The 116857-nt window shown below is 42.2% G+C and overlaps 1 protein-coding gene across 2 annotated transcripts; it reads left to right on the plus strand.

Annotated features, from left to right (window-relative positions):
* Nucleotides 1-2032: 2032 nt before the first annotated feature.
* Nucleotides 2033-116314, plus strand: LOC124552703 (glycerol-3-phosphate dehydrogenase [NAD(+)], cytoplasmic). Of its 2 annotated transcripts, none has more exons than XM_047127044.1 (9): nucleotides 2033-2290; nucleotides 10290-10467; nucleotides 25401-25541; nucleotides 38352-38493; nucleotides 44526-44638; nucleotides 49595-49825; nucleotides 52349-52455; nucleotides 54994-55086; nucleotides 65599-65630. In XM_047127044.1, exons 1-9 carry the CDS (start codon nucleotides 2034-2036, stop codon nucleotides 65627-65629), a joined length of 1293 nt encoding a protein of 430 aa, XP_046983000.1. In that variant the 5' UTR covers nucleotide 2033; the 3' UTR covers nucleotide 65630. The 2 variants fall into 2 exon arrangements, with proteins under 2 accessions (XP_046983000.1, XP_046982999.1); XM_047127043.1 differs by lacking the exon at nucleotides 65599-65630 and adding an exon at nucleotides 114860-116314 and having other exon boundaries at nucleotides 2035-2290.
* Nucleotides 116315-116857: the final 543 nt, after the last annotated feature.

Consider the following 116857-nt stretch of genomic DNA (forward strand, 5'->3'; position numbering starts at 1 on the left):
TTTTCATGCAGTGAGAGCCCAAGTATTAACAGGCAGACTGTGTGAAATAAACTGCAGATCCTATTACGGAATGTCCCTACAGAGCATACTGGAATACATAAAGACCTGCTGAAATATGTGAATGTGCTGTTTAATTAAAATAATATTGGCCGTTTACAGTCAATACGGCTGCATGACAATCGTTACTTGATGTATAAACTATGGTCATGATATTTGGGAGCAGTTTGCAAATTATGTGGCACCGATTTAACAATCTTCCACTATGAACATATTTCATAAAAATTCCAAGTAATGCAAGGATTGCAAAGCAGGAAGAGTGAATTTAATTCCATGTGGATGTGGTCCACACTCTGATATGGACACACTGATCAAGTTTTCATACAGTTATGACAATCAAATACTACAATGGTTCTTTCAGAAAGACAAGGCCAACCATTCCACTGTTCCTCTCAGAGCTGACATTGCATTGACCTCAAGTAATCTGCTAGGGCTAAAACGCACGAGAGTTTTTGAAACAAGTTGGCCCTGTCTTCCATGTTTAAGAGACAGTGGTAATGTAGGGCCAAACGAAAAAAAGAAGAAAGATGGAAACAAGAATAAAGCAAGTCTCACTCTGATCCAGAAGCATTGTCAACAGCTTCTCATAAAATTACCATTGTTTTCTCAGAAAGCAACATAAAACTGAAATAAAAGCTATGTTAAACAGAAACTAAATTTTTTGAGCTTCTGAAGCATTTTAAACGCTGACTCCAATATACAGAAAAGATATATACAAATCTCTTATATCAATGTTTTTCTAAAAGCTTTCTGTTACTTTCAGCTGGATAACAAGATATCAGCGTGTTTACTTACTAGCAAAAAGTTACAAATAGTTCCAGACCTACACCGTCACTAATCATTTACATGCTGTAACGACGGCGGCAAATTACAGTAGTCACAAAACGTATGGACCGGCGATTGTCATACAGAGTGAAGAGTCTGCCTTAAACATTTGTAAGTTAAATGCGAATAGTTTTAGGTTGCAGAACTTGATTCTAAACGTTAGGGTTTAAACTAGGTTCCTACGAAGCACTAAATTTTGGCTTTTATAATTTGGCCTACTGCACATATTACTCGGGTGCAAAATATCACTTACACTGTTACGTAGTTACACAATTTGATATAGACGCGGTATTTATTACTAATGAACCCTTCGGTATTAAAAAAGTACGACCCAATACGGTCGCATCCAAATTGAAAAATATTAAATTTAAATAAATTTGCAAGTGACTTGATGCCTTTATAACTATCTAAAACGTGATCTTCAGCTTTTTACACTTCTTGTGTAATGCACTTCCTTTGGAATTCGCAATATTCGATATAAATATGTAGTTTACCCACGGCAACATGTTGGAAATACTATATCATGTTCAGAAAAATATATAAGGCAGGTGATCTGTTACCGAGCACTAAATGGAAAATGTATAACAGACTACGCTGATGATCCGCAACTTATATCCTCCCTGGTAATATGTCCGCTGCGGAAAGTGGGAGATGGCATTTTCATGCGAAAGTAGAGCTGTATGTACTATGTGGATGTCGAGCGAACGAGCGTTTGGCGGAGTTCAGGGACACACATCATTACGTCAAATGTTTATTTTGTAAGAGGCTTTTAATTGCTGCGAACGGCCGATCAATACTGTTTTAGGCTACGAATATTTCAAACAGGAGTTAAGTTCCAGATACCTCGTTTCTCCGCGTCCTCGTCATTTTGCTATTAGATTTCGGGACTTGTGTTATACTACATGTACAGTGTTGCTTTTGGCATCAGTCATTTGTGCCTGCCGCCTGGGTTCGAGAACTGCGAACTTCATCTAATTCTGTTCAGTGGAGGTCTTCTGATTGATTCAGGACAAGTGCAGAAGTACAGTGGTACGGCATCAAATGCTTTACTAAGATAAGTTATATCATTTAATATGCAACCTTAATTATGTTTTAATATCTTATATAGTATACGCAAATTTGTCAATATCGCAATACTTTACAAAATGCAAATGGCCAAGTTATTACGACTATCGACTGGTATAAAATCGATTTCATTGCAATTTGATGTTAATCGACCTTGCCGTTGGTTTTCGACTATCCTTGGCAACAGTTCTATAAAGACCAAATTCCAAGGTTTAAGAAAGCACGATACGCTGCCGTATCGGCGGAGGCAGTCTGTTATAGGTACGCAGAGCGGTCAGCACATACGTTCACATTTAGAAATGCCGAAGCAAAAGAAAGTTTGTATCATTGGCTCCGGTAACTGGTGAGTCGCGTTTCTGCATGATCTGTGTTTTCTTTGTGCTTCACAACACACCGTGTCACCATCTAAAAATTCAGCATGTTACGAACGATGCAGCTGTGTTTGCGCGACGATCGTTCACGTACTATAATGTAGTAGAACAGGAGAAAGGCTTGCTGTTTTTCTGTTGCGTGTCACCGTCTTAGAATGAGATAGTATGTTCATTTTTGTTTTGTTTTTAGTTGCGATATACGCATGTCTAACCAACTGTGTAGATAATAGTGGAAACTTTCATTACGCACTACACGTATGTGTTAGAACAGTGCATGTTGAATACACCTTATGAATTCCCACTAGTAATCAAAACCTCTAGTTGCACTATCGTTTTTAAACAAGTCTTGAATTTATTCAATTTGAAATTAGATCCCAGTCCTGACGGGGAGTTAGGAAAACTGGAAAATGCGTCCGTAAAAAGTACTGACCTTCATCCTCGTGAGAATATCAGAACAACGACACTTCACTCAAACAACAAACACGACGTCACTGGCATAATAAAAGAGGAGACGTCTGTGTAATAGTTTAACATGACGCGTCTGTTAGTCGCCCTTGAGACTCGGATGTTTGCGGAAAATTCTTACCTCGTCATCCGCGATAAGAGGTACTCTCAGCGTATTAATGGTCGCGCACATTATGAATACATAAAACGTGCAAAACACTCGGAAGTACCCGACGCAGTACACGGTATTGTGCTGCAGCTGTGCTAATTATTACTGAGAGTTGGAAAGCTTGTGTACTGGATTTCTGGGATTGCTTATGCGTGTTACAAATGTGAAAGCAGATGCTGAAGAGCGTATAAAAGCTAAAACATAAGCGCTCCCTTCCCCTCTCTCAACCCCTCCCCAATACACGCACGCAGAAAGACATAAAATATCGTTGGCATTATTGGATATTGCCCTCTCTTGGAAGCCACATAAACGAATTGTAAATGGTATAAAATTGGAAAAAAAATGTTTAAATTTTTATTCGTATTCTTGTCTAACATTGTCACAGTAGGAAGTAATTATTGCTTTGCAATGCAATAAATTTCATCTTAAAAAGTTATTAAATAATTTGTTAGTAGTTAACATGATGAGGTAACAGCCAGTAACACAAAATTAAACCATCTATTCAAAGTGACAATTCTGAACCGTTCCACCAACTGATAGACTACAAATACCTGTGTGCTGACTTTAAAAAAAATATTTGCTCTGTTGTTCATAAAGATAAGAAGAAAATATAGAGGAGGTAAACTGTACGTTCACATAAAGGATTGAAACTCCACACGAAAAGGACTGTAGAAGGGGCAGCTGCAGATAAAGAAGTGGAAGTAGCCATGTCAGTTGAAGTTGTGTAGAGAAAGACAAAGCCTGTTTGGAACTATAGACCCGTGCAGAATGTGGACAACAAACAATTCAGAAAAGATGGTGATAAAAGCTTTTCAAATGTGTCGCTACAGAAAATGCTGTAGACTAAATGGGTAGATCGAGTAACTAGTGAGGAAGTACTCAATCGAAATGGAATGAAAAGAAATTTATGGCACAGCCTGACTAAAAGGACCCAGCTGACAGGACACTTCCTGAAGTATCAAGGAACTGTGTGTGTGGTAATGGAAAGAAAGAAGTAGAGGGATGTTAAAGTTGAGGGAGATCAAGGCTTCTCTGCAGTAAATAGTTGCAGACAGGTGTAGCTTACATAGTACAGAGACAAAGAGCTCAGCATAAGGTCACAACATATGGGGTGCCCAAAATGAGTGGTGACTTATATGTTGAGGCACAGGCTGTGGCAGTGGAAGACCGGGTGCAGCCAGTGTCCTCGTGTAATCGGCCGTACTTAGTGCCTCGGTACTAGCTGCTGCCGCTCTACCTTCGCGAGGGTTAGCTGGGGCGAAGGCTGGCTTGAGTGCGGCAGGGATATTGTAACGGAAGAGCCCTTGATAACACTGAATGTTTTGTCGTGGCATGACAGTACTGGGTCTGGATCACTGTATGGCGCATTTTGAGTGGCCTCGTGTCAGGTGAATACCTGTCTGACTAAAAGTTGCAGAAAATGAATGGCCACTGGGTAGAATGTGCATTTGAATCACAGGACAGAGCTTAAGAGTCAGCTGCTATAGGGTTGACACCTTCTTTGAAAGCCGTCCGGAGGCCTAGTAGGACAGTAAGAAGGCTGTCACTCTGATGCTCTGTGGCACAGCATGTGAGTGAGGTCTCTGTCAGCGGAGCTGTTCTGCGAGGTCATTGACAGTGGGATGGCAGGCACAGGTTTGAATACAATTTGTGCCGAGCAATGGTGAGAGTGCTTTAAGGAGATATGACTCCAATTGTTTGTCAGTGGTGACGTGGAGAGGAACACCGTAGCACAGGATCCACTCGTGAAGGGAGGACACAGCCTTAGTAGCTGCCGTTGTGTCCTTTGCGGGATAGATTTTGGGCCAACAAAAGAAACAGTCAGTCACTGTCGGTAGCTATTTGTAATCTTCGGATGGTGGTAAAAGTCCACTGGCATCAATGTGGAGGTGCTCAACGTGTTGATTTTGTGGGATGAAAGTACCAATTGGAGCTGTAATGTGCCAAGTTATTTTGTGATCCTGTCACCAAATCTTGTGCGTAAATACCATTTATGTGTCTGACACAATGGATAATCATAAGATTGCAAAGCATCTATATTATCATTTTATTGTACTTCAGAGGCAGCATGAAGAATCGGAGAGTTTACAGTGAATGCTTATATGTAGCAGACAATTCACTGCCTGTAGACTAATACGAAGAGTTGCACCAAACCAGTCTTCAGGCTGAAAACAAAAATGCTTTGTTGCTGACGATGCGAAGATGTCAATCGAGCCTAGTGGAGCAATTTCACCAGCTGAAAATGTGAACAATATTTCCTCAGAAATTAATAAATTGGTCTTCGCAAACGGACTGTCACTGTATTTAAGTAAAGCACAATGCCCGGCCATGCCATTAGAAATAATTCTTGAGTGTAAATTGACAAAGGAAAAGACATTTATATTCATAAGAAGTTGAACTGAGTCACAGGTCGCACTTCTCAAATGTCTAAGCTCTGCAACGTTTGCATTAGAGATATTATCAGATTTTGCAGATTAAAATGCCAAAAGATAGAGTTAAACAGTGGAAAATTCGGGATGGAATAGTAACAATATTATGAAAAGGAAATTTTCTACCCACTGTATAGCAGAGATGCTGAGTTGCATACTGGCACAATAACAAAAAAAGGGCAAACGAAAGTTTTCAGCTGAACAGGCCATCATCAGAACAGACAAAATAAATTTATACTCGCATGCACAAACGTCATTTGCACAAATGATGTCACAGGAAAAAAATTATGTGAATTGTGTGTTGCACAGTGGGTGCCTTGTTGTCAGTTACTTAAACAGTATCCTGACAACAGGTTCTCAGAGAATGTATTCCCTTATAAATTTTGCTGTCAACAGTCACAGTTGTAAAACAACACTAAGATCCATAACTGTAATACAAGAAGGGGAAGTGATTACCATGTCCACCACTCAACCAAAGTGTGGCACAGAAAATAGTAAGTATTCGTCGGCAAAATGTTGACTGCCTAAATTATGATACAAACAATTTAATGTGCAGTAAAATTATTAATAATAATAGTAATAAGAAATCTTAGTTGGTGTGTTGCCTTTTTTATTCCTCTGAGATGATATACTATAATTGTAAAACTAACACATTCCTTATCAAAGCAAGATTTCCCAGATATGATCCACAGAACATGCAAGTAACTAACCAGATTGGGCTATGACTTGCTTAGACCTCCTTATTCTCTGTCTTCTTAAAGCCATTTTCTCTGCCCCTTTGTATACATACATCTGCCCACTCCCGTCGCTGCACACGGCACAAAATCTTGCTGTCGCCCCTCCCCCCACCCACCCACCCCCGAAAAAAAGAAACTAAATTCCTCTCACAGACACACAATTCACTTTCCCACATACAAATTTCCCCTGTACACCATATTCCTTTACCCCTGCAGATGCAGTCCCCCCCCCCCCTCCCCCACATATGCACGTACACGTGCTCTCTCTCTCTCTCTCTCTCTTTTTTCCCCCCCCCCCCCCCCTCCCTGCCCCCCTCCACCATATTCTCCCTTTCCACACATACTATCCCACATTAGTATCATTTCGCTCCCCATCACCACCATTTTGCCACCTCCATAAGTTTGCCCTGTCACTAATGCCACCACTGCCCTCCCCCTCCTCTCCACAATCACCATTTTGCTCACCAGCATTCCTCCTCCCCTCCCAGGCTGCTACCACCACCACCACCACCACCACCACCACCATTTTGTCTCCTCCACTCCTCCCACCCCCATTTTCTCCACACACCATTCTCACATAATTTCCTGTTTGTGTTTGCCATCAGCCCCTCCACTTTTTGCCTCTGATATGCGTCTAATCCTCTTCATGGGCAACATAATGTTACTCCGCCCCTCACATCACTGCAACTCCTGCCATCTTCCATCCACTGTTTACCCTTCTAAGTGTTTACCATATATTTTTGTAAATAAAGTTCTCATGCATTTCAGTTTATGTTTTAGTAATACTTGTAATTTTGGTATGTGTGCTTATTAAACTCAAAAGAAAATTGTATTAGCATTAGAACATGGATGTGTAGTGCTTAACACTAGCAGTTGTAGGTGATGTAAACATAGATACTGCTTTTATTTGTATAAAAAAATGTTTGTTATAAATATATTTAACTTAATAATCCTTATATGTTGGCACGCTAATAAATAAACAGCTGCACATATTTATAAATGTGTATTTGTTGTTTTTAAAGTTCTTCGTGTATTTTAGGGAGCACTCTCATATTGTGTCAGTGATCCTTTCTTTGCCACAACACTTTAATAGCACACCGGTGAAATCGTGTGTCAGCTGCAGGAACAGCTTGCTACTAAGTATGTGCTGTAAAATTGTGCCCTCATGTCTCTCGGCGGCTGAGAACAGACGTATGGGCTGAGGAGTATTAAAATTGATGCACAACTACTCTTTGAGAACAGAAATGAATTCATAAAGTGGTCTTACTGAACGAATTACAAGAATTTTAGTTTGTACTAACAAGGGAACCTCCCCATCGCACCCCCCTCAGATTTAGTTATAAGTTGGCACAGTGGATAGGCCTTGATAAACTGAACACAGATCAATTGACAAAACAGGAAGAGGTTGTGTGGAACTGTGAAAAAATAAGCAAAATATACAAACTGAGTAGTCCATGGGCCACATAGGCAACATCATGGAGCTCAGGAGCGCCGTGGTAGCGTGAGCAGCTGCAGAACGAGAGGTCCTTGGTTCAAGTCTTCCCTCGAGTGAAAATTTTACTTTCTTTATTTTTGCATAGTTATTATCTGTCCGTTCATTCATTGACATCTCTGTTCACTGTAATAAGTTTAGTGTCTGTGTTTTGCGACCGCATCGCAAAACCGTGCGATTAGTAGACAGACGAAAGGACGTGCCTCTCCAATGGGAACAGAAAACATTTCATCGCAAGGTCATAGATCAACCGATTCCCCCACAGCAAAACACGTCTGATATATTCTATACGACACTGGTGACGGCATGTGCGTCACATGACAGGAATATGTTGTCGACCCACCTAACTTGTACACTTGGCGAATGGGTAAAAAGATTCTTCTACCTTGCCCGATTTAGGTTTTCTTGTGGATGTGATAATCACTCCCAAAAAAGTGATGAAAACATAAGAGTTTGTCACATAAACTGAAAATAAAAAATTAAACTTTTCACTCGATAGAAGATTTGAACCAAGAATCTTTCGTTCCGCAGCTGCTCACGTTACCACAAGGCCACGGTGCTCCCACGTTCGCAATGTCCTTGATATTGCATATCTTCGCATGAACTACTTAGTTTGTATATTTTGCTTATTTTTTCACAGTTCCACACAACTTCTTCCTGTTTTCTCAATTGATCTGTGTTCAGTTTTTCAAGGCCTATCCACTGTGCCAACTTATAACTAATTCTGAGGGGGGTGCGATGGGGAGGTTCCCTTGTAAGCTTATTTGTCAAGCATTCTGCAAACTATACAACCAATGGAGCAAGTTTAAGTGGACGTCAAAAGTGGTTTTGAACAAGAATATCTTACCTGCGGTACTTCGCAAATTATAAAAATAAATGCAGTCAAAGCAATAATGTGTCACCTTGCTGATGTGGATGACACCTTCCCGGTAAGAGGTAGCAGACAAAATCTGAAAGCCACACTTAGTGTAGGCAGAACTGTTGCACTAAGAACACAAATACCAACTGGTGAATGAAGATCAGAATACGACACCGTACGGTGCGATAGTTTTCAGAGTATCGTACCACATCATGTTGTTGTTATTGTTGTTGTCTTCAGTCCTGAGACTGGTTTGATGCAGCTCTCCATGCTACTCTATCCTGTGCAAGTTTGCTCATCTTGAAATGTCCACAAACAAAAAAATCAATTTCAGATTTAGGTACTAAAAGTTGGCTATCACAGGAGAGAGTCTATATAGTCAAATGTGTCCTGTAGAACAGAAAATGTCTGCTATAGAACTTTAAGTAGAGGAGATGATAAATTCTATGGAAAATGTAAGGGCTCAAGAAAGATGGTCACGAATACAAATTGTGACAAAATAAGGAATATACGAAAGAAGCTTGAACATCGTTCGTGAGGGAAGGCCGAATCTCTGTCCTCTTGTCAAAAGAATGGCCGAAAGGTTACCGGAATACGTGGAAAGCGGGATGATACAACATAACTGGTTGAAAGAATTAAGAGGTGGATAAGGCAGAAATTGGTCATTCCAGAGGTAGTGAGAAATTAAGTACTGTGTTGACAGCCAGAAATCCTTGGTTTTCAATGCTCTCCTTAGTGGAAATACAAGAAGGGGTGCAGTGGATTTGAGAAATTTCATTATTGGGGGGAGAGGGACACAAATGCTCATCAAGATATTTGAGCAAGCAGTGGATAGTGCCAGAAGGCGAGATAGGCTGCAAATGAGATGGAACAACAATACTGACTGGCATACTGAAGATGTAAGAGGCTGTCGAGTAGTGAGCAAGAAATGGCAGGTAAATGGTGGAAAGTGTGGAGAAGTGCAGAACGAGCCTGTGCTCGACTGGGCAATGCGAGGAGCAAGTACATTTAACAAAAATAAAATAAAAATAAAAAAACACAAGCGATTATAATCCTTGGGGACTCGAACTGTTTTTCTCTCACATTTTGGGTACTTTTCATATGATTGTTTTAAATAAAGCTGTTCTCAACCTGAAGCTCAGTTTGAACATTATTGTGCTGTGCCAGGGAGAGTCACATTGGAGATAGTCGACTTTTGACTGCCTGTACTTAGTTATAACAGGGGTTTAAAAGGTCATTGTATGACTCTTAATTTTTCCTATGCAAAAATCTTTGCCAGAGGTGAAATGAGTGAATGGACAGAAAAATAGCTGCTAGGACAAGGTGAAATTGAAACATAAACATTTGGATTTTTGGTGGAACACTTGTACTGTTAGCGATTGAAATGTACTCGAAAGTACTAGAATACAATAAAAATTGAAATTGATAGATCTGTTCTGGTCTGCTACATGTACCTGTATCAAATAAAGAAAACAAGTAAATGAGGCGTAATTGTCAAGTGGTATGTTCCTTCGGAGGTGACGTGTCTAGTACTGCCGATATATGCGGGTAAGTCGTCACTTTACCCCCTGAATGTAGAACTAAGTACTGGCCAGCATATTTATTAATTTTGACTGAGTCCTGTGCCGATTAAAAGAACGGCACCACGAAAAATGTTGCCATTTTACTTCCCCGCTACTTACCTAATTTAGTGTTGCAGAACCCACTTGTCTCAATTCCTTCTAAACTTTTTGTACCAATTGACACATTAGCTATTGCTTAAAGTGATTGTGTTTAGAATAGTTTTCTACTGCATCACCTGCATGCCGGAACGGGCATAACTGACAACAGTTCATTTTCAGGGGCTCCGCAATTGCCAAAATCGTAGGAGCCAATGCAGAACGGCTGGACTATGTGGACAGCAGAGTCACGATGTACGTGTACGAAGAGATGGTGGAGGGACGCAAGCTGACGGAGATCATAAACGAGACCCACGAAAATGTGAAGTACCTGCCCGGGCACAAGCTGCCCCCTAATGTGGTGAGTGCCGGCTGCTATTTACTTACGTCTGATCGAGGTCAGTCGACACCCGGCATCTGGTCGGAGGGCCCGACGTAACGTCAAGGCCGACAGGCCGGGACGGACCGCAGGTTCGCTCGCGGCATTCCGGTTCCGTCCTGCGCACGGCGCATGACATAGTCTGTCGGCCGCTCGCTCTCTGTTTGGCCGGGCCGTAATTCGCGTGCCGGCGACAGCTGTCGTGACACCGTTCGTGTGCCCTATCACAAATGTCGACTGACGACTAATTTTAATCGGACTACAAATGAGGACAAATGATCCACATATTCTGTAGCAAAGTGAACAGCTCAATCTTTTATTTTTGTGCAGTTGTTTTCTATGATTCTCAAGTTTCTCCCACCGTATTTGATAATCAAAATATCCATGGGTGTACTGCCGGTCTACAGTGTCCAGAGGGCACAATATTTCAGCGACCGTACGTGTCGACATCATCAGGTTAACTGAGGGACTGAGCTCCTGTGTATGTGCGGGCACGGAGATCCGTACACTATGGCTGCTCAGAGGGTTCGGTGGCAGTGGCGGCCGATTTAAATACCCTCTGCCCGCAGCGTGCTCCTTCTGCCGTCCGCGCCCTGCACCACGGTCGCGCGGTGGAACAGATTGCGACGGCATCAGAGATGACGTCGGTGTGACGACTCTGTCCGCCGTGGTCGTCACAACTATATGTTTGCTTGATTTACTCTCGATTAACCCAATCGCTGGTTCCCGAGCCTTGCTAAGATTATAGCCACAGTCACGGTTTATGAGGTCGTCGTTGGTGCAAATTTCGATGGCCTCTCTAATGACGCTGTCCCAGTATCTCGACGTCTGTACCAGAATCCTTGTGCGTCCGTACTCCGTAGCGTGATTTTCTGACAAACAATGTTCAGCGACCGCCGACTTGCTCGGATACATCAGTCGAGTGTGCCTCTGGTGTTCACGGCATCGATCCTCGACGGTACGCATCGTCTGACCAGTATACGACTTGCCATATTGACACGGAATCTGGTACACGCCGGCCTTCCTCGAACTGAGGTCATCTTTGGCACTCCCCATCAGTGCACGAGTTTTATTCGGAGGACAAAACATAGTTCCAACCTGGTGTTTCTTCAAAATGCAGGCGATTTTTCCCCGAGAGTGCACCTGTATATTGAATAAACGCAGTGCCTACCTCCTCCCTCGTGATTTCATCCATCTCCACAGGTTGTGCTGTAGAGGTTGGGCGGAGAGCACATTGAATCTGCCACTCTGAGTACCCATTTTTTCGAAATACAGTTCTCAGATGTTCCAATTCCTCGGGTAGACTATCTGTGTCAGAGATAGTGCGCGCCCTATGTACTAGAGTTTTAAGTACCCCATTCCTCTGTGAAGGGTGGTGGTAGCTGTCTGCGTGCAAATACAGATCGGTGTGCGTTGTCTTCCGACACACCCCATGACCTAGGGTGCCGTCAGCCCTTCTCTTGACCACACTCGACTGATGTATCCTAGCAATTCGGTGGCCACTGAACATTGTTTGTCGGAAATTCGCTCTACGGAGTACGGACACACGAGGATTCTGGTACAGACGTCGAGATACTGGGACAGCATTGTTAGAGAGGCCATCGAAATTCGCACCGATGACTACCTCATAAATCGTGACTGTGACTATGATCTTAGCAAGGCTCGGGAACCGGCGATTGGGTTAATCGAGAGTAAATCAAGCAAACATATAGTTGTGATAACCACGGCGGACAGAGCCATCACACTGACGTTATCTCAGATGTCGTCGCAATCTGTTCCATCATGTGAACGGGTCGCGGACGGCGGAAGGAGCGCGCCGCAGGCGGAGGGTATTTAAATCGGCCGCCACCGCCACCGAACCCAGTTCCCTCTGAGCGGCCATAGCGTACGGATCTCCGTGCCGGCATGTTCGCAGCAGCTCAGTCCGTCAGTTCACCTGATAGTGGCGACATGTACGGTTGCCAAAATATTGTGCCTGTTGGACACTGTAGACTGGCAGTACACCTGTGGATATTTTGATTAGTTGTTTTCTAATTTGACTGTTGTACAAGTAAAATCTGAGATCTTCTTCACTAATAATAATAATAGTGGTAGTAGTACGACCCACCGGCCCGGTGCGAGTATTTAAATTGGGTGCAGCTTCGGCAACTCGCGTGTCCCGGACTGATCCAGTGACGTAAGGCGTACCCAAATGGTCATCCGGTCGAGTACTCACTGGGCCCGACATTGCTAAACGTAGGTGATTGGATGGCAATTCCTACACAGCATGGCCACTTGCAGGTCTTCAGTAAATGGACAACACTTTCTTCACACTCTCTAGCGAGGCCTTTGCATTCCATTCTATCTTATATTACTTGAACATTTTTGTTCTTAAATTATTAACCTGTAGCTTTTAATTTTCTTTGGGGTTTAAACCCTATGAATGCGCAATTTAGAATTGTCAAATATTTAATAATAATGACGACGATGGTGGTGTAATAGGCTTAATTACCGTAATGGAAACTGGTGTGTAGAATATTCACATTGATTGGCAAAACTGTTCACCTAATATTTAAAAAAGAAAGAGAGAGAGAGAGAGAGAGAGAGAGAGAGAGAGAGAGAGAGAGAGAGAAGAAGAAGAAGGTGGCAGCTGAAAGTTTCTGTCCTACTTAACAGTTTTTTCTCACACATGCTCTAACACTCCTGTCTGTTCCAGAATTTTGTCTCGGTCTGTGTCTGTTACTGTGCCCTTTCTGTGTCAGGACAGTGATTAAATATGCAGATAACTGCATCATTGTTACATTATGAAGTACACTAATATTTGTGTGTTCTAAATTACTCCCAAATTAGAGGATGTGTAGAACAGCGGAACCACAATAAGTAATAGAGACTGCAGTGAGAGGACACACACGTAGGCCCGGCAGCACATTCCTCTGTGCGATCGGACGACTCGACGGTACGCCGTGCTCGATCGTCGCAGAGTCTGTCAGACGGAGAGGAAATGTGTAAGCGAGTGCGAGTATGCCGCGTCTGCTTTAAAGTGCACAATAAATGCCTCTGTGCCTCTTACACTGAGACTGGTGCGTGTCTGGAACTGACGAATAGAAGAGGACTGTGCACCGTGACGAGCAGTTACAGTACCACCACCCGTACCGGTAGCCGTGACGGACAGAACAAATTTGTCCGCAGTCTCTGCCCTTACACAGTAGCAGTGCAACTGGTGTAGACATGTGCACTTCGACAGTTGGCACCGTCTGCTCGGGGCGATCGTCAGCTTCTGTCGACCGGTAATTGCCGAGACTTCGGTCGTGCGGTAAGCTCTCGGACGCAGTCACCGGTGTACCTGCCCGCGAAAGGCGGAGGTCCCGAGTTCGAGTCTCGGTCCGGCACACAGCTTTAATGTGCTGGGAAGTTTCGTATCGGCGCACATTCTGCTGCAGAGTGAAAATCTAATTCGGGTATACACTGTGTCGGTGAAGCTCGAGCCGAGACAGTGGCAGCTCCACACGCCCCGTTTCGTCGAGACAGTGCCGAGCCACACGCGGTGACAGCAGTTCGAGCCTTCTTCGGAGGGTGGCAATTACCGCGACTTTCCCGATCAGCCCGTTCACCCCGCATTTCAATTGTCAGACACTTCGGGGACGTAACTGGTCTGCGACTTGTTAATCACCGTCCTCCCGCTCTACTGTAGACGCTTTGCCGGTTGCCTACAAACTTGCGCGACCGCGTGTTCCCGAACGGCGTATTTGGTTCTCTCCAATTCTGTGCCACGACATCTAGAGTCTTACATTGCAACGCGTGGCAGCTTCACGCCGTGCCGAATTCTCTCGGCCAGAGCGCGGGTACAGTTCCGTATACTGATGCGTCTGTAATCTGTGGAATAAATTTCACTGCAATCGCACGTCTCCTCTGTAGCATTGCTGTTTTTACAAACAGTAATGTAGGTAATACAACGATTTTCTGCCTTTTTTTTTTTTAAGTAAGAGCCTCGTCGAAGTTCGAACCTGGATGCTTACCGTTTACAGGTGAGCAATCTGGACACACTCTGTAACCCACACCGGAGCTGGAATCTGCGAGCACAGCTTCTACTATCCCAGCCTGCGAGCTTTCCTCCGTACCTCTCCGCTTCGCAGGTCTAGCGGGCAGTGGCGTGTGAGAATCTGACTGGTACCCGAGGGAGGTAACCTGGCAGTGTATACGGGACAGTTACGTAAACGGGGGAGACTGAATCTGTGCAAGAGCTCCAGCTGGCCAGATCGTCTGGTAAGGAAGGCGTTGTCCGAGCTGGAGGTCTGTCCCATTATGGCTCACAGTTCTGGCCTGTCGAGGAATTTTGTTGAGGGCTGCACTTTGCTGTGGCGTGGGTGCATTCTGAACTTTTAAACACACCTAACTACTTTTATTGTTATCTCTCTTTTGACTGATACATTTTATTTATACAATTCCAAAAAAATTCTTGAAGTTTTGGACTGAATTACACTGTTAAAGAAAGAAAAAAAGACCCAGACTTTATCTTCAACCTGTCAGAAAACTTAAACTGGTGTGAAATAGTAAACAAATGTTTTCATCGGTGATGTTTTACAGGCAACTTCTGTCAGCAGATAAGAAGTGTGCTTTGGTATCAGTGTATTAAAAGAAGTCGTGACGTGTGAGGAATTCCTATGTGTGTGGAAGTGTTGGCGGGTAGCTGCCTGCTCTGCTGAGTGGAGCTTACATAATGGTGATAATGAACTGAGTAAACAACACGGAGGTCACTTGTGAGCATACTGACATTGATTAGTGATTACAGACATTAATCAGCAGTGTTCTGCAGCTGGCCACATTTCCTTGCTAATTTCCACACGTACCTCGACAGTGCACGTATTGAAGCAAATGTTTGAAGATTTTTCTCAGCAGCAATGTGTTAACAGAATTCATAACATGTCCCGATTTGCAAATAGTGTTGTGTGCCTCTGTACTGAATGCATTGTTTGCCCTGCTGATTATTGTACTGTAGATAAGAAAGCCAGTGATCACAGCCTCATTACTCGGCTTTCACTCGTGGAGCTGAACACAGACGGAAACAGTCTTATTTATTCAGCCTATGCGTGATCTCTCTATTTTTGTTCCTGTTGCTGACAGTCTTTCTTTCCCATAGTGTTTGTACATGTTTGTTGTAGCTAATGTACATAAAATCCCACAATGTAAGTGTGTTAGATGTCTGTATAGATTATACTGTGATATTTTCATCAGTTTCAATGGAACACTCGATGAAAGATCCGTACCCAGAGACTGGAAAGTTGCACAGGTCTCACCAATTCAAGTAAGGTAGTAGGAGTAATCCACTAAATTAAAGGCCCATATCATTAACGTCAATATGCAGCAGGGTTTTGGAATATACAGGGTGTTACAAAAAGGTATGGCCAAACTTTCACAAAACATTCCTCACACACAAATAAAGAAAAGATGTTATGTGGACATGTGTCCAGGAACGCTTAATTTCCGTGTTAGAGCTCATTTTAGTTTCGTCAGTATGTACTGTACTTCCTCGATTCACCGCCAGTTGGCCCAATTGAAGGAAGGTAATGTTGACTTCGGTGCTTGCGTTGACATGCGACTCATTGCTCTACAGTATTAGCATCAAGCACATCAGTACGTAGCATCATCACGAATGTGGTTTTGCAGTCAGTGCAATGTTTACAAATGCGGAGTTGGCAGATGACTATTTGATGTATGGATTAGCACAGGGCAATAGCCGTGGCGCGGTACGTTTGTATCGAGACAGATTCTCAGAACGAAGGTGTCCCGACAGGAAAACGTTTGAAGCAATTGATCGGCGTCTTAGGGAGCACGGAACATTCCAGCCTATGACTCGCAACTGGGGGATACCTAGAACAACGAGGACACCTGCAATGGAAGAGGCAATTCTTCGTGCAGTTGACGATAATCCTAATGTCAGCGTCAGAGAAGTTGCTGCTGTACAAGGTAACGTTGACGACGTCACTGTATGGAGAGTGTTACGCGAGAACCAGTTGTTTCCGTACCGTGTACAGCGTGTGCAGGCACTATCAGCAGCTGGTTGGCCTCCACGGGCACACTTCTGCGAATGGTTCGTCCGACAATGTGTCAATCTTCATTTCAGTGCAAATGTTCTCTTTACGGATGAGGCTTCATTCTGACGTGATCAAATTGTAAATTTTCACAATCAACATGTGTAGGCTGACGAAAATCCGCACGCAGTTGTGCAATCACGTCATCAACACAGATTTTCTGTGAACGTTTGGGCAGGCATTGTTTGTGATGTCTCAATTGGGCCCCATGTTCTTCCACCTACGCTCAATGGAGCACGTTATCACGATTCCATACGGGATACTCTACCTGTGCTGCTAGAACATGTGCCTTTACAAGTGCGACACAACATGTGGTTAATGCACGATGGAGCTCCTGCACATTTCAGTCGAAGTGTTTGTACGCTTCTCAACAACAGATTCGGTGACCGATGGATTGGTAGAGGCGGACCAATTCCGTGGCCTCCACGCTCTCCTGACCTCAACCCTCTTGAATTTCATTTATGGGGACATTTGAAAGCTCTTGTCTACACAATCCCGGTACCAAATGTAGAGACTCTTCATGCTCGTATTGTGGACGGCTGTGATACAATATGCCATTCTCCAGAGCTGCATCAGCGCATCAGGGATTCCATGCGACGGAGGGTGGACGCATGTATCCTCGCTAATGGAGGACATTTTGAACATTTCCTGTAACAAAGTGTTTGAAGTCACGCTGGTACATTCTGTTGCTGTGTGTTTCCATTCCATGATTAATGTCATTTGAAGAGAAGTAATAAAATGAGCTCTAACATGGAAAGTAAGCATTTCCGGACACATGTCCACATAACGTATTTTCTTTCTCTGTGTGTGAGGAATGTTTTCTGAAAGTTTGGCCGTACCTTTTTGTAACACCCTGTATACTGTGTTCAAACATTATGAATTACCTCGAAGAAAATGGTCTGTTGACCCACAGTCGACATGGATTTAGAAAACATTGTACTTGGAAACACAATTAGCTCTTTCCTCGCACAAATTGTCGAGTGCTGTTGACAAGGGATCTCAAATTAATTCTGAATTTCTGGGTGTCCGTAAGGTTTTTGACAGTGTGCCACGTGAGTGGTTTGTAGTGAAGCTGTGTGCTTAAGGAATATCACCTCAGTTATGTGACTGAAATCGTGATTTCATGTCAGGGAGGTCACAGTTTGTATTAATTGATGGAAAGTCATCAAGTAAAACAGAAGTGATTTTTTGGCATTCCCCAAAGTAGTGTTGTAGGACCTTCACTGTTCCTTATCTATGTAAACTATTTGGGAGACAGTCTGAGCAGCCGTCTTAGGTTGTTTGCAGATAACACTGTCATTTATCGATTCCTAAAGTCATCAGAAGATCAAAAGGAATTGCAAAACGTATTAGGAAACATGGATTTAGAAAACATTGTTCTTGTGAAACACAATTAGCTCTTTCCTCGCACAAATTGTCGAGTGCTATTGACAAGGGATCTCAAATTAAAAAATTGACAATTGACTCTAAATAATGAAAAGAGGGACGTCATCCACACGAGTGCTGAAGGAATCCGTTAAACTTCGATTACACAATAAATCAATCAAATCTGAAGGCTGTAAATTCAACTAAATCCCTAGGAATTACAATTATGAACAATTTAACATTGGAAGGAACACGTAGAAAATGTTGTGGGGAAGGTGAGCCAAAGACTGCGTTTTATTGACAGGGCACTGAGAAAATGTAATGATCTACTAAAGAGACGGCCTACACTACCCCTGTCTGACCTCTTTTAGAATACTGCTGAGCGGTGTGGGATGTTTAAGAGATAGTATTGACGGAGTACATCAAAAAAGCTCAAAGAAGGGCCAGCACGTTTTGTATTATCACTAAATAAGGAAGAGTGTGGAGTGGAAATCACTAAAAGAAAGACTTTTTTCATTGTGTCGGCATCTTCTCACAAAATTTGAATTGGCAACTTTCTTTTCTGAATGCAAAAATATTTTTGTCGACGCAGACGTACTTAGGGTGAAATGATTGCCACCATAAAATAAGGGATATCGGAGCTTGCACAGAAAGATATAGGTGTTTTCTCCCCACGCACTTTACCAGACTGGAATGATGAGCATTGTGAAGGTGGTTTGCTAAACACCCTGCCAGGTACTTAAATGTGATTTGCAGAGTATCAATGTAGATGTAGAACAAACTGTTCCAGTAATTAGTCTAAACTGACTGATACAGTGTGGCTTTTAGGTGTCTCCCATTCTACTAATCAAATTCTCTTTACTTTTTGTGGCAGTCTCTTTGGACGGGAACAGTTCTCTTTCTGTTCCTACTTTTGCTGCCTCACCCTTCCCTTCCCTGGCCACCTAATAAGGATGGTGGCTAAACTGCGTCCTGCAATATTTTTTTCACCAACATATCCTTGTACAGAGGGATGAATTTAGGGAAATAAGAGAACTGGCAAGATGAGACTTGCAATTTAACAGCATGACATACTGGAATAGCTGCAACAATATTTCTGCCTCCTTACATAAGAACAGAATAAATTGTATTACAGTACAAAATACTGCAGACACTGGGAAATTCTGCCCAGGCAGGAAAAATTAGATTTCACTATAAACACATTTTGCTATCTGGAGGCAGATGCAGAAGCTGTGAGATCTGGTGGAATGTGTGAGGTTTGTGTTACGTACACATTGCCAGCTGAAATGACTTGTTATTTTGTATCTGTTACCTCGAATGTGTTTGTCCCGGCTAAGGCCATTGCTCACTGTTTACACGAGGTAAAAGGCGCTGTGACCTTCCGCACAGTCCCTGCATCTGTTGTAACACCAAATGGCAGCGGTGTGTAGAGGTGCGACATTTGAGCCGACGGGAACTATTTCTTTAATTTAGCTGAAAGACACTGATGCAGGAGACACACATTTTCCAGTACCCATTTACGCACCGATTCAGATTTTTTGCGTAATAAGCAATTTCTTTTATTCTGACCATTTGTGTGAAATGGTTACAAAATATTTATTCTTTAATATTAATACCTCTTCTGCAGTACCCTTTCACTTACATTTGTTCCTTCTTCATTTCCTATAATTACTGATAGCTCTGACATAATGGAATAAGTAAACAACAACACGGGAAGTATTGAACTATTGATAGGCACATACATGAGGAACTGAATGTTGTAGCTCACTTTTACTGTTTGCATTCACACACACACACACACACACACACACACACACACACACACACACCTTCTGGCACAAAATTATTCTCCTCTGCAAGAATACCACAGAAACTGACCATCCCAAATCATGATGTAATAATTTTTTGAACTTTATAATGAGTTGGATGTCCTGCAGCCTCTGTCCACTAATTGTGTTTCTGCCTTTCGTCTGGGGTGTTTTGTGTGGGCTTCTCTTTCAATATTTCTTCCGCCATCGCATTCCCTTCTCTATGTATTCTAATGGATAGTTGCAAAAATCAGATGATGTGCAAAAGAAATTGAAATGAAATTAGATCACAAATACTTTTATTTTCACATAAATGTATACTTCAGCTATAATAAATAAATAAATACGGTTTTACAAATTTTCAAGTGTAACATCAACAGTGGACCAAGTGAAGATAGTCGGACACAGTAGTTGTCGGCATCATGTGTATAAACGAGAAATGAAGTGTGTCGCCCGTGTTTATCGGCTCGGCCCCCTAGTCGGAGCACACTACTGTGACCAGTCAGCGCAGGCAGTGTAGAAAAAAGCGAGCTATGCTATTGTCTTAGAGTGTTTTCTTTTGTTGGTGTGCTAGATGAGTTATCTTTACTCATTTAATTGTTTATGTTGTTAACAAAAGTGTCCAGTTGATCATTACTCTTAAAAATGTGTGTTTATTTTCTGTAGTCTGGTGACTATTACTTATGTTTATTTCAGTGTCTATGCAACATTCTCCAGCTTACATGGTGTTATGAATAATCTTCATATTAAGGCTTATATTTTTTTATATGTTTATTTTGTGATCTTGATTCTGTTCATTTCTTGAGGTACTGTTTCAGTACCATAAAGCTGGCCATTAAAGAGGATGTGTACAAAGCGCAGTTGGTTATCTGGAAACACCTTTGTGTACTGAGAGATAATCCATATCTGTGGCTACTGACCCACTGCTTCGTGGGTCAGAATTTCTGAGTGAAATGCTTAAAGGGAGAGGGGAGGCAATCTTTATCCCTATTCTGCCAATGCTATTTCACCCTTTGATTAGGTACACTTTTCAAAAGAAAAAGAAGTGTAAAAATAATGAAACTTTTACTGAATGTATATAATGTATATATGCCTGCATTTACAAGTAAAAAGAACAAAATACCTCATATGGATTTGAAGAATTTTTGTAAACTCTTTCAGTAGTAAAATTACACTTCTTTCTTCTTCTTCTTCTTCTTCTTCTTCTTCCTTTCTCTCTCTCTCTCTCTCTCTCTCTCTCTCTCTCTCTCTCTCTCTCTCTCTCTCTCTTTTCTGTCGAGTTGGTGGTCTTCAATTTCTTTGTAATAACTTATCAGAATCCTGAGTACAAATTGACCAAATTTCACATTTATAACCCAATTAGTTCAGAAAATAATGGTACCTAAAGTCAAAAGACATAATTTTGAGAAAAATAGATTTAAATTTAAGTATCGGAATTTTAGTATAATTATTAATGAGAATTACTTGCCACTAATATTTTCCTGCACCATACTGAGCATCATTGGAGTCTTCCCTTGGTCCATCTTCTTTTCTATCTAGCTCCTTTGTGCAGTTTAAATTAGCAATTCATGCTTTGTGGATTCTCTTTTTTTTATATATATTTGTACCAACGATTTTTTCAGTATTTCCACTAGATTTTATGCCCGATACTTTCATAACATCCAGTTTTCTTGTTACACCATCACTGAAGCGTAAAATAGCAATCATAAACACCAAATTTGAGGACTGTAATCTGAACAAATACAGTTTTCGCTAACTGGGTCCAGATGACAGAATTCACATACATTTAAATTTTGCATTTTCCGATGAAGACATTTCCTTAACAAAGTACATATTCGAAGATCTCTTAAATATAGATTTAATTTCATTCCTTACTGCTACAAGTAAATGTTCTGTAAATTCCCAACATTTCTTCTTATGGCCAAGCCATAATAATTCTGCAGTCTTTCTGTTTCAACATTTGTTAGGCAACCTTTACCATCTATCTTCTTAGCATCTTTCAGTACTTTTTTAACTTTTTCTATTAATAGTCTTCTCAACCTGGACCCTATTGTCTTCTGGACATGCCCATCATATTCTAATTTGGAAATAGAGGCAGGAAATAATGTACAAAGAATAAAAGAAACCTTTGCGTTATATCTTCGTGGTGAAAAAAAGAAGGCATGGTATTTAAATGGCAGGTCGCACAGTGTGTCAGGAAAACCATCGTAACTCGTGAAAAAATTGTTGTATTTACATGGAACAAAAACTGTTTTATGTGGGGGAAATAGTAGGCATTTCAGATACACACAAAAAAAAAAAAGAAAGAAATTTCTTGAGCCTGTCTACCTTCTGTCTCCCCTTATTTCCCATTTTCTGCAGCCCACATAGTTATTTGCTCCTACCAGTGGCTCGGTGCACTTGCGGTAAGCGGGTGTATTAATAGGTGCTGTATGTAGGTCGCCAAGTACTGCCAGATGTCGCCTGTAGAATGTTGGGCCAGTTCTCACCTTTAATGCTGGCCTTGATCCCCACCAGAATAACTTGGCACACAGCACAGCCCAGCCCGGCACACTTTGAGAATGGCAGCAATCATCTTTCTTATTTAAGCCATGGCACTGTTCTGCCTGTGGTACTGTTGCAAGACAGGTTATAGTCTGTCTGTAAACTCAAGAGAGAACAGCGCTTTTGGTGGGGGAAGTGGCTTTTCTCAGAAGAACCCTGCCACTGGCCTACAGGGCCACCCAAAATCTGTCGCCCGTTACCTGTCTAGCGCTGTAGATTGGCGTGCAGTGATACACGTTGTTCTGTTCGTGGGATCTTAATTGCCATTGTTAGTCAGGCAATTTTGTATGCATACTGATATACTTTGGTATCCGAAAGTGATTGATAAGCGACATGCATTGCAAGAAAATGTGCAGAATATGGAGAAGATGAGGTATTTATGGAGTAACAAGCGTTCGATCGTCTCTAATGTTACAACATCATGTGTTAAAGAGGCGGCACAAAAAAAAACTGCTGGCTAATATTACCAGTCCCAGTCAGAGGGATGCAATTTATGCAAACGTCAGCCTCGCCACAGTAGGACGCATAAGGAAGAAGCGCGAAAATAAACTGCGTGGTTTACTGAAACAGCCACGAAGGAAAACTGATAATTTTGGGAGGAAACTCATCGTTGCAGGCAGTTTCACAAAATCGGTCATTTGACAAACGATGGAGGACTTTCACAAAAACCAAAAAATAATGCTGACGTTACTGCATTACTTACAGCTGTGAAACAAAAAATCGCTTTTCTTTGGCAGAAAGATGTTTTACATAAAACACCGCTTGAAATGGAATTTACTTGGAAAAGATCTATAAGTAAAAGAAAGATTCTGATAGAGGGAACGGATATAATTGACTGGCGATTTTAGTACCTGAACCGAGGAAATTAAGGGAGCTAGGCAGAAAATTTCTTTTATATTGATAAAACTTGGGTGGACAATAATATTACTTATAGAAAATGTTGGTGGGCCCCTGGTGTTGATAGCATTATCGACAATGTTAGCTGAAGCAATAGGATTATAGTGGTCAATATTGAGTCAAAATTTCGGTTTTTATCCAATGCACAGTTAATTTATAAAGCGGGATATGCAGTAGGGGACTACCGTGGGCAAATGAACTACGAAAATTTTTCAAATTGGATACCGACTAAAGTAATTCCGAATCTGCTACCGAACTTTGTTATTGTAATGGACAACACCTCAAGTCACAACAAGGAGCATAACAAAGCTCCAACTAGGTCCTCGAATGAAAGGGAAATGATTGAATTATTATTAAAAAATAAGGTGGAAGTTGATTTGTCAATGATGAAAACAAAATTATTTCATTTAATTAAAGAGCATAAGCTGGAAGACAAAGTATTTGAAATTAATAAAATACTTGAAGATTATGGGCACAGTGTGCTGCAACTTCCACCATACAACTGTGATTTAAATCGAATTGAAAGGGTGTGGGCAAAATTCAAAAATTTCGTCAGAGGAAGAAATATGCCACAGATTTAAAGCACGCGCCGCGGCAGGGCCGGTACTACGTTGTGAAACAGCCTGTAGAAGTGCCTCGTGACGTAGCTGGGTAGGCAGAGTGGGGACTCGCTAGATTGCTCTCCAGTTTACCGACAGACTATAATGCCTGAACAAGCAGTTGGAATGATTTAGCTCCCTCCCTCCCTTTAGTTTAGTTACAACCACCAGGTATTTATGTGGTGTCCGTTCTTTGAAACGTGTATATATAGAAGTTTTATTGCTGTCTTCTGCAACAATAATATTCTTTTTAAGCGGACATAAACTGCACAACCCCATAATTCAATCCCATAGGTAATAAAGGGATAAATTGCTCATAGCATATTATTTTTAATGTTTGGCTAGGAGCTGGCTAAGCAGATAAAAGCTGCTACTAGCTTTTCCACATACAAAATTAATGCGGTTCACCCACCAAAAGTTTTCATTGGCGTACACACACAGAAATCTACGGTTGCCACTTTCTGTTGCTGAGATGTCACATGTATTGATTACATTGGTGTGGCAAGAACTGCCCATTTTAAATTCCAGGAATTTAAACAGTGAGGTGGTCAGACCCATCGGATTAGGGAAGGAAGAGGAAGAAATCGACCCTGTCCTTTCAGAGGAACCATCCCGGCATTTGCCTGAAGCAAATTAGGGAAATCGCGGAAAACCTAAATCGGGACGGCCGGACGTGGAATTGAGTCCTCCCGAATGTGATTCCGGCATGCCAACCACTGCCCCACCTCACTTGGTGTATGTCAATTTAGTGCATTGTTTAGAAATAACTGGTGTGTGGCTAGGAGATGCACAGACACATCCCTAATACATTGTAACTTGAGTTTTTAGAAGTAGTGTACAGTTTACTGTGCTGAAATCTTTTGTCTGGTCTGAAAATATACCTGTAGTTGCTTTCTCTGGTCCAACTTACCCCACACTTCACAGAAGTAGTGTGTGATTGCTGCTGTTGTGCCTAGCTCTTGTCTAAAGCCACTCGTGTTTGGGGCTCTGAGCAGGGACAGTGTAATACTTTCAAATATCTTACAAAAGGTGGGAATTAACGATACTGGTGTATAGTTGGAAATATCTTAGTTACTTACCTTTTTATGTACATTGGTATTGCAACAATCACTCTTAGAACAGTTGGGTACATGTCTTCCCTAATTCTGCATTTAATCAGGTAGGCAAGAGGTTTTGAGATTCCTTTTAAGCACACCTTATTAATTGCACTATATACACCATCCCATTCAGCTGAAATTCTATTGTTAGGCAGGGATACTGCTCCGTACTTGTCGTTCATTGAGTTATGCAGATTCAAACTCAGTTCATCGGGTGAAGTGACGCGAGGTCTCGACCTGTGCATCTGTAATGTGGATTGGTCAATATGAGATTCAAACATTCTTTCTCCATTTTAGACTGTTGAGAAACTTACCATTTTTGCATACGTGATATACTACCGGGGGTGGAAAAAATGCACAGTTCGGGAAAAACGTTAAAGGTTTAGTTTTCGAGTCTCAGTTTTCGAGTTGCTCCACCGTCCTAGCTACCGAACTGTCACTCGTTAAAGATTTGGACTCCAGAATGACCCACGATGTGGAACGTAACCTTTTTTTCTGTAAAATTACTGAGCCCTCCGTATTTGCCTCTTCAAACAGGTGGCGATACCCGACGTGGTGCAGGCGGCGGATGGAGCGGACGTGCTCATCTTCGTGGTGCCTCACCAGTTCATCCGCAACATCTGCGCGTCGCTCCTCGGTCGCATCAAGCCGGATGCTGTCGGTCTCTCCCTTATAAAGGTAAGTGTCTGCTTTGTACAGGGTGTTTCAAAAATGACCGGTATATTTGAAATGGCAATAAAAACTAAACGAGCAGCGATAGAAATACACAGTTTGTTGCAATATGCTTGGGACAGCAGTACATTTTCAGGCGGACAAACTTTCAAAATTACAGTAGTTACAATTTTCAACAATAGATGGCGCTGCAAGTGATGTGAAGGACATAGAAGACAACGCAGTCTGTGGGTGTGCCATTCTGTACGTTGTCTTTCTGCTGTAAGCGTGTGCTGTTCACAACGTGCAAGTGTGCTGTAGACAACATGGTTTATTCCTTAGAACAGAGGATTTTTCTGGTGTTGGAATTCCACCGCCTAGAACACAGTGTTGTTGCAACAAGACGAAGTTTTCAACGGAGGTTTAATGTAACCAAAGGACCGAAAAGCGATACAATAAAGGATCTGTTTGAAAAATTTCAACGGACTGGGAACGTGACGGATGAACGTGCTGGAAAGGTAGGGCGACCGCGTATGGCAACCACAGAGGGCAACGCTCAGCTAGTGCAGCAGGTGATCCAACAGCGGCCTCGGGTTTCCGTTCGCCGTGTTGCAGCTGCGGTCCAAATGACGCTAACGTCCACGTATCGTCTCATGCGCCAGAGTTTACACCTCTATCCATACAAAATTCAAACGCGGCAACCCCTCAGCGCCGCTACCATTGCTGCACGAGAGACATTCGCTAACGATATAGTGCACAGGATTGATGATGGCGATACGCATGTGGGCAGCATTTGGTTTACTGACAAAGCTTATTTTTACCTGGACGGCTTCGTCAATAAACAGAACTGGCGCATATGGGGAACCGAAAAGCCCCATGTTGCAGTCCCATCGTCCCTGCATCCTCAAAAAGTACTGGTCTGGGCCGCCATTTCTTCCAAAGGAATCATTGGCCCATTTTTCAGATCCGAAACGATTACTGCATCATGCTATCTGGACATTCTTCATGAATTTGTGGCGGTACAAACTGCCTTAGACGACACTGCGAACACCTCGTGGTTTATGCAAGATGGTGCCCGGCCACATCGCATGGCCAACGTCTTTAATTTCCTGAATGAATATTTCGATGATCGTGTGATTGCTTTGGGCTATCCGAAACATACAGGAGGCGGCGTGGATTGGCCTCCCTATTCGCCAGACATGAATCCCTGTGACTTCTTTCTGTGGGGACACTTGAAAGACCAGGTGTACCACCAGAATCCAGAAACAATTGAACAGCTGAAGCAGTACATCTCATCTGCATGTGAAGCCATTCTGCCAGGCACGTTGTCAAAGGTTTCGGGTAATTTCATTCAGAGACTACGCCATATTATTGCTACGCATGGTGGATATGTGGAAAATATCGTACTATAGAGTTTCCCAGACCGCAGCGCCATCTGTTGTTGAAAATTGTAACTACTGTAATTTCGAAAGTTTGTCTGCCTGAAAATGTACTGTTGTCCCAAGCATATTGCAACAAACGGTGTATTTCTATCGCTGCTCGTTTAGTTTTTATTGCCGTTTCAAATATACCGGTCATTTTTGAAACACCCTGTAAGTACACTGTTCGGAGATGGGCCTTTAATTCCTCGCTTTTGTTTTACTGCACTTTATTTGTACCTTTAATGCACTTTATAGTGGGTTGCCGAGTGTATGTGTAGATGCAGTTTATCTAGTTATTTTGGGACTCTGTGACCACTGCCAGGTCCTCGTAGGTATAATAATGAGTATTGCTGAGGGAGCATAGAGTTTACCAGATCTGTGGGTCTTTTTTATTTAATTTGTCACCTTTAATTTAGTGTAAATTTTTATATCCAGTAAGTTTTCCATTCCAGAATGAAATTTTCACTCTGCAGGAGTGTGTCTGCTGATATGAAACTTCCTGGCAATTTAAAACTGAGGCAGAGGGATGTGTACACAGAGGAGCTCAGGAATAAAGAGGTACTAGATGAAGATATTACCTGGAGTGATCAGCAGCATGAAAACCAGAATAGAAACGGCTTCTCTGGAGTGAAAATGTTAATTTATGAACATTGAGGAGTCAGATTTTAATAAGGGATGTTTCTTATTGTCAAAGAGAATAAACAGTATAGAACTGTCTATAAATCTAATGCCTGTCCATTTAAAGAAAAAATATAAGTCAGCTTGAGCGAAAATTTGAAAACCACAATGTGTAAGATAGCGCATCAGATATCAGATAACCTCAAGGTATACATCTCAGTGTTGTCACAGGTGAGGGTAGATTCGGTGAGCTCACAAATTGTACGGTAGACACACTCGAGAAAATGCACGGTGATTGTTCAATGTGCCGGTCCGTACTTTTGTATTTATCGAGCTTCCTTTTCCTCAATTGATGCCAAATGCCCTGTAAACATTTTCAATTAAACTGTTAATAACTTGGCGAACTCTGTGAACTGTACGTGTGTAGTGACAGCTGCACTTTTAACTCTTCCTTCAGTCTGACCACTTCTCCGTGTCTTGTTTACATTCTGTCATAAAACAGAATGTGTAATTTGATCACCACCTTGTTTATAATGGAAATAAGGTGAGAAGAGAGAAGCAAATATTGACGAAAAAGTAACTTGTCGAATGTAGCTCAGAGCTCAGTAGTTTTTCAATTATGAAAATCAAATAGTGTATGGGGGTACAGGTAATTATAAGAATACTGGTGTAGGATCTGAGAGTCCAACTTCACCCAAACACTTTGGATGTGGGAGACGAGGTAGTGTAGGTGAGAATTTGCTACTGTCTGAGAATTTTTGTGCCGAAAACACAGGGAATGCGTGAACCTTGCTACCGAATTAAAGCTGTGTGCCGCACTGAGAACCTCACCTTTCCTGGTCGGTGCTCTGAGTCGTGATTTACTCTAGACACTTTGGTCCTGCCAGAATTGTGTAGCAAATTTGGTGGCATTTTTGGTTTCAGTATCCACTTAATTTAATAATTTACTGTATCTGCTAATTAGCCATCTTCGGAATCATTACTTTGCTTCGCTACACCCGTACTGTCACAACTCCTGTCCGGGCATTTGTGGCAATGTAATTTGTACGTGGTTTGGCACTTTGTGCCAACTGTCTACAACAGGATTTTGTTGATTACTACTCTGCATCCATATCATCCAAACTGAATCAAAAACAATATTTTTGTGTCGTACGTGTTTTGCCTTTGTTATTTTTGAAGCACCTTCAGTGGTCAAAAATATATACATATTTATGTGTATACTATTTTGTTTTTCATATTCAGCATTATACATTGAGGTTGTGGAAAGTTGTGGTACTTTCTGGTTTCCTGTCATGTAAATTTGTAAGTGGAAATTTAAATTATTGTTGCTCCATAGAAAAGCAGGAAATATTATGTTAAATATGTAAAAATAAAATTGTAATACACTTCAGGCTACTGAAGATACTTCTCAAATAATAAATGTGTGTGGCACAAAAAATTTGTTTGCTTCAGTTGTAGTACATGGACCCATAGAATAGGTATTAACAACATAGTATTACACCACACAACTAAAGAAAGTAGAAAGCTCCACTTTTTTTGCAAAATTTATTGTTCCTAGTCTTGTAACTGAGAAAAGTTGTGATCTTAGGGTGGTATCATCTATAAGAGAAGAAATTCCACTCAAGTCATATGATACTTTGAGGAGGCAGGCTAGCAATTTTTTCTGTCAATATCATTGGGGTTTGCCTTAAAAGAATTGTTCATTAGATCTATTGAATTGAATAGGGTAGGGTTCCTATAATTTGTGTCTTACGATTACTAACTTCATTCTGAATTATCTTATTAGGAACGACTCTTGGGGAAACCAGAGAAATGTGATGGAGTACGTAGAGAATGAAACATGAGATGTGTTGTTAAGAAAATTGCTCTATTAACCACTTGAGCAAATGACCCGTAATTCTGTCAGTATTTGTAGTTGTATCGCCTCCCTTCCCCCCCTCCAGCTCTGTTCAACTGCGTGTCTGTGTGCACGTGTGGAAGAAGGCAATTTCCGTACACCTGTGGCCGTGCAAGTTATTACTGTAATGAAGTCTGTTGTTTACTCTTACAGCAGTTGTGTGATAACACGGTTTCTCAGTACTGTAGAGGCGAGGAGTATTTTCTCACCTATCTGTTTTCTAACCCACCTCTGATCAATAACACACAGAAATATTGAGCAAGGTTCGTATCACTGTGATAAGGGCTATCTTTTAGGGAGTTATTTCAGGTCAGAAGATGCACTGCTGTTATCTCTGTGACCGGAGGTCGAGGACTCGATATATGCGCCCTCTGCTCTCAGATTAATGCTGCTCTCACACCCGGCTGTCACTAAACTGAGTTCGGTAGTGAAAAGTACACAGTAATAAATCACATTCGTAGGAAAATAAATGGAGGTGGGCTGGCAGTTTCCTGCACAGCACAAACGAATGCACAAAACGAGAGTCATCTTGTGGGTAAAAGCGACAGACTTATAGCTCAGTTCTGCGGATTAACGCTTTCTGCACGCTTGCTGATGCTCCTTTGAATATCTTGCAATTCTTACTTGTTTCCCAGCCCTCTTCATCCCAGAACAGTACTTGTATTTAATAATAATCAGTTTCAAATACGGTGGAAAGTCTTCTTGATAATCTGTCGGATTTGTATACGGTCTATGCAGTCACAATAACTGGAAGACACACACAGTTGTTAATCCTTTCAGGGGCAAAATAAATAAAAAATTAATTTTTAATTTTTCCCTATTTGTATTGTATTAGTTTTCATACAATGAGACAGAAAAATGTAAAAATTAAATGAAATCTACATAAACTGAACACACACATTGTGGTTTCAAAGGGAGCCACTGCCCGCTAAATGTCATCACTTTTGATGATACAATTCCTTTCTGCAGATAAGCATAATGCTACATGGCAGTGACTACATGTCCAGCTGCTTCCTTTGTACTGCAGTGCACACACCACCTTGAGGTTCCATGTTTTGCTTCCGATATACGTTTCTCGTGGGGAACAACAGTTTTGAATTTTTTGCAGATGGTTCTGGCGGTGTACTGGGATGGCCAGGACCATCTTTGAAGACATTACTGCCCACCAGGCCTGTGGCAACACGTCTTCGAAGATCCTTTAGCACTTGCTTTGCTGTCGGATTACATAATCGAAACAGAATAAATGCATTTCCAATAGAAATATCAACTATATACCAAAATAATCTTAGCCACCACCTTCGTGATTTACTGTCTATTGCATAAAAACTGTTCATCATATCTGCCTTATCGACACAACCCATATTTGTATTATATGATTTCACTATTTTTGGGCAAGGTACCTTTGTGATTTTTCCGTGCTTTTCTTTACGGCTTACTTCTTCAACATATACAGGCGAATCAGTTGTAGACAGCAATATGATCACACGTTTGTCTTTCCATTTGATGCAGGCAATGCCGTCAGAACGAACTAACCAGTCAAGCTCTCCTCTTTGCGACTCTTTGTCTGTTTTTAGTGTAGGAAGTCCTTTTCTGTGTGATCTAATTGTTACACAGGCAAAAAGTCCGTCATCTACTAGCTTCTGTTAAAGTGAGACACTGGTAAAAAAAATTGTCAAAGTATATGTGGTATCCCTTTCCTTCCAAGCCTTTACATATATCTCTCACAATTCTCTGTCCTAAGGATTTTTCCACTATGCCTTCGACGTTTCCAGTATATATCTGAAAATCGCAAATATATCCGAGCTTATCAGCTTCGACCCAGATTTTGTATCCCCTTTTAATTGACTTTTGGGGCATATTATTTGAATGCAATTTGTCCTTTGAACTTCACCACGCATTCATCTATAGCTTGCTCCTTAGTAGGTGCATAGAATTCTTTGAAGTTTATCAGTATCTGATTGATTAGTGGACAGATTTTATATAATTTCTGCTCTTCCTTGAAGGCATAACAGCATTGTCATTGATGTGAATATGCGTCAAAATCCAGCTGAACCTTTTTACTCATCTCGAAGTTCCTTATGGGATGACGAGCAATTGCGATGATAACAAGGTTTCTTGATTCCCATTAGAATGTTTATAGCCAAAAATACTTTTAGTTCTGCTCTAGAAAGAGGCTTCAAATTGCCACCTTTCTGTGTTGCGTACAGGTTAGACTGGAAGACTATGTGTTCTAACATAGTGTCACAAAACAGACAAAACAAATCTACTGGTTGCATACCTTCACTGTAATTAAGTTTTCCTTGTACACCAGCTTCCTTTGAAAAATTGGCTGCAAAGTTCATTGCACTGATGTCCTTTCTCCATGAAAAATTTGCAATGGAACACAGTGGCAAATCGTCATTAGTGCTGAAACTATCATCACTGTCATTGTCAAAATAGTCTTCACTCTCACTTTCCGAAATAATTCGAGATAAAACAGGTGTTTTCATTTGCAAATCCAGATCACTGTCTTCAGCTAGCACATCACTTTCACTGTCACTGTTAGTGTCAATCTGTGAGTCGGGATCTGAAAGAATATCTGCGAAAAGGCACTCCAGAATTTCCTCATCCTTTAGTCTGTGAGAATACATCATGTGAAACTGAAAAAAAGAAATTCGTCACACCTACTAATGTTGCCATTACAGGAGCAGTGGTTTCAAATGGAACCATCACAACATTCACGGAAATAAATGCATTATTTATTTATTATTGCAGTACATATAGTATTAATGTAAGCAGAACAGTATTCTGCATTTAATACATGCATAAAAGTTACCTAATCCAGAAGAATACAGTCACAATTTGAGAACAGAGACGTTCGCGCACAGTGTACAAAAATGGCTATCCAACTCGCCTCGCTACTTGCTAATATTTACAGATTTTTTTTGCGGTTCCAGTGACAGCCGCTAAAGGGCAGCAGCAACTAGGCTGCTGAATGGTGTCCCCAAATGTAGCTCCTGCCCTTTTGCCACAAAATGAGGAAATTGTAGGTGATTTCAAACGGAACCACTTCCCCTGAAAGGGTTAATACCTTAAAGTCTGCATCCTTCTCCGAGTTTCAGATTGTAGTTGAATGTTGTGGCGCAAAAGACTTCGATAATTTTCCATCTGACATAAAATGTGGAACTGGGAATCTGAGAAACTCTGGAAATTGAAACTTCCTCACTTTGCTTACGTGCCATTGTGTTAATTGTTTGAAAGGCAAATTCAGTTCATAAGGGTATAGTGTCTGGAAAGATACAAGAGGGCCAGCAAGTACCTACCTTCAGGGTGGAAACTTAAAGTACTGTGACACAATCTTTCTAAAACACATACAGTATACACAGTGACTTAACACGGCGGTGTCATTTTGTGCGCCGGAGCTCAAAATCGGAAAGGTGGAGCAGAAATTAAAAAAATAAGAAATCCACAGATGTACCAGGTGATCAAAAAGTCAGTACAAATTTGAAAACTGAATAAATTGTGGAATAATGTAGATAAAGAGGTACAAATTGACACACATGCTTGGAATGACATGGGGTTTTATTAGAACCAAAAAAATACAAAAGTTCAAAAAATGTCCGACAGATGGTGCTTCATCTGATCAGAATAGCAATAATTAGCATTACAAAGTAAGACAAAGCAAAGATAATGTTCTTTACAGGAAATGCTCAATATGTCCACCATCATTCCTCAACAATAGCTGTAGTCGAGGTATAATGTTGTGAACAGCACTGTAAAGCATGTACGGAATTATGGTGAGGCATTGGCATCGGATGTTGTCTTTCAGCATCCCTAGACATGTCAGTCGATCACGATACACTTGCGACTTCAGGTAACCCCAAAGCCAATAATCGCACGGACAGAGGTCAGGGAAACCAAGCATGACGAAAGTGGCGGCTGAGCACTCGATCATCACCAAACGACGCGCCCAAGAGATCTGTCGGACATTTTGTGAACTTTTTTAATTCAATCAGTTGTGTAAGACAGAGTAATGATTTACACAAATAAGCACAACCTTTTTAACAAAGCGCAGTTTGGTTTATGAAGTAGGGGATGTACACTGTCAGCTATTACAGAGTTCAAAAAAGTGGTACTTGAAACTCTTTACAACGATGACTCTGTTACAGACTCATTCTGAGACTTGTCCAAGGTTTTTGACACTAAAATTGGAAGTAAAAGCTTCAAAACAGACAAGATTGCTACGGTGCCACATTCATATCGATTACCTGTTTCGGCAAGCTATTTACCGTCTTCAGATCTGAAAAGCATTGGATGAAAATTGTTAGCACAGTGGTGTCAGAAATAATGAGATGTCATACATTTTTACATAATATGTAATAAACTACATGCCTTATGAACTACCTTTCAATGAACATAGACTATATGCACGATGTAATGTGTCCGATTATAAAAAGAGATTTCAGAAACATGTGAAGTGCAGTGTATCCTTGTTACCTACAATTAAGTGAACTTCTGCGAGTTATTTGTTGATATATTTTCTACATGAACTGTAACTTCCTTGACTACGTGTGTATTAAGTGATATAATGAACACACAACACTTCGTTATACTGTTTATAAACAATATTTTAAAACAACATTTTTAAAACTTTAATTTTTCAACAAAATCAGCTTACAATGTGCCGATTTGGTCTGCTTCTCATTATATGTACAGACAAATTTTATAATTGTGTTGTATGATTCTAGGATGTTACTGTGCTCCTACACTTCATATTACCTGAGGTACTTCTGTCTGTTACTAGTACAGTGCCACCTGGTCGTTGATCGTGACATCTCTATTGTTTACTTTAGAATCTGTCTTCATTCAGCTGTTGTACGGACACGAGCATGTATATTTGGTGCAATAAGCATGGCATTTCATGTAATGATTACTAAAATACAAAACTATTATTCTACCAGTTACGCTGTATGGGTGTGAGACTTGGTTGCTCGCTGTGCAAAATGAAAAGCCATTTCGAGTATTTGAAAACAAAATTTTGAGGAAAGTTTTCAGAACAAAAAGGGATGACATTAGAGGAGAGTGGCGAAAACTACATAACAAAGAGGTTCACGAACTCTATTAAAGCCCTGACGTAATCAGTATTATTAAATCACGTAGGCTGCAATGGGCGGGTCACGTAGCTCTAATGGATGAGAGCAGGGCAGTGCGCAGAGTACTGGTAGGGCACCTAGAGGGAAAACGTCCTGTGGGGAGACCGAGGCGTAGGTGGGAGGACAATGTGAAGGCTGATTTGAGGAGCCTAGATATTGAACGGGAATGGAAGGAAATAGCCCAAGACAGGAACAGATGGCGAAAATACGTTGCTGCGGTAATGGACTCTCGAGTCCGGTATGACCAGTGAGTCAGTAAGTAATTAAGTAGTCAAGGTTCATTGAAATGTATTGCATAACATATGTGGAATATATCCGTATTATGTATAAAAGTGTATTGCTCCCGATTATTTTTGACCTCGCTGTCCTTACAATTTGGATCCAATCCTTCACAGATCCAGAGATGGCAGGATAGCCTGCCGAAACAAGTAATCAAAATAAGTGCAGTATACTAATGATCTTTGCTATCTTGAAGTTATTACTTCTAATTTTGTATTAATCTAGATAACTCTTGCAGTTGAAAAATGTCAAGCATATACGAGCTTTTGACACAGTTGCCCATAAAATATTGCTAAACAGGCTAAAAGCACTAGGTGTGGGAGGTCTAGGAATGAGTGGTTCCACCCTTACTTGGGAAACAGAGCAAAAGCTCAGATGCCTACTGACAAGTTTGTAATAAAACAGTTGTCAGATGAGAAAGTTCCAATGTTCAGTGCTCGGTGGGCCTGGAAGTTTTTTCTGTCGCTCGTCGCTTCTCTTACGTGTGGCAGTGGTTTGTTCGTGTGGCAGATGCTCAGTTTCACTGACATTCTGCGTCGGTGTTAAACTGTAGGTCACCCCGTAACTGGCACGTGTGGGAGGAAGGCGAGGTCGTACTCACCCCCTGCAGTAGGGTGGTCTCTGCCGGAGCTCTGACCTTGGGAATTCCAATCCCAAAGAAAGCAGGTGTTGACAGATGTGAAAATTACCGAACTATCAGTTTAATAAGTCACAGATGCAAAATACTAACGCGAATTCTTTACAGACGAATGGAAAAACTGGTAGAAGCCGACCTCGGGGAAGATCAGTTTGGATTCCTTAGAAATGTTGGAACACGTGAGGCAATACTGACCCTACGACTTATCTTAGAAAAAAGATTAAGGAAAGGCAAACCAACGTTTCAAGAATTTGTAGACTTAGAGAAAGCTTTTGACAGTGCTGACTGGAATACTCTCTTTCAAATTCTAAAGGTGGCAGGGGTAAAATACAGGGAGCGAAAGGCTATTAGCAATTTGTACAGAAACCAGATGGCGGTTATAAGAGTCGAGGGACATGAAAGGGAAAGCAGTGGTTGGGAAGGGAGTGAGATAGGGTTGTAACCTATCCCCGATGTTATTCAATCTGTATTTTGAGCAAGCAATGAAGGGAACAAAAGAAAAATTCGGAGTAGGTATTAAGATCCATGGAGAAGAAATAAAAACTTTGAGGTTCGCCGATGACATTGTAATTCTGTCAGAGACAGCAAAGGACTTGGAAGAGCAGTTGAACGGAATGGACAGTGTCTTGAAAGGAGGATATAAGATGAACATCAACAAAAGCAAAACGAGGATAATGGAATGTAGTCTAATTAAGTCGGGTGATGCTGAGGGAATTAGATTAGGAAATGAGACACTTAAAGTAGTAAAGGAGTTTTGCTATTTGGGGAGCAAAATAACTGATGATGGTCGAAGTAGAGAGGATATAAAATGTAGACTGGCAATGGCAAGGAAAGTGTTTCTGAAGAAGAGAAATTTGTTAACATCGAATATAGATTTAAGTGTCAGGAAGTCATTTCTGAAACCATTTGTATGGAGTGTAGCCATGTATGGAAGTGAAACATGGACGATAAATAGTTTGGACAAGAAGAGAATAGAAGCTTTCGAAATGTGGTGCTACAGAAGAATGCTGAAGATTAGATGGGTAGATCACGTAACTAATGAGGAGGTATTGAATAGGATTGGGGAGAAGAGGAGTTTGTGGCACAACTTGACTAGAAGAAGGGATCGGTTGGTAGGATATGTTTTGAGGCATCAAGGGATCACCAATTTAGTATTGGAGGGCAGCGTGGAGGGTAAAAATCATAGGGGGAGACCAAGAGATGAATACACTAAGCAGATTCAGAAGGATGTAGGCTGCAGTAGGTACTGGGAGATGAAGAGGCTTTCACAGGATAGAGTAGCATGGAGGGGTGCATCAAACCAGTCTCAGGACTGTAGACCACAACAACAACATATCTGAAGACTTCCAGGGATGACCAAAATTTTGATTTTTAATATTGTGTATAGTTATTGACATAATTTAGAAATTTAGAATGCTGTCTTTATCTCCTAATTGAGAGGTATAATATTATGTTAAAGGTTTAACACGATAAGAAGAGTCTCACGGCAGCGTAACTGGGGGTGGACAAATTGGGCAGATTATTTTTGTCCGATATCTGAGAGTGGGAGGACTTATCAACTAGTGACAAACGTTATGCACAATTTCAAACCTATTCAAAGTTGTCTGTTATGTCTGCACTTCATGTCAAATATTTAACACACTAACTCATTTGTAATGACAAGTTTGAAGCTGTTTTGTATGTTGGGAGTTAAGTCCTTTCAAGAATAATGAGTTGGCTGATAATTTCTCACATCTGTAGTGACAGTTTTTTTTTTTTTTGGATTGTGTGAAGATACAGTATCAAAAACGTACTTTTTTTGTCAGTGCATACCTCGACTTGTTGAATGTCCGTAAGAATTCTCTTTCAGGGTTAGATCTGATAGTAATTTAAATCTGTCTGGTGGTGAAAGTTGCTCTTATTTCCAGATTAGCGAACTGTTTCTTCCTGCCAGCGTTGCCGACACTCCTCGATACTAAGTCAGTTACTCTCAATAAATATTCAGAGCTATTTTATTTAAATGACTGGAGACACTTCTTCTCCTCAGAAATTTTCTACCTTTGTCAGAGTATGTGAACGTATATCTGCACAAAACATCCTACACGTGATAATTCGATCACCCCCACCAGAACTGTAGCTCACACAGGTACAAATTTAACGATCCGACAAACGAGTCACTTTGCCGCCACGATAAGCTGCCGTGGCCTCGAGATCCCTTGCTGCCAGCTGCTACGGATCAGCAGCTGATCCTTTCTTCCCAGTGTAGTAGTCTTCTGTGTACTGGTGTTAGTCTCACTGTTTCTGTGTTAGTCGTCGGTCCTAAATACAGTGTTTCTCATTAGTAGTAGTTTTGAGAATTTGAGAACTGCTGCTTGCACTTTTAAAGGTTATGTCGTGCAATATTTATCAGCAAAAAACAACGCCCGCAGCTCGTGGTCTTGCGGTAGCGTTCTCGCTTCCTGCGCACGGGGTCCCGGGTTCGATTCCCGGCGGGGTCAGAGATTTTCTCTACCTCGTGATGACTGGGTGTTGTGTGTTCTTCATCATCATTGACGTGCAAGTCGCCGAAGTGGCGTCAACTAAAAAGGACTTGCGATACGGCGGCCGAACTTCCCCGCAAGGGGCCTCCCGGCCAACAATGCCATACGATCATTTCATTTCACAATGTTTCTCATTAGTAGTAGTTTTGAGAGTTTGAGAACTGCTGCTTGCACTTTTAAAGGTTCTGTCGTGCAATATTTATCAGCAAAAAACTGACTTTTACACTTTACAAATGACATAAACCCAACTCGTATCCACAGCCTCCTGTGCTTTATATTCGGTCAGGGCTTTTTATAAAAATAGTCTCGGACATCAGTGCTTTCCATTTTCCAGGGTTTTGACCACGTCGAAGGTGGAGCCATCGACTTGATCTCGAATACGATCAGCCGCTTACTGAAGATCCAAGTTTGCGTCCTCATGGGAGCCAACCTGGCCAGCGAGGTGGCTGCCGGCATGTTCTGTGAAACCACCATCGGTGAGTTGACGGGAGGTGTGGAGCGGTGAGTACGACTCGATCAGCTGGCACAATGCAGAGTACAGGCGTGCCCGGTGACCGACCTTCTCCTGTCCCCCAAACAGGAGAGACAGATAAGCTGAAGAAGAGAATCGGAACATGTAATGGGTACTAACTAGTAGCGAGTTTTTTCAAGAAATGTGCTGTGAAATCTCAAAATATGTTCATCATTCACCACTGCAGGCCATTAACAGAGGTTGGAGCGCACAGATTGAGTTAGTGAGTATGTGAGTGGCTCAAATACTCGACCTAACAGAACTGACCCTTTCATCTCCGAAGGTACTGACAGACAGAAAGGTACTGTCAGCACTCCCCAGGGAAGTGGACAGAGCGACTGTTATTTTCTCTACAGATAAACAGCAGTTGATAGATAGGATGACCGATAGTGTGTGTGTGTGTGTGTGTGTGTGTGTGTGTGTGTGTGTGTGTGTGCTGGCAGCGCCATAGTGTACAGAAGACTTTGAGTGACCGTAGGAGGATACGAGATGACTGGCACAGAATTTCGATTCACTGTCACGGATGGCTGCTTACTTTAAGCATAGAAAAATATAAGTTAATCATATGAATATAATAGAGGGAAACATTCCACATGAGAAAAATATATCTAAAAACAAAGATGATGTAACTTAACAAACGAAAGCGTTGGTATGTTGATAGAGACACAAACAAAAACACACTCACACTCACAAAATTCAAGCTTTCGCAACCCACGGTTGCTTCATCAGGAAAGAGGGAAGGAGAGGGAAAGACGAAAGGATGTGGGTTTTAAGGGAGAGGGTAAGGAGTCATTCCAATCCCGGGAGCGGAAAGACTTACCTTAGGGGGGAAAAGGGACAGGTATACACTCGCGCGCACACACATATCCATCCACACATATACAGACACAAGCAGACATATTTAAAGACAAAGAGTTTGGGCAGAGATGTCAGTCGAGGCGGAAGTGCAGAGGCAAATATGCTGTTGAATGACAGGTGAGGTATGAGTGGCGGCAACTTGAAATTAGCGGAGACTGTGGCCTGGTGGGTAACGGGAAGAGAGGATATATTGAAGAGCAAGTTCCCATCTCCGGAGCTCGGATAGGTGGGTGTTAGTGGGAAGTGTCCAGATAACCCGGACGGTGTAACACTGTGCCAAGATGTGCTGGCCGTGCGCCGAGGCATGTTTAGCCACAGGGTGATCCTCATTACCAACAAACACTGTCTGCCTGTGTCCATTCATGCGAATGGACGGTTTGTTGCTGGTCATTCCCACGTAGAAAGCTTCACAGTGTGGGCAGGTCAGTTGGTAAATCACGTGGGTGCTTTCACACGTGGCTCTGCCTTTGATCGTGTACACCTTCTGGGTTATGGGACTGGAGTAGGTGGTGGTGGGAGGGTGCATGGGACAGGTTTTACACCGGGGGCAGTTACAAGGGTAGGAGCCAGAGGGTAGGGAAGGTGGTTTGGGGATTTAATAGGGATGAACCAAGAGTTTACGAAGGCCCACGTAAAATATAAGTTAATGCATACGAGTAGGATAAAGATTACAGTAAGGTCCAAATACAGCATCAGTCGTGTTTATTTTACACTCGGTCATCTAGACTAAATATCTAGACGCAGTATTGCAAAGTGATAAGAGAGGGAACGAGCACGTAAAGTCAGTTGTAGGAAGAGGGATCGGTGGACTTTGTTGGTTGGAGAATTCTAGGAAAGTGTAACTCGTCCATAAAGGAGGCCTCGTGTTCGAGATCCCGGCCGGATCGGACCGAAGGGAGACGTCGACAGTGTGCTGCTAGATCTGGTAGTGGTGGCTTTGGTCGTCACGTGACTGTTACGGAAACCCTCTCGTGAAACTAAATGGGGATCAGGAGGAGGAAGATATTCTTTTTCTAAAACACTAAAGAGAAAGTTTAGAGAACTGACCTTTGTGACACACTGCAGAACAGTCACACTGCCACGGACAGCATCTCGTGTGAGAACCGCGGAGTCGAGACGAGTGTAGCTGGGGATCGTGTGGAGGCGTGTAGCGGTCTCTTGCCCTCACTCCGTTTGTGAGTGGAACGGGAAAGGAAACAGCAGGTAGCAGTATGACATATTCTCCGCTGCGCACCGTACGGTGGCTTGTGGAGTACGGGTGCAGATGTAGATAGGAGTGAACCCCATATATGTTCTTTGTGTAAAGGGGAGAAAAACGTCGCAGGGTTTCGGTGTTTGCAGAATGTTACCTTCTATTTGTTTTCCAGTGTGCTTGTTGTGGGTGAAAGATTACACTCAGTACAATACCTTGGAGCTGTTGCTTGTAAAACAAATTGCATTGCAAAAATGTTGTCACAGGAATTTTGCCTTTTTTATTCCTAAACATATTGTAGAGTATACTCGAAGAGATCAATGCGTAACTCTCAATTTCAATATTCTTGTCAAATATGTGAGCTGAAATATAGCCCAGTATATATTGACTCACTATCTCCTTATATTAGACACTGTATAATTGTCTTCATAGTCTCTATTGGAAATTAATTTGGCTCATCCTGTCATTTTTGGTAAGTGGCATGTGATTGCCCGGAATGTGGTGTAATGACTGAGCGCAGTGGTCGGAATTTCTGCATTGTGAAAGCATCTCGTACAGAAAATTAAATTGTTACTGTATCGTGGAAAATGTGAGGCCGTAAAATAAGCACATAATTTACAGACGTTTACACACGATTGCAGTAGTAGTTACGGGGGCCATTTTCAGAACACTGTGTCGAACATTAGTGTTGCTCGAAACCTAGAAAAATTACCTCGTGCTACTAGGCATGGGGTATTTGCGAGGGTAGAAAGTTCTGCTGTACATTTCCAACTGGTTCTCAATTTTTAGAGACTTTATTCTGTCATCCCAGCTCGGTGCAACGAACGTACGTTCGAACCGTCTGCCTTCCACCTCCTGCAAGTACCTCATGAAACTGGCCTCTCGTGGTGCAGTGGGAGTCTGTCAGAAGTCGATAGGACTGCCCCCCCTGTGCGCGGAGTTCTGCCACTTCTCATTTCGTGCCGTAGGTAGGTACACTCGGGTCTCCTGCACACACGTCAGGTGTAACAACCGATCGACGCACGTGCCGGATCCTTTCCGGCTGCCGTGTCGTAACTGTCATTCCCACAATCTCTCGAACGTGTGTTAGTAACTTCCGCATGTCGAGTGGCACACTTTGTGAAAATTAATTGTTAATTTACTGTCGCCAATTTACTCACATAATTTGGTACTCCCTTTAGTGTTTCTAATTCTACTTACGGAATCCAGAATTTGCCTTCTGCGAGAGATAATTTGACTTGTGCATCTACCGTATCTTGCTTCGTCGTCGGCGTTGTCGTCGTTGCCGTGGGGCACCGTTATACCGAGTGGAAAGGCTCATTGATACTAGAGTGTGAGATATGGTAACCTTAAGTCATTGACAACACACAACGGCCTCGGTAGCACCTGATTGCAGAACAGCTGCAGTAGTTAGGATCTACAAACTACCCCCTTTTGACCAGGTCTCCAAAACTTAACTCGTAACGAGAGCCCTTCGAAGCAAATTGTCATTAATGATCGTCTATAAAGGCTTCGTACAACGGTAAGAAATGTTACAGTTTATGGAATAATAACAGATACGACCAAACTGTCTTGTTTCCTCTGTTTTATTTAACGTAACTTTGTTCACAGTTTTATTTCGCATTCACCACTCATTCACACTTCGATGTGGAGTATATGCGAGTGCCTGAACCATAACTCCCAAGTTGCATCAAAACCCTTTGATGAACAGTTTTGGTTGCTCGACACCAACAGTCAGTGATAATGATACAGCTTTCCTCCATTTCATAAATTGGAGCCCGCTCTCCATGATATAATGAAGGGGGGGGGGGGGGGGGGGGGGAAATAAAAAAAAAAACGGTCTCAATACCACGTCCCTCGTGAGATGCATATAGATTTATCCTGGAATTGACCGCCCTGTAGGTGTACTCAATTTAATGACCACACTTTGCTATCCGCGATTTCGTGTAACTAAACGTCCTTTTGTTACTCTGATTGTATACCATAATTATTTAAAACTCGCCCCTATATTTTTTTTCACTACGCACAATTAGCACTTCTTTACTTGTTTATTTCTAAGAGTAAATGGAAAAAAATGAATCCGTATCATTGGCTTCGTCGATATAAAGCAAAGCTACCTTACTCATTAATTTACTACATATTATCTCCAATAACACCAAACAGGTATCGCTGTTATATTTTAATTGTATTGAAAAGCATGTTATTATTATTATTATTATTATTATTATTATTATTATGACCGACCAAATCGTAACAAATCGCGCGGCATTCGTTTTTAACGATAGCTTTACACTCACCCAGCCGTTATTCATGGAATATTATATACAAATATAGAGACAGGACCGAAAGATCGATCTCTCTCCCGTAACCAATAGAGGCAAATACGCCATTCAAGTTCCGTTACATCTTTCTTGACTCGTATTGTTACAAGGTGTAACTACCGATTGGCGCACGTGCCAGATCCTTTCCGGCTGCCGTGTCGTAACTGTCATTCCCACAATCTCTCGAACGTGTGTTCGTAATTTCCGCGTGTCGAGTGGCACACTTTGTGAAAATTAATTGTTAATTTACTGTCGCCAATTTACCCACATATTTCGGTACTCCCTTCAGTGTTTCTAATTCTACTTACGGAATCCAGAATTTGACTTCTGCTAGAGATAATTTAACTTACGCACCTGCAGATAAAGTAGTTGATTCTGAGGTACAAGGCGGCGAGTGTTCTATTCGGAGAAATTGTGTACTGTCACAAACGGCGTGACGTACCGCCCGTCCTGTGAGACGCCGGAACGAGATTAGAGACTCGACCCGGGATGCCGGACGGTCGGTAGCCGTAGACGGCCACTACTTTCCTGCCGTCGGCCGAACACCGGTGACGGAGGCTAGGCTACTACATCTGTGTAGTGTTAACAAATTTGTGTGTATTGGTGGCCTCGGCTTCAGATTAACTGAGCTGTATAATAATGCTTCGTGTACAGAGGGGTGTGTCAAGTTGGTGAAATACACTACATCTATATCTACATCCATACTCCGCAAGCCACCTGACGGTGTGTGGCGGAGGGTACCTTGATTACCTCTATCGGTTCTCCCTTCTATTCCAGTCTCGTATTGTTTGTGGAAAGAAGGATTGTCAGTATGCTTCTGTGTGGGCCCTAATCTCTCTGATTTTATCCTCACGGTCTCTTTGCGAGATATACGTAGGAGGGAGCAATATACTGCTCGACTCCTCGGTGAAGGTATGTTCTCGAAACTTCAACAAAAGCCCGTACCGAGCTACTGAATGTCTCTCCTGCAGAGTCTTCCACTGGAGTTTATCTATCATCTCCATAACGCTTTCCCGATTACTAAATGATCCTGTAACGAAGCGCGCTGCTCTCCGTTGGATCTTCTCTCTCTCTTCTACCAACCCTATGTGGTACGGATCCCACACTGCTGAGCAGTATTCGAGCAGTGGGCAAACAAGCATACTGTATCCTACTTCCTTTGTTTTCGGATAGCATTTCCTTAGGATTCTTCCAATCAATCTCAGTCTGGCATCTGCTTTACTGACGATCAACATTATATGATCATTCCATTTTAAATCGCTCCTAATGTGTACTCCCAGATAATTTTGGAATTAACTGCTTCCAGTTGCTGACCTGCTATATTGTAGCTAAATGATATGGGATCTTTCTTTCTAAGTATTCACAGCACATTACACTTGTCTACATTGAGATTCAATTGCCATTCCCTGCACCATGCGTTAATTCGCTGCAGATCCTCCTGCATTTCAGTACAATACACTGCCTCACAAAAGAGCGAAGCATTCAGAAGACACGGTTCGGTGTCGACGTAATTTGGGACACGCACATGGCATTGGCACTTTTCTTCACGTGGAGAGAGAGGAGGATTGCTATCGTCCACCTAATGTTTGTCATCAGCGGAGTAACTCTGTAATCTTTTTCTTGCAGGATGCAGAGACAAGCGTGTGGCTCCACTCTTGAGAGACCTGATTCAGACAGAGAATTTCCGAGTTGTCGTCGTGGACGACGTGAACGCTGTCGAGGCCTGTGGAGCCCTCAAGGTAAGCTCAAATCGTGGTGAGAAATCGTAACTGCCTCACGAACACTACGTGCACAAGATTCTTACAACTACACTGTAGTGCTCCTGCTGTCGATGTTGGTGAAGGTGCAGAGAATTTAACTGTAATTGAATTTTACTCAAAATTGATGAATTTATTGCAACAATTCAAAATTATCTTCAAGCAGAAAATGAAACTTTAGCTGTATTTACCTGTAATCATTTCTGTCTGTTGTAGGCACTTCATTATTTTCAGAAAAGTTCAGGATTTTATTAATTTTGAATAAATTGTATGCAACAGTTTTTTTTGTTTGTTAATTAAATATGCTGTCAGTTATTCTTGTGGTTATTTATATCCTTTTGAACATGTAATGTTTCAACTGACTTTTCCACTCTGCTCATGTAGCCACAGCTCCACACACTGGTAGTTACACTATGTCTACCCACTGAAATACAACTCAAAGTGCTGACCGTGCTCGAACCGCATTTCGTCGACGTATCCCACCGAAACTCTCAGCACATAGTAAAAATAGAAATATGTTACGTACAAAAAAAATACAAACATTTAATGTGGTGTGTAAATTTGTGGCAGGAAATGGATTTTGAGTAGAAGGTGGGTGTGGGGGTGGGGGATAGATTTAACTTCTGGGACGGACCTACAGACTTCGTCAGTGCTCGGAAGCTACGTTGGACTTCTGGGATGGGATCACTGTGACAGAGCTTTTTTTGTGTAGTGATGACCCTTCCCAGATGGCTCCCTGCTCGTCGAATCGATTCGGAAAAGTATCCCTCTCCGTAACTAAAACCTAGTCCTGCATCCTTTTCCCTAAGTGTTCCTAAGCCACAGAATGCCCCGAACATCCTAACCGTAAAAATCCCCTTTCCTAGATCCCACCCTCCTTTCACAGTGACCTTCGACAGCCTGAAACTGCAGAAACAAATCTCCATTTCCAAGTAGCCCTGAACCATCTCTGGTCTCTGCACACGAAACGGCTACTGTGCTGTCGTCCCAGCTGCCTAGACTGTCTCCCCCAAATTGAAAACATTGCCTTCAAACACCTGGAAGAGCACTCTAAACACAGGCACAACCTCCATAAATTATCCACAGTGTCGAGATCCTGCTGTCACCGACTGCCACCTGTCGAAACCTGTACTTGCCCCACCCTGCCCCCTCCCCAGTCGTTCGTTCGTAGCACCCGAACCCTGCCTTGCTCAACGTCATCTGTCCCATCCCCCTTAACTCTCTCCCAGCATACCATCAAACCCAGAACGTAAACAAACCCAGAATGCTGTTGTCAATCTATGCACCAAAAATCTTAAGTCTACAGAAATCAAACAATGGAGAATCCAGGATGGAATGTTAACAATATTATGAAAAGGAAAGTTGCCACTCACCATATAGCGGAGATGCTGAGTCACAGATAGACACAACAAAAAGACTGGCACAAATAAAGCTTTGAGCCTGTAAGGCCTTTGTCAAAAAAGACAGCGGTGTGTGTGTGTGTGTGTGTGTGTGTGTGTGTGTGTGTGTGTGTGTGGTGTTTTTTTTTTTCCAAAGGCCTTACGGGCTGAAAGCTTTATTTGTGACAGTCTTTTTGTTGTGCCTATCTGCAACTCAGCATCTCTGTATAAGGTGAGTGGCAACTTTCCTTTTCACCAGCTGGACTCGTCAAAGGCCTATTCTCCTTCTCCTGATCTCCATAGTGAAAAAAACTTCTTGCTGTCAATCCCTCCACCCAAAGCCAACCTAATCCCGACACTGAATCTTGCCTCTCCCAGTTGTTCATATCATCATGCTCCCCTGCTCCCACCTAGGCACCTCGTGGTCTCCTTCCAACTTCACCCCACCATCCTCCCCCAGGTCTCTTCCCAAGAAAACAAACCTCGCAACAGACAAAAGCACTGCCATTCCCGACATCAAAACAAAAACAAACATCGTCCTCCCTGCAGAGACTAGCTCCAACGGTGATGTGATGAATCGCAGTGACTGCCTCACAGAAAATTTGAGAGTAATCCACCTATGACCTTTGTCATAGTGACGGTGTCCCAGAAGTCCAGCGTAACCTCCAATTTCTACTGAAATTGTTACACCCATCCCAGAATCTGCCCCCCCCCCCCCCCCCCCATCCCTCTCCTGAGTCCATCTCCGTCCGCATCCCAATGACCTCTCCACATGCATCTTCTAAGTGCGTCCCAAAATATACAAACCTGTGAAGCCTGGACCTTCTGTTGTAGCTAGTTACTGTGTTCCCACACATCAAAAAGAGTATTGCATCACTCCAGTTCCCAGAACTCCTGAAGCTAGACGTTGACTGTGGGTATTAATCACAGACACAGTCCCTTTGACTGTTCAGAGATGTCACTAAACCCACCCAAAGATGTAAACAATCGTGGATGAGCAGCGACTATTAGATGGAGGGGTCCACCAGGAAGGAGGTACACAACTTGTATTGTCTGTAGTTCAGTCATGCCTAGACGTTCAACACTGTGATTCGATCGTGTTTGCAATGTTGCTTTGTGCCAGGAAGGGTACTCGACAAGGGAAGTGTCCAGGCGTCTCGGGGTGAACCAAAGTGATGTTGTTCGGACATGGAGGAGATCCAGAGAGACAGGAACTGTCGATGGCATGCCTCGCTCGGGCCACCCGAGGGCTACTACTGCAGTGGGTGACCGCTACCTATGGGTTATGGCTTGGAAAAACCCTGACAGCGACACCACCATGTTGAATAATGCTTTTCTTGCAGCAATATGACGTCGTGCCAAGACTAAACTGTGCGCAATAGGCTGCATGATGCGCAATTCCACTCCCGACGTCCCTGGCGAGGTCCATTTTTGTAACCCTGACACCGTACAGTGCGATACAGATGTGCCCGACAACATGCCGAATGGGCCGCTCGGGATTGGCATCGCATTGTCTTCACCGACGAGTGTCACGTATGCCTACAACCGGACAATCGTCACAGAGGTGTTTGGAGGCAACCCGGTCAGGCTGAACGCCTTAGACACTCTGTCGAGCGTGTGCAGCAAGGTGGAGGTTCCCTGCTGTTTTGGGTTCCAACAATTTGGATGACTTGAAGTGTTGAAGTATGTATGCAAACTTCCACTTCTTTTATGAGACGACTTACTCGAGATGTTCGGCCAAACTTCCCTGCTGACTGGCCTGCTGCTGCAAACTCTTTCACTCCTTCTCCGAAGTATGCTGCTAGGTACAGGAATTTCTTAAGACTCTTTCTACCTATAAAAATAAGTAGACATACCAAGTTTCATTTGCTTCAATTAATGACATATATTTTAACTTCTGACATTTTACAAATTCCAAACTTCACATAAATAAATGCCTCTTGTGTTTTCAAGCATTAGAAACAAAACAAGTTACATATGACAGAAAGTTGGCTTAAAAACCATGTTCATCCTCAACACGAAACTATACGCGTCTGTCCCTTCACCGAGGCTAAGACAAAAGTTTTTAATGGAGCTTTTTCAACTGTTCATGTTACCATAACAATGGTCAAAATGCAATTAGAACAGAGTAACATAAACACTCCATGGTTCTTCTGCCCACTTTCACTAAACTTCCACAGATCAACCGACAAGTACTTGTCGGTGCAGTTTGACCGCCGCGTCTACATTCTGCTCGCGACTCGTTTCCAACCTGCACACACAAACATGTGACACACAGTAGGTAGGATTCCACTTTCTCGCACTCGTATCTAAAATATCGTGTGTTTGAAACAGTAGAAGGCAGAGTGGTTCTAGAATTTGTGCAGAAATTTTTGGAACACTACAGGGGTGGCATTATGTGAGGCCAACGTACACTGCTGGTGGTCACGGAAGGCTCCGTAACGGCTCTATCATAAGTGAACGCCATCCTCCGACAGATACTGGAACCGTATCGGCAGCATATTGGTGAGGCATTCGTCTTGACTGATGACAATTCGCACCCCCATCGTGCACATCTTGTGAATGACTTCCTTCAGGATAACGACATTGCTCGACTAGAGTGGCCAGCATGTTCTCCAGACATTGAACCCTGTCAAACGTGCCTTGGACAGATTGGAAGGGGCTGTTTATGGATGACGTGACCCACCAACCACTCTGAGGGATCCATGCCGAATCGCTGTTGAGGAGTGGGACAATCTGGACCAACAGTGCCTTGATGAACTTGTGGATAGTATGCCATGATGAATACAGGCATGCATCAATGCAAGAGGACGTGCTACTGGGTTTAGAGGTACCGGTGTGTACAGCAATCTGGACCACCACCTCTGAAGGTCTCGCTGTATGGTGGTAAAACATGCAATGTGTGGTTTTCATGAGCAATGAAAAGGGCGGAAATGATGTTTATGTTGATCTCTATTCCAGTTTTCTGTACAGGTTCTGGAACTCTCGGAACTGAGGTGATGCAAAACTTTTTTTTATGAGTGTAGAAAATTTGCTAATAGTTGATATTTATTTATTTTTACATGACCAGGTGATACACTTAATTGTTGGTTACATAATGTCCATTCCAGAATTAAATCTATAATGATTTTGTCGGAATACAAAAATGATAAATTTAACATTTTGATACCACACCATGATTTAAAATGGAGAGACCAATATGCAGTAAAACAAACTCGCACACTTTAAACAAGTTACAACACACAGTTTTACATAATGTTGCTGTTGCTTCCTAATTATGATTTATCTGTGTATTGTCTTATGGCATCATATCAAATTTTAGCTTCTGGCAATTTTTTGCACCTCTTGTTTGTTTAAATCATTTTTGTATGTATCTTTCAGTGTCATTACTGTAGGAGATTATTGCTACACTAACTGAGTTTGGTTGCGTGTGTTTACACTTTTCTTGTCCTTCCTCACTCAAGAGTATCTGTCTTTATTTGTGGCCAAAATGAGAGTGCTAGAGTGTTTTCCTCTGACCTGCACTCCTTCTGAAATGTGACATTTGTTTTCCCTGCAGAACATCATTGCAGTTGGCGTGGGGTTTGTGGACGGGCTGGGTTACGGCGACAACACCAAAGCAGCCGTCATCAGGCTGGGACTCATGGAGATGATAAAGTTTGTCGACGTTTTCTTCCCCGGCTCCCGGCTGTCCACCTTCTTCGAAAGCTGCGGTGTGGCTGACCTCATCACGACCTGTTTCGGCGGCAGAAACAGGCGCGTCGGTGAAGCGTTTATCAAGACTGGAAAGGTAAGTGGCATCCTGTGGCTGTGTTTGTTTAATCCTTTGTGAGGACTTAGCGTCGGACCAGTAAGATCAATAAATATGGCACTGCAGTAGTGGGGTATAAGAATTTTGAAAATTATGTAACTGTCGTTGCTGAATATTTAGAATGTAAACATATCAAAACAATTTGCTGGTTGGGAGTGGGGCTGAGTAACTGATATACGACAATACTTTCTAGACTGCAGACGAAAAATTGCGGTCGTTCCGGTGTCGCACTCGTGAGAGTTACTAATGTGACAGATAAGAGTGTCTTACTCGAATATTTGATCTCCAGTTGTCTTCTGGACTAACACTAGTACAGGTATTGGTGATGCAGATGTTTTGGCTATGCGACTGTTCAGAAAGTGTACCACAGTGTAGTGCAGTGAATGCGGTTGGTATTCCGGCAAGGCACTTTGGAACTGTGTCCTAGTGTGTGGGGTCCCCACTGTTCGTCATTTTTCTTTATCAAAATATATTTAATTTCGATCTTCCACTCGTACTGATATTGGTGTAAGAGTTTTGAGTGCCAAAGTTAGGTGTAAGCCAATGTTTTTCCTTGTACTTGTCAATTTGTCACATTGTCTTTTCAGTTTCTGGAAATTGACATCAGTAATTATATATGACTATCATTAATATTTATTCTTCGGTAACATTCCTGTAACTGGTTTACTGACACATTTATTCTTCGGTAACATTCCTGTAACTGGTTTACTGACACATACATACATACATACATACATACATACATACATACAGGCTGCACATACTTGTGCAGTCATTAGCAACTGCTAACTTTTATTAAATGAACACAAGAGATTCAGTATTGTTAACGGACAGTGAGATCACGCGAGGACTCTTTAAAACTCAATCCGTCACTTTCACTCAGGTTCAGTCAGGCAGATTGTGTTGCCGCGTTGCACCACTGAAAATGAAAACTCTACTACTGTCGACTTCTGACAGTAAAGACTTGTGGGGTCCTGGAGAGCAGCTGGGCTGACTCCTTTATAAAGTCAGTGCCGGGGCTTTGTACACTTACCTCCAAATAGTGTCAGCTCGTCCATTCGAGAATTATCGAGCAGCTGGTGAGAATAGACTAGTTACATAACTGTGGAAGGTGAAAACAATTAAACCCTTGGAAACCTTCGTAAACACTCCATGGCCATCTATAATACTGAGAAAAAGCCCAATCGATGGAACACAGCATTAATCCAGCAGCTATACACACTGACTCGGATAATTGTCGGGGGATATCTGTGCTTCGTGTTGGGTATGACATTTCATCTAGTGTAGCCACAACACCCAGAGGTGGAAGGACTTCGATCAGTAGCCGAATGATACTGTCAGTATGATTTTAAATGAGCCTGACTGCCACTCGACACTTTCTCTGTGGCGAGTATCGATCGGCCATAACGGGCGTTATTTATCTAAAATTATAAATACACAAATTCGGGAACAGTCTCGCTGTGAACTTACCTAATATTGAGGAGGATCTTGACCGGAAGAAACCTGGCTCGATTAGATAACCGGTTGCGAGTGGAATGTGAAACATCGAAGAGTTCAAAATGAGAGTTTGTGTCACCTCGGTCATTCTCCAAAAAAGTGTACGTCCGTTTCTGTCGCGAGTAATTACGGAAAATACTTAACAAATTCAGTCTACCAGATACAATGCACTTGGCTTTCTGCTCTTAGTAACTCTTGTACAGTGTTTTGTTAGTGATTTGTCTTGCTTATTAACATTTCTTCAACCTTTAAGCTTCCAGACTTTCAAATTTTTTTCTGGTGCAATCCTCAACAGTCTCTTTCCTTCTCATACCGTCTGGGAAGTCTCCCCTGACATGGGATTCTGGGTATCTTTTCCAAACTCTCCTCATTTCCTAAAACTCGCCAGTCCTCTTTCTTCCCCTTCAACCTTCTGCCAGAAGAAGGAGCATCTGGCTTTGAAAGATTGCATATTTACTTAACCTTTATACATGTTTCCTCCTGCTGCCGTGTGGTGAATAGATTATTTTGTTTTATTTTGGAGATATGACAACATAAACAGTGAAATGCATGGAAAAACTAGGTTTTGCTTGAAATGGAGCGCAAATTACCCAGTTCATTTATGCCCAGTGTTTCATAATGAGAGCACATAGCAACTTCTGATAAACTTACACATATTTGCAAACCTTTCATAAACTTTTTAAAGTCAAATATTTAACGCATTATCTCATTTGTAAAGTAATCAGACATTTGAAACTGTTTTCTACAAGGTATCCGATTCTTTAAAGGATTGGTGGTTGGGGGGGGGAGGAGGAGGAGGAGGAGGAGGGGGGGGGGGGGGAGAGAGAGAGAGAGAGAGAGAGAGAGAGAGAGAGAGAGAGAGAGAGAGAGAGAGAGAGAGAGAGTGTGTGTGTGTGTGTGTGTGTGTGTGTGTGTGTGTGTGTGTGTGTGTGTGTGTGTTTTACACTCTTTGACAATGTTGCTGTGTGTGTCAAATAATTGCAGCTGTATCGATGAATGTTTCAGTCAATTGAAGAACTGGAGAAAGAGCTACTGAACGGACAGAAACTACAGGGACCCATCACAGCGGCAGAGGTGAACTTCATGCTCAAGAGCAAAGGCATGGAGGCGAGGTAGGTTCCAGTCTGGAACAGTCAATAGATTAACAGTCCAAATGAATACCTTCAGTTACAATGTGACTTTTTAAACATTACCGCTACACTATTATGGATCCTACAGATGTATTTTCACGTGTTCCTTTTCTTACAGCATCAATACGCATTTTTGAATGTTTTCTTGGCTTTGGTGTTAATAAAATTGATGCAGTTGTATGTATAAAGAATGTTTAGAGAGCAGTAGATTATTGTTACGGGTAGAAGCATTTCTTTACAGTACAGCAGCCCAAACTTGGGTGAGAAATACATAAAATTGTGCATTATTGTATGGTGACATTCTCGAAGAAAAAAGATTCTCAAACGGTTATCTGCAGGATAGTTTTTGAGCTTTTATCTCGATATGTGTTGTTTGGATTACCTAAACTTTTTGTCGGCATTTCTGAAATGCAAAAGACGTTGTCGACAGGAACGTACAGGACGACTGTCGTTAAAGGTACACTTACTGACGCTCGGTTGACGGTGCGTAAAAATGGAATCGACAGTTCTGTCTGATGCGAGAAAGCGTACCTTCGTTGTCACACTGACGACTCCTTAACAGATCTTAAACAGTGCTAAAACATAATTCCTTTTAATGGTACCACAGTATAAGACATTAAATTTGGCACTAGTTTGTCAATTTGACAGCTTCTCCCACAACTAACTGCTCAGTCGTCCTCACAGGTGGAACAGGTACTATTAGTCATCTCTCAGAGTAGGAATCTGCATTTCTCGGAATTGGACCTGCTGGTAGTGCTGCGAAAAAAAGCTCCTTTTTAGTGACAAAATATACAGTGAACAAAATGAATGTTGCTTATTGTTTTATTGTCATTACTGGATGTAACAGGAAAGAAAACTGATTTTGTTCTGCCAGGTACAGTCATAAGAAAACAAAAATAAAGAAGGTGAATAAATTTCCACTCGATACACACAAACAAACAACCAATATGAAACCTTGCAAAAGATTCCACTGCAAACACTGCAGTTTCTTCTCACTGTCACCTCGCATAACTCATTCTTTATGAACCAATAGGCCCTCCTCATAATTCAGATTGTAGTCGGGCATACTCCTCGTAAAGTTGTTCAGATAAGCCTGTGATAAGCCTCCACAGTGGCTCCTTTGAGGTCTCTGCTGGAACAGGATGATCACGAGCTGCTCCTTTCGGCACGGCATGCGCACCCCGTATGTATTCGCCACTGGCTGCCCGTGACGGTACTTCCCGACCTCAGCTCGCTCCCAATGGAGGTTACCCCAGCTTCGGTATACCGCTTGCAGTTTGTCAAACTTAATTTGAAGTTCGTTAATAGGATCTTCATTTATACAGATGGCTCTAAGACCAATGACGGTGTCGGGTGTTCTTTTATTGTCGGGGCGTACAGTTTCAAATTCTGGCTCCATGGCCATTGTTCGATCTTCACAGCTGAGCTATTTGCCCTCTATGAGGCTGCTCTTTACATCCGCCGCCACCGACATTCTGCTTATGTCATCTGCTCTGACTCACTGAGCACCATCCAGAGCCTCGGCGATCCGTATCTGGTTCACCCTTTCGTGCACCAGATCCGCCGCTCTCTTCAGCAGCTGGCGGACGATGGTTCTCCGGTTAGCTTTATGTGGGTTCCTGGCCGTGTCGGTATCCCTGGGAACGGAGCTGCAGATGCCACGGCCGAGGCTGCGGTCCTCCAGCCTCGGACAGCTTCTCGTTGTGTGCCTTCATCTGATTTTAGCAGGGTCATTTGTCAGCGCATTTTATCGCTGTGGCATGCCGATCGGTCTACACTTACTGAAAACGAGCTTCGGGCCTCGAAACATCTTCCCGCGGCTCGGACGACCTCTTCACGCCCTTCTCGGCGGTAGGAGGTCGTTTTGGCCTGGTTACGAAGTGGACACTGCCGGTTCAGCCACCGCCATCTGCTGATGGCTGCGCTGGCGCCGTTCTGCCTGTGTGGGCAATAGCTGACGGTCCGCCATGTGTCCGAATTTTAATACACTGTGCATTGATCTTGGCCTGCCGTGTACTCTGGATACCATTTTAGTGGATGACCCAGGAGCAGCTGCCCGCATCCTTCGTTTTATCCACTTGGCAAACCTGTCTAAGAACATTTGACTATGCTGTTTTCTTTTAATCCCTTGCCTGTTAGTGTGCCTTTTGTAGTGTTGTCCTTTTTAATTGCTGTTTTAACATTTTGCCTTGCAGTGCATTCGTAATTTAGTCTGGGCGCTAAAGAACACTGTATTTGTGTGCCCTAAAACCACAAAAAAAAATATGAACTGGTACTTCCTTACCCAATTACCAAATCATTTATGCGTGAAATATGCAAGGTAGCACCCAATTTTGAGTGTATGTTATTACAGTCGTTATCTGGAGAGGTGGGCTTCACGGCAGTTATCAGAGAAGTACTTGTACTACAGTCGGGTAATGCGTCGTGATATTGCTCCGGTTATGTAGTTGTAACTTTGAAGCTGTAAATTTCAGTGAGAGGTCTTGTCACAAAAGTGAATGTTCCTTCTCTCGTTTTCAGATTCCCTCTGATGACGGCCGTGCACAAAATCTGCACCGGCCAGATGAAGGCTGCGGACCTGCTAGAGAATGTCCGGAATCACCCGGAACACATGTAAGTTCCTCGCTCACTCGCTTCCCTCGCTGGTGGTGGGCGACGGGCGGGCTCTTTCTGTGGCACTGGTCACCCTCTTTCTTTATTTTCCCACACGGGCGACAATTACCCCCTCGCACTGTGTACGCTTGATGGCAGGTGTCAATAATTTGCAAAATTTGTACCTTTGCTGGCCCTCGCACATTTGTGATGTGTAAATGTAATGACACTCTGTACTTCTTGTTTGTGAGTGTCACACGTGGTAGTGGAAGACATTTGAGGCAGGGAAAGATAGGTTTCTGCTTACCCTAAAGATGACATTTTATAAGTTGCAGAGATACACAGTTGAGACAATTATTCTTAATTTTGCCTGTCTGCAACTTAACGTGTCATCTGTATGGTGAGCAGAAATCTATCTTTTCCTACACTGTTGCCTTTCCGAGCTTGAGTTTCCGTCGCTCGAGATACTGTAGTGAGAGTTATCGGTGACAAAAGTTTTGAAAGGTGGCACGAAGATCCGCACGTAGTACTGAAAGTGTGAAGGTTAATATGTAACGGGAGGATTGGAAAATGGAAGGGACACAATCCTCTCATTATTGACCTCTGATCTGAGTCTTACGAAGTGCAACAACTCGACCTGAAGGTGTTAACGTGGAAGAGAAATTTGTGCACCGCATAAAAGAAACGAGAAAGCCCGATGAAAGCAGCTGAAGGGTGACTTTGTTGACAAATTGTAATCTTCTGTTTCATAGCTGCATACATTTTGCTCTCCAGACTTGTTTTCATTACAAGCGGACATCGAATGCACAGTGAGTCCGTCATTACGAATGACAGCAATGTGTACCATTATAATGCAGGTGGCTGTGGCGACAGCTGCAGATATTGCTACATCTGTACACATTGCAGAAGAGCCTTGATAAATTTGTAAGACTTGGAGATATGCCTTCCATTGACATTTGAGGCATGGCTGGGCAGAATTGTCAGGGAGAGCAAGAAAAAAGCAGGTGTGTCATAAGTTAACACTAACATTTGGCCCCTGACATATATTCATTGTTGTTGTTATGGTCTTCAGTCCAGAGACTGGTTTGAGGCAGCTCTCAAATTCATTACACGTGTCAAATTCAACACTATTTGTGTCAATACCTGTGATCATTTTTGGTAAGACATTATGAAAGATAAACACTTGTGAAACTGAAGTAACTGCAAGAGGGAAAGACACACAATTGTAAATCCGCCTGAGAAAAAGGACGTTACAAATTTACTATTGCAAATATGTGTTTGAAACAACTGTTCTAGAGAAGAGTACATTTTGAAATATTGGTACATTACAGAGAATCGTGTCAAACCTGTCAGAATTTTACTAGGCTGAGACGAGTGTTATGCAAAGCTGAGACGTAAGCTAAAGAAAAGGATTCGGAGTCAATGGAAATGGCAGATACTGTGTGTGTTTGGGGGCCATTGTTAATTCTGAGAAGGCTTTTGAGATGGAGATGTAGTACGAGTTTAGTCATCTGGTTTTGCTAGAAATGTAATAGAAACAGAACAGTAATAACGCTATCTTTAGTAAAATATTACATTGGTGATAAATGAATGTGTCTGCCACTTACACGTGGTGTGTAATGCCTGTTTGTCATTATTTGTATATTTTTACTTTTTCAACAGTGATAAATCCAGGGCAGAAGAATAAGAACACAGATAGGATAGACTGCTACTGACCACATAGAGGAGGCACTGCACCACAGACAGGCACAGTGAAAAAGAATGCTGTAAACACTCAGCTTTTGGACAAAGCCCCTTGCCAGACATACAAAACTTACACTCGTTCACATGAACACAACTCTCCCACACATGTGGCCACACATGTCCGATGAAGAGCTTAGTTTGAAAGCTGAATATTTCTGTTATTACTTTTTTTTTGCACCTGCCTGAACTCCTCTTGTCTATTGATATATTCTAATAAACAGTCATCTTTGCAATTGTAGCACATTCCAAGCAGGTCCCGCACCAAGCAAATGATCTGGCAAAGTGAAAAGTAATAAGCAGAGTATTTCATAAAACAAAGATAGCTGTTACTCTATTCTTTTTATTTTTGATCATCTGTGAAGCCCATTACTATAAATCGAATTGTTCCTGTTTTTATACTTTTTCTTCGTTGGAATCTTTGCTCACGGTGTTTGTGTCTTGGAGCCCTTTGGGAGTTTCAAAGTTCCTCCATTATAAATTCTTATTCCTTGTGCTCTAATATTTCTACCATACCCTGGACGTCTTGTGTACTCGTAATGTGTTAATTTCTCCTCACGTATTGTATCAGTGTGTTCAAAGAGGATAGCTGTTCTTTTCAACAGTCTGGCATCCTCCCCATTTGAGTCTACAGCAGTTGGTTCTCACTCCTTTTATGTGCACTGTTGTCTCTTCCCCCTCATCCCCCTTCCCCCCTCCTCCCCCTCCTCAACCTCCCCCCTCCTCCCCCTCCCCCCTCCTCCCTCCTCCCCCTCCCCCCTCCTCCCTTACTCCATGGTCACTCCAGTTTATCACCTAAGGATTCGTCTTTGACTGTAAGGTACAGTCACCATTAGATCAAATGTTGCAGCATAGAGATTTGTGACTCACTTCTACTGATATCTATGGGGCTCTGTATTCTGCAGTATTCATTCTGAAGGCGACTCCAGTGTATTGTCAAAACTGAAGACTAAAAGTTGTGATCTGGATAAATTAAAGAAATAAGAATGATTTCTGTACTTACAGCAGTCTCTGAAACAACAATCGTGTCACATTTTACAATTTATTAGATGTCCACACAAAGGAGAGAGAATAGTTTATATTGCAATTTAGGGAAGCTGCACCCACCTCACACAATTATCATTTTTTAATCATTTAGTTGAAGTTGCAATATACATTACTTAACAGACCGAGCGAGGTGGCGCAGTGGTTAGCACACTGGACTCGCATTCGGGAGGACGACGGTTCAATCCCGTCTCCGGCCATCCTGATTTAGGTTTTCCGTGATTTCCCTAAATCGCTTCAGGCAAATGCCGGGATGGTTCTTTTGAAAGGGCACGGCTGATTTCCTTCCCCATCCTTCCCTCACCCGAGCTTGCGCTCCGTCTCTAATGACCTCGTTGTCGATGGGACATTAAACACTAATCTCCTCCTCCATTACTTAATACTTGTTTTGGGAGTTATTGACTGCCATCATCGTCTCGGTTCCATTCACACTGTGTGTGAGGGGAAATAAAGATTGCGTTTGCATTGTAACAGTGGAAAAAATGTGGACGGTACCAGACTTCTGCCACACCACAGTGAGGGAAGAGAGACTAAATGCTACGACTATTAGACAGTGCTCTCGTAGAGGCAGCAACTTAATCTCTGCCGAGTAGTGTAGTGTATCGTAGTGTAGATGACAGAACTGTATTGTAGTTCTTTGTACTGTGTAGCATTGTGCCAAGAATCTGAGTTCTTACAAAACTGCAGTTCAAAAAACCAAAGAGAATGACTGTTATGCATCTTGTGAACTGATAATTGCTTATTTTTCTTTTTTGAATTGTTGCCATTTTTATGTAGTTTTTAGTTGTGCACGAGTGCCCGTAGAACAGAAATACTGACAACGAGTTGATGCTCGGAAAATGTTTGTAATTCCTACCATTGTAATTTTGTGTTTTATATGTATTTGGGAATATCTGAGCGTAATTTGTACCTGAATTATTTTTGTACAAAGTTATTGTATACTTTTACATGTTGGAAATTGACCCGGTATTTCGGGAACCAGTTCTAAAAGAAATTGCAGAGCCCGTAAGTATTTGTACGACAATAAGGGAGGGTTAAATGTCGAGTGTGTCTCTTGAAAGACGGTAATTGGGGTTTTCTTCTTCTGTTTCATTTTCTGGCAACAAGGGTACCCCCGCAAGTTTGTCGCTGTGTGAAAAATAAAAAAAGAGCAGTTGAAGAAACTTTGTAAAACTGGGTAATTTTCTTTTCTGCACGGGGCAATTCTAGACTGGCATTCGTAAAAGCTCTGTTTGTGAAGGCGCAGGCTGCCTCCAAAAAATTGTCAGTAGTCTTACCTACCACAAAAATACAAATCTGTCTGAATGATGTTGTAGATTCTGTGAACTTGTGTTACCCTTAACATTGGTGTCACCCTTGCAAAGTTGTATCCTCTCTCTTTTCAGGCAAGAACTTTGCAATACAGGACTGTAACCATCTTTTAAATGGTGTAAGAAATTATTTTTTGAAAGTTGTTGTGAATTGGCAGCTAAATTTACTTTGTACAGTGATTCTTCTTGTGTACTGAAAGGAATAAAAATAAAATAATTTTAGTTAAATAACTTTTTTATATGTTTTAATACAAACTGTTCACTTAAGACTAATGATGTGGTGGTGTGCTCTTTATCTTATTTCTTCTGCATCTTTGTGCTTTGCTTGAAGTAAACCAATTGTGGTGAAGGTTTCTTTAAACTGTAGCTAGTTTATAACTGTAATTTACGAGGTGTACAGTATTTTGACCTTAGAGAATGCACAAATATAACATTCAAGGAAAGTTCCTGTTAGAATAGAAATACTTGGTGAGTAAAGAAGATCACTCGCTGAAAGGCAGAGGCGTCGAGTCGTTAACGAGCACAGGTGAAAAAAAGAAAACTAGCTAGTTTCGGAGTGATCATTTTTTTGAGCTAAAGTAAAAGACACGCGAGCACGTGTACACGTGTGTGTGTGGGGGGGGGGGGGGGTATTCCGTCTGATAGCTTCCCCTTCTTCTGTCCTGTCACCCCCTCCCAGTTCACGTCCCCGAGTCACCTACAGTGTGGCACTGAAACCCGTTCTTCGTGCACCCACTACTGCTCCCTCCCACATCCCCAGCTGGCGAGCCGGCTGCCTCCCTCCGAGCCACTGGGCACCCGCTCTCCATGCCTCTCCCCCCCCCCACCCCCCCACCCCGCCCCTCACTCAACACTACCCCTACGACGACCTAGTCCATCTTTCGATATGCTGTGCCGGCGCTTTCCGCATGGCAAGCGGCAGTGTTTGAGGGCACAGTTTGTGTGTGTTCGTTTCGCTCTAGCTGACTCGGTGCCCCTGCCTTTCGGTGAGTGGTCTCCTGTACTCCTAAAGGATTCGTGAAAAGTTGTGTTATTTAATTGATCAATGTGTGACGATCAGAATGTTTGAAACGTACTCTAGTGCAACACAAAATTTAGAACCCAGAAGGAAAGAATGGATTCTCGAGGCGAATATGTCTCGTAGATTTGTCACAAATTGGAAAATATTGTTTCTGGTAAGAGTAAGTCTTGTTCAGACCATTTATATTACTGAATAAATAGCCTACGAGCTTAGCAGATCTGGTATGTCATTGACGCTTCAAGTTTTCTGCCGGAGAAATGATTCGTAACATTTGTGCCATTTTATTAAGATTTGAGTGGTCAGTGTGAGGCTAGTAATCTCGTACAAACAGTTGTATAGTGCCTTGAGTGAAGCCGCAGGAAGTTGCCAAGTTGATGTCTCTCTTAATTGTGGCAGAGAAACACTAGTGGTAGGTCTTTTCAGAATTGTATTTGGAAAATTTGAAGCGTATTTCGAGAGACATCTTGCACTATTAAGAGACTGTGCACACTACTACAGCCTAAAGCTAAAACGATATGTTTAGTTTTTTCTTTTTATTTGTTTATTTTTTTTCTCTCCAGTGTTACTCGAAGTTGAAGTACAAGCAACAAAGATTAGCACAGACACAATTCTTCTGCAATACGATAATGCATCTACTCTCTCGTCGGGGGGAACAGTGGCAAAGTTGCACACACAAACAAAAAGCTCTTGACTGCGCCTGGCACCCCTACCCTCTCCCCCGCGTGCTCCCGCAGGCAGCACTACACGTTCCTCCACCCTACCCTGCTATTCCTCCAGCTCCCTGGCCTGTGCTGCCTCCTTATCCCCACCACCCACGCCAGATTGCGTCTCCCGTCAGGCGCACACTGTAGCATTGCTTTATTGTTTTTCCTTGTTGTCATTGCCAGCTCTCCCATCTCTCTATTAAATTGTAGACTAAACTGCAAAATTTCTCCCGAGCATCTCATCAATTCTTCACATTCCATTCGTCGTTCTGTCAAATTGTAAGCAAACAAAATATCTATAAATGGTAACACCTGTAAAATATCCAGAAAGTATCGATTTAGAGTGATGTAAAGTGGAATGAACGTGTGAAACTAGTTGTTGGAAATACAGTGCCAGACTCAGATTCACTGGTAGAATCCTGAGGAAACAAGATTCACCCGCCACAGAATCAGGTTGCAGAACACTCATTCGATCCATTCCGGAGTATCACTTGCCGATTGGGAACCCTTACCAAACGGGACTGACAGAGGAAGTAGGGCAATTTCTAAAATAGAGTGGCAAGTGTCATCGTAGGTTTGCTCGGTAAATGTGAGAGCACCGAAGAGGTTCCAGAGTGACTCCAGTGGCTTATGTTAAGAAGGGGGTACTGTGCGACACGGGGAGTTTACCGAAAAAATTCTGAGGGCATACATCCTACAGTGACTCCGGCAGTGTATTCTTTCTTCTGTGAATGTTTCATATGTGACAGCCTTAAATGTAAGCTCGTACGAGTCTTACCCGCGAGATCGTAGTGGCGTAGGATGCGATGCTTGTGCAAACGGAGATAGAATGGAACACTTGCAATATTTGTTTTGCTTCTGCATTACTTTCTGGGATGTAGTCTGTGATGACTGTAGCCCAACATTTTGATCCGGTTAGAAGATAAGTTTGGTTGCAAATTGGCAAAGCCGACAAATGTAATGTTGTGAGAATAAAACTCTTTCTTGTTACGTACATACGTAATCCGCCGAGCACTTTATGGGGTATAGTGGAGGGTATCTTATACCACTACTACTTATTCCCTTTCCTCTTCCACCCACAAATAGTGAAGGGGAGACTACTGTCCATAAGCCTCGGTATGACCCCTGATTTCTCTGACTGTATCTCTGTGGTCCTCGTGCGATACGTACGTCGGCAGCAGTAGTATTCGTTCCAAATTCGGCCTCTAATGCCGGTTGTCTAAATTTCCGCAACAGGGCCTCGGGGAAGGAGCGTAGTCTTCCCTCTGGGGATTCCCTTCAGAGTTCACGAAGTGTCACAGTAACACTCGTGTGCTGATCAGAATTGTCAGTAGCAAATCTAGCAGCACACCTGTGAATTTTCTTCGATGTCTTCCTTTACTTCAACTCGATGGGGAGCCAAAATACTAGAGCAGTATTCGGGACTGTGTGCACTAGTGTCTTGTGCGCCGTCTCCTTTACGGATGAGCTAACTTTCCCAAAACTCTCCCCATAAAACAGTCGAGCATTTGCCTTCCCTACTACCGACTCGACGTACTCGTACCGATTCGTGTCACTTTGCGATATTACACCTAGATATTTGATGCGGCTATTGAGCAGCGCACTACTAAAGCTGTTTTCAGATATTACAGGTTTGTTTTCCCTACTCGTCTGCATTAACTTAATTTCTTCTACATTTAGGGCAAGCTGTCATTTGTCACACCAATTAAAAATTTTGTCCAAGACCTCTCGTATCCTCCTACAGTAACTGGACAATAGCATCTTCCCTACTCGTCTGCATTAACTTAATTTTTTCTGCATTTAGGGCAAGCTGTCATTTGTCACACCAATTAAAAATCTTGTTCAAGACCTCTCGTATCCTCCTACAGTAACTGAACAATAGCATCTTCCCTAGCACCACAGCACCATTAGCAAACGATTGTAAATTGCTGCTCACCTCATTTGTCAGATCGTGTACGTATGCAGAGAATAATAGCTGTCAGATTGCACTCCATCCCTCCCCCGTTCTGAGCTTTCATGACAATATGCTCATCTATGATGAACACTTGCTGCTGAGGATGACGTACCAGGTTCTCAAATGATAATTTTTTTTTTCTCTAGTGTTTGATCACAACATAAAATCCTTCAATGATGATCGGTTTCAGTCAGTAACCACAATCTTCACATGGTGTAGAACAGATCTGAAAATGGTCATTACCGACTGAAACCGGCCATCGCCAAAGGACTTTGTATTGTGATCAAAAAATGGAAAAAAAAATTACAGTACCAAAATCACTGTTTGTATTCGCGATTATGTAGTAGCTGGCTCCTCGTACTTGAGAAGTCTTAGAGCGACTCGTATATCTTGGTACCTAATGTGTGCACTCAGACCTTAGTGTGCAGTGGGGCACTGTGTCAAATTTACCGGGTGATCAAAAAGTCAGTATAAATTTTAAAACTTGATAAGCCATGGAATAATGTAGATAGAGAGGTAAAAATTGACACACATGCTTAGAATGACATGGGGTTTTATTAGAACCCAAAAAGAACACCCCGTATTGCTAGACACGTGAAAGATCTCTTGCGCGCATCGTTTGGTGATGATTGTGTGCTCAGCCGCCACTTTCGTCATGCTCGGCCTCCCAGGTCCCCAGACCTCAGTCCGTGCAGTTATTGGCTTTGGGGTTACCTGAAGTCGCAAGTGTATCGTGATCGACCGACATCTCTAGGGATGCCGAAAGACAACACCCGATGCCAATGCCTCACCATAACTCCGGGCATGCTTTACAATGCTGTTCACAACATTATTCCTCGACTACAGCTATTGTTGAGGAATGATGGTGGACATATTGAGCATTTCCTGTAAAGAACATCATCTTTGCTTTGTCTTACACTGTTATGCTAATTATTGCTATTCTAATCAGATGAAGCGCCATCTGTCGGACATTATTTGAACTTTTGTATTTTTTTGGTTCTAATAAAACCCCGTGTCATTCGAAGCATGTGTGCCAATTTGTACCTCTCTATCTACATTATTCCGTGATTTATTCAGTTTTCAAATTTATACTGACCTTTTGATCACCTGGTATATTTTATGTATATTGTGGATTTCAGAGAGTGGTTTGTGTCTGCCACTGTTTTGTATCAAAGCAAATGGACAGCATAGTAGGGTCAATAGTTCTGATACAACAAGGAGAGGTGCAAAACGTAGTACCAGAACGAGCAGCGCGGCTGTGGACACAGCTGGCAGCGGTAGGTGTGTTCCGTGGCCCTGGTGCTCGCAATAGCAGATGTGGTAATCGTTGCCAATGCTAACTACTGTTGTAATGGAATGGCGTGTGGGGCAGACACAGACTGGGCAGTGGGTACAGTTACTCACGTACCTACTGTTTTGAGAAGAGTTTGGTTCTACCTGTGGGCAATACAGGTGACCTCGTTATTTAAGGAAATCGTAATAAAATATAGTGTAGCTGAGACTGTGATCCTTTAGGACCGCTGACTGACTGACTTCTGACACAAAGTGACTTCTTCTGACACTTGTCATTTTGTCTCCACGTACACCTCCGGATGAAATGAGGCTTACTAACTATACCCTTTCGAGACGCACCTCGTGTTGGTGAGGGAGTGTGAGTGGTTATTTCGATGCACTCGTGTCCCGGAGGGTCATTGGCAGTAAGCCGCGTCTAGGTTCTCTGTGATTTTTCCCTAAATTAATTAATACAACTCTTAGGACAGTTGCCTCAAACAGGCCCTAACTGATTTCTCCATTCAGTATGAGCTCGTACTCGGTCTTCTATGACCTCGGCATTGTGATGATGATAAACGTTTCTTTTTTTTTCCTTTTTTCCCTTCTTTCCTTCCTCGTATTGATGCTATTAAAACTGAATACGTCTCGTAATCTGATACAGGTAATCGTGCCTCGGGGAATAAATATAACAGCATAAAATAGTAAGTAAAAGCATTCACTTTCAGCCACGTGAAGGGTTTTATTAAAGCTAGACACATTTCGAGCCCTGAAGCGTGATCTTCAGATGAAATGCTATCCTGTCATAGGTCTGTTTCTGTCATCGGCTGTACACAATTAGTCAAATGTTAATATGTGGAAGAAAAAAGCTGTGCAATATGTGCGATCTGTTCTTTTACTATGTCAGTTATCTTTACTTCTCAGCTGTACAACTGATAACAGAAACGGACCACTGGGAGCTGCTGTGTACAAATTATGACAGATTGATACATTAACCACCTGAAGTTCAGTCCTTGGGTTCAGAATATGCTGTAATTTTTGTTGAAACGCACAATTGTGAGTGCAGGTCGACGTTCTTCTGTGTATATATTGTGAATATATATCAGTCTTAATTCTAATGATGACTGTGCATGAAATTAAAAAATATAACAGTTACTTGCATCCTGCGGTTGAAGGAAAATGCATGTGCTCTACTAAAGTCTCCTTTTCCACACAAGAGGCACCACTGTCGGCTACATTTGTAACACTATTTGCATAATGTCAATCGTCTGTAGTAATGAGATGTTTTGACAATTTTTGTCTCAAAGAGTGAACAGACAGTCATTTTGTAGATAAGCGTGATGTTCACTGTTTGTTGTGTGTGCATGTGTGTGTATGCAGCATGAATACTCACTATGACTACCACATTTGCTTTTTCTTTTTTTATCCCTTGGATGAGAATAAAGCATTTTAAACTGAATTTTGTTTGTTTTCTTTCTCTTTTGGTTTTAGGCAAACTACATTTGGACGGTGTTCGCTTTAGTCAAAAAAACATCGACACAAACACTACTCGATACTTTTACTACAGAAACCCTTATTTAGCAACTTAAGTATCGGGAAGAGTGCAATTGCAAAATGCACTGTAGCATTTGCATCTGTGAAACGCCTGGCATCAGCGAGGCTGTTGGATTTTTTTTTTTTTTTTTTTTTTCATAGTCCCACCACAGAACGTGGGCTTGTCCCACCACTAATAAGTGTGTTATGTGAGTGAATTTTTATGATGAATGTCTTGTATGGCAGTGGAAGTTCTTCACTGAGACTGAGCAGGAATTTATCTTTTAATCGTAGGCATTTTACTGTGGCATTTCTTCATGCATTTAATAACAAAGAAAATGAGGTTCTTTTGATGCCCTCAATTTATTGCCAAACAGAAGTCAATAGGATAGAAAAATCTTCAAAGATATTATGTGGTACCATGATTATATGTGTAATATTTTTAAAAGAAAATTTTATATATGAAATTATCAAATTATAAATATTTAGAAATGCATTTATTTTATCTTCTTTTTTTTAATATGATATAGTTTCTAATTTACTATTCCTGTGAAGCAAGAATTATATTTTTCACATTGACTGACTGTGTATGTTATAAATTTTGGTTTGACTGGTTATTATAGATGCATTTGTGGGTTGTAAATGGTTGAGATAGATGGGAGTGATTTTACTCCATATTATTTTTTGATAGTGCCAAAAACGAAAGGAATTTCTGCATTCAGTCATCAGAGACTTTGTTGAAATTATCTGGTGCAACCATATAAATAAAGATTCATCGGAGACAAGAATATTATAGGTGTCGTTTGTGGAGCTAAATGCACAGGCCATTGTATAAAGCATCAGGAAGTGCAAGCAGCAATTTCTATGTACATATGAAGTACAGTCTCATATTTGCCTCCAGAGTACATTGAAATTAAAATTGTGCAATGAAAATATTCAAATTTTAGTACAATAAAATTAAAGAACTTGGGTGGTGTGGTGTTATAGAGTTAAATTTTACATTATGCATTGTTAAATAATTTTTAGATAAAAAGTTTTGAAGGACTGGGACAGCTTCATTTTAAATGATGTAGGAAAGGTTGCACAAACAACCAAATTTGTGTATAGAATGGTTAGAGCCCTGTATTTTAATTTAGTCATTATTTTTATTGACTGAGGCTTTTACTGCAATTTATAATACGTCATTGGTAAATATAATGTTATTAATGCTATTGAGACTTTATAATAATAAAAATGCCAATATTGATAATAATAAACTTGTTACTTCTAAGACACCGAGACCTGTGGCCTTATCCAGAGATATTTTGTCCTTTCCAACTGTGTGTTATAGTTCCTACCTTCTAGTTGTTTTATCATCCACACGTGTTATTACACGTTATTTTCCATCCACTGTAAGACAGCATGTTCAATAGTGTTATTAAGTGCAGAGAAACCTCTGAAAGTTGAATGACACCTCAGCTTTGTCGAGACATTTCTGCTAACTGCCTCGATAATAGCGTGTGTTAAACTCTGTAGCAGCTACTGGTGAATGTTAAATTTTTTTGTTTGCTGTATTTATTTTTGAGTGTTCCACACTTCCCCTCACAGCAGAATCACCATCTTCCATAGTGACGCAAGAGTTGTGACCTCGGCTGTTTTTTTTACCTTTTTATATTTAGTTATGTCCAATCAACTGTATTTATTGCCACACTAATTGCAGTCAATTTTAAAGCAAAAGCACAACTATCTGATTTATACTGTGGCAACGGACGTGTAAACACTCGACATACCTGATATGTGGAAGATGGCAATTATCGCCATCAGGTAGCCACACAGCAACTGTATGTGGTGATGGATAGATGCTCCCTCACTGTTAAGAGATATATTTTCACATGTGTAATACATCACTTACCACAGTGTGTCCCTGGAGATGAAACCTTTTGGCTCTGAAATTGATTGCAATTAGTGAAATACGAAAAGTACAGGTAATTACGTAGCTAATAATAAAAAGGGAGTGAATAATGAAAGAAAAAAGTGTTACAGTTTGTAAGTTAGGATCCTTAGCTCTTCAAGGTATTAATTGTACTTCCTCTACTAAAACAAATACCTTAGACACAATAGGTAGTTTGGCAATGTGTCGTCTTAGCGTATGCATCACACGTAAAGTAGATTTCGCATGTGCATTCTAAATATTGTCAAAATTATATCACGACGGAGTGACACCGTTAGAAAAAAGAGAGCCCGTAGCGTACCTTGATGTAGTGTCCACTGTATATATAGTGGACTACACGTGTGCCCCTGTGTAGCTGACACGTGTTAAGAAATATAGACGATCGGTGCAAGTCGCAAATATTGACATCTGATGCTTTGGTAAATGTGGTGCAGTGCACCTACGTAAATGTACGGATCGGATATCGCTCGACTGCGCGATCGGCAGTCGATTACTGGAATCTCTCTCGACCTCGGAGTATCTGGGAGTTGACGTAAGGAGTGAGGTAAGGCAGAACGACCGGGTATGTCGAGCCACAGGGAAGTCTGGTGGCAGACTCGGACTTACTGGAAGGATCCTGAGGAAGTGTGCACGGTGCTCAAAATCACTCGCGTTTAATTATTGGAACAGAGACAAGATTAAAATAACAGATGGACAGTTTGTCACAGCCTTCTTTTATTCGGTGTGGAAATGTGCCAGAAGCGGTGTACAAAGTGCAGTGGTAGACATTTGAAGAAATGTCCACGGAACACCGTGCACCGTGGACAGTATTACTGACAGAAGTCGGAGAGCTCGTGTTCCAAAATAAGCCGAGGAACACAGTTTTTCTTCTCGTAGCGACGACGGTGCCGACCTCGGAGAATTTGGACCCGGTACGGTGGGGTAATGAAATCTTGGTACCTGCGTACTGTCTGGAATGGGATAGGAATGTGGGGAGATGGGAGTGGGAGACACGCTAGTGGTACTCCGTGTGTCCTCTGCTACACAGGCTGCTTCAGCTTACCTTGTCTCTTTGTTGGTGAACTTAAGCTTAGATAAGTTGGAGGGAGAGTAGAGAAGGGGGCTATCCTAAGGGTAACTTCACAAACTTAAATAAGGAGTGCCAAAGCATTTAAAAAAATAGTTACTTTGAAAAGCGTACACATCTGTCCCGAGGCCGAGGTGAATCGACAGTTCGGCAATAAATGAGATCACGTACTGTTTGGTGGAGCTTCCTTTCAGAAAGACGCAGTAAGTCGACATTTGTGCACTGGCTAGATTTTGGGCCCCGGAGCAGCCTGCGAGACACCTGTATGCAACTGCGCTGAGCTCTCCATCAAACTCTACTTCCCGACCTAATTTACGTGCGGAACTCGGAAGCGCCGTAGTGTTTACTTTCCTCGGGGCTCTGCCGTAAAAATACAAAATTGAAAATCTGACTGGGTTTTGAATTTTGATGGAATAAGTTACGGATAAGGCGGACTTCGTATTACTGATTGAGATAGTGCTGTAATTTGACCGTGAATGGCAGACCGAGTCGGCAACACTACAAAAAGCGACTGTAAGGAAATAGCATCAGAAATAAGTTGAAATTTACCTTATAATTCTGTCAGAAACGTAGTATCTATTATAATATAGTCTTTGTGGCTGCGTCTGGAATAATTCTTAATTTTATTGTAGGATGTCCTTTTTTTCATTTGTTTGCTGGTCCTCCTGTTCTCCGTCTGATGAAAATTTCTTGAAGTTGTCACTGTCAGAATTAATTTATAAATTTGGTGATAACCATTGCGAATCACTACTGAAATAACTTCATTTCATAATATAGTTTTAATTTCCACTTAAAATCATTGTTTAACACGGCGCGGAAAAATGCACGTCTTGAACGTATGAAGACAAGAGAGTAATGAATTAGTTGTTAAACAAGCACCTACGCAAAAGAGAGGGGGGGAGGGGGGCAATTACTTACAAAAAATCTGTCGCTGGCACAGCGCTCTTCTGCATTTGCGATCATAAATCATATCTTTGCACTGGGGGAGGCGCGGTAGTCAAAGTACCGTTACAGCACCTAATCTGCTTGAGAGGAAGTGTGTTCTGACAAATTGTACTTTGCACCTTTCCGCTTTTCCGTTGCCAAAGCAACTTTGTGGTCCGATGCCATTCCAAAGACTCCCCCCCCCTCCCCCCCCCCCCCAAAAAAAGCATCCTTCTAACACTTCTTCTCATCCAGTTGGTCCACAAGAGTATCGTGGTATTTTCCAGCTACCAGCAGGATTCCTGGAACTGTCAGATGGCTCCACCTCCTATGGTGCACCTACCCACTGTGATGACCCTTATTTTGCTTCTGATGATCTTTTCGAAACAGTCCGCACATTCCTGAGAACTTCGTGTTCGTGATTGCTTTCATTTAGAGTTCAGTAAATGAGTTACCTTTCTCTTATTTAATTCTGCGTGTAAAACTAGTGACTCGCCCCAGCCTAGAAGAGTGGCACTAAGTGGCAGAGATCAGAGGACTCGTCTGTCGTAATGGTAATTAATTGTGTACGAAAACTTTCTCCACAAATTGATCTGTCTAATAGTGGAAACTGTACTGAAATCCCTGTGTAGCTCCTGAGGTCAGCCTTTGCATACAGCCAGAACAATGTGGCAGAGAACATTAACATATGTGCTGTAATCTTTCTCCTAGTACACACATATCGGCAGTTCCACACATTTGTATTTCACTACTGACAGATAGCAGTGTTTTGCACTTTCTCAGTGGTCTCATCTGTGGCCACAGTTCTGGGCCAGCACTCGCACGAATCCACATTTATAACTGCAGCTACAGTGACACACTGTGTGAGCTACTTAGCAGTGCACGGTGGAGGATACATTTGCTGTTCACTCGTATTGAACTTTGGGTGGATGGCTCTCTACATGTCTCTGTGCATGTCTTCGTCTGTCACAATCGTTACAAGATATAACATGTACACGCTGGTGACAGCAGAAAGCTCACACAGCCTTCCACAAATATGCGATATCTAAACTGACGAGACAGGGTTTCGAGACAAGTACACCGTCTCTCTTTCAGAGATTCCCATTTTTATATGTACGGTACCGACCTGTTAAAATGGTAGCAGCGTCTCTCTCCATTTGTCACATGTCCGATATCTTGCCAACTTGAGTGAGGACTCCTGAACGTGTGTATCCTAGAGTGAGTAAATTCTACAATTAACTTTTTTGAAGACTTGCTGAGCTGTTTGCATTAGAATGAAAACTGGTCTCAGTTCACGTCTGTGAGTTGCTCAGGCAAGTTACTTTTGTGAACTCGCGAGTACTCGCAGGAGAGTAGCACTGTCAGATATACGAGTGGAAGGTTACGGTGCCGTGCTTAAAAATCGGAGCACATTGCCAGAAACTGGGTGTGCTGTGAACACGACCTCTCACTTATCGAGTGCCCCGTGGGCGTGAAGATTTGACTGGTACTAAATCAGTCACCCCAAAACGAGTAAAATGATAGATTGCTTCAATGAAGCTAATAGGTTATTTAACAAATCGACTGCCACGCACATCGCGAAACGTTATTTGATAAGTTCCTGAACTCGTTGGGGGCTCACCTTATTGCTTATGGTTGGAGGACCTGAACATTTCAATTGAATAATTTACTTTAGTGGTTGCTGAATGATAGAGTTTGATCTAGTGAAGTATTATTTATCCAAACAGAATGTAACAATTACTCATGACACCCAAACATCAAGGTTTTAAAATAATTTAACAATGAGGTTACATTAAAATAGAACATTTGTAGCGGGACTTTGAACTTCGCCGCGCTACACTCGTTCCCTCAGATATAAATTGCACTGTCGCGGCGGTATGATCGCTCGACGGCAGAGAAAATATATAAGAAAATGAAGGTACTAAAATTGTAACTCTTTTTGTTAAATATCCACTTTTGTCTCTGGGGATCGGAAGCTTAACTTACTTATTAGCTAGACTTGGTCAGACTAAGATGAAAAAAACTTATTGATGTGCAGACGTATTGTGGAAGTTAGTATGAAATTTCGGAGGATGGAAGCAGCAACGTAAAATACACTGCATTCAATATCAAAATGGATTTAATTTGCATACTTTAGTAATTCCTGGATAACGAAATTTATTGCAAAATTTCGGAGCAGCTAAGACTTTTCACGCAGAAATGAAGCAGGAGATTTTTGGAGAACAAAACCTGGACGCCGCATGAGAAAAGACATGGTAAAGGATGAACTCTTATCTACGCCATTTCTCTCTGTTAATCGCATTTTGTTATTCTCTGCTCCAAATAATTTTTGTAGTGGAAATTGGTTTGACTTTTGCTCAGAAACGCCACAAGGACCACCCCAACAATAGCTTTTCCGAATCACGAAGTCCGATAACTTTTCTGTAATACGAAGTCCGATTTGCATTTCATTCTTTCCCTTTTCCACGGTCATTAACGATTTTAAAACCCTTTAGTCACCATTTCTTCTCACATTTTCAACCTTTTCTTTCCTTTTCTTTCCTTTTCTCTTTCTTTTTTATTAACCACTACACAGTGTTAAGAAAAATGAATGGTTAATGTTGCTACCAGCATGATGCTGGAGAGTTACAGTTGAGATGGTGCCCTGATACATTGTTGTTGCTGTTGTTGTTGTTTTTGTTGTTGTTGTTGTTGTTGTTGTGGTGGTGGTGGTCTTCAGTCCTGAGACTGGTTTGATGCAGCTCTCCATGCTACGCTATCCTGTGCAAGCTTCTTCATCTCCCAATACTTACTGCAACCTACATCCTTCTGAATCTGCTTAATGTATTCATCTCTTGGTCTCCCTCTACGATTTTTACCCTCCACGCTGCCCGCCAATGCTAAATTTGTGATCCCTTGATGCCTCAGAACATGTCCTACCAATCGGTTCCTTCTTTTTGTCAAGTTGTGCCACAAACTCCTCTTCTCCCCAGTTCTATTCAATACCTCCTCATTAGTTACGTGATCTACCCATCTAATCTTCAGCATTCTTCTGTAGCACTACATTTTGAAAGCTTCTATTCTCTTCTTGTCCAAACTATTTATCGTCCATGTTTCACTTCCATACATGGCTACACTCCATACAAATACTTTCAGAAACGACTTCCTGATGCTTAAATCTATACTCGATGTTTACATATTTCTCTCCTTCAGAAACGTTTTCCTTGCCATTGCCAGTCTACATTTTATATCTTCTGTACTTTGACCATCATAAGTTATTTTGCTCCCCAAATAGCAAAACTCCTTTACTACTTTAAGTGTCTCATTTCCTAATCTAACTCCCTCAGCATCACCCGACTTAATTCCACTACATTCCATTATCCTCGTTTTGCTTTTGTTGATGTTCATCTTATACCCTCCTTTGAAGAAACTGTCCATTCCGTTCAACTGCTCTTCCAAGTCCTTTGCTGTCTCTGATACAATTACAATGTCATCAGTAAACCTCAAAGTTTTTATTTCTTCTCCATGGATTTTAATACCTACTCCGAATTTCTCTTTTGTTTCCTTTACTGCTTGCTCAATATACAGATTGAACAACATTGGGGAGAGGCTACAATCCTGTCTCACTCCCTTCCCAACCACTGCTTCCCTTTCAAGCCCCTCGACTCTTATAACTGCCATCTGGTTTCTGTACAAATTGTAAATAGCCTTTCGCTCCCTGTATTTTACCCCTGCCACCTTTAGAATTTGAAAGAGAGTATTCCAGTCAACGGAATACTGATACGAATCAAAAATGAAATGCGAGAAGCCTCTCTGAATTTTGGTAGCCTTCCTTCGGACCCTGAAAAGGCACCCTGCACAATCTGTTGTAGCCCATCCCAGAGAGGGCCTAAGTGCTCACCCAGTCAGGAATTTGGATGTTCATTTCCTAGGTCCCACCGTAAAGATAAAATCCGTCCGCCAATGTGATACGTGTTTAAGAAAACGGGAGAAGAGTGTTGCCCCATTTACACGTCCGGACTAGTTTGTCACAAACTTTCTCTGGCTTCGGACACCGGTCCAATGGGAAGGGCAAAGTTTACAAATTTGCAGACACGAGAGTGGCTATATATTCCACTTGAGGAAATGTGTGTGGAGACCAAAGGTAGCGCCGTAATGGAAAGTGGGCAACTGAGGACTCCGCCGCAAATGACGAGGCAGAGCGTGCATTTCACCAGTGGTTTCCTATTCGGCTATTGAACACGCCAGTTTTTTGTTCTGCCACTCATCGTTCGCAGAAGCTCAGCTAGTAGTATAGTCCTGAGAATGGGTTGCGTGACTGTACGTGCGGACCACTAGTGTGAGACCCTGCACTCTAAATGTCCAGCAGCTCTTTCAGTACTTGCAAAAGTTCCTCCCGTTTTCACCTCAGGGGAAAGGAGTTCCCTCGGTCGATACCAGATGTATGTAACGGAAAAAGTTACTACGAGAATGAGAAGTTAGAGGGATGGGTTACCTAATGTAGTGGCTAATAAAGAAAAGAAAAGGTTGAAAATGTGGGAAGAAATAGTGAATAAAAAGGGGTTTTAAAATCGTTAATGACTGTGAAAAAGGGAAAGAATGAAATGCAAATCGGACTTCGTGATTCGGAAAAGATAATGTTGGGCTGGTCCTTGTGGCGTTTCTGAGCAAAAGTCAAATCAATTTCCACTACAAACATTATTGGAAAGAGAACAGAGAATAACAAAATGTGATTAATAGGGGAAATGGCGTAGATAAGAGTTCATTCATTACCGAGTTAACATGTCTTCTTTCGTGCGGCATCCAGATCTTGTTCTCCAACAATCTCTTGCTTCATTGCTGCGTGAAAAGTCGTAGCTGCTCCGAAATCTTGCAGTAAATTTCATCGTCGAGGAATTACCAATGCCTACAAATTAAAACCATCTTGATCTTGAATGCAATGTATTTTACGGCTGCTTCCATCCTCCAAATTTCATACAAGCTTCCACAATACTATATGTCTGCACATCAATAAGTTTTTACATCTTAATCAGACCAGAACTAACGAATAAGTTTTATGTCTAAATCATACCAGGACTAGCGAATAAGTTAAATTAAGCTTTCGCTGAGAAGAGACAGTAGCGGGTAGAAAACAAAAGGTGTTACAATTTTTGTAACTTCATTTTCTTACAAATATTTTCTCTGCCGTCGAGCGCTCATACAGCTGCGACGGTATAATTTACATCTGAGGGAACGAGTGTAGCGCGGTGAAATTTAAAGCCCCGCTACACTACATTGTTACACACTACTGCCTAGCCACTATTGCAAACAACACACAATACTGGTAGAAAGGTGACAAATAAAATTGTATCGGGAAGTAACTGAAGTGAAAGTCTCGTATGCAAATTCAGTCTGCAAATAGGAGGAGGAAGGACTGGAATAGGCTGCCGCCTCACAACTTGAGACAGTTTTTGCATTATTACTATCGTTATAAAGAAAATCCTGATGAAGAACAAAAAGTTAAGAAGAAAAGAAATGTTCGGGTGAAGAAATGAATACAGAGCTTACATATCTGTCTTTTTGAGAAACACTTTTTTAATCTCTCGTTTGTACCAAATACTCAATTTGGAAATTATTTTGCATATTTTGGAATTTGTTGTCTCAAAGTCTGCTGTAATATTACCGTGAAAGTCCTGCTTCACAACCCTATTCTTAAAATTCATGTATTTTGTGTCTCGTAAGACAGGAAAGCACCCTACTTTCCAAATTAACAGTGACTCTTTCACTTGTCTTCACACACTATTCACTTTGTGACAGACATTTTCATACTGTTACTGAATGCACAAGACTTCAGTAAGTCTGAGACAAACTTCTGATAACTAGCAAGATTGCCCAGTAATTGCTGCAAAATGTAAGACTGACCTGCAGAAACTACTTATGGAAATCAAATTGCCAGGGATGTTTTGACATCAGAGTCATATACAGAACTTTGCTCACTAGTGGGTACGTGCCACAACGTAGGAGCGCTGCTGTGGAATTGGTCACACTAGTGCCTCGAATCCAGTTTTGGTTCCGTGTGCACTTCACTTTCCCCAAACCCTTCCTACAAATCTAAGTCTTACGTTTGCATTCCTTAATATTGACTTCACACATTCATCTCTTTTCACATCACTTCTCAGTATTATTGCTAAATATTTCAATCACATGTGCAGTGTTACGTAGCTTTATGCTTAATTACAGATTTACTCTTTTATCAGTTGATTTGTTTTCACTACGTAACGCCCACTGTTTACGTCCTCCTTCGTTGCTGAGCGATGTATCACTTTTCATTCTCACGCCACAACTCTTCCTTTCCTATATCTTTACTACTTTTTATCTATATAAATGATGAACTATTGATTTTGCCATTTAACAACTTTTTAATAACTGTGGAAGTATTACAGGAATCGGGTCCCACCTAATGTGTCACCTGCCTACACGTTTTACATGAACCTTTCAAGACTCGATCGATCTGTTTACAAAGAGAAAACAGAATATCTCTTCCTTTGACGTTGTCCAACAACGACCTAGGAAACTCGACGCCCTTGCGGCCCGGGCTCTTCCGTGGCTCACGGTAGTTTGCAGCATTCGTTTTATTTCTTGCCCACTTGCCACTATGTCGAACTTTTGTGGTGATCATTGTGCAACGTCTTCCACGTTATCTGCAACATAAATAAACTTTCTTCCCACAGTATTTCTGAAAACCCAAAAACAAACTTAAAGAACTTAATAATAATAACTGTTCTTACAATTTTTGTATAAGTCTTGGTCTATTTAATGAGGGGTGGGACAGGCCTAAGCCTTGTGACACCACACATGTCATGCTTGAAATGTTTGGACTTATCTTTCTTGTAACCGGTGAGATTCGTCCCCATTCTGTTTGTTGTAGCAATTTACTTGCATTTGTCCATTAGATCATTAGAATTGGATGTACCATCACGTTTGAACTCTGCTGCACATTTCTTAATTGTTTAGATGAATAAGGAAACTTCTCATAAAGGATCACCAACTTTGGATGAAGTTCACAGACAATAAGCAATTTGAGACCGGGTATGTTACTATTTGGCAGTATACCAGATCATCCGTGAGCGTGACACACTCACAGTATTACTACTTAAGGAAACTGTATAAGCAAAATTGCTTTGCAGATGGAGTCTACTTTCGAGTTGTATCTCTGTGGAATACGTGTTGACATAATGGGAATAAAATTTCGTTAATATAAATTCCACTTTCAGACTTGTTGAAGAGTTTGCACCTTGACCTCTTAATCTGTGAATCTAAAAAAATTATATCTGGAGAGAAGGTGTGAAGCAAATTTCATAAAACTGCCGATGAAAATCTATTTGGTTTCCAGCTGGGTGGCAGTGTTCGGAAACCGTGGCGTTTAAAGAAGTGTTTTGGATCTGACATCTGGCAGAGTGCTGAGGTTTATGTAAAACTCGTCGAAGGATTCTCCCAACTATAGGAATGGTTCTGCCAATAGGTCTGAGTTAGAGTTTCGTATAATGTTACTTATAATCCGTATTGGTTGCAAAATTTTTTATTCATATGACCAGTTTCGGTTCATTCAGAACTATCTTCAGATCTGATATTTCAGTTACAGGAGTAACCCGTCCAAATCCATCCTGCGTCACATATATGAACTGTCACATATGTGACGCAGCATGTGAAAGTTGCTGGATTTGGACGGGTTACTCCTGTAACTGAAATATCAGATCTGAAGATGGTTCTGAATGAACCGAAACTGGTCATATGAATAAAAAATAATAAAAAATTTTGCAATCGAGACGGATTATAAGTAACATTATACAATCACTGATTGCTGCTATCCCATCAGACATTATGTCTGTTTTTGCAAAAATTAGAGTTTCGTCTTTGATGTTTATTAGTGAAAGAGACTGGATATGTTTTAATTTTATCCAAAATGTCAGAAATCGGGCAAAAGTCTGAATGGAAAAGTTACAGTCTGTAGTATCATCTTAGTAATTATAAAAATATACATAGATGCACATTTAAAAATATATTAATTTCAATATTTTAAAATTTTTCCGAAAATTTCACAAGGGTAGGTGTGGAGAATAGAATAAGAAAAGTGTATACTCTGATGACAAAGGTGAGGAATACTTGAACCAAACTCAAGATCAAGAAGAGCATAGGAGTGAATGAATAAGAAGAAATGATTGATTGATTGATTTCATCCATCTTTCATTGTGTTCTGTAGTTCTGTCAAGGGGGAGAATACGTGGTGATGAAATAGTTCAGTGTACATTAACAAAAGACACTTAACCTATGTAGTATATTGACAATGAACTGTCACTGCACTGCTTCATCATCAGCTTCAGTCGAAATCACAAGTTGCTCTTAATAATGTACTCTAGGTAGTGAGAAATGGAGCAGCTGAAATAGAAAAAATATTAAAAAGTATCAGAAGTAGTAGTAACTAGAAACATCACCGAATGAAGCTATAGCAGCACGACCTGCACGGCACAGCTGCCACCGGTTACTACACTGCATCTATGGCTTTCGCATAGTAGACGTGTGGCCGATACTGATGTCTAATAAATGTTTTCTAGGCCGGTCTTCCTGCCGTGGTGCCGACATCGGCACATTCTACCAGAGCTAAAGCTCAACAGACTGAAGAGTGTTGCGTTGCTAGGAAGAAGAAACCGATTCAACATTCCCAGTTGAGATTTTTCTCTCTCACAAAAATGTGTAGCAATAATGATTATTATTCCAGAGCATTGCTAATTTTATTTCTGTTGAGAGTGTTGTAGCTGTGTGTGATAAATATTGTCCCTAAACCATTTAATATTATTTCCTTTACATTTGAAATGGCATGACAAGTGTTTAAGTGATAAAGATCAGTTAGCAAAAAGGTAACTGAAATTTTGTGGGGATAGTTTTCAGGTTGTATTGTATTGTATGGAACTGGGGACCTAGAAATGATGGAGTGGCATCAACCCCACTGTAGCCCTCAGTGGTACATAACCCCACAACAGACTACAGCGGTCCACTCACCCCTCTGCCGCCCCACACCGAAGCCAGGGTTAATGTGCGATTCGGCCCCCGGTGGATCTCCCGGGAACATCTCACATCAGACGAGTGTAACCCCAATGTTTGCGTGGGCAAGAGTAATTATGGTGTATGCGTACGTGGAGAAAGTGTTTGCACAGCAATTGCCGACACAGTGTAACTGAAGCAGAATAAGGGGAACCGGCCCGCATTCGATGAGGCAGATGGGAAACTGCCTCAAAAACCATCCACAGGCTGGTCGGCACACCGGACCTCGACACTAATCCTCTGGGCGGATTCGTGCCGGGGACCGGCACGCCTTCCAGCCCAAAAAGCAGTGTGTTAGACCGCGCAGATAACCGGGTGGGCTGGTTTTCAGGTCACTCTCACAGAGAACTGAAGAGTGTAAGGATAGAGTGCAGTACAGATGCTCTCAGTCTTGGCTCTTGTGTGTATTGCTGACACTTCACCACACTTCTGTAGAGTAATATACTTTCATTAGCCATATTGTGTAGGCTGATTACTGGAGTGGAAAAATAGTCACTAAGTTAAGTAAACAAAAATGGGAATTGTGTTAAAAAACAGTGACTAAGCCCACACAGAAATGTGCACATCTAGAAGATATAAAGAATGTTGTTGTTGTTGTTGTTGTTGTTGTTGTTGTGGTCTTCAGTCCTGAGACTGATTTGATGCAGCTCTCCATGCTACTCTATCCTGTGCAAGCTTCTTTATCTCCCAGTACCTACGGCAACCTACATCCTTCTGAATCTGCTTAGTGTATTCATCTCTTGGTCTCCCTCTACAATTTTTACCCTCCACGCTGCCCTCCAATACTAAACTGGTGATCCCTCGATGTCTCAGAACATGTCCTACCAACCGATCCCTTCTTCTGGTCAAGTTGTGCCACAAGCTCGTCTTCTCCCCAATCCTGTTCAATACCTCCTCATTAGTTACGTGATCTACCCATCTAATCTTCAGCATTCTTCTGTAGCACCACATTTCAAAAGCTTCTATTCTCTTCTTGTCCAAACTGTTTATCGTCCATGTTTCACTTCCATACATGGCTACACTCCATACAAATACTTTCAGAAACGACTTCCTCACACTTAAATCTATACTCGATGTTAACAAATTTCTCTTCTTCAGAAACGCTTTCCTTGCCATTGCCAGTCTACATTTTGTATCCTCTCTATTTCGACCATCATCAGTTATTTTGCTCTCCAAATAGCAAAACTCCTTCACTACTTTAAGTGTCTCATTTCCTAATCTAATTCCCTCAGCATCACCCGACTTAATTCGACTACATTCCATTATCCTTGATTTGCTTTTGTTGATGTTCATCTTATATCCTCCTTTCAATACACTGTCCATTCCGTTCAACTGCTCTTCCAAGTCCCTTGCTGTCTCTTACAGAATTACAATGTCATCGGTGAATCTCAAAGTTATTATTTCTCCTCCATGGATTTTAATACCTACTCCGAACTTTTCTTTTGTTTCCTTTATTGCTTGCTCAATATACAGATTGAATAACATTGGGGATAGGCTACAACCCTGTGTCACTCCCTATATAGAGAATAATAGGTAGCAAAGCCTCCGAGCTTAAACTTTGTGGAACAAGGAATTCCACCACCATCGGACAGCTGCAGTTTCCCGGGTACTGTTAGCAAGAATCTTTCACTTCCTCCTGTCCACCTGCAACCTGCCACAGACAACACCATCCGTCATCCTTCCTCTGGCCGCGAGGTCACCCTGTATCGTGTCTATCCTGCAGGTTCTGGGTCTTCCTGCGGGATGTTTCCTTTCACCTCTTTTTCCATATTTATTCGAGCTCTCCTTCAAGGTGCCACCCTCATTACGTACCTGTACGGTCACAGTCCAAATGTGACAATTCGATCTGAAAGGGACGTCTCGATTTCAGATTCCTTTCTCATTCCTTTGCTACTCCGTCTTGCTCTTCTGGACTGGGATGTAAGGAATTTCATTTCCGATGCCCAGAGTCTCGACAGCTGTCTGTGCTCGAACACTGGAGTTCTGTACCGGTATATGAACATCCCTGATTTTATTCATTCTTGAATTGTGTCATCCTGTAAAAGGTTCTTACTTTTTGGTTGAATTCAGAACCAGTTTGCACTTTACCAATAATCAGATAATCCCTGGAGATTATACTTTAGACATGTGGGAAACTGAAACTTCCTGGCAGATTAAAACTGTGTGCCCGACCGAGACTCGAACTTGGGACCTTTGTCTTGAGCGGGCAAGTGCTCTACCACCTGAGCTACCGAAGCACAACTCACGCCCCGTCCTCACAGCTTTACTTCTGCCAGTACCTCGTCTCCTACCTTCCAAACTTTACAGAAGCTCTCCTGCGAACCTTGCAGACCTAGCACTCCTGAAAGAAAGGATATTGCGGAGACATGGCTTAGCCACAGCCTGGGGCATGTTTCCAGAATGAGATTTTCACTTTGCAGCAGAGTGTGCGCTGATATGAAACATCCTGGCAGATTAAAACTGTGTGTACTCTCAAAAAAACATTAACCGTAATTTTGCCAGTGGACAAGTCGGTCTTTGTCTCATTCGACACACTGTTACGAGCCTCAGTCTCTCGTTTCATCTCTGGTGTGTAATGGTGGATCCAATTTCATCCACAGTCACAGACTGTCACCAAAAGTCCCGCAGGCTGCTAGCCAACACAGTCGAACACTACAGTCTTCTGGACACGTTTTTCTTGTCAGAAGGTGACAGTTTCATTATTTTAATTCCCAGGCATTTTGTATTCGATTAAGTTTCAGCCCCAACAGTCCCGGCATCCACTCAGACTTCCACTCGGTAGTCTCGCACGATGGTGTCAATGTTTGTTTTGCCCGGCAAAACCTCAACTGTGTGCCCAGAGAACTAATCGCCTTCAGTGCCCTCGTGACCAAATTTAGACTTGTTAATTCAAATGCTGGTGGTGGTTTGCCTGTACTTCATCCAGTTTACTTTCTACAGTTCAGTAACCCAATCTTTCAAATGAGACAGGTTCAGGAACATCACAAAAGACATTTCCCTCTTTGGTTTTTTCCTTCTCATTCTCTCCCCCTCCTGCTGCCTGCCTGTGTAACTTCAAATGGCTACTTTAGATGACTGTTGCATCTCTCTCTCTCTCTCTCTCTCTCTCTCTCTCTCTCTCTCTCTCTCTCTGTGTGTGTGTGTGTGTGTGTGTGTGTGTGTGTGTGTGTGTGTTTGTTTGTTTGTTTGTTTGTTTTCCCCCAGTCATTATAAGAATCCTGTTTGCATACAATGATTTTGTTTGACAAAATTCTTGCTATTTCATGGAAATTTGGCCGATTTATCAAATAACTGTTATATTTCAAAATGAACAAACCAATATTCACTCTTACTGTTGTTGGTATCCAGATGAATTCTGTAGTTTTTCTTATCTGTAGGTGGTAATTATGTATTAACTACTACAATTTAATCATAAAATTGAAAAATTCTCAATTTTCTGTATTTGTGCCAAAGAACTACTACATTTATATTATTTTACCCAAGGGTTCCACATCTTTCTCGAGGCTTTTCTTAAAGAAGGAGGAAACAGGTTCTCTATAACTGGAAGACCATTGGCAGTGTGGAACTAGACCAGTAGATAAAGAGAGAGATTAAAGATTAGATTATATTCACACCGAGGGAACTGCGTTGTAGATTCCTGGAAGTGAGCTAGTGAATATGTGTGATGTGGCCAGTTCACAGCAATTTCTTTAAGGTGAGTAGTACTTCTTGGTAAAACTCGTGGATTTAAAAAGTAAACTATAAAACTGTGAATGTACAACCAGAGCTATTTAATTTAAACAAGCTGCAATCACCGGCCATGCCAGTTTACAGTGGCTTTGTGTGGTACGAAGGGCAACTTCTAACGTATAATGGACCATTGTACAGTTTTGTGGATAAGAATGGTTACTTATGTTCCTGTAATTGTTTCATCTGGTTCGTGGCTTTTATTTGATATCATTGTATGTAATGTGGAAGAAGATGCTTGGAAGATGATGTGAATTCATTTATTCATGTAGTTCATAAACGCCAATGTAGTGGTTAATAAAAAAGAAAAAGAGAAGAAAAGAAAAGAAAAGGTTGAAAATGTGGGAAGAAATGGTGAATAAAAAGGGGGGTTTTAAAATCGTTAATGACCGTGAAAAAGGGAAAGAATGAAATGCAAATCGGACTTCGTATTACAGAAAAGTTATCGGACTTCGTGATTCGGAAAAGCTATTTTTGTGGTGGTCCTTGTGGCGTTTCTGAGCAAAAGTCAAACCAATTTCCACTATAAAAATTACACTCCTGGAAATGGAAAAAAGAACACATTGACACCGGTGTGTCAGACCCACCATACTTGCTCCGGACACTGCGAGAGGGCTGTACAAGCAATGATCACACGCACGGCACAGCGGACACACCAGGAACCGCGGTGTTGGCTGTCGAATGGCGCTAGCTGCGCAGCATTTGTGCACTGCCGCCGTCAGTGTCAGCCAGTTTGCCGTGGCATACGGAGCTCCATCGCAGTCTTTAACACCGGTAGCATGCCGCGACAGCGTGGACGTGAACCGTATGTGCAGTTGACGGACTTTGAGCGAGGGCGTATAGTGGGCATGCGGGAGGCCGGGTGGACGTACCACCGAATTGCTCAACACGTGGGGCGTGAGGTCTCCACAGTACATCGATGTTGTCGCCAGTGGTCGGCGGAAGGTGCACGTGCCCGTCGACCTGGGACCGGACCGCAGCGACGCACGAATGCACGCCAAGACCGTAGGATCCTACGCAGTGCCGTAGGGGACCGCACCGCCACTTCCCAGCAAATTAGGGACACTGTTGCTCCTGGGGTATCGGCGAGGACCATTCGCAACCGTCTCCATGAAGCTGGGCTACGGTCCCTCACACCGTCAGGCCGTCTTCCGCTCATGCCCCAACATCGTGCAGCCCGCCACCAGTGGTGTCGCGACAGGCGTGAATGGAGGGACGAATGGAGACGTGTCGTCTTCAGCGATGAGAGTCGCTTCTGCCTTGGTGCCAATGATGGTCGTATGCGTGTTTGGCGCCGTGCAGGTGAGCGCCACAATCAGGACTGCATATGACCGAGGCACACAGGGCCAACACCCGGCATCATGGTGTGGGGAGCGATCTCCTACACTGGCCGTACACCACTGGTGATCGTCGAGGGGACACTGAATAGTGCACGGTACATCCAAACCGTCATCGAACCCATCGTTCTACCATTCCTAGACCGGCAAGGGAACTTGCTGTTCCAACAGGACAATGCACGTCCGCATGTATCCCGTGCCACCCAACGTGCTCTAGAAGGTGTAAGTCAACTACCCTGGCCAGCAAGATCTCCGGATCTGTCCCCCATTGAGCATGTTTGGGACTGGATGAAGCGTCGTCTCACGCGGTCTGCACGTCCAGCACGAACGCTGGTCCAACTGAGGCGCCAGGTGGAAATGGCATGGCAAGCCGTTCCACAGGACTACATCCAGCATCTCTACGATCGTCTCCATGGGAGAATAGCAGCCTGCATTGCTGCGAAAGGTGGATATACACTGTACTAGTGCCGACATTGTGCATGCTCTGTTGCCTGTGTCTATGTGCCTGTGGTTCTGTCAGTGTGATCATGTGATGTATCTGACCCCAGGAATGTGTCAATAAAGTTTCCCCTTCCTGGGACAATGAATTCACGGTGTTCTTATTTCAATTTCCAGGAGTGTATTTGAAGGAGAATAGAGAATAACAAAATGTGATTAACAGGGAGAAAGAGCGTAGATAAGAGTTCATCCTTTACCATGTTAACATGTCTTCTTTCGTGCGGTGTCCAGGTCTTCAAAAATCTCCTACTTCATTTCTGCGTGAAAAGTAGTAGCTGCTCCGAAATCATGCAATCGTCCAGGAATCACTAATTTATACAAATCAAAATCGTCTTGATATTAAATGCAATGTATTTTATGTTGCTGCTTCCATCCTCTGAATTTCATACAAATTTCCACAATACGTCTGCACATCAATAAGTTGTTTTCGTCTTAATGAGACCAAGACTAGCTAATACGTTTTTACGTCTGCATTAAGCTTCCGCTCTCGAGAGACAAAAGATGGATAGAAAACAAAAAGGGTTACATTTTGAGTACTTTCCTTTTCTTATATATTTTCTCTGCCGTCGATTGCTCATACAGCTGCGACGGTATAATTTATATCTGAAGGAACGAGTGTAGCACGTCGAAATTCAAAGTCCCGCTACACCAAAATGAAGGAGAAAGTTACGACTTACTTATTTGTAGCTCTGATAGTGGAGATACAACTGATGAGACAAAAAGAACTAAAGCACACAGAGAATCAATAGGCAAGAAAACAGGTGCTAAGGTAGTCTACACTGGGAAGGTCAGTGATTCGAGTTGCAGAATTGTGTCAAAGTACTGAAGAACACACACAATATAGGGAGTGATCAAAAAGTTTCAGTCCGAGGGCATCACTGCAGCGTATATGCGACATAGCACGACTCCGATGCAGGTATATAAGCGTCTGTCTGTAGGCGGCGGATTTGCGTGACATTTGTGTCTTTCTGACAAGTGTGTGGTAAATGTGGTACTGTGGCACTGTTATTACCAAATGCGTCCAAACAGGACAATGTCCTGTTATATTCTTGGCTGCCAAAGGACAGAGACAAGTCGACAATCCATTAGATTGTGCCGTCTCCGTATCACAAAGGTTGTACGACTGAAGTAACTCTGACTTGAGTGGAACACACTCGAGCACCCGCCCTGTACTCCTCATCTCTATCCGTGTGATTATCACACTTTCAGTTCCTTGAAGGGTCAACGATTCCTGTCAGACGAGGACATGCGGTGAGTGGTTACAGCCTCCACGCAGCAGGACACGCTGTTTTACCGAACGGTTATCTCCGACCCGTCGCATCGGTGGCATGATTTCCTCGATGCTTACAGCAATTTTGTCCAATTGGTATACCGACTCTGGACTGTACAGCCTTTGAATGGAAACTTTTTGATTGCCCTTAATATTATTTGACAATGTTTGCACAAGTAGTGTCACTGTTTGCTCCAAATAGAGTAAACATTAGTATCATTGTGTCACTCTCTTTGTCTGATTCGTTAATAAATAGGTTTACTTCAATTTGCTGTGTTTCACAATGACTGAACACACAAATCAGTAAGTGGAAAACGGAGAACAAACATCACAATGTCTGTGACTCTTCGAGCTTTCCCGGTGGACTTCGAAGAAAAAGCACTACAGTCAGCTACTCTCAAACCCTCTTATTTTCTGGGGTATGTGGACGCTATGTTCGTAGTGTGGCCACATGAACTTGACACTCTACCTATGTTTCTTCAGTACTGAATTTCACTCCATCTGAATATAAACTTCACAGTGGAAGTGGAAAAAGATGGTACTTTACCTTTTCTTAACGTTTTGGCAGGAAGGAAAGCAGATGGAACCTTGGGACACAGCATCTACTGCAAGCCAATGCGTACAGATCTATATCTGCAGCCGACAAGCTACCATCATCCTGTGTTCGTAGAGCACATGTGGTATCTGACCGTGAAAGCCTGTCGAGTGCAATACAACATTTGAAGACACTGTTCCAACAAAATGGTTAGTCTGAGAGACAGATACGTAATGAATTCAGGCCTGAGCAAGTTCAGTCTATGGAGCAGAATGAAGATACCACCACTTTGCCCTTCTTGCCGTATTATGGTGCCGTGTCACCAGGAATCGGAAGAGTCCTCAGAAGCTATGACATTAAGTGTGTTTTTCGACCCTCTGCAAAACTGAGAAACGTGTCGGGTTCTGTTAAGGATGATCTTGGCCTGAGGAAATGTGATGTGTACAAGATTCCTTGACAATGTGGGGCAGCATATATAGGCCAGATACGTTGCACAGTACAAGAACACTACGATGAACGTCAGCATCGTACACACTTACGTCAACCGGAAAAGTCGGCAGTTGCAGAACACTGTCTGAATACTGGACATCACGTGATTTGTGAAAAGATGGAAGTTTTATCCCTGGCATCATCTTTCTGGGATTGTGTCGTTAAGGGGGGTAGGACGTCAGAGAGACCAACTTGGAGCAGGAGAGGCATCACATGACTTTCATTTCCAAGGTCTATACTTTTACAAATAAATTCATAGAACTATGTCAGCATCACCAGGAAGGATTCAGGATTCACACTCATTGCAGTGGAAGTTCGAAAACGTAACAAAATTTATATATTTTTTTTTACGTGTGAAATTTATTCATTTTTTCACTTACTAATGGCTGCATTGTTGCTATAGGTACACTTTTCTTCATACGTTAGAGAGATTCTTCGATGAATTTTGCACAGCATACATACCATACTTACAGGTGTATAAATGAAACTCTAGAATTTATTTAATTTATGAAAACACGGATGATCTGTTGTATTTTAAACTTTATGTTTAGAAAAAACACAAATTTTGTCGTTAATTACCTCAATTTTTACCACAGTTTGTAATAGATTTGGAAAATTGTAAAGTTTCATACACCTTTAAGTAGGGTTTGTATGCTGTGCAAAATTCATCGAACCATCTCTCTTACTTATGAAGAAAAGTGTACCTATAGCAACAAATGCTGCCATTAGTAAGTGAAAAAAATGATGAAATTTCAAAAGTAAAAAAAACTACTTCGTTATGTTTTCAAACTTCCACTGCTGTGAGTGTTAATTCAGAATCCTTCCTGGTCATGCTGACAAAGTTTTATGAATTTATTTGTAAAAGTGTAGACAGTGGAAATTTAATGTCCTGTGGTGCCTCTCCTGCTCCAAGTCGGCCCGTTTCACGTCTTACCACCCCTTAAGGAACCAATACATATCTGTACAGCCGATAATCCCATCGACAGGAATGTGGGATTTCAACTGAGCACAGCCTGGAACCCTGCATTGGCTGCTATTAAATCACGATTCTTCGATAACAGACCTGTCATAACATCGTTTTAGTTCAGCCGTTGGTGAGTAATGTCTGGCTGCACTGCTGGCAAATGCACGCGCAGGAGAACCACTCTCCGATTTTCCAACTATCTGCAAATCCTTGCACATGCTCAATTTCAATGCCTGCACATTCTTTGTGTGCGGGCCTCGAGGTGCAGATACCGTCAGTCGTACCTAGCCACCAGCAAGGTTGAACTACCTGAAGATGTCGGACAGTTGCTCCGAGGAAATATTGTGCAATTTGCACAACGTCAACCGGCGTCAAACCCGTGAAGACTATTTACAGTCACAATGTCTGTTCATTAAATGTATGTATTGCCACTGAGAACGAGCTCGAAGAGCTCAAAACTGGCATAGTTTTATAAGCAACCTAAATGGAGGGTGGAAAAGTGATTGGCTGCAGTCTCATTCCTTTCTTGTAATTCCACAGTCAGAATGTTTTCCACGTCAAGTACGGGAAAAAATAATCGGGCTACGAACTGCGAAACGAGTGACAGGTGTGCATTGGAACTGGATGTGAGGCAGTACGCAAGTCAGGGGGAAAGGTAAGGAGAAAAGTACTGACACATTGTGAGCTGTGGGGGAACTGGATGTGAGGCAGTACACAAGTCAGGGGGAAAGGTAAGGAGAAAAGTACTGACAGATTGTGAGCTGTGGGGGAACTGGATGTGAGGCAGTACACAAGTCAGGGGGAAAGGTAAGGAGAAAAGTACTGACAGATTGTGAGCTGTGGGGGAACTGGATGTGAGGCAGTACGCAAGTCAGGGGGAAAGGTAAGGAGAAAAGTACTGACAGATTGTGAGCTGTGGGGGAACTGGATGTGAGGCAGTACACAAGTCAGGGGGAAAGGTAAGGAGAAAAGTACTGACAGATTGTGAGCTGTGGGGGAACTGCATGTGAGGCAGTACACAAGTCAGGGGGAAAGGTAAGGAGGAAAGTACTGACAGATTGTGAGCTGTGGGGGAACTGGATGTGAGGCAGTACGCAAGTCAGGGGGAAAGGTAAGGAGAAAAGTACTGACAGATTGTGAGCTGTGGGGGAACTGGATGTGAGGCAGTACACAAGTCAGGGGGAAAGGTAAGGAGAAAAGTACTGACAGATTGTGAGCTGTGGGGGAACTGGATGTGAGGCAGTACGCAAGTCAGGGGGAAAGGTAAGGAGAAAAGTACTGACAGATTGTGAGCTGTGGGGGAACTGGATGTGAGGCAGTACACAATTCAGGGGGAAAGGTAAGGAGAAAAGTACTGACAGATTGTGAGCTGTGGGGGAACTGGATGTGAGGCAGTACACAAGTCAGGGGGAAAGGTAAGGAGGAAAGTACTGACAGATTGTGAGCTGTGGGGGAACTGGATGTGAGGCAGTACGCAAGTCAGGGGGAAAGGTAAGGAGAAAAGTACTGACAGATTGTGAGCTGTGGGGGAACTGGATGTGAGGCAGTACACAAGTCAGGGGGAAAGGTAAGGAGAAAAGTACTGACAGATTGTGAGCTGTGGGGGAACTGGATGTGAGGCAGTACGCAAGTCAGGGGGAAAGGTAAGGAGGAAAGTACTGACAGATTGTGAGCTGTGGGGGAACTGGATGTGAGGCAGTACGCAAGTCAGGGGGAAAGGTAAGGAGGAAAGTACTGACAGATTGTGAGCTGTGGGGGAACTGGATGTGAGGCAGTACACAAGTCAGGGGGAAAGGTAAGGAGAAAAGTACTGACACATTGTGAGCTGTGGGGGAACTGGATGTGAGGCAGTACACAAGTCAGGGGGAAAGGTAAGGAGAAAAGTACTGACAGATTGTGAGCTGTGGGGGAACTGGATGTGAGGCAGTACACAAGTCAGGGGGAAAGGTAAGGAGAAAAGTACTGACAGATTGTGAGCTGTGGGGGAACTGGATGTGAGGCAGTACGCAAGTCAGGGGGAAAGGTAAGGAGGAAAGTACTGACAGATTGTGAGCTGTGGGGGAACTGGATGTGAGGCAGTACGCAAGTCAGGGGGAAAGGTAAGGAGGAAAGTACTGACAGATTGTGAGCTGTGGGAGAAACTGGATGTGAGGCAGTACACAAGTCAGGGGGAAAGGTAAGGAGAAAAGTACTGACACATTGTGAGCTGTGGGGGATCTGGATGTGAGGCAGTACACAAGTCAGGGGGAAAGGTAAGGAGAAAAGTACTGACAGATTGTGAGCTGTGGGGGAACTGGATGTGAGGCAGTACACAAGTCAGGGGGAAAGGTAAGGAGAAAAGTACTGACAGATTGTGAGCTGTGGGGGAACTGGATGTGAGGCAGTACGCAAGTCAGGGGGAAAGGTAAGGAGAAAAGTACTGACAGATTGTGAGCTGTGGGGGAACTGGATGTGAGGCAGTACACAAGTCAGGGGGAAAGGTAAGGAGAAAAGTACTGACAGATTGTGCGCTGTGGGGGAACTGGATGTGAGGCAGTACACAAGTCAGGGGGAAAGGTAAGGAGAAAAGTACTGACAGATTGTGAGCTGTGGGGGAACTGGATGTGAGGCAGTACGCAAGTCAGGGGGAAAGGTAAGGAGGAAAGTACTGACAGATTGTGAGCTGTGGGGGAACTGGATGTGAGGCAGTACACAAGTCAGGGGGAAAGGTAAGGAGAAAAGTACTGACAGATTGTGAGCTGTGGGGGAACTGGATGTGAGGCAGTACGCAAGTCAGGGGGAAAGGTAAGGAGAAAAGTACTGACAGATTGTGAGCTGTGGGGGAACTGGATGTGAGGCAGTACGCAAGTCAGGGGGAAAGGTAAGGAGGAAAGTACTGACAGATTGTGAGCTGTGGGGGAACTGGATGTGAGGCAGTACGCAAGTCAGGGGGAAAGGTAAGGAGAAAAGTACTGACAGATTGTGAGCTGTGGGGGAACTGGATGTGAGGCAGTACACAAGTCAGGGGGAAAGGTAAGGAGAAAAGTACTGACAGATTGTGAGCTGTGGGGGAACTGGATGTGAGGCAGTACGCAAGTCAGGGGGAAAGGTAAGGAGAAAAGTACTGACAGATTGTGAGCTGTGGGGGAACTGGATGTGAGGCAGTACACAAGTCAGGGGGAAAGGTAAGGAGAAAAGTACTGACAGATTGTGAGCTGTGGGGGAACTGGATGTGAGGCAGTACACAAGTCAGGGGGAAAGGTAAGGAGAAAAGTACTGACAGATTGTGAGCTTTGGGGGAACTGGATGTGAGGCAGTACACAAGTCAGGGGGAAAGGTAAGGAGAAAAGTACTGACAGATTGTGAGCTGTGGGGGAACTGGATGTGAGGCAGTACGCAAGTCAGGGGGAAAGGTAAGGAGAAAAGTACTGACAGATTGTGAGCTGTGGGGGAACTGGATGTGAGGCAGTACACAAGTCAGGGGGAAAGGTAAGGAGAAAAGTACTGACAGATTGTGAGCTGTGGGGGAACTGGATGTGAGGCAGTACGCAAGTCAGGGGGAAAGGTAAGGAGAAAAGTACTGACAGATTGTGAGCTGTGGGGGAACTGGATGTGAGGCAGTACACAAGTCAGGGGGAAAGGTAAGGAGGAAAGTACTGACAGATTGTGAGCTGTGGGGGAACTGGATGTGAGGCAGTACGCAAGTCAGGGGGAAAGGTAAGGAGAAAAGTACTGACAGATTGTGAGCTGTGGGGGAACTGGATGTGAGGCAGTACACAAGTCAGGGGGAAAGGTAAGGAGAAAAGTACTGACAGATTGTGAGCTGTGGGGGAACTGGATGTGAGGCAGTACGCAAGTCAGGGGGAAAGGTAAGGAGGAAAGTACTGACAGATTGTGAGCTGTGGGGGAACTGGATGTGAGGCAGTACACAAGTCAGGGGGAAAGGTAAGGAGGAAAGTACTGACAGATTGTGAGCTGTGGGATAACTGGATGTGAGGCAGTACGCAAGTCAGGGGGAAAGGTAAGGAGAAAAGTACTGACAGATTGTGAGCTGTGGGGGAACTGGATGTGAGGCAGTACACAAGTCAGGGGGAAAGGTAAGGAGAAAAGTACTGACAGATTGTGAGCTGTGGGGGAACTGGATGTGAGGCAGTACGCAAGTCAGGGGGAAAGGTAAGGAGAAAAGTACTGACAGATTGTGAGCTGTGGGGGAACTGGATGTGAGGCAGTACACAAGTCAGGGGGAAAGGTAAGGAGAAAAGTACTGACACATTGTGAGCTGTGGGGGAACTGGATGTGAGGCAGTACACAAGTCAGGGGGAAAGGTAAGGAGAAAAGTACTGACACATTGTGAGCTGTGGGGGAACTGGATGTGAGGCAGTACACAAGTCAGGGGGAAAGGTAAGGAGGAAAGTACTGACAGATTGTGAGCTGTGGGGGAACTGGATGTGAGGCAGTACGCAAGTCAGGGGGAAAGGTAAGGAGAAAAGTACTGACAGATTGTGAGCTGTGGGGGAACTGGATGTGAGGCAGTACACAAGTCAGGGGGAAAGGTAAGGAGAAAAGTACTGACACATTGTGAGCTGTGGGGGAACTGGATGTGAGGCAGTACACAAGTCAGGGGGAAAGGTAAGGAGAAAAGTACTGACACATTGTGAGCTGTGGGGGAACTGGATGTGAGGCAGTACGCAAGTCAGGGGGAAAGGTAAGGAGGAAAGTACTGACACATTGTGAGCTGTGGGGGAACTGATTCGTGCGTGGCAGCTGACCTGGTGGAACACTGCACATAAAAGGTGACGAGTTGTCAAAAGGTGACAAGTTGTATTGTAAAAAGATACAGGTAACATATGTTGGCTACTGTCACTAAAGGCCTGGCGGCAGGTAGACTGTTCCCGTTTGCAGGCCTGTTTAGGCTGTACTCTGTTGTGCAAGCTGGTAACCGGGGAGGGAGTACACGGATGGAGCCTCCACAAATGATTGTGAGTGAACATGATCCGGTGTACCCTGGAAATTTTGAACTAATGCCAATGACAGATCCTCCTGTCACAGGGAAATGTCAGAGAGAAATGGCAAACACACCACACTGGACCTCTCAAAAACCAAAACTTGCGATGGCTTTTAAAAGGGTTGTCGAGAGAGAAAGAAGTCTTACTATCAGAGAAGTGCAAACATCATTTGTGGGAAATTGCAAGAAACACACAGAGAGGTAAATGACTGCAGACCAAAAATTGAAGACATGAAGACGGTATTACAATTCCCTTATAAACAATACGGTAGTGCTTTCTTTGTAAGTCCGATATAGAGATTAAGTCGACAAGTATCACAGACATAAACAACACTGAAATTATGACAATTGCGCTACTGTTGTGTACTGTTTCATCTGTGTACAAACCACCTAATACTGATTTTACCTTTCAGAAGCCAGATAACTTTCAGAATGAAAACATCAAGGGAGATTTTAACTGTCAACTGGGGACATAACTCAGCATAAAAAAATGGGGAAGAACTAGAAAGTTGGGCAGAAAAAGAGGAACTGAAACTTATTTTTGATTCTAATCTAAGATGTGGCAGATGGCAGAGAGGGTTTAACCCTGACAACATCTTCCTCACTCACAACAATCTTCATCGTGTAACAAAAACAGCAGAAGGAAATTTCCACAGGACACAACATTGTCCTTCATCTTGTACAGCTTCTGGAGTTGTTTGAGTAGAAAGCATACTCTTCAAATGCCGTTTCAACTTTGAGAAAGCCAAATGCAATGCTTTCAGAGAAGAACTGGATCTCAAAGTTGAAAAAATAGAAGCAGACCGAAAAAACTAAAAAAAACTGGGAACTTGTAAAGAAAACGTCACGGAGGCATATTCCCCTCGTATGTAAGACCTTATTTTTATGCGGCCTCGACTCGAGCTCACGAGACCTCTCGTGGGACTATTGTACCGAGTACAGTGCAGATGCTTTCTCAGCAGATATGACTGATGTGGGAGAAGAATTACTCTGAAACATAGCTGAACAAAGAAGGGAGAGATGGACTAAATTGCTGTCTGATGTGGACGTGAAACAGAACAGTTGAAGAGTGTGAAAGCTGATAAAAAATCAGCGAGCCATTGACAACAAATGTCACTCCGGACTAGATTGCTCAACAACTGTTACTGTATGGTGTGACAAGACAGAAAGTTCAATCTCAAGCCAAACATAGGAAGAGAGAGCGAATCTCTAGAAACACTATTTTCATTTGAAGCAGAGTAGTCTGAAAACTGAAAGAAAATAAAGCAGCAGACACAGATGACATATAAACTGAAAAATAAAGCAATCTGGTCCAAAAACTAATGAATGTCTAGTGGAGATGATGAACAAATGTGGAGGAATGCACAAGTAGTAGCATTACTAAAGCCTGGCAAAGAGCCGACCAAGTCAAAAAATTTCCGCTCTATTTCCTTAACCCGCCACTATATATGTTATTTGAAAGAATTGTTCTGTCAAGAATAGCAACCGACCTGAGAAAGCTGGATTCAGACCAGGGAAAGTCAATACGACTCAACACATTGAAGACAGTTTCGAAAGGAAGTTGATAACTGCTGCTGTCTTTGTCGACCTTTCTGCTGTACTAATTTACATATAGAGAGGTGCGTTGCAGAATTGAAGATTCAACATAACCCTCCGGAGGAAGAAAAGTGGACCAAGAAGACAAAAGAATGGATTATAACAAGGGTTAATTATATCCCCTACTTTGCACAATGTTGTTGTTGTTGTGGTCTTCAGTCCTGAGACTGGTTTGATGCAGCTCTCCATGCTACTCTATCCTGTGCAAGCTTCTTCATCTCCCAGTACCCACTGCAACCCACATCCTTCTGAATCTGCTTAGTGTATTGATCTCTTGGTCTCCCTCTACGATTTTTACCCTCCACGCTGCCCTCCAATGCTAAATTTGTGATCCCTTGATGCCTCAAAACATGTCCTACCAACCGATCCCTTCTTCTAGTCAAGTTGTGCCACAAACTTCTCTTCTCCCCAATCCTATTCAATACCTCCTCATTAGTTACGTGATCTACCCACCTTATCTTCAGCATTCTTCTGTAGCACCACATTTCGAAAGCTTCTATTCTCTTCTTGTCCAAACTGGTTATCGTCCATGTTTCACTTCCATACATGGCTACACTCCATACAAATACTTTCAGAAACGACTTCCTGACACTTAAATCTATACTCGATGTTAACAAATTTCTCTTCTTCAGAAACGATTTCCTTGCCATTGCCAGTCTACATTTTATATCCTCTCTACTTCGACCATCATCAGTTATTTTACTCCCTAAATAGCAAAACTCCTTTACTACTTTAAGTGTCTCATTTCCTAATCTAACCCCCTCAGCATCACCCGATTTAATTTGACTACATTCCATTATCCTCGTTTTGCTTTTGTTGATGTTCATCTTATATCCTCCTTTCAAGACACTGTCCATTCCGTTCAACTGCTCTTCCAAGTCCTTTGCTGTCTCTGACAGAATTACAATGTCATCGGCGAACCTCAAAGTTTTTACTTCTTCTCCATGAATTTTAATACCTACTCCGAATTTTTCTTTTGTTTCCTTTACTGCTTGCTCAATATACAGATTGAATAACATCGGGGAGAGGCTACAACCCTGTCTCACTCCTTTCCCAACCGCTGCTTCCCTTTCATGCCCCTCAACTCTTATAACTGCCATCTGGTTTCTGTACAAATTGTAAATAGCCTTTCGCTCCCTGTATTTTACCCCTGCCACCTTCAGAATTTGAAGAATTTGCACAATATGTACACAAATTACCAGCCACACCAGCTTTTGTTTCCTTTACTGCTTGCTCAATATACAGATTGAATAACATCGGGGAGAGGCTACAACCCTGTCTCACTCCTTTCCCAACCGCTGCTTCCCTTTCATGCCCCTCGACTCTTATAACTGCCATCTGGTTTCTGTACAAATTGTAAATAGCCTTTCGCTCCCTGTATTTTACCCCTGCCACCTTCAGAATTTGAAGAATTTGCACAATACGTACACAAATTACCAGCCACACCAGCTGGAAATGAAGAGAGATGACACTGCCATTACTGCTCACAGAAGGACGCCTGAAGAAGTTAAATGAAAACTTACAGAGGCTTTACATACCTCGGGGAACTACTACGAAGAAAATCGCATGTGACCTAACCCAGAAAAAATACAATTGCACTCTACCTGCGTAATGGACGAGCCTCGAGACAGTTAGAAATAGAATAGAGAGGGATTAGACTACAACACTGCACCCAACCAAAATACTTGTGAGTCATCCTGGACTGTACACTGTCATTTAGAAAAACTGCAGTGTCCTAAAAGCAAAAATATGTGTAAGAAACAATATTATATTTAAACTGGCTACTGGTTTGACACAGGCAGCATAACCTCAAGTTCTTCGATCGTCAGCAGTGGGACCCAGTTTTGCAGCCGGAGAGTACGTGGCACCAGTACGGGAGGTGTCTAGCTGTTACAGATGAGTAGATATCACTTCAGATGAGACTGTCAGAATTGTCACCGGATACCCGAGGCCTACACCTGTCCACAAAGTTTACCCACTTGCGGCTGTAGCACTGGTGACTACGAGATGCAAAGTAGTGAAATAGGGTGAGGGAGGACTAGGGTCCTACACTCAGTATATGCCATGGTCATCAGAGGAAGAGTGCGAGTAGAAATCAGTTTTAGCATTCCGGCATTTGTATGAAATAATGTACTGAAACTCAGTCAACCAGATGTCACATTCAGCTAGACAAATCTGAAATTTTGTGTTAAGTGGCCAAGTGAAACTTTTAATGTATTTCAAAGTTTTACGTATTATATGTTTGGATGCCATCAGCCTTTCTTAAAAAAGGCAGAACTTGAACTTCTGTTTCCAAGTAGAAACTAGAGTCACTAACCTATAGTAACTGAAGTTATTGAGCTATAAAACCCTCCCCCGTATAGAGGATATCGAAAATTGTATTTTGAGAAATCTCTTTCCTCGATAAACTACAGAGTGGTTCTATTCTGTCCAGAACACTATTACTTTGTGAGAAACTTTCTAAGATACCTGTCGCTGTAACACCCCACGGGAATGTGAGCGCGGTGCACGGTTTAATACATCGTTAGGACTCAACACTGCAAGTGGATTGGGAATTGTGCAACATTTCGGATACATTTTGTGCGTCACATACGTCCAGGTCCCTTGTACGATGAAGTTGATACAGGAGTATTTGCCTTTACTTTTGAGGAGGGACTTATTTCCTGATGATGTGAAACCTCATTTCTCAACTCACAGTGCTTTACATTAAATGCCAAATCTTCAGCTTACGTCTTTCCGCCGTACAAACGACCCGATTTGTGGAGACTGGTCGGCTGCTTCACGAAAACTCACAATGTGAACTATCGTCCTTTCTCTTTCAGTTGTAGAGATGACCCCTCTCTGAACCCCTGAAATGTACTGTAGTTAAGGATTACAAAATCTGAGAACTCAGGGTCTCCAGTTGTCTCTCGTTATTTTGAAACTGTGGAAAAGCACACTCGCTCTTGTCTCTTTCTGATCGTATCCCGAAGCATCTACCAGTGAAAGCACTCACTTTACAGAACTCTCTTCTCAAAAATCTACAGACGGGTGAGCTGATGCCAGCTGGTAGCTGAGGGAGCCACGGTCTGCAGACCCTGAGGCAGCCACTTCTTTCGAGTTCCGAACCCCCACAGCGGAGGGTTAAGGAGTTAAGGAGAAGAAGAAATAATCGTGTAACAAGTACACTGTAGTAATCCCGGATGCAGCAGATCTCCCCACGTCATCAAATTCGGAACTGACGTTCGTCGACGATATTTCACCCTTGTCGGTGGCAGACGGTGGTCGTGGTGCATGATCTGTGCTCTCGGTCCCTTCACATCTGACCGGGTTGCCCGTAATGTGGTAGTTCGATGGGACTACAACTTACATTTCTGTCAGGTGTGGGAACTGTGACAATAAGCGTCCTCCTGTTCCACAATCTCGTAGCTCTCTGAGAAATACAATTTACTGATTGTTCGATATTATTGTCTCTTCTGTCAGAACATTATTGGTCTGAGAGAACATTAGGAGCGGTCTCTGTGTTAGTTTGCACAGACATCTTCAGTGTGTGTATTCATCCTTCGTACAACAATACAAGTGTTTCGGCTGTTTCGAATCCTCAGAGGGCCCGGCAGTGTCTCGAGTGACGTCCTCTACGAACTGCTCTCATCACATTTTGACGGCTCCGTGTGGGGCTCATTGCCTAATTAAATGCAGTAAGAAGGAATATTGGAAGCACTATGTCTCCTTCTCTGCAACATATGCCTCTTTCTGCCAGGTAGTCTACTGGGCTCCAAGAGATTGAAGACTGCGCCAGATATCTTCCTTCGTGACAGCATTTCTACCGACACGTCAGTTCTCACCAGACACCTCACAACCCATTTTGCGACAGTGTTACTGTACTCTCTGTACTCGAACAACTTTTGAACTCGTAAAAGACAGGTCGAAGGCATCCCGTGTCGTTTACTACCCGTAACCCTGAATTATACAGTGAACCTCTTGCCGACTGGAAACTGTTCCGGGCTCTGGAAGTGTCACGACACGGCCCCGGGCCCGGATTCTGCTCGCAATTGGACGATCTGACATCAGAATGTAGCTCACAGACTCTGTAGGTACTGCTACTCTCCTTTGTGTGTGTGCTCTTTTTTCATCTCAACTGGAGTACGGTTGCCATGTTTATGGCTCACTGGTATCTACATCTACATCCATACTCAGCAAGCTACCTGACGGTGTGTGGCGGAGGGTACCTTGAGTACCTCTATCGGTTCTCCCTTCTATTCCAGTCTCATATTGTTCGTGGAAAGAAGGATTGTCGGTATGCTTCTGGGTGGGATCTAATCTCTCCGATTTTATCCTCACGGTCTCTTCGCGAGATATACGTAGGAGGGAGCAATATACTGCTCGACTCTTCAGTGAAGGTATGTTCTTGAAGCTTCAACAAAAGTCCGTACCTAGCTACTGAGTGTCTCTCCTGCAGAGTCTTCCACTGGAGTTTATCTGTCATCTCTAACGCTTTTGTGATTTCTAAATGATCCTGTAGCGAAGCGCGCTGCTCTCCGTTGGATCTTCTCTCTCTCTTCTGTCGACCCTATCTGGTACGGATCCCACACTGCTGAGCAGTATTCAAGCAGTGGGTGAACAAGCGTACTGTAACCTACTTCCTTTGTTTTCGGATTGCATTTCCTTAAGATTCTTCCAATGAATCTCAGTCTGGCATCTGTTTACCGATGATCAACTTTATATGATCATTCCATATTAAATCACTCCTAATGTGTACTCCCAGATAATTTATGGAATTAACTGCTTCCAGTTGCTGACCTGCTATTTTGTAGCTAAATGATAAGGGATCTATCTTTCTATGTATTCACAGCACATTACACTTGTCTACATTGAGATTCAATTGCCATTCCCTGCACCATGCGTCAATTCACTGCAGATCCTCCTGCATTTCAGTACACTTTTCCATTGTTACAACCTCTCGATACACCACAGCATCATCTGCAAAAAGCCTCAGTGAACTTCCGATGTCATCCACAAGGTCATTTATGTATATTGTGAATAGCAACGGTCCTACGACACTCCCCTGCGGCACACCTGAAATCACTCTTACTTCGGAAGACTTCTCTCCACTGAGAATGACGTGCTGCGTTCTGTTATCTGGGAACTCTTCAATCCAATCACACAATTGGTCTGATAGTCCATATGCTCTTACTTTGTTCATTAAACGACTGTGGGGAACTGTATCGAATGCCTTGCGGAAGCCAAGAAACACGGCATCTACCTGGGAACCCGTGTCTGTGGCCCTTTGAGTCTCGTGGACGAATAGCGCGAGCTGGGTTTCACATGTACAGGGCTATTACAAATGATTGAAGCGATTTCATAAATTCACTGTAGCTCCATTCATTGACATATGATCACGACACACTACAGATATGTAGAAAAACTCGTAAAGTTTTGTTCGGCTGAAGCCGCACTTCAGGTTTTGGGCGCCAGAATGCTCGAGAGCGCAGTGAGACAAAATGGCGACAGGAGCCGAGAAAGCGTATGTCGTGCTTGAAATGCACTCACATCAGTCAGTCATAACAGTGCAACGACACTTCAGGACGAAGTTCAACAAAGATCCACCAACTGCTAACTCCATTCGGCGATGGTATGCGCAGTTTAAAGATTCTGGATGCCTCACGGTTTAAAGTTTACGGCCCCTTTTTCTTCTGCGAAAAAAATGGTACAGGACACGTGTATCTGGACATGCTGGAAAATTGGCGCATGCCACAACTGGAGACCGACAGCGCCGACTTCATCTTTCAACAGGATGGTGCTCCACCGCACTTCCATCATGATGTTCGGCATTTCTTAAACAGGAGATTGGAAAACCGATGGATTGGTCGTGGTGGAGATCATGATCAGCAATTCATGTCACGGCCTCCACGCTCTCCCGACTTAACCCCATGCGATTTCTTTTTGTGGGGTTATGTGATAGATTCAGTGTTTAAACCTCCTCTACCAAGAAACGTGCCAGAACTGCGAGCTCGCATCAACGATGCTTTCGAACTCATTGATGGGGACATGCTGCGCCGAGTGTGGGAGGAACTTGATTATCGGCTTGATGTCTGCCGAATCACTAAACGGGCACATATCGAACATTTGTGAATGCCTAAAAAAACTTTTTGGGTTTTTGTATGTGTGTGCAAAGCATTGTGAAAATATCTCAAATAATAAAGTTATTGTAGAGGTGTGAAATCGCTTCAATCATTTGTAATAACCCTGTATTTTTCGAAACCCACGCTGATTGCTACAGAGTAGATTTCTACATTCTAATTTGATAGTAATGGACCCAGTCCGTCATTGCGGAGTAGGACTGGCCATTGGCACTTTCTGGACTATTCCTGCAGGCAGTCTTCTTGCCGAAGTCGAGTCGTACCTCTTCAGTTCTGACAGCACCTACTCTCGCTCACTTACGAAACCACCACGTGACAACTTCCTAATCGCCCTACTCATCAAATTCTTCTCGCATACAGTGACCAGTGGGAGCTGTACTCGGACATAATGTGCCCCGGGGCCCTCAGTGCCCTCCCCGTGTATTGCCGTGCAATCCTCGCCGGCTAGCACTCGGATCCACGTATTTCACGGACCGAAAGTTCCTGTCTTCCTCGTGACCTTTCTGCATCTTTCCCTCTCAGTTCTTTGGCGATATCAGAGTGCTGACATCTTAACAGTGATAGTTTAAAACTGTGGACAGGACAGGATAGGATATATTTCTACATTTACCACCGATCAGGTACGACATTAATGGAACCCTTTATTGTGGTCGGAGTGGCGGTCATCGATCTTCTGTCCAGTTTAATCTCACCGCAACAAATTCCTTTCCTGCGCCGGCCTCTACATCTCAGAGTAGCATTCGCACTCTGCATTCTCAATTATTTGTCAGATGTATTACAGGTTCTGTTTTCCCCTGCAGGTTCTACCCTCTACAGCTGCCTCAAGTGTCCTGGCGCCTTAGCGTGTGTCCCATCATCCTGTCCCGTCTTAGTGTCACTTGCAGTGTTATGTGGCTTTATGCTTAATTACGGACTTGCTATTTTATCAGTTGATTTGTTTTCACCACGTAACGCCCGCTGCTTACATCCTTCTTCACTGCTGAGCGATGTATCACTTTTCGTTCTGACGCTGCAACTCTTTCTTTCCTATATCTTTACTACTTTTTATCTATATAAATGATGAACTATTGGTTTTGCTGCTTAACAACTTTTTTATAACTGTGGAAGTATTACTGGCATCGGGTCCCACCTAATGTGTCTCCCACCTATACATTTTACATGAACCTATTTAAGACTCGATCGATCTGTTTTACAAAGAGAAAGCAGAATATCTCTTCCTTTGACGTCGTCCAACAACGACCTAGGAAGCTCGACACCCTCACAGCCCGGGCTCTTCCGTGGCTCACGGTAGTTTGCAGTATTCGTTTTATTCCTCGCCCACTTGCCGCTACGGCGAACTTTCGTGGTGATCGTCGGGCGACGTCTTCCACGTTATCTGCAACATAAATAAACTTTCTTCCCACAGTATTTCTGAAAACCCAAAAACAAACTTAAAGAACATAATAATAATAACTGTTCTTATAATTATTCGTATGAGTCTTGGTCGATTTAATGAGGGGTGGGACAGGCCTAAGCCTTGTGACACCACACACTCTACCACTCCTCGCCTCATTTCATCCCTCACCTTACTGGTCCGCCTAACTTTCGACACCCTACTATAATACCACATCTCAAACGATTTGATTCTCTTCGTTTTGATTTTTCCACAGTCCGTGATTCACTTCCGTAAGGTGCTGTACTCCAAACACACATTCTCAGAAATTTGTTCCTCAAATTAAGGCTGATATTTGAAACTAGTAGAGTTCACTCGGACAGGAATGCCCTTTCCGTCAGTGCTAGTCTGTTTTTTTCATCCTCCTTTCTCCATCTGTCGTGGGTTATTTTCGTGTCTAAGTTGCAGAATTCCTTACCTTCGTCTACTTCTTGCATCCCATTTTTTATGTTAAGTTTATTACTAATCTCACTTCTACTACTAATCATCATTTTCATCTTTCTGTGATTTACTCACAATTTATAGTTTGCTCATTAGTGTGTCCATTCCATTCAACAAGTCTTGAGTTCACCCTTACCTTCACTGATGTCAGCAATGTCATCAGCAAATCTTATTATTGGCGTCTTTCAACCTGAATTTTAATCTCACTTCTGAACCTTTCTTTCATTTGCATCTTCAGTGTGTTGATTGATCACTACATCCCTGTCTTCTAAAGCTTTCCAAACTGAGGAATTCCTTCTCGGCCTTCCATTCTTCATTTTCCCCCTCAGATGGGACATATTCTGTATTACCTGCCTTACACCTATTTTTGCAAGAATTTTAGTCATCTTCCACCATTTTACATTGTCGAACACTTACTTTCGATCAACAAGTCTGCCACAAAAATTTTTTATGTGTCGTTCCAAATATTGAGTGTGACATTAGAAATGCCTTCCCTGCGGCCAAACTTGTTGTCATCCGACGGATCCTCAGTTTTTCTATTTACTATTCTTGTCAGCACCTCGGATTCAGAAGATGTTAAGCTGGCTGTGCAGTACTTGTCTTCCTGATCATGTAGATGGTATTTTTCTGAAAGTTTGATGGTATGTGTCTAGACTCACAGAATCTACAAACAGATGTAAATGATTGTTTGGTTACCAGTTCCTCCCAGCGACTTCAGAAATTCCACAGGAAAGTTAATTATGCTTCACATTCCTTAATTGCAGCTCTTCCAAAGCTCTGTTAAATTATGACAATGCTCTGTCTCTTCTAATTTCTTCTTAAATCATGTCATCAAATCGTAGAGGCTTCAGTGTACTCTTTCCACCTATCTGCTCTCTCATTTGAACTTTTAATGTCAATGCCTTTGCTTTTAATATCACTGTACGTTGTTCTGAATGGTCCATCCGATGACCACTTCTTTGCATTTTTCCTGTAGCCTTTTCACCTCGGGTTCTCTGCATTTCTTATTTCATCCCTCAGTCACTCACATTGGCATATTCCTGTTTCTCCTCAACATTTTTTGTACTTATTTTTTTGTCAATCAATTGAAATATTTTTTTTTTTCTGGTATTTGTAATCCTACTTTTGCTGATTAACATTGAAGTTCTGTGATTTGTTCTTGTGCATTTAAAAAAAGTGTGTAATAAGTCCCACCTTATCTGCAAATGCTAGACAATCTACAGTGATCTTTTTTGGCTTTATATCTAGCTGTAAACTCTTGCCATTTATGGCCTTCTTCCATGCTCTAGCCGCTTCATCTACATCTACATACATACTCTGCAATCCATCATACGGTGCGTGGCGGAGGGTACCTCATAACACAACTAGCATCTTCTCTCCCTGTTCCACTCCCAAACAGAATGAGGGAAAAATGACTGCCTATATGCCTCTGTACGAGCAATAATCTCTCTTATCTTATCTTTGTGGTCTTTCCGCGAAATCTAAGTTGGCGGCAGTAAAATTGAACTGCAGTCAGCCTCAAATGCTGGTTCTCTAAATTTCCTCAGTAGCGATTCACGAAAAGGACGCCTCCTTTCCTCTAGAGACTCCCACCCGAGTTCCTGAAGCATTTCCATAACACTCGCCTGATGATCGAACCTTCCAGTAACAAATCTAGCAGCCCGCCTCTGAATTGCTTCTATGTCCTCCCTCAATCCGATCTGATACGGATCCCAAACGCTCGAGCAGTACTCAAGAATAGGTCGTATTAGTGTTTTATAAGTGGTCTCCTTTACAGATGAACCACATCTTCCCAAAATTCTACCAATGAACCGAAGATGACTATCCGCCTTCCCCACAACTGCCATTACATGCTTGTCCCACTTCATATCGCTCTGCAGTGTTATGCCTTAATATTTAATCGATGTGACTGTGTCGAGCGCTACACTACTAATGGAGTATTCAAACATTATGGGATTCTTTTTCCTATTCATCTGCATTAATTTACATTTATCTATATTTGGAGTTAGCTGCCATTCTTTATACCAATCACAAATCCTGTCTAATCCATCTTGTATCCTCCTACAGTCACTCAACGACGACACCTTCCCGTACACCACAGCATCATCAGCAAACAGCCGCACATTGCTATCCACCCTATCCAAAAGATCATTTATGTAGATAGAAAACAACAGTGGACCTACCACACTTCCCTGGGCCACTCCAGATGATACCCTCACCTCCGATGAACACTCACAATCGAGGACAACATACTGGGTTCTATTACTTAAGAAATCTTTGAGCCACTCACATACTTGGGAACCAATCCCATATGCTCGTACCTTAGTTAGGAGTCTGGAGTGGGGCACTGAGTCAAACGCTTTCCAGAAGTCGAGGAATATGGCATCCGTCTGATACCCTTCATCCATGGTTCGCAAGATATGTTGTGAAAAAAGGGCGAGTTGCGTTTCGCAGGAGTGGTGCTATCTAAAGCCGTGCTGATGCATTGACAGCAACTTCTCTGTCTCAAGGAAATTCATTATATTCGAACTGAGAATATGTTTGAGAATCCTGCAACAAACAGATGTTAAGGATATTGGTCTGTAATTTTGAGGATCTGTCCTTCTACCCTTCTTATATACAATCGTCACCTGCGCTTTTTTCCAGTCGCTCGGGACTTTACGTTGGGCAAGAGATTCCTGTAATTCACACCTAAGAAGAAGGGGCAACAAGCCGTTTCCTTTATTTCGGAATTTTATGACAATTCTTCCATAATTTTTAGTTTTGATATTGTATCGGTTAAAGTCGGTTTAATTATTTTTGTTATCTAGCCTAACACTTTTTAAAATATCGAGTGACTTATTTCCACCAACAGACTCGTACACTTTTTTAAAAATTGACAAATGTTACCACATATTTCAAACTTATGATCTTCCTGATTTCTAAGATGTGTCTTCAGTTTACGACTCTCAGTACACGTGATCTGATTTTCCTGAAGCCTTCTCAATACTCCTCTAACAGTGGATTGAGTCTTTTTTCAGCTCTGCTTAAAAGTGCCTTTGACAGGATCTTACAGGTCACTGGCAAGTGGGAGATTCCTCTAGAATTGTCAGTATCTGTTTTATCTCCCTTTTTTATGTAGAACATCATTACTTGTTGCACAGCTCCTCAACACACACTACTACTTGCCATGTAGCTAACACAACTTTTCAGTCCTCGAATGTACATATCCAGTTGATTTATAGAAAGAATGACTGACAAACTATTTTGTTTCAATTTTTTCCTTTTAATTTCCTTTCGACTTGCTAAAGACACTCAGTTTCTCGATTTGTGGTGGATGGGAGTTTGTTGAATATCTTCGAACTGGTGTACTTAACTCCATTCTGGATCCTGGATGAGAAGGTGAAGTCTACACGAAAATTGTGTTCATGCTTTGAAGTGTGACTTGGGTTTATCACATTTTAGTTGAAACTGATTTTTATCATCAGCAATGAAAACCATTCAGGAGTTAATGTTTTTGGAAGTAAGTGCCAGAACTCAAAGGCTTCCACAAGGAGTGTGGTTACCTACCTTCTTGGTGCTAAACAAACATTTTATTTACTTTAGGTGCTCTGCTGTAGAAGATATTTCATAAGACAATAGGGACCAAAAATATGCAAAATAAGCTGCCTTTTCTTCTGAGGTCAACAAAATGAAAAACGTTCCCGAGGGCATAACATACTGAACTGAGCTTCTCAGTTAGCGTATCTGTGTGTTAACTCCATTTAAACTTGCTATTAAACTGACCCTTTGGAATTTCTCTCTCTTTGCTTCATTCAGTGAATGACCACAAATATCTACTTATATTGCTAATAGGTCTTATTTCCAGTTTGAAACTGCATAATATGAGCTTCACTCAGTTTACAGCCATCAACAAACATTATAGTTTTGGAACTGCTCTTTAAAATCGTCAGAAGACAATCCACGTAAGATAGAAACGAGAGTTGTGGCATTCTGTATGTTACCCCTCCCAAATTCTGAGGTGATTTTCATACCTGTTAATGAAACCCTCTGCTGCTTTCTGTTACATATGTAAGACTCCATCTGTGTGAGAGAGATATATCATTAATGCCGTAACACTTCGCTTTTAGAATTTTGTGAGCCACACAATAAAAGGCCACGGCAAGTTCACAGAATACGTCAATGGGATAATTATTCTCGTTAAGCTTTGTTAGCAATTAATTTGTGAGCTCTCGTATTGCTTTCTGTGTGAATAATCCTTTACAAAAGCAAAATTGAGGGGCTGTTAATGGGTTCTGATCCATCATTCTACTGTAGGCTGCTAACTCAGACAAAATGGTAGAGTGATGTACACCTGCAGCTTCCTTGTCTCCAGGTTTTAAATGGCTGTTACACCTTTCAGGAAATACGCTTAGAGTCATTGACCGATTTGCTAAGATAGCTTAAGGATAGTACTATCAGGTCGGCACAAGATTTTAGGAATCTGCTGGAAACACCATCGTAGCCAGTAGAAGTACATTTTAGTGGCCTGGTGACTTCTGTAAGCTCCTTAGGGGTTATATGTCTGAAGCCAAAGTATGTCGGTGATGCATGCAGTGTCTGCATCTGTAATGCATCTGTATTTGGTAATTCATTCTGGGTGTGTCTGCAGCCACTGTGAGGAAGTAATCGTTAAATTTCATGGCCGGTGACCGGAAAGCGTCACAATTTCTTCGACAATTATTTTTTGGGGGTCAATTTCATTTGGAGGGCTACTTTTGTTTGCCCTTATTTCTTTCTTCTTTCATTTTACCCTCTTTGGGGTACACTGGATCAATCATTTCTTTGTTCGTTGTTCTTTTCTTAGGGCCCAGTATTTCTTCATTCTTTCTGATCTTCTTCTCCTCTCTTCTTCTAAGATGAAGGGTTTGGACTTTTGTGTGGATTTGTCTTGCAACCTTATGTTTTCATCTTTAGTAATTAATTTAGCAGTTCGATCAATAAGTGAATTTTCTGAAATCTTTAATTCCACTAGGTCTTTCTCAGTTTCTTTAAACCAGTTGGGCTTCGTTTTTCGGTTACGGAAGAAGTCAAAGATTTGTTTAGTTAATCTGTTGGAACTGATTCTGAGAAGATGACCATAAAAATTTATTCTCCTTTTTCGCATAGAATCTGAAAGTTTTTCAATTTCCTTGTAGAGAGTTTCATTTTTGATGTATATAATCTTATTGCCTTGAAATTTTGGCCCAATGATTTTTCTTAAAATTTTTCTTTCCTTTAGCTCAAGTTTCTCCATTTCGCCTTTGAAATTCATGTTAAGTGTTTCTGCTGCATACAGTGGTTCTGGCTTAATCACTGTCTTGTAATGTGTAATTTTGGACCCCCATGAAAGGGATTTTTTGTTAGTTGGTGGGCCAATTCAAGTTTATTTTTTCTGGATTCCATTGCTTTGCTTTCCCCAGCATTCCGACTAATCCATTCTCCGAGATATTTGAATTCTTTTACTATTTCAATCTTCTGTTCTTGAACTTTGAGGTGTTTACATGAGTGCTTGATGTTTGTCAATATCTTAGTTTTTTCAAAGGAGATGTGAAGACCAATTTTAGCTGCTTGTTTCTTTAGTTCAAGGATTTGCTCCCGTGCTTCTTCCATTGTTTCAGCAAACAGGGCCATATCATCTGCAAAAGCAATGCAATTTACTTTAAGGTTCTTCTTTTTGCAACCCAGTCTTATACCACTCTTAATACTTGTGTTCCATTCTCTGACTACTTTCTCAAGTGCACAATTGAACAGCAACGGTGAGAGCCCATCGCCCTGTCACACTCCCGTTTTTATTTCAAAGGGTTCCGATAGTTCGCCCATAAATTTAACTTTCGAAAAAGTATTTGTAAGGATCGCTTTTATAATATTAGTTGTTTTCTTATCCAAACCCATTTCTTCCAGGACTGATAACAGAGATTCTCTATCAATCGAATCATATGCTTTTTTGAAATCAATGAAGGAGATTACGTATGTCTTTGCCCTTGAATTTTGGTATGCCATAATGTTTCTGAGGTTTAGTATTTGTTCCGAACATGATCTTCCCTGGTATTCCCCGATTTGTGGATCCAATTGCGGCTCTGCCCTGTTCAAAAGGACTTTAGAAAGAATCTTGTACGTTATATCCAGCAGTGATATTCCTCTGTAATTGTTGGGGTCTGTCATCAAACCTTTCTTGTGGATAGGGTGGATGAGAGCTGTTCTCCATTCTGCAGGGATCTCTTCTTCTTTCCAGATTTGATCGAAAACACACTTTAGGGATGTAACTGTATTTTTGTCAGCCTTTTTCCATAGTTCGGCCACTATTTGATTTTCTCCGGACGCCTTGTTGTTTTTGTTCTGAAATGACCTTCTGTAGTTCTTCAGTCGTCGGTGGTTCTGAATCCGGCTTCTCACGGTTGTTTGGCATGGATTCAAATTTTTCAAGGATGGGTTCACAATTCAAGAGTTTCTCAAAGTAGCCTGCTAGTATTTTGCAGTTTTCCGTGTTGTTAGAGCAATGGTCCCATTTACATCACGAAATTGGAGGGTGGGTGCTTTGTATCTTGATAACCTTTGTTTGAAAGTTCTGTAAAAGCTTCTTGTGTTGTTTTTAGCAAATTCTTCATCAATTTGGAGGAGAGTTTTGTTTTCATGTGTTTTCTTAATCCTTTTTATATTTTTATCTACCAGTTTTCTAACTGTAATGAAATTCAGTCTACTTTCTTCTGTTTTCTGTGATTGCCAATTTTGCCATGCCTGTTTTCTCGTTTCAATGAGGGCATCACATTCCAGCGACCACCAGGCATGTTTTTTACTTTTTTTGTTAGGTGCTATCCGTTCAGCTGTAGTAATGAGGTTTTCCTTGATATCCCCCCAGCTTTGTGTCTGAATGGTTTCTGTTGCTTTTGTGAATTCATCTGATTTTAATATCTTTTCTGTGCTATACTTCCGACCCTTAATTTGTTCCATACTGCGTTTCCTGTTTGGGATGACTTTGAACTTAATTTTAGAAAGGTAGTGGTCTGAATCCAAGTTTGCACCCCTGAGTACCCTAACATTCATGATTTCTTTGTTAGAAATCTTCTTGATTGCCACATGATCAAGTTGAAATTCCCCAAGGCTAGGATTTGGGGATACGCAAGTCTTTTGTCTTCGTGGTAGTTTCTTGAAAGCTGTGGATTTAAGAATTAAATTGTGTGCTTGGCAAAGTTCTATTAGTCTCACACCATTTCTGTTTGTTCTCTTGTGTGCTGGATACTTTCCAACTATTTTCTTATATCTTTTTTCTTTACCAATCTGTGCATTAAAATCTCCAAGAAGAATGATGATGTTTTTATCTGGAATTTTCTGAATAATGTCATCTAGATGATTCCAAAAGGCCTCCACTTTTTCTTTGTTTTTCCTGTTATCCTCATTTATAGGGGCATGTGCATTGATAATTGTGTAGATTTTGTTTGTGCTTGTGAATGTAAGACTTGAGATTCTTTATGATTGGGAATCAAAGCCAACTATTGAGTTCAAGATTTGTTTGTTGATTATAAAGGCTGTCCCAAGATGTGGTACATTTTTCATTACTCTCGGTCCCATTTTCCCTTTGTATATCCTAAAACCTTCAGAATCGAAGGTATCTGTATCCACGTATCGTGTTTCTCGAATGGCTGTTATGAGTACATTGTGGTTCTTTAGCATATCTGTTAGATGTTTTAATTTTGCGGTTTTCAACAATGAGTTTGCATTGAAAGTTGCTAGGTACGTTGATTGCCTATGTTGAAATTTGCATGAGATTCCAAGACACTCCAACTTGTCTTTGTGCAATGTTGCAGACTCCCCAGAATCCGAATGTCTGCTGACTTACTGGCGTACGGTGGATCGTCCGCCTGGGGTAAAATAGTTTACATCACACACTTCCGTGATTGATGAAAGTTATTTTGGGTGTGGCCCAAAGGCCACAAAATATACAACCAAGATTGTGAGTCCTGGAGGTATTTCTTCCGCTCTCTCCACCGTTTGGAATCTGAACTTCCTCTTCCGCCTTTGAGACCGTTGACCAGGTTTCACCTAGTGACCCTAGGCAGGGGCCCTTACAGGGTGCTGCCATCCGGAGCCAGATGGATCCAGGCTTTTGTACGAGGTGTTACTCCTCCCCCTCCTCCTTCCTCATCACTTGCGAAATGAGGCCCAGTACTTGGGACCGGCAGTGGTGGAGTTTTGCCTCATTTAATAAGTTTGCAAATAGTTTTTGTCTTATTCGTCGAGTTTATGGTCTTTTGAGAATTGTACACGATCTTTGCCTTTTTAAGACGAGAGTAGAGGATTCGGCAATATCGGTGGTAATTTACTTTCGGATGTCGACTACTGCCTGTTCTACGAATTACGTAGAGCCCTCTCTTCCTGACATTTGACTCTTTAATCCCGAGAGTTATCTACCCTCGTCCTCACTTCTGTTCGATTTTGCCCTCGTGCGTGTTTGGTGAAACGAGAATCGCTGTAGGAATATGTTTGGTAACTACGAGTCAACTTTAATGTAAGCTCTGCCTGCTCTATAAATCTCTCCCCAGCATCATTTCACTGAGTCATTCTGTACGAGTCTGTCACACAATACTTTTCTTCTGTGATCTGCACATATCAGGTCAGTAAATTTTATCGCTCACATTTGACCGTCACGGTGAGATTAACTGTCGACTGTTTGTTATGCAGCTAAATCACTACAGGGTGTTGGGTCTACAAACAAATTGTCCGTAACTGTTGTGCTATGTCCTTCAGTCCTTGCAGGGAATTTTACTGTGGGAAAATAATCTGGATCTGGATATCCACAAACAGTGCCTTCCAGGAAAGTCTGCGTAACCATTCAAATCCTATTTCGGCGTGGGAGCGGGGTGTCTTCTGCTTACTACCTCTGCCAGTTGCCTCGGTCATCCCTCTTTTAGTCTGTCTGTTAATTACTTTTACATACGGTTAGTCCTTTTCTGCTACACACTGCTCTACATTTTTAGGAGTGTCTCTTCATTTAGCACTCTGACAAATGCGTGCCCTCGACGGTTCCTTATCCTCGATGCTAGCGATAAACAGACGGAGGATTCCTGACTGTACCCTCCCTCCTTCGCGAGTCGTTATTTCTCTAAGCTCGTTTTATTGTTGTCAGTCCTCCCGGTTTTCATTACACTTCCAGTCTTTACACAGATAGTATTGCGGTCCTCCTCCTCGCAAAGCTACGACGAACTGTCTGTTCACAAAAACTGTTACAGAAAAGAAGGATTTAAATTAGAGAAGGCCTTAGTGCCTAATAGAGGACTACGAGGTTTACAAAATACGCCCACACGACTCTCCACTCTCGATGGCGGTCTGACGGAGTCACAACTCGACGGTGGCGTCGAGGCCCGCCGAGCTCGTTTAAGTTCGACGGGGCTAAGTAGAGTCTTTGCAGCATCTTATAATGTCTCCAGCAGTATGAGACATCAGATATGGCAGTACGCTCAGGACTGTGTCCTAAGGCCAATAAAACAAAACGCGTCGAGGATCATTTATTTAGTCGCCACCTCGCCCCAGCCGTCGCCTGTCACCACAGACGAGCCCCGCGGGAGGAGTTGGGGTGGGCTTCATCTACACTCTTCTGTAGCCGGTGCAGTTACTTCTCATTTCTGGCAGCAATATTCCTCTTGATGCACCAATTTTGCCACTACTATGTCCTACCACAATTTGATTAGATTTCTGAGCGATGTCACCAACTCCAGATGGACTAGCTCTCAAAGCTCGGAATGACATTATCTCTCTCCTTAGTCCCCTAACTTCTGACTGACCGACCGAGCTACTACTGTTTAGAGAACAAAGTAATTGTGATGTCGTTGTTCGTACTTTGTATTATCCAACATATGCTAACAGATATCAGAAAAATTATAACTTTTCACTAACCCGTCTGCTGCTAGGGGTCACCTTAAGCACGGATGGTATTCTGGCATCTCTCACACTTCATGTTCACACACGTGTGATACGTTATTGGAGAACTATTTGGGTCAGAGTGTCAGTAGGGTAAGTCTATGAACCAGGTTATGAAATCTGTCACTCTCTGGAGTGACATTATTTTATTTCCCCCCCCCCCCCCCCCCCCCACCTCTGCAACTGACTATTTGTGACTGTACAACACATCAACTTTACTGGCTCGTTTTAATAGATCCTACCAACTCTGCCTTGTTAGAACAATTTCATATTTATGAATGAAAACATTTATTCGAACTGGTCTAATGTTACTGACTTTTTGTAAATATATTATGTACAATTATGTTTTGTGCATTTGTGAATCCTTGATGTTGTTTTGTGTGCTTATGATTGCATTGTGTATATGTATTTATATGCAGATTCCTCTGGAATATATCCATTCCAACAAAATAATGTTTTATGTTTGTACTGTGTGTTTGTAAGACACATCAAAAGAATGTTCTGTGTTTGTTAATTTGTATTCTGAAGCTGTCCTGCGATATTTAGATTAAATATTTGGATGTGGCACACAGTGTAGATTGACCGACAGCATGGTGTTTTATTGGCTGTTGTGTTTTGAAAGCATGTTAGATGCTTGTGTAATGTAATTAAAGTAGTTAATTGGCTATGTATTAGGAATGTGTATTTCTACTCTAGTTTCTCAACTAACAAAGGAACAAATATTAATTTTTGCTTTGTACTTATTTATTTGTATCTCACTAATAGACTACCAAAGCTAGCATTGTATTATAATGCTCATAAGATTAAGACATTTTTATAAGTAATAGATCATGCATGGTAAGATAATGTAATGTTTACCGATTTAAATAGCTGTAAACTGGAACTTTGCGTGTAACCTATGTTGTTCAGGAATTTAAAAAAAAAAAAAAATCACAGCTGTTGCATATCACCATTTCATTGTTGTCACATTATAAGGGTCACCTTTGAATACGGAGTGGCATCCCACACAGATCAATTTGTGAGAATGAAGCGCAGTGCGTCATGTAGTCAGTGGTAGACTTTTTGCTTCCAGCAGCTACATGAGTCGTATAAAAGCTTTATTATGTTTATACGAATCCCTGTAAAGGGATATGAAATATTAAAATTTTTTGTGCTCTTTCAAAGTACATATAAACACATGCTGTGAGTGTTCTGAACCAGTGTACGTATCTCTGGCTTTAAGCTGAGACCTCTTTGGAAAAGAATGTAATAAGAAAACAACAAAAGCCAAATTTGACTTAATAGCATGCTTATGAAAGACTGTAATATTAAAATTCTGTTTTCATAACTCAGTTGGCTGCTGCAGTGGACAGCTTCACTGCTGTGCAATTTTGAAAGTAGGGGATGAGTACTGACAGAAATAAAGCTGAGAGGGCAGGCCAAGTGTGCCCCCATGGCCCAGCTGGCGAGGTTCTGTGTTCAAATCCCAGACTGGCAAAAAGTCTTAATTTGCTGGGAAGTTTTGACTTAAACAATATCTTACTTGCCCTTCTACATATTCTGTACGATTGCCAACTGCGAAACTAAAGAAATTCTAATGTACTCGGAGGCATTCACGAAGTTGTTATTCCCAACCATTCTGCGAACGGTGTAGCGAGGAGAAAAAATGATAAAAGTCTGTTGCGTACCCTTCACAGTGTACACATATATAGTAGGCGCGGGTATACAGCGTGTCCGAAAAGTCTTTGCACGACTAGGTCAAACCTATTTTGGAGAACTTACAGTTCTGCTAGATACATAGTTTATAAATGTAAATGCATTTCCATGTCCTCCACAAGTTGTCAAAACTATGTATCTGCCAGAACTGCAAGGCTTTGAAAGGCTTCCCAAATATTTTTGGACAACTCTGCACCTGTCTTGTGCTGACACTGAGCCACGACAACCTCGACTGGTCCCTACGAGTTGTCTCGGGTGGTGGCCATTTCAATGTTGGTGAACTATACCCGACACAGTGACAAAAGAAATGTTTACCGAGAAATCTTAATGCTGAAGTATGCTGGAGCTCCATCCTGCTATAACATCAAACGATCCACTATTTCCTTGTCTTCGAGCTGAGGTATTAACCACATTTGCAATGTGCCCTTATAAGAATTTCCATTCACATACCGTTCAAAAAATATTGTCCAGGCAGTATCATTATGACACCCTTGCCCATATAACTGGAGGTGGATTCCTTTCCAATTCTTGCACACGATCTGAACATTCAGAAAGCACGGCAGACTGCAACTCGCTGCTCTGTTTAGTTGTCAGATAATTTATTCACAAATACCGATCTAAATTGTTTTCATTTTCAATTTTATTTAATTTTTTTAAAATACAGTCACACCTTGTGGACTGCACTATTTAAAGTTCAGTAACTTTTGTGAGAACAGATTTCACTTGAGGCTGTTCAATTCATTGAACCACATTCTCTCACGCCCACTATGCAATACTTTGACGCTTCTCAAAACAAACCATGTTTCTCCCAATCTAGAGGTCACCTTTTGAGGCGGAGGCCTCACCAAAATGATCTCTAAATATACTAAGTATCTCTCACATTTTTTGCTCTGTTTATGTACACTTGTGCACCCACAGAGACAACTGTATCCACTCACATCAGACATTGATTCACAACTGAAACCAAACAATATAATACTGATAACAAAGTATGAGTACTAACAAGGCAATTGTACAAAGGCGAAAGGTCACGGGGACTTCTTGGACACCTGTACACAAATAATGTGACACGACAGTCTGTAAAGGAAAATAGGGAAGAGGAATGTCGACAAGAAAGAGCGAAGTTTGCAGAATGTGATTTCTCGTATGTTTATTACAGCACAGATGGAAGTAATTTGTAAAGAGTCAATGAAATTATACTAGTCTGTAGACAATTCACAGTCACAGTGACTCGTTATCCGCAGCATCCGCACAGAGCCGCCGACTCCGGAAAGCGAAGCGGGCAGCGTGTAGGGGTGAGGCAGAAGGCATACAAACTTCGGCGCTCTCCACTCTCCTCCAACCGCAGCCCCCCAACCTGCCCTGCCCCTCCTCACCGGCAGAAGAGACCCCCCCTCGAGGCATCGAGGTGCGGAGACGCTTCCTCGGAGCCACAAATGGACCGGCTGAGCGTCCAGCAGTGTCGTCCTCTGTTCGGCGTCACCGGTTTGCTTCCTTGTAGCGACTGGAAGTAAATATTTTGTAATCCCGATTGCAAACTAAATGTTGTTGCAAAAAGGTGTGCAAAATTGTCTCGGAAGTAGCACATACTTTTGCTGGGATCTAGAAAGGTAAAAGGGATGCTCTGTTATGATGATGAGGCATATAGTTTTTAAGAGGTAAATATGTTTAGTCGCCAAAAGTCCGGAAACGGAATGAGGCACATTTACTGCCCTCACTTTTTTGGATTATTGGCTAGTTTCTCCACATGTACCTGACTGTTTAAATATTTTTATTCCGCATGAGAGTTCCTCAAAGAAATTTGTTAAAATTGTTCCGAGTTGCCTTTTGTCGTAAGTTAAATAGCTATATGTCATTACAGTTTGGAGCAAGTCTGAGGCTTATTTATTGCAACAGTGGTGCAAAATGTGATATACTAACTTGCTGTATGTTTTACAATACATACTTTCCTGTGCTAGTCTAGCAAGGAAAAATGAGCATAGCAGAAATATTTTTACTGGTAAAGCTTGTATTCCAATCTCAAGTCTTTGTAAATTAATTTATATTTGTGTTTGTCTACATACAATTTTATAAAGCTATGCTCACTAGCGAGTTTTAAATGAGATAAATTGGAAACTGTATATGATAACAGCTGATCATTAAGTATCTGGCGTGAGTCTAAGGAGGAGACTGTTTATATGTCATTATAAAAAGTCATAAACACTGCTCTGCATATACAAAATCACAAAGTAATATCTGTAAATGATTGCATGTCATTGCACCTGTCAAGTGTCTATAAAGATATGGTAACCATATTTTTTATAGTTTCCACTATAAAGGGAAAAGATGGAAGTTCAAAGTTTTAAAGTGTTCTGAAATTTGTCTTCCATAAGTCACATGTGATACTACAGTGGCAATACATGTATGATGTATGTTATAATATGTAGGCAGCAATTATTTAGTCATTTGTAAACATAGAAAATAGCATTTTCTGAACTTATATTTAATGATGAATGTGTTACTTTTGGAATATATGATACATCATCACATGTGATTACTTCTTTCCCGGTTGCTGTTAATTGCATAAAAAAGATTTTTATGCATAACTGTATCTCCCCTTAGTGCATTATTGAGATTTTGGCTGGATGAAGAAACAAAATATGAATCCGTATGGATAAGAAAGGAATGGTGCTGCAATAAATCACAGTGAGTTTTCTCAACAGTCTCTTCTTCCCCACCCCCTCCCCCTTCTTTACCAGTAACAAATTACTTAAGGCATCGGATTGTTGTGTTTCAGGAACTGTAAAGTAAGTGTCTCCATATTAATTCTTCCGGTCATTTTTTTGCTAAGTAATGTAATAATACTCTCCAGTTGACAATATTTTTGGTCTGTGAATAGCTACAAACTGTTTTGGATTGACTTGAACTGAAAACTGTATGACATAGTTCCATTTACCATGTCTGTACACCATACAGTGCAAAAGGAATAATTTGATGAGGATGGTGAACTCTACGTAGAGAATCTTACAAACTACTAACATGACACATACTACACTCCTGGAAATTGAAATAAGAACACCGTGAATTCATTGTCCCAGGAAGGGGAAACTTTATTGACACATTCCTGGGGTCAGATACATCACATGATCACACTGACAGAACCACAGGCACATAGACACAGGCAACAGAGCATGCACAATGTCGGCACTAGTACAGTTTATATCCACCTTTCGCAGCAATGCAGGCTGCTATTCTCCCATGGA

Source organism: Schistocerca americana, chromosome 10 (genome assembly GCF_021461395.2).
Source record: "Schistocerca americana isolate TAMUIC-IGC-003095 chromosome 10, iqSchAmer2.1, whole genome shotgun sequence".
Taxonomy (NCBI): Eukaryota; Metazoa; Arthropoda; class Insecta; order Orthoptera; family Acrididae; genus Schistocerca; species Schistocerca americana.

What these genes read in the sequence shown, in the direction of transcription:
- LOC124552703 (XM_047127044.1), top strand. Translation starts at nt 2,034, where the DNA reads ATGGCCAAGTTATTACGACTATCGACTGGTATAAAATCGATTTCATTG. An exon ending in GTTCTGTGAAACCACCATCG is followed by an intron (nt 38,494 to 44,525) that starts GTGAGTTGACGG and finishes TTTTTCTTGCAG; the next exon opens with GATGCAGAGACAAGCGTGTG. An exon ending in AGGCCTGTGGAGCCCTCAAG is followed by an intron (nt 44,639 to 49,594) that starts GTAAGCTCAAAT and finishes TTTTCCCTGCAG; the next exon opens with AACATCATTGCAGTTGGCGT.